This window comes from Gossypium hirsutum, chromosome A11, assembly GCF_007990345.1.
Source record: "Gossypium hirsutum isolate 1008001.06 chromosome A11, Gossypium_hirsutum_v2.1, whole genome shotgun sequence".
NCBI lineage: Eukaryota > Viridiplantae > Streptophyta > Magnoliopsida > Malvales > Malvaceae > Gossypium > Gossypium hirsutum.
This window is the reverse complement of record NC_053434.1, coordinates 67,009,708-67,153,886: the sequence shown is the minus strand read 5'-3', so window position 1 is coordinate 67,153,886 and position 144,179 is coordinate 67,009,708. Positions and strand designations below refer to the sequence as shown.

General features: G+C 35.4%; 1 non-coding gene across 1 annotated transcript; it reads right to left on the bottom strand.

Moving 5' to 3' along the window:
* Positions 1-138,170: 138,170 nt before the first annotated feature.
* LOC121210410 (small nucleolar RNA R71) lies at positions 138,171-138,277 on the bottom strand. Its single transcript, XR_005905523.1, has one exon. It is a non-coding gene; the product is annotated as a small nucleolar RNA R71 (small nucleolar RNA).
* Between the last annotated feature and the right edge of the window lie 5,902 nt (positions 138,278-144,179).

Here is a 144,179-nt window from a genome sequence, read left to right as displayed (position 1 = left end):
ATTCTAAATCGTGATATTGTAAGCTTATGAGTATTCGAACATGAAATGATAGTATGGCGTAAAATTGAATTATTCATTGGAATGTGATGAATTTGAAAGTGTATATATGTGATAAGGCCGAATGGCCAATGTGATGAATGTGAAAGTGTATATATATGTGATAAGGCCGAATGGCCAATGTGATGAATGTGAAAGTGTATATATATGTGATAAGGCCTAATGGCCAATGTGATGAATGTGAAAGTGTATAAATGTGATAAGGCCGAATGGCCAATGTGATGAATGTGAAAGGCAATGTGATGAATGTGAAAGTGTATAATATGTGATAAGGCCTAATGGCCGATGTGATGAATGTGAAAGTGTATATATGTGATAAGGCCTAATAGCCGATGTGATGAATGTGAAAGTGTATATATGTGATAAGGCCTAATGGCCGATGTGATGAATGTGAAAGTGTATATATGTGACAGGGCTGAGTGGCCAACGTGATGGATGTGAAAGTGTATAAATGTGATAAGTCCCGAAGGGCAATTGTGTCAGTACTATATCCGGGTTAAAACCCCGCAGGCTTTATGCGAGAATATTATCCTGATTAATGTCCGTAGGCTTCGTGCGCGTACTATATCTGAGCTTTAAAGACCCGATGGCTAAATGCTAGGATTCAAGTAAGACTTTGATATTGAGTATCTGCATTAAGTTACCATCAAATAACTATTATGTATTCAAGATGTTCAGGTACGTATTACTTACTCATCGGTGGAGTGATTTCGAGGTGAATTATCAGTATCAAAGAGGTAGGTAAATGTGATTAATATTATAACTCCAAATGTGAGAATGTGCTTTGGAAATATTTGACCATCTAGGTCATTATTATTCGAAAGTATATATGTGGCAGCCAAGTGTTGCGTTTAATGATATTATAGATCGAGATGAAGCTCTAGATTAACTTCATCGAACAGTTGAAATGAATGACCAATAATAGTGATTGAGAACACTTTGTCTTGCTTAAAACTTACTAAGCATTAAATGCTTACTCCGTTCTTTGAATCTCTGTTTTATAGATTTTGGTTCGTCAGCTATCGGACTCGGGATTATTGAAGTCGAAGTCGCCCACACTATCAAAGCCCTTTTGGTACACTTTTGGTTGAACTCTGAAAATGGCATGTATAGGACTACCCTTTTTGTAGTGGGTCATGGACCCTTTGGATTTGTATAATTTTGGATAGCCATGTGAAAATGGCTTATATATGTTTGAGCATAATGTTATAATCATTTAGTATGGATATGGTTATTGAGAGGTGTGGATATGCTTAACAAGGATTGGCCATGGGAATGGTCAATCACTATCATAATTTGTGCTATTTATGCTAAAAGGCCTAGTTGAATCATGGAAACTATGAAATAGGTAAAGTCTACCTTAAAGGCAGATGCTGACAGCAGCAGTGATGTAGATTTGGAAAATCACTAAAAATAGTAGGAATAGAATTAAATAGTGAATAAATTATTTAAATGAACCTTGATGAATCCAATTTCATATGGAAGAAACGAAACGGTCATATGAGTGGTATGTTAAGAGATAATTAGGTTTTCGTGAGACAGGGCCAGAACGGTTTCTGGATTCCCTGTTCCGACTTTGGAAATTCATTATAAATTAACCAGAGATAATTAGGAGTCATGCCATATATGTATAGATTTCTCTCTGAGTCTAGTTTCTATAGAAACAAACTTCATCAGTATTGAAGCCCTGTACAGGGAGATATCCGAATTGTAATGCATGAAGGTCAGTGTAGTCGCACCCTGTAACAGGGGAGACTTTAACTAATAAACTGTACTAATTGGCCCGACCAAAAATTCTAGAAAACAATATGTAGATGGAAATATGAGTCTAGTTTCAGGGAAAAATCACGAAACTGATTTTTGAGTTGTGAAACTCAAGATATGATTTTTAAGGTGACAGCGACACAGTTAGCCAGCTGTCTGGAAATTTTTAAAATGGACTGCGATAGTAAGCGAATTTAGTCTGTGAACCCCTCGTGTCCGACTCCGGCAACGGTCTCGGGTACGGGGTGCTACATCCTCTATCTTTGCTTTCTCCACCTATTTCAAGAAACCTCACTCCCTTTGTAGAGCTATCAATACCTTGAGGCTATCTCTTAGCCCATCCTCAAATGTAACGCAACGCTCGTAGTCCGTTTCCACCATAACTTTTGCATACCTACTAAGGCGCAGAAATTTTGCCTCATACTCCGCCACCAATTTGTTTCCCTGGGTCAAGTTCAGGAACTCCTTCCTTCTAACATCCACATAACTCGCTCCTACATACTTCCCTTGGAATGCAGCTTTGAAGAACTCCCAAGTGACCTGCTCAAGTTGGGTGCCCTCTTTCACTATCAGCCACCACTGGTAAGCTTCTTCCCTAAGTAGTGACACTGCCCCTTTCAACTTTTGTTTAGGTGAATAGTCCAAGTCTTCCATTATCCTTTCAATGGCCTCCAACCAATATTCAGCCACATTAGGAGCCACACTAGCCACGACCTTAAAGATCTCAGTCCCATTTGCACGAAGTCGCTCCGGAATGGACCCCCGATTCCCCGTGCCATTATTGGGTCCAACGACCATTTCCAAAATCCTTAGCATTACCTGCGGCAATGCATCTTCTCTCGCGGCCCAATCATACGGTCTATTCCCATCCATAGGTGAGGCCAAAGCCTCTTCAACTCCAACATTGGGCATATGGCCTGATGCCGAAAATTCAACCCTCACACTTTCGCGGCCTTGGCCACGGCCCCTTGCACCTCTTCTAGCACTCATCGTCGATTCGAGTATTATCTGGATTAAAAATTTTATGAAGTTTTAGTTAATTTTAATAATTAACCCGATGTTTTATGAAAGTATTTAAAAAGAATATTATTTTCGAAACTCCTCTATAGTTTCAGGGTCCTATGGGCTTCAGTTCCACTCTAACAAAATCATCTAAAGTAGCCCTCTAACTATCTACTGTATAACAATTTAAACAAATTTAAGAATAAAAATACTTGGTTCAATGTTGGAGACTCGGTGTGCCACTCAGTAAGATTTCCCCTTTTCCATAATAGTGTGATCCAAAATATTTTTAAAATAGAAAAAGAAACCAAATAGTAATAAGGCCCACTTCACAGCCCGAGTTTTGCAACCTGAGCTCTGATACCACTAAATATAACACCTCAAATTTGGCCCAGACGCTATGGCCGAATCTGATGTGTCACATTAAAGTATTTTAGCGAAAATCGTGTTTTCATTGAAAACCCTTCTTAAAATAAAAGAAACCCTAATTAACTAAAAAAACCTTTCAGTTACGAAAGCTTTGTTTAAAAGATTTGATTTTTTAAAAAAACTTAGTTGCGAAAACGTAGAAAACATACTATAATTTAAGAAATCCATGTTCAACTTCCCGTAATTACAATGAAAATAATAATAATAATTCAAGTAATAATAACATGATGAAAACCTTATTACAAACTAGTCTGAACATACTTAAAAAGAAATAAAAACTTAAATTCTTAAAAAACCAAGTCCGACTTATCTTGCTAGCCGGCCACCCAGAGTCCCTCCAAACATCGAACCTTCTACTGAGCATCACCTGAAAGTAAAATAAAAGAAGGGGTGAGTTTTCTCAAACTTAGTGTGTACAACCCTCAATGAAAAACAAGCATTCAAAGAGATATCATCAAACATGCAATGCAACCCCATCCAAATTATCCATCCGCTACACACTAGCTCCGTCCCCCGTCACGCCATGTGGGGATATAGATATCGACTCACCCAGCCCACACACCAATGGTAGCCCGGTTGTGGAACTACCTTCATTTACATATTGGGCTTTAAAAGCCGTCGGTGGATCCACGATTATCAAGCAACCATGCAATCCTCAAATACTTCCTCCGTTCCATAGTTCCCACCCCATATGCAACCTAAGCAGAACATCATATGTATGCATGTCACATCCATAAAACTTACAACCAACACCTAGGGGTATTTTGGTCATTTTTGCCCTTAAGGGTTTTTCGGTAATTTTCCCTTAATTATTGTTTTCACGTACCTTGACCGTTAACAAGTCCCGCGAGCTAACATGAACGAGTACTATGCACCAGGTAGGATTCCAGAGAAAAGGAGATGGGTCATTAAGACCGCTTATGTACCAAGCTCTCTCTAGATCCAATCCTAGACATGCATATACCCGTTGCCACACCTTAACCCTTTGACTTGTCCACGGTCACAACATATAAATTAAGTCTTATGTAGTTATCATATACTAGGCCCAAAATCCCTTACAACGCCCAAACAAATTCACATACCTGTATCTGGTCCATTATGCCCAATCATATTCATATAGCCCCTTTAGGCCCAAATCACCTGTATATGGCCCATTAGGCCCAAATCACATTTATTTGGCCTGTTAGGCCCAGTCACATTCATATTCATGCTCACATACAAATTCCTATCGCATAGCATCAATATTCAGTTTTTACCTATTATGGACCCAACAGCCCATCGAGCCCATTTAGCCCATTCTGGCCCATATGGCCAAATCACAACCCAAGTCCACGGAATCGCCCGTGGGTCTCAGGTAACCTATTTGTCTTCCTATTACGAGTGTTCGCGTACTAGCAAGACACTGTAGCCTAACTTTCGGCTTTTCAGCATTTCGGCATTTCGGCTTTTACGGATTCATAATGTGTGCGCAGTGTGTGTACACACCTGGTAAGGAAGCGTGCCACGATTCCCTTAGTCACCAACCTACAATGAAAACACCCTTCCATTAATCTTATGTTTAATCCATATTCTACCCAAAAACTGAAACCTCACCTTAACCTTACCTCGAACACCAATCCTTAATAGCCTTCCTTGATCACGTACTTCCTAGATCTGCATTAATCTTACTCATTAAAACCAAATACTAGGGGACTCAGATCAAACATAATTCACCCCCTTATCTCATTTAAGATCATTCGGCCAACCTTAACCAAAAAGAAAGGAATACTTACCAAAACTGCAAAACACCTTAGGAGCAATTCGGCAGAGAGCTACAATCCGAGATTCGATACTAATTCCCTACCAGAGTTGATTAGAAAAAGTGAGGGAGGGAAGTACTCAGCATTAACAATACTAACCGAAAAAGCGATAAGGTACTTACACCAAAAGAGTAATCAGCCCAAGGAAAATTCAGCTTTTCGGCTTTCAAACTAATATGGTGAATAAGGTTTATTTGGCACAAATTAGAGAAGAAGGGTAGAAGATGGAAACGACAAACCCAAAGGGTAAATCAAAAGAGATCTGAGGAGAGAAAGAATGGCAAAAGAATATGCTAATAAAGATGGAAAAGCCAATCAGCACTTAAAGGAGGAAATGAAAACTTTGGCATTAGCCTAGGATCTCAAACTCAGCACATATTTATAGCCTCTAGCCAAACTGCCTGACCATCAATTCCCAATTAAGCTCCATCACTTCCCCCTTCTTATATCCACATTTTTCTCCCTGATAACTCCCCAATCTATTTCCTAAATTTTCTCTTCTGAACACTCCCCTTAGAGTAAATCTTCACGCCACTTCCAACCTTCTAAAAAGCCAAAATTAAACACCTAAAAATACTAAGCTAGGATTTGAACCTCGGATCTCCTTGCTAGCCACTATCGCCACCTCCCAACACCCTAGGTGGCGTCACTTAGCCACTTCACCATAAGGCCTTTTTGATGCCATTTTCCCCTATTTTTATTTAAAAGCCCAACTACTCCCAACCCTGGTTCTTTTAACAATTAAATTAAAATCCCTCAGCCTCAAAACTTGAACCCAGACCTTCTCCAACAAATCTAGACACTTTAAATTCCTTAAACCCTTAAAGCCAACATGTCTTTTGTCATTTTCTTGCTCACATAAAAATTTTATGAAACCCAAAGCCCAAAACCCAATTCATCTAGGCCCAAAATTCAGGGCGTTACAACTCTACCCCCTAAAAGAAATTTCTTCCTTGAAATTCTCAATTATTAGTACAGCTGCATAACATAGACTTCTACACCACGCTCTCGCTCTGCACTCTAATTCCAAACTAAGTAAATAGCACATTATAGTGAAAGTACGTACCAATATTTGCCTCTAGAGCATCTCCGTCCTCTCGACGACGTGCTGCATAGACGAACGCTGGCTGTCTTACCTCAGCATGGCATGTATTCCTGCCTAGTACTCCACGTCCTCGTCCATTGCCGTTAACACCCCTGGCCTGCCCACGACCCCTTGGCGGCAGTTGACCAGCCCTTGCTGGCTGAGTACCACCTTGGCCTAGTACTGGCTCTCGACCAAGCATTCGGGGGCAATCCTTGATCCTATGCTTCATAGACCCACAATTGAAACAATCTCCCATTCTCTTCCAACACTCGCCTTTTTGGCTTCTTCCACAATCAGCATAAGGTGGCACCCCTGGATTAGTAGCAAGGGCCCCTACTCCAACTGGCCCATTAACCCTGGCCCTAGCCCTAGGCCTTTGTCCAACACTAGGAACCTCAGCCTCCCTCTTGCTCTTAACGCTTTCCTTCTCTAGATTCTGGCGCTCTATGCACTTCTCGTCCTCCGCTATCTTTACTTTCTCCACCAATTCCGAGAAAACTAGCTCCCTTTCTAGAGCTATCAATACCCTGAGGCTATCTTTCAGCCCATCTTCAAATGTAACGCAACGCTCATAGTCCGTTGCCACCATAACTTTTGCATACCTACTAAGGCGCAGAACTTTCGCCTCATACTCCGCCACCGATTTGTTTCCCTGGGTCAAGTTCAGGAACTCCTTCCTTCTAGCATCCACATAACTCGCTCCTACATACTTCCCTTGGAACGCAGCTTTGAAGAACTCCCAAGTGACTTGCACAAGTTGGGTGCCCTCTTTCACTGTCAGCCACCACTGGTAAGCTTCTTCCCTCAGCAGTGACACTGCCCCTTTCAACTTTTGTTTATGTGAACAGTCCAAGTTATCCATTATCCTTTCAGTGGCCTCCAACCAGTATTCAGCCACATTAGGAGCCATACTAGCCACGCCCTTAAAGATCTCAGCCCCATTTGCACGAAGTCGCTCCGGAATGGACCCCCGATTTCCCATGCCATTATTGGGTCCAGAATCCTTAGCATTGCCTGCGACAATGCATCTTCTCCTGCGGCCCGATCATTCGGTCCACTCCTAGCCATAGGTGAGGCCGAAGCCTCTTTTACTCCAACATCGGGCATATGGCCCGATGTCGACAATTCAACCCTAACACTTCCCTTGCCTCGGGCACGGCCCCTTGCACCTCTTCTAGCACTCATCTTCGATTCACGTATTAAATGGATTAAAAATTATATGAAGTTTTAGTTTTTTTTAAAATTAACCCGATGTTTTATAAAAGTATTTAAAAAGAATATTGTTTTCGACAATACTCTATAGTTTCAGGGTCATACAGGATTTAGTTCCACTCTAACAAAATCATCTAAAGTAGCCCTCTAACTATCTATTGTATAACAATTTAAACGAATTTAAGAATAAAAGTACTTGCTTAGTTCGATGTCGAAGACTCGGTGTGCCGCTCAGCAAAATTTCCCTTTTTCCATAACAGTGTGATCCAAAATATTTTTAAAACAGAAAAAGAAACCAAATTGTAATAAGGTCCACTTCACAGTCCAAGTTTTGTAACCTGGGCTCTGATACCATTAAATATAACACCCCAAACTCGGCCCAGACACTATGGTCGAATCTAACGTGTCACATTAAAGTGTTTTAGTGAAGATTGTATTTTCATTAAAAACCCTTCTTAAAATAAAAGAAACCCTAATTAACTAAAAAAAGAACTTTCAGTTACGAAAGCTTTGTTTAAAACATTTGAATTTTTAAAAAAAACTTAGTTGCGAAAACGTAGAAAACATACTATAATTTAAGAAATCCATGTTCAACTTTTCGTAATTACAATGAAAATAATAATAATAATAATTCAAGTAAACAAATTCACATACCTGTAACTGGCCATTATGCCCAATCAAATTCATATGGCCCCTTTAGGCCCAAATCACCTGTACATGGCCCATTAGGCCCAAATCAAATTTATATGGCCCGTTAGGCCCAGTCACATTCATATTCATGCTCACATACAAATTCGTATCACGTAGCATCGATATTCAGTTTTTGCCTATTATGGACCCAACAACCCATCGGGCCCATTTAGCCCATTTTGGCCCGTATGGCGAAATCACAACCCAAGTCCATGGAATCGCCCGTGGGTCTCAGGCAACCTATTGGTCTCCCTGTTACGAGTGTTCACGCACTCGCAAGACTACCGTAGCCAAACTTTCGGATTTTCGGCATTTCAGCATTTTGGTTTTTATCGAATCATAGTGTGTGTGCAGTGTATGTACACACCTAGTAAGCAAGTGTACCGCGATTCCCTTAGTCACCAACCTACAATGATATCACCCTTCCGGTAATCATATGTTTAAACCATATTCTACCCAAAAATCGAAACCTCACCTTAACCTTACCTTGAACACCAATCCTTAATAGCCTTCCTTGATCACGTACTTCCTAGATCTGCATCAATCTTACTCACTAAAACAAAACACTAGGGGACTCAGATCCAACATAATTCACCCCCTTATCTCATTTAAGATCATTCTGCCAACCTTAACCAAAAAGAGAGGCATACTTGCCAAAATCGCAAAACACCTTAGGAGCAATTTGGAAGAGAGCTACAATACGAGATCCGATACTAAATCCCTACCAGAGTTTATTAGAAAGAGTGAGGGAGGAAAGTACTCTGCATTAAAAATACTAACCGAAAAAACGATAAGGTACTTACACCAAAAGAGTAATCGGCCCAAGGGAAGTTTGGCTTTTCAGCTTTCAAACTAATATGGTGAATAAGGTTTATTTGACACAAATTAGAGAAGAAGGGTAGAAGAAGAAATCGACAAAACCAAAGGGTAAATCAAAAGAGATCTGAGGAGAGAAAGAATGGCAAAAGAATCAGCTAATAAAGATGGAAAAGCCAATCGGCACTTAAAGGAAAAAATGAAAAATTTGGCATTAGCCTAGGATCCCAAACTCAGCACATATTTATAGCCTCTAGCCAAACTGCCTGACCCTCAATTCCCAATTCAGCTCCATCACTTCCCCTTTCTTATATCCTCGTTTTTCTTCTTGATAACTCCCCAATCTATTTCCTAAATTTTCTCTTCTGAACACTCCCCTTAGAGTCCATCTTCACGCCACTTCCAACCTTCTAGAAGGCCAAAATTAAACTCCTAAAAATACTAAGCTAGGATTCGAACCTCGAATCTTCTTGCTAGCCACTAACGCCACCTCCCTACACCCTAAGTGGCATCACCTAGCCACTTCACCTCAAGGCCTTTTTGATGCCATTTTCCCCTATTTTTATTTAAAAGCCCAACTACTCCCAACCCTGGTTCTTTTAACAATTAAATTAAAATTCCTCTGCCATAAAACTGAAACGCAGAGCTTCTCCAACAAAGCTAGACACTTCAAATTCCTTAAACCCTTAAAGCCAACATGTCTTATGTCATTTTCTTGCTCACTTAAAAATTTTATGAAACCCAAAGCCCCAAGCCTAATTCATCTAGGCCCAAAATTCGAGGCGTTACACATATGGTTAGGTCACTATGTAGTACTAAGTCCAGGCTACTACATGTATCAGTTGTTGGTCTCATGTGTAGTACTCAGTGTAGGCTACTATGTGTACTAGATGGCTTCGGTTACAAGGGTGGTAATATGTGCAGGCAACAGTGTATCTGTTATTATTCCGATGAGTTCAATAGGAAATTGACTACATGAAAATACATGTGAACATGACCATTTGATGAATAAGTTCAAGGATATGTTTGTGGAAATTTATGAGCTGTGTGCTCAATTGTTGAACGAAGTTTTGGAATGGAGTAAGTGAAATTATGTAAGAGTGAAATTTGTAATAAAACAGTTTTGAACAGCAGTAGTTATGTAAATTTGAAAAATCACTAAAAATCATGGAAATCGAATTAGAGGTTGAATAAGATATGAAATTAAAGATTTTTGAGTCTATGTTTTATATAATGGGAACAATGTAAGCAAAATAATTTTTTATTATGAGATATTTTAAATTTTGTGAGATAGGGTCAGAATGATTTTGGAATCCCCTATTTTGACTTAGAAATATCATTAAAAATTGTAAATATATAATTATGTGTTATAATTTATATGATTAAAATACTTAATGAGTCTATTTTCAAGAGAAATAGTTGGGAACATTAATTGAAACTCGTATTATGAGAGAATTTATTTTTAGTAAAGAAAGGTCAAAGCTATCATGTAGCAGAACAGGGGTAACTTTAAAGAATAAACTGTACTTATTGGCTAGACCAAAAATTCTGAAAATTTTATGGTAACAATATATGTGGGTTTAGTTTTCAGGAAAATTTACAAATCTTAATTTGGAGTTCCTTAACTCCAGATATAAATAATTTAGTAACTATGACTCGAGAAAATAGCATGACCAAAAAATAAGTAAAAGTGTAATTTTGATTATATTTCCATGGAATCATGTTGGTAATTTGCTTATTATTTTCATATGGAAATACTAAGATTTAAGCATACTTTCTCCTTTCCATTTCTTTTAGTACTGTCAAGTCGGCTCGGGGTTGGAGATCGTCAGAGGCAGCATCACACTATCAAGCCAATACCTTTGGAATATTGTTACATATGTTAGAATTATCGAGTGGCATGTATAGGGACCTAGTTCTATGACATGTGTTATTATGATTTGGAAAAATGTATTGGCCTATTTTGGGCTATTGTATATGGCCATGAGATGTGGCTCATATTGATTATGGCTTGTAAGTATAGCTAGTCAAGTTATGATTTATTGCTTATGATGTGAAGATATGATTATGTTTGTTTGTCATGCATGGTTGGCAATATGTCATGTGTGTTGAATGTATGTTTTATGACCATGAATTAAATGTGTAATATGGAGATAAATAATAATGCTTTGAACATGGAAGTTTGATGATAAGTTGAAATAAATTAGCACAAAGATAACTATGGTATGGCTAGTACCTATGCTTGTTTGATATTCATATGATGTTGTGCACTTGATTTACTTGATTAAGTGATTGTGACAAATAGAAATTCATGAAGGTATGAATAAAAGGTTCATAATAACATGATATGGATAAAATGTCATTGTCCCGATTGAACATTAAATGTTGATAGATTGCATTGATATCTTTAAATGAGATAAAGGAATACATTATGATAAGCTTATCTATGTTCAGTTGATAGTTCTATGATATATATGATCGATTTTCTCTAGTGAATGTATGTATTTGGGTAACTCATTAACCTTATTGATGGAACAAATGTTCGTGTATACTTGTTTGGATAATTATAATGGGCAAACTGGTATAGTTTAAGTAAATGTGCTAAAATTGATTGAATTGAGTTATATGATGTTAATGATATGTATAGGATGATGTGCAAGATAAAAGTTTTGATTATGACATACTTATCCATGTTTTTTGGCCTTCATAAAATGTTATGTGCATGACTTGTTTGATTGAATGAATGGGATAAGTAAAGTTATTCAGAATCCATAGAATGGATGCATAAATGCACTGGTTTAAATAAGATAATTGGAAGGTTCATGCCATACAGGTGTGAATAATAATTTGCCAGAAGTGGATGATATGTTTGTGAAAATGTTTCTATGATGATGAAGTAGTGTTTTGTAAAGGACTTTATAAGATCAATGTTGAATAAGCTCACAAGTATTAGACCAAAGAGTTCAACTATAGACTATGATCAAAGATTAATTGGATTGATGAGTAAAAACAGAGCTAATAGAGTGCGATGTTGAGAAATGTATTAACTGGAACTTCTTCAGAACCGATCTTCTTCAATGAAAATCATAATGTGGGATTTGTAATGACATAAATAGTTGGAGGAATAAATCTTGAAATGTAAGATATCTGAATGTCGTAATTATAGTAAGCAGATTATGACTGTCTCTCTTGAGGTACTTTATGAGTTCATTTACTCTTAGAAGTACTACTGGGGCTATCTATTTTTAGATAAATTGTTACCGTGTGAAAATGTTTATTAATTTTGGAATAAGACGAAAGTATTGATAGTTTGACTGGTATATAATCTGTATTGCTCTATTTTCCCTCGGCATTCTATTACATTTCGTCTATTGGGAATTTATGAGAAAATGCACATGATGTCATTATTCTGTTTCTTCTAATTGATATTGTATTCGATATATATATAGGGGAAGATATATATATAGGGGAAGGTACATTATCCTTGTTGCATTTAATTCTAGTGGGCTTGAATGATGTATTCTTCTAGACTTCTTTCCTCTGCGAAATTATCGAAATCTTCCATATTTTCTTATGAGCTTTGTTGTAAGTCTTTCATTATGATATTGTATCTTGGATTTCTTTATCTTGGATTTCTTAATCCTGGTTTTCTTGTTATCTATATTCCAAAATTTATCAATCACGGCTCATATCTACAGTGTGTTCTTCAGTTGTGATAATCATGTCAAGTGTGACTATGCTTTTGGTTTCATCATAGTAATATGGTAATTCTAGTATCTAGATTTATCTAAATCTTCGTGAAGGATTTGACATCGGTAAAGGCATAAGTGGTGAAATTGCTAGTTATAACTTGTATGGTGGATTTCTTTTCTCAAGTAAGTTAATCGCAGTTGATGCCTTTAATTGAGATATCCTCGTTGCTTGAATTAATGCTTTTGAAATGGTTTATGATTAGTATGATAAATGAACTTTGAATGATTACATATTGAATTGTTCTATTGATTGGAAGAGAGGATTTCTTGAAATGTCATTTATTGATAATTAAGACAGACTTAGTGGCTCAATCGGTATTGGTTACTGTTTGAAAGACTAAACGAGATTTCATGTCTGGGAACAAAATTTCATTCCTTTACGAGTAAAAGACGGATAGTTTGAATGAAAAGTGTATATTCCCTAGCAGACATTGATATGATTTAAAGTTTCTAGGAATGATAAATTTATCGCCTTGTGAAAGTTGAATGGTATATTGCATGTTAGTAAAGTTTAGAAAAGACGAGAAAATTGTTAACCAGGACATTAGACTTGGTTTGGCCTACATCGGGCAAGAAATTCTTGATTTTTAGTGATGTGTTGTTAAACGGATTGTGATACATTTTGAGACAAAAAGGAAATGTGATAGCTTAATGTATTTGTTGTCATAGAAGATTCGAGTTTGAGATAGTGTAGATGATATGAGATTGTTGTTGTATGATCTTTAAGTAAAGGAAAACGTGGTTACAAGTGCTTGGGTAGAAAGTCCAGAGCTATTCAGAGAGTTTGCAAGAAAGCTCACGGAAGTAATGTGTTGGTGTTCAAGTTTGGAACTCGACATTTCTGATCTTTGTATTTGATACTTGAAATGTTATCAGGTTAAATTTGAATATCAGGTGATGTCAGAACGATTTTCGCCAGTGGTGGAAATTGAATGGAAATGAGAATGAGATTATCATAGATTTCATATCAGGATTATTCCTATCTTTGAAAGAGAAAGATGTTATGTGACTTGTTGTTAAGTAATTGATGAATCTGCAAATCATGTCGGTATGTACTGAATTTTTGTTCATCAGACTTATTGTATTAAGTATCTTTGAGATTGTTGAATTTCTTAAAATGCTAGTTTTTGTTAATTGGATTGAGATCCGAGATTTATATCGTGAATTATTGAAAAAGCTAAATGAGGCTTTGAATTTTAATGACGACCAGAGGTTGAATTAATAAACTATCGGGCTGTATAAATGATAGAGAACTTAAGGCCATGATGATCGAGCTAGTTACGCCATTTGAATCCGAGAGGATTCAAGTATGATATGCATATATATTCTATGAACGGTATGGGTTTGACCCTTGTGTACATGAATTCTTCAATAAAAGTCAAGATTCGGTTGATGCGTCGTATAACACAGAATTGTTCATGACTTTAGTATGAGAAGTTAAAGAGCTAAGTATTAAGCATAGCCTGAGTAAAAGTACTTCAGCAATGATTATGAGATAGTGGAGTTTATGTGATAATTAAACCACTCTTCTGGAAAGATTTTCTGGGACGAAAATCCCTAAAGGGGGGAGAGTTGTAACATCCTGAATTAGGGCCTAGTCAGAATAATGGTTTCGGGACCACAAATTCGACACAAAAAAATATTTTAATTATATTTTTATGGTCTACAATTTCACGGGATGATTCGTGAAAATTTCATTCGAAAATTTTGACGTTTTGGCAATCATTTGGTCAAAAGGACTAAATTGTAAAAAGTGAAAAAGTTGAGTTCTACATGTTAGAGGTGACTAACTGTTATGAAATTTTAAATTGGAGGCCCTTAAATGGTAATTGGAGCATTGGATAATTTTTTGGACAAAAATGGACATGAAATGGGTGAAATAGAGTATTTTTAAGTTAGTGGCATTTTGGTAATCTAGTAATTAAAATGAATTAAAAACAAAATTAAAAGCCAATTTTTACCCATCTTCTACCCCATGGCTGAGACTTGCATGGAGAAGACATAGCTAGGGCTTTCCAAACTTCCAAGCTCGATTGTAAGTCCATTTTAGCCCCATTTTTAATGATTTTTACGTTTTTGAAATCCTTGGAACAAGATCTACTCATTTCTACCCATATTTTAAGCTAGGGTTTGTGTTAAAAAATTTACCCATGGATGAAATGCATATTTTTTGATGTCTAATGGTAGGAAATGAATGCTCGGTGAGTAATAAACGACTTTTACTAAGTGATTTTCGGTGAAATTGTCAAAAAGGACAGTTTTGTAAAAGTTACAAAATTTGTCATAAAAGTGTGATTTAGTGGAAATTAGGGGCTGTTACGTTATGAAAATGATTCAGCTAGGCTTAAAAATAAGGAAATTGGATAAAAATCATTTTACGAGCCTTGGGGAAAAAGTGCAAATATGTGAGAGTTTAGGGGTCAAAATGCAAATTTGTAAAAATATGATTTATGGATCCATATGAATAATGTGACTAATTATTAAGCTAAAAGTGATATTATAGATCAAGGGAAATGAGATTCGAGCATAGATTGGGAATGGATGAGATTATGGACTAAATCAGAATAAATAGCCGTGCTCGCATTCGAGGTAAGTTTGTATGTAAATAATTTATCAATTCTTTTTATGTTATTATATTTCGTTATTATATGAGATGTAGCTACCTATAGAATGATCATTTGATGTAAATTACGAATCAAAATAGACTATGAATTAGTTTGTTAAATGTTGAAAAATGAGGAATTTCCTAGTTGAATCTTCGGAATAGAAATGATACGAGTGATTCATTGTGAGAACACATGTGTAATACTATGTGCAGGCTACGATGTGTTTCAGATGGTTTTAGGTCACGTGTGTAGTACTAAGTGTAGGCTACTACGTGTACCAGACAGTTAGGTCACATGTGTAGTACTAAATGCAGGCTACTATGCGTACCCGAACAACTTCAATCACGTGTGTAGTACTAAGTGCAGGCTACTATGTGTATCAGATCGTTAAGTCACGTGTGTCGTACTAAGTGTAGGCTACTACATGTACCGAATTTTTGGTTGCATGTGTAGTGCTAACTGCAGGCTACTATGCGTACCAGATAGCTTCGATTACAAGGGTGGTAATATGTGCAGGCAACAGTGTATATGTTATTATTCCGATGAGTTCAACGGGAAATCGACTAAGTGAAAATACATGTTAACATGACCATGTGATGAATAAGTGCAGGTATATGTTTGTGGAAATTTATGACCAATGTGCTCAACTGTTGAGCTAACTTTCGGTAAGATGGAATGAAGTAAGTGAAATTATGTAAGAGTGAAATTTGTAATAAAACAGTTTTGGACAGTAGCAGTTGTGTAATTGTAAAAAATCACAAAATATCTTAGAAATTGAATTAGAGGTTGAATAAGATATGAAATTAAATATTTTTGAGTATTTTTTCTTATAAAGGAAATGGTGTAAGAAAAATAAATTTATATTATGAGATATTTGAATTTTTGTGAGATAGAGTCAGAATGGTTTCGGAATCCCCTGATTTGATTTAGAAATATCATTAAAAATTGTAAAAAAAATAATTCTAGGTTATAATTTATATGCTTAAAATCCTTAATGAGTCTATTTTCGAGAGAAACATACAAGAACATTAATCGAAACCCGTACTATGAGATAATTTATTTTTAGTAAAGAAAGTCAAAGCTATCAAGCAGCAGAACAGAGGTAATTTTAAACAATAAACTATACTTATTGGCTAGACAAAAAAATTATGAAACTTTTATGGTAAAAATATATATGAGTCTAGTTTCTGAGAAAATTTACAGATTTTAATTTGGAGTTCCTTAGCTCAATATATAAATATTTTAGTAACTATGACTCGAGAAAACAACATGACTAAAAAATAAGTAAAAATGTAATTATGATTATATTTCCATTGAATCATGTTGATAATTTGCTTATTATTTTCATATGGACTGACTAAGCTTTAAGCTTACTTCCTCCTGTCCATTTCTTTTGGTGTTGTCAGGTCGGCTCGGGGTTGGAGATTGTCGGAGGCAGCATCACACTATCAAGCTAATACCTTTGGAATATTGTTACATATGTTAGAATTATCAAGTAAGTGGCATGTATAGGGACCTAGTTCTATGACATGTGTTATTATGATTTGGCCAAATGTATTGGCCTATTTTGAGCTATTGTATATGGCCATGAGATGTGGCTCATATTGATTATGGCTTGTAAGTATAGCTAGTCAAGTTATGATTTATTACTTATGATGTGAAGATATGATTATGTTTGTTTGTCATGCATGGTTGGAAACATGTCATGTGTGTTGAATGCATGTTTTATGACCATGAATTAAATGTGTAATATGGAGATAAATAATAATGCTTTGAACATGGAAGTTTGATGATAAGTTGAAATAAATTAGCACACAGATAACTATGGTATGGCTAGTCTTGGCTTAATGTGGAAATGTGTAACACATGCATCTTGATAGGTAAATGATATATTTGTATCATAATTGAGGATGTTGAATGCCATTGGATCCATGTATATGTGTGTGCATGTAAAGGTAACAAAAAGGCTTGGAAAATAGCCTAAGAGTTAACTACACGGGATGAGACACGGCCGTGCGTCTAGACTGTGTGAAGGACACGGCCTGATGGCACACGGGTATGTGACCCTGTTTCATGAGAAAAATTTCTAAGTTTTTCCCAGAGCTTTCCAAGTTCTCGGTTTAGTCCCGAACCCTTTCTAAAGCATGTTTTGGGCTTCGTAAACCCAAATAAGGGACTATGTGCATGTGATTGAATGTTTTAAAATATGAATGAAATTTTACGGCCCGGTTTGCATCATTGTTTTCGTTTAAGTCCGTTAATGCCTCATATCCTATCCTTGCATCGGACACAAGTAGGGGGTGTTACATGAAGTGATGGATTGGCTAATTTAGATTAGATAAGGTACCGATCGATAGAACAGAGTCAAAGTAGAATTAACACAAAGCGTCCCCAAACGGTCACAAATAAGTTTCAGCTACTAAACCAGCACAAACAAAAGATATCGAAATGAAGCAAAAAGAGTCAACTACCAAAAAAGAGAGAAGCAGTAGCCAAATTCAGCACTAAGTGCCTATGACCAAATTTGGCACAAGAAGAGTCCTTTTTTCGACCACCAACTCCGTCTCCCTTACTCCTTGATCTACTCTAGGATTTTCTCCTAAATTTCCTCCTGTCTACCAATTCAAACATTCGAAAATCTCCCTTTTTACTCCCCAAATTTGGCTTACAACAAATCTTATTCAAACCTGTTCAAATTCTTGATGTTTCGGTCAAACACAACTTCCTCCCATGGCCTTTAACAAAAATAACCTCCATTTGCTCAAGCAAGAATTCAAACCTCAAACCACTAGCATATACAACACGCCACTTACCACTAGATCAGTAGGCTTTTTGTGTCATACTTTTCTAATTAAACTTATAACCCTACTAGCCAAAGATAGGTGTTTTATCCTTAAAAACCAAAATTTTTTCTAAGCCAAGACTTGAACCCATGACTTCCCAGACACTTCCAGAGCACACAACCACTAAGCCAAACACTCAATTGTGCCACTTCCTTGCACAATTAAGTATTTATGTGCAGTCTTCTAGCTATTCCCATGCTCAAAGCCCATTCCTTCTAGGCCCAAATTTGGGGCGTTACAAAGTCGATTTGTGGTAGTAAACGCTTTACTGAAATCGCACTAATGTTTTTGGTTAGAAAGATCCTTGGCATTTTTGGCTTTGAATTGAATGATATTCTCTTCTATTCTTGTACCATTAACCACTTTGAGTATGGGCACAAACAATTTGATTCAAACACAAAACCAGAAATAGTTTTCTTTACTTTCAGTGTGAGAGAAAAATCTCTTCTCAATAGGAATTAGTAGAATTGTTATTCTGGAAAAGAGATTTACTAGTAAGAGAATAAACTCTCACTATTTTCGATCAGAGTAACATTATCTTCAAGTTCTATATTTGGCCCTAGCAATGTCATCTATTTATAGGGAGATGAAGTAAAACTCTTGTTGAAATATAGAAGACTATTTCAAGTAGAAAAGCAAACTCCTAGTCCAACTAGGAGTATATAGGGTGGCTACCGTAGTTAAACAAACTAGGGTTTGTCATCCCCCTCTTAAAAATAAAGGGCTCTTAGGCCCATTCCATATCGAATCCAATTACTAATACTTCTTGGACTTTTAACCCGATACTTTATAATTTATTTCAACTCGATATTTATTTTTCTATTTCCCAAAATAAACATCCCTAATTAAATAATTATCTCAACCTAATTTTAATTCCATTAAATTCATGATGACTTTACCATAAAAGATTATTTGAGAAAATATATTTAATATTTCTACATTCAAAAAATTTACAATAACCAAATGATTTATTTCCATTTTCGAACTTCATTTAATTTGAAAATCATAAATTCATTTCTATGTCATTTTCATTTTTAATTTTAATTTTTGAGAAAACCATATTCATTTTTGAATATTTCCCTTTTCTCCATTTGTACCAATCCTATCTATTTTCGTTCATTTGATTCCACATGCAATTCATTTCTGGTTTCAATGATCTAGAGCAGCAGGCGATTGGACATATGTGATTGGGACTCAAATAATTTATAATTAAGTTCTAGTTTGTCACCTATTACTTCTAAACTCATTTAGTCACAAAGTCATTCCACTATAGTTTCGTGACTAAGCTCTCCCAAACAACATACCATTACGAAAGCAACTCAATCAATGCTTGTCCAATGACCTTGTTATAAATGTGTTACCCTTATAGGATATGCTTAATCTCTTTGGGATAAATTTGTTCTCCCAAGTTGATCCTATTTTATCTCATGGTAACCATTATATCTTCCTTCATCAAAAGTCAATTACTATTAAATAGTAATCAAGTTATTCATCACAAATATGAATGACCTTTGGCCACGTTTACTTTCTATCAACCATGTAATGCCAATAAGAGGATATCATTTACCCATATCTCAGGCTATGAATTCCATTGTAGTGAATGATGCTACATACTATAGAATTCGTATACCCAGCGCACCAACTTTTGGTTCTTTATCTATTTGAATTGAGGCTTTCACTTACATCAAAGTGTATGAGTCACACATACATAGCCCGTCACCCACTTAGGATTAAGGTATGTCACACTTTGAATGTCACAAGTAAATAAATCGATAAATGATTTTAGGATCTATTCTTTTTGGGTCTAGTCCAATGTGCTGTCAATCCAGTCAGTCACATTTATCTCTACCTTTTGGGAGTCATTTGCTCTGATTCCTAAGACAAGGCATCTTCCCAATCGGATTTAATTGACATATTAGTTTTTCAATTTTTTTTCTCATTTCGTATTAGGCTCACGACATGTTTAGGTTTGTCTACTAGTATAAGGTGTTTCTATATTATGATCTGACAATGTAATATCGCTTAGTATTAGTTAAATATTAGACAATAAATGAGATAATATTTGTTTCTATTTTGATTTACATGCAAAAACAACGTGAGGACAATATACAAATTCTATTAATATAATTCATGAATAATTTTAGTAACCAATCTGTTTGAAAAAATTATAAGTGTAAATAGAAAAAAATACTACAATTATGGCACTAGATCCAATAGCCTCGCACTTGCTCTAATGAAATAGATGAGTCATGTTTCACATTCTTATGCTCTCCATATGTTTCTCAAATAACTTTCTAGCTAGTAGAGTCTTGGTAAAAAAATCTCAAGGGTTTGTCTTTAGATGCAATCTTTGACTACATTCATTATTCCATCAAACACTATTGTCTTTCTTATGATACTTTCTATCAACATCTTTGTCCTTATTTGGTTTCTTTGGGATTTACCTATATCCAACCTGTTAAAGTGTCATAGCTTTACTATACCTCACATTCTTCCCTTAATTATAACACCCCTAACCCGTATCTATTGTCAGAATAGGGTTTCAGAGCATTACTGAAACTTTCAGAAACATTTACAGATAAATCATGCAAGTTACGACTCAAATTCCAAAAACATTCATAACATCCATTAACTGGATCCTCCAGGTCTAATACGAGCATTAGAATCGAGTCAGAACTTAATCAAAAACTCTAAGAATTTTTCATGAGATTTCTAAAATTTTCCAAGGTACAGGGCTCACATGCTCGCGTGGTCCAATGGACACGTCCGTGCTGTGGGCCGTGTGGTTAATTAATTCAATTTGAAATTAGGTGCAGGTTTCACATGGCCAAGACACACGCCCATATTATAGGCCATGTAGCACACATGTCCGTGTCTCTGCCCGTATGCTCAATTCTGAGCATTTTGTTTCTCAAAATTAATGTGCAGAGGACACACGGCCTAACCACATGCCCATGTTACCAGGCCATATGTTATACACGGTCTAGACACACGCCCGTTTTTCTGCCTGTGTGGACAAAATGAAGACATTCCTAGCTTTATTTGTCACCCAAAATCACACCCATGACCCGCACTTGAATCACACATCCAAATACCAACCACTTTAAGCATTCAAATCAAGCAAATTCCATCATTCATCATGGCATATCATTTCATGCATACATGTCTACAATCTTACCTTAGTTCAATCCATGTATTAAACATGATTTGATCAACTACTTAGCATATATGTAGCTATCATAGTTTGACTTTTCAAGTATATTTAAACAAACCATTGCTAGCCATTCCAATGGCTAGATTACAAGCATCATTTACATTTACATGCAAATATGGCCAATATATCCTATACATGCTATTACAACCATAATTGCTTTACCATATTGTACCAATATGGGCCGATGGATAGTGTGAGTGATCTCTGCCAAGCTTTCAATCCAACGAGCTTCCGATTTACTATAAAACAGGGAAATAAAACTAAGTAAGCATAAAATGCTTAGTAAGTTCATATAACGTGGTACTTAACTTAGCATTCATTCTATTTTGGGGTAACTATGTAAGGCACATTCATTCAATTTGACCTCAAGCCCTACACATATCCTCAAGTCATATATTCCATAATAACATCAAAAACATGTATGGGCTCAATAACAATCAAGTTTCCATGCACATATGCTTTCCAAACATGTACAATTTACATTGCTATATCTCAAGTATAATTTCATACTAGTTTATTTCGAGTTCAGATCATTACATGTAACACCCCTAGCTCGTATCCGTCACCGGATTAGGGTTATGAAGCATCACCAATTATATTACAATTCACAGATATGCTTCACATATTATAGTTCAAAATTTTAATCACATCAATGGTTATAACTAAATCAATTATCGAAACTCAAGAATATATATAACATTCAAAGTATAATTTCAATTTCACATAATCCAAATTATATATCAAAACTATTTAAACATACAGAATATATAGTACATCCATAATTTCATTATTGAAAATTAAACCCTTTTTTTTTACATAAAAGTCCTGTACCTACACAAGTCATACACCAGTAAATAAATTTCCTTGTCAACTTTTTTTTACTCATAAATGCGGCATCAGCTATTAAATCTATATGAAACCTGTATATTTTGCACATTAACACCAATTAATATCAAACTTTTGGTTATAAATAAACTCATTTCATTTTCTAATCTATTCAGCTATCATAAGTCATTTGTACCAATTTTCAAACTTATAAATAACTAGCAAGTTTATTTATATAGCCACATGCATTTATTGTATTAGTAAGCATCTATACTGTAAGTAAATTACCTATCTTACCATACATGTATACCTAAGCACATTTGCATATATCATTATGTCAAGTCGCATTTAAAGCATAATATATGTAATCACATCTATGAAGATTCAAACATACATATTTCTAAATGGTCAATATAATAGTATACTTTACCAAGTTCATATGTATCTCACCATCACAACCACAACCTTATTTAGATGCAATCACTGCTGGTAACCCATTCAGATCCTTAGATCAATCTGAATAATCTTATCATTTTGGAACTGTAAATCAATGGTCTTCCTTTTGTAAATTAAAACAGCATCATGCAAAGTCAACCAGTCCATACCCAAAATTATATCAAACTTATCAAATGGCAACAGCATCAAATCAACCGGAAAGCATGAATCTCGAACCATCAAGGGACAATTCTTACACACTTTGTAAACCATAACACACCGGCCCAAGGGGATTGACACTCTAATCACAAACTCAGTAGACTCAACAGGTAAAGTCTTACTGAATACTATTGTCTCATACACATAAGAATGAGTAGAACCAGAATCAATCAATGCAATTACATTAGTATCATAAAGAGTGAATGTACCAGTAATGACATCTGGGGATGAAGGCTTCTCTCGTGCGCAATAGCATAGGCCCTGGCAAGTGCACGAGCCTCAGATCTGACTACTATATCTTTAATTCCTCTCTGACTGCCACTTGCATTACCCGTATTTCTAGGTGGTCTACCCTGAGCTACAGTATTACCCGATCTCGTATTCTGCACTGGATTTTTTTCAGCTAACCCTGGAAAATCTCGAATATAATAATCTGTTGATCCGGATTTAAAACAGGCCCGATCATGCAATCTGCAGCTACCGGGATGTCTTTTACCATAGTGTTTACACTCGGGTTGATTTGATCTGACATTCTCCACACTAGCTACTGAGGTAGCTCTCGAGCTCATAGGTGGTCTACTCTGATCCAGTCTAGAATAACCCGAAGTGGCTTTGGAACGGCTGAAATCATCTCAGAACTTCTTTGGTGTCGACTGAAATGAATTACTGGATGTTTTTTTATGTGCATCTCTAGCTTCAAAGTAAGGTTTTCTTTTCTCTTTCCCGAGCTCTTCAGCTTTGCAGGCTCGCTCAACCAGTACTACGAACTCTTTTATCTTAAGTATGCCAACTAACTGTTTAATGTCTTCACTCAGCCCATCTTCAAATCTTTTAAACATTATGGCTTCGGTAGAAACACACTCTCGGGTATACCGACTGAGTCTCACAAATTTCTGCTCATACTCTGTCACGATCATCTGACCCTGTTTCAGCTCTAGAAATTCTTTTTGCTTCTGATTAATAAATCTCTGGCTGATATACTGCTTACGAAACTTAGTCTGGAAGAATTCCCAAGTCACTCGTTCTCTCGGAACTAGCGATACTAGGGTATTCCACCAGTGATATGCTGTGTCTCGAAGCAATGATATGGCACACTTCAAAAATTCATTTAGGGTACAAGACATCTCATCAAACACACAGATAGTATTATCAAGCCAGAACTAAGCTTGCTCAGCATCATCATCATCAGTAGCTTTAAACTCTTCAGCCCCATATTTTTTGATCTTATCAACTGGTGGCTTATACAATCTCAACGGATCACTTACTTGAGGTACAGCAGGCATCGAAGATGGATTAGTTAGGGGTAGAGGTTGTTGTTAAGTCGGGTTAGTCAGATATACTGAGTAAACCAGTCATTCATCATTTGGTAGAAGGCTTGTCTAGCCTCTCCTTCCTGGTTACTCGAAATAGGTCGAGAATCAACCAGTGTTGTCCCTTGCGCGGGAGCAGGCTCTAGACTCTCGACATCAACAGCTACAGCTCTGTCGGGATCTATTTACTATATGAAAACATGTTTTCAAATGTCAGAAGTCATCACACTATCGTAGCATATAATATGGCATGTATAGCTAGACTCAGACACGCTACATTAGTCCTAGAACCGACTAAATCATAGCTCTGATACCAATAAAATGTAACACCCCTAGCCCGTATCCGTCGCCAGATTAGGGTTATGAGGCATCACCAATTATATTACAATTCACAGAATGCTTCACATATTATAGTTCGAAATTTTAATCACATCAATGATTAAAACTAAATCAATTATCGAAACTCAAGAATATATATAACCTAAATCAATTAATCACATAATCCAAATTATATATCAAAACCATTTATACATATACAGAATATATAGTACATCCATAATTTCATTATTGAAAATTAAACCTATTTTTTTTTATAAAAGTCCTGCACCTACACAAGTTATACACCATTTGAAATAAATTTCCTTGTCAACTTTTTTTTACTCATATATGCGGCATCAACTATTCAATCTATATGAAACCCATATATTTTGCACATTAACACCAATTAATATCAAGCTTTTAGTTATAAATAAGCTCATTTTATTTTCTAGTCTATTCGGTTATCATAAGTCATTTGTAACAATTTGCAAACTTATAAAATAACTAGCAAGTTTATATATATAGCAACATGCATTTATTGTATTAGTAAGCATCTATACTGTAAGTAAATTACCTATGTTACCATAGATGTATACCTAAGAACATTTGCATATATCATTATGCCAAGTTGCATTTAAAGCCTAATATATGTAATCACACCTATGAAGATTCAAACATACATATTTCTATATGGTCAATATAATAGTATACTTTACCAAGTTCATACGTATCTCACCATCACAACCACAACCATATTTAGATGCAAGCACATAATCAAGACTTTAATCAAATCCAAACATATTAATTAGCCATTATATATATTACATTTCCTGCTCAATAAATCATATATAAACCATTTCTCATATTTCATGAACATATATGCCGAAATACAATTAGTCAATATACATCATTCATATTGATCAACTAACTAATTCTGAATACAATTATCCACACACCACTCGTACATTTACTTTCCAAGTAATACATATATCACCATAAACTTTTACCCTTTTCAAACTTAATCATAAATCCAAGGATACCAAACCATAAATATTACCTTATTTAAAACATATTTACTAAGTTTATATATATATTCCATCTATAAATTATCTTACCTGAATCAGCCTCAATTCTTTTAAAGTCATTACTCATTTTCCAAACATATAACATTTACCTCATGTATTAAGCGTACATAGCATGCAACTTATAACCATAATTAACACAGGCTATACCTAGCATAATCAAATTCAAACATATTAATTAGCCATTTTTGCATTGCCTTATACATAACCAAAATTCATCATTTCAAAACACACTTCAGCCTATACATGCCATAATTCGAGTTTAACTTATAGAGGTACCAAAATAGTAGATAGTGTGATGAGCTTTGCTGAAGTCCCTGAGCTCGTAGCTTGACTCTAAGATCTAAAAACAGAGACACAAATATACATAGAGTAAGCTTTTTATAGCTTAGTAAGTCATAAGCAAAAGAGTAATTTAATAATATTATCAACGTAATAAAATTAGGCCAAAGTATATCATATAAACACATTCATATTCCAACATATAAAGTTCACATTATAAATATAAATATTCATTCATAAAAGTCACCTTGATCGAATGCTCATGTCACCAAATTAACATATTACCATTTAATTTCCAAAGCCAAATAATCATTATCAACCTAGTTCACATACACACAAACACACAAACTCATGAGTCACAATATAATTCTATATACATATATAAATTATGTAACCAAATACACATAACCACACATGCATAATTTTAAGGCTCATTTCAATAATAGTCTCAAGACACTTATTTTAGGTAATAACAAGCTAATTCATACCTGGCCATTTAGCTTGTTTTACACATTCGATCGCAACTCATCTATGCATGATGAACCATTCGGAATTGGATAGGACACTTAGATAATCACATATATATCATACAATGCCAACATCCCAGACGTGGTCTTACATGTAATCACAAATCGATGCGACTATCCTAGACAGGGTCTTACTCACACATATATATCGGAATCACATATCGATGCCATGGTCTTACTCACACTCATATATCAGAATCATATGTCATGACATATGTATCCTAACTATTCCTAAGGTTCATACGGGGCTCTCGGACGTCATAACTCGGTCGAAACGAATTCAGAAATGTAGTAGCCAAGCTTATTCATATTCAGCCATAGCATGTATAAATTCATACATTTCATATCAGCATGTATATTTAACATTTAACTACATTTTAACATGTCTATTTGCTTATAAACTTACCTCCGATGATATAAAATGGAACAGGGTAGCTAGTCGACGACTTTTGTTTTCCCCCGATCCAAATCTGATTTCTTTGGTTCTTGATCTAAACATATTCAAATTAAACTCATTCAAACATATTTTCATTAAATTTAGTCCAAATACACATAAATGGGAAAATTACCATTTTACCCTTGACATTTACACTTTTTACAATTTAGTCTCTATTGCACAAAACGCAAAATATGCAAAATCTCAAGATACCCATGTTTGGTCAAATGTTCCTAGTGTTCATACCAGTCCATATATTTCATTTATTTCACATTTTAGTCCCTCAAATTATTATTTTTTCAATTTAGTCCTAATTACTCAAAATCATCAAAAACTCCAATATAAAACATGTTAATCAAAAACATATCATCCATATTTCATCATCACACAAAAAAAAAATCACAAGCTCTCAACAATGGCACAACTCAAAATATTCATCAAAATCAAAACTTCAAGAGTGGGTTTTGTAGTACTCAAAGCAACTGTAACACCCCAAACCCAGCCCAGACGTTATGGCCAGATCTGACGTGTCACATGGACTTACGACTTAGTATGCATTCGTTGGTTTAAGTGATTGGGGTGGTCTTTGCAAAAACAGCGGTCGAATGAAAAGCTGGTTTATCAATCTTTAGGCTATCCATTTGTTGTGCTTGTTGAGTCTTGGAAACGCTCATTAATTTTGAAAACCCGCGCAGCCTAATACTAGCAGTTTCGACATAGTATAAATATAATCAGAAAATAAAACCATAGCCAAAAAAGAAATTTAAATAGCGGCCTTATTACAACTTAAAACCCAAAATTAAATCAGAATATAAAAATAATAAGAATAAACTAACTTAGAAAAACCAACTTTGCAAATGATGTGGCCACTCCGAATCCCTCACAGCTCCAAGCCCACTATGGTTGGGGATTTCTTGCAGAGATGAAAAATAAAGGGTGAGTTCGGTAAACTCAGTGTGTAACATAACCCAACCATAGCCAAAACAGATCAAACCTCAGAGTTAGACTTATCTAGGCCTTGGCCCAGTACAGATATCAGAATGAAACCCATATGCCCATAGCAGATACAGAACAAATATATCATGAATGCAGAAATCCCAACCCAGAGCCATCCATAACACCCCCGTACCAGCCTTACACCATGTGGGGAGACTACTCGACCCACCCAACCGCTACACACCACAGAAATAGCAGCGAGGCTGCCAGATATTGTGACGAAGTTACCATAACAGATATATGTGGCGAGGCCACCAGATTGCATCGAGGCTGCCAGAATGCTTCCTCCATCAATATAAACCCATGTCCAATGCAATAGAAATAATATGCCATGGCATATGTATACAGAAACTGAACATCATGCTTTTCAGAAAAAAATAACCATAGGGGTAAAATCATAATTTTGCATGCATAAGGGTATTTCAATAATTAATAACTATTGCTAAGGTTTCATGTTTATTCTAACTTTTACCAAGTAATCAGAAGTACTTACCTCGTCTTTTTACCAAAGTAGGCCCGTTGGCCCATTGGCCCATTTTCGGCCCATTAAGCCCAAAAATACCGTTGTGCACGAAAATGCACACTCTGCACTCTAATCATCCAAATGCACAATATTCATTAACAACTATCTCACGAGTGCTCGCACGCTCGCGAGTTCACAAAATACCAATGCTTCGGTATTTCAGCTTTTACCGACTCAGTCTAAGGGAGGGCGTCATTTACACACCTGGTTGATGACGGTTAATGACGATTGATGACGATATCTCCCATGCGATAATCCTACAATCAATCACTAACACATTAGACATACGAATTAACGATAACTAACATTAATCCACGTCAACTAACCCAATCATCACTCAAGTTAGTCATTTACGCACAAGGGGCAAACTAGTCATTTTACCCTCCAGGGTTAAATCGGTAGTCCTACCCTACAGGGGTATTTTAGCAATTCTACAACTTATCCACTTGGGCCTACAGACCCATTGGGACCACATGGCCTATTTCAGCCCATCGCGGGCCAAAATAGCTGTCTTACTGCTAGAGTAATGAGAAATACACACCTGTTAGGAGACTGCAGTTAATCCGCGCTCCAAATACTCTTAGCTGACGCCCAACCCAAACGAACATGTCACAAAGCGAAAGGGATCAGCCAAGAAAGGTATGCCTACTCTCCACATGGTTCGCTCTATTTAAAGCCAGCTCTCCATCTACTCTCATGTTAGCTTCCTGATGTGGCATCCCTCCATCACTAGGGTTCAAAACCAACACCAACTCTTGCCGTCCCAACATAGCAAAATAATCAACTTTTGCGTGCTAAGGGATTCGAACCAAAGTCCTCTCACATGCCAACTCACGCCACCACTACTAGGCCATCAACTCATTTGTGTCATAAATCCAACACATTAAACTTTAAAGCGCACCTACTTGCTTCCAGATTTACTGAAAAGAAAAACCAAAATATATTGCAAGAGCCAAGACTTGAACCTTGGACCCCTTGCTTCCTCTATGGCGTCACTTCCTTCTCCCCTAAGTGGCGCCACCTTGCCACTACAGCACTCCTTTTTGTGTCATCTTTTACCCCTTTACTCTTAAAAGCCCAAACGCCAATTGCATCACCTGTTCATAAAATTAAAATTCCGAAGACTACCACGGATTTAACTTAAGTTTGGGCCTTCCAAAGGCCCACTAACCTACTAAAATATATATTAACCAACCAGAACACACACAAATTTTAAAAATCACAGAAACATAGAAAACCCGAAAATTAGGGCGTTACAACTCTACTCTCCTTAAAGAAATTTTACCTGAATCAAACAGATGAGGATATTGTTGATGCATCGCCACTTCTGGCTCCCCAGTAGCTTCCTCTCTGCCATGATTATGCCACAGCACCTTTACTAGCGGAAATGATTCCCTCCTCAAAATCTTAACATCTCGATCCAAAATTTGCACAGGCTCTTCCTCAAAAGTCAAGTCTGTTTCGACCTCGATCTCCGTAACCAGCACAATATGAGTAGGGTCAGAACGATACCGCCTTAACATGGAGACGTGAAAGACATCATGAATCCTATCCAACTCTGGAGGTAGCTCCAACTGATAAGCCACTAGACCCACTCGTTTAAGAATCCGATAAGGCCCAATGAACCGCGGACTTAACTTGCCTTTCCTCCCAACCTTAATATTTTCTTCCAAGGCGAAAACTTCAAGAAAACCATATCACCCACAGAGTACTCAATTTCCTTGCGCTTCAAATCTGCATATGACTTCTGTCTATCAGATGCTTCCTTCAACCAGTCTCTAATCAACTTGACCTTATCCTTAGTCTCTGCCACCAACTCAACAACTAGGTGTACGACATCTTCGCCCATACAGTGCCTCATAAGGAGCCATTCGAATACTTGCCTGATAACTGTTGTTGAATGCAAACTTTGCCAACAGTCAGTAATCCTCCCAACTACCTCGAAAGTCGATAACGCATCCCCTCAACATGTTTTCCAGAATCTGAATAACCCTTTCCGACTGACCATCAGCCTGAGGATGAAAGGCTGTACTAAAGTTCAACCGTGTGCCTAACGCCTCACGTAACTTTTACCAAAATCGAGATGTGAATCTAGGATCTCAATAGCAATAATTGACACTGGCACTCTGTGAAGTAGCACTATTTCCGCCACATACAATTTGGCTAACTTCTGAAGTGAATAATCAGTGCGGACAGGTATGAAATGAGCAGACTTGGTCAACCTATCCATAATTACCCAAATCGAGTCCTTCTTCGACGGTGTCAAAGGTAACCCACTCATAAAATCCATAGTTACCCTCTCCCACTTCCAAAGTGGTACTTTCACTGGCTGCAAAAGTCCAGAAGGTAATTGATGTCCAGCTTTCACTTGCTGACAAGTCAGACATTTTCCCACAACTTCCGTTACCTCTCGCTTCAATTCAGGTCACCAATACAACTCCTTTAAGTCGCGATATATTTTACTCCCTCTAGGATGTATAGCACACAGGCCTTCACGAGCTTCTTTCAGAATTGCTTGCCTCAAGTCAGAGTCCTTCGAAATAAAAGCTCTACCTCGGTAACACAGAACTCCCTCACTGTTCAGTCTGAACTCAGAAGTATCCCCATTCTTAACCTGCCAGAATCGAGAAACCAGGGACTCATCCCTCGACTGTTTTTCCTTAATCTCATCCACCCAGGTCAGCCTAACTTGCAGTTCTGTTAACAGACTACCGTCGTCATACAGACTCAAACGAGCAAACATGGCTCTCAGATCCGATATAGTTCTACGACTTAGGGCATCAGCCACCACATTAGCTTTGCCTGGGTGATACTCAATCACGCAGTCATAATTCTTAAGCAACTCTATCCATCTCCGCTACCTAAGGTTCAGCTCCTTCTGAGTCAGCAAGTACTTAAGTCTCTTATGATCTGTGTATATAATACACCTTTCTTCGTACAGGTAATGTCTCCAAATCTTAAGCGCAAAGATTACCGCTGCCAACTCCAGATCATGAGTAGGATAGTTAACTTCATGTGGTTTAAGTTGTTGGATGCATAAGCAACTACTTTACCCTCTTGCATCAGCACACAACCCAACCCTACATGTGATGCATTACTGCATACGGTAAAATCTTTTCCAGACTCCGGCTGAATCTGTACAGGTGCCTCGGTCAGAATTTTCTTTAGCTTCTCAAAAGATTCTTGTTGTTTCTCAGTCCAAACAAATGGTACTCCCTTCGTTATAAGCTTTTCCAAAGGCGCTGCCATCACAGAAAATCCTTCCACAAACCTTCTATAGTACCCAGCTAAACCTAGAAAACTTTGAATTTCTAACACTGACCTCGGTGGCTTCCATTCCAGAATCGCTTCAATCTTTTGAGGGTCTACCTTGATCCCTTCAGTAGAGACAACATGCCCCAAGAAAGTTACCTCTCTCAACCAAAACTCACACTTACTGAATTTTGCATAAAACTCCTTCTCCCTCAGCACTTGCAGTACAATACGAAGATGCTCATCATGCTTCTCCTCAGCTTCAAAATAAACTAGATTATTGTCAATAAAGACGACCACGAATCAATCCAAGTAAGGCTAGAACACTCGATTCATCAGATCCATAAATACCGCAGGTGCGTTAGTTAACCCAAATGGCATAACCAAGAACTCATAGTGACCATACCGAGTTCTGAATGCCGTCTTGTGAATATCCACCTCCTTAACCCTCAACTGATGATACTGAAGGTCAATCTTGGAAAATACTGAAGCTCCTCTAAATTGGTTGAATAAATCATCGATTCTCGGTAGTGGGAACTTGTTCTTAATCATCAGTTTGTTCAACTACCTATAATCGATGCACATCCGCATTGACCTATCTTTCTTCTTTATGAACAACACTGGTGCTCCCCACGGAGACACACTTGGTCTAATGAAGCCTCTATCCAATAACTCTTAAATTTGGGCTTTGCTCCACCAACTCCTTCAGTGCCATCCTATAAGGTGCAATGGACACCGGTGCCATTCCAGGCAACAAGTCGATTCCAAACTCAACCTCTCGGTTCGGGGGCAAAACTGGAAGCTCTTTTGGAAAAACATCTTGAAAATCCTTGACGGTTCTAACTTTATCCACTGTCAAATCCTTAGTTTCTGATTGGCTTACAAATGCCAAATAAGCCTCACATCCCTTTCGAATCCACTTCTTGGCTTTCAATGCTGACACCACATTAGATAGATAATCCCTACGCTCGCCTATCACCAAAACCTCCTCATCCTCTGTGGTCTTTAACATCATTCGCTTAGCAGCACAATCCAGGGTAGCCCTATGCTTAACAAGCCAATCCATTCCCAAAATGAGATCTAATTCTCTGAAAGGTAGCTCCATCAAATCTTCAGAGAAAACTTTTCCTTGAGTTTCTATAGGCACATCTCTAAACAATTTATCTACCCTAACTGAGTGACCCAAAGGACTTAGTACAGATACCCCACTCACGGTCTCCTCAGAGAGCACACCCAGTGACCCAGATATAGCACATGCAACATATGAATGGGTAGATCCAACATCTATCAACACAGTGTATGACATACTGGAAATCAGAAACGTACCAGTTATGACGTCAGGTGCATCACCCTCCTCTCGGCTATGAGCTGTATACACCAATGCTGGCTAACGAGCCTCAGCAAATCCAGCACTCCTACCAGGCGCTCCTCTTCCTCGACCGTTTCCATTACCACCTCTGCCTTGCCCACGTCCTCTCAGAAACTGTGGTCCACCCCTCACTGGTTGAGCGACCCTCTGCTTTAAAACTTGAACCTGATCTAGTTCCTGGGGACAATCCTTAACCCTATGCTCCATAGATCCGCATCAGAAACAAGCACCAGAACGTTTTCGACACTCGCCCATATGCATCTTCCCACAATTCCTACAACCCTACGGTCTAACAGCATTCATCGGTACTACTTGAACTGGCTCCATTACCCTTGCTCTCTTAACATTCCTGTTCATACCACTTGAAAGTCCTGAATCTATCCTAAAACTGTTCTGATCTTTCTCATGATTCAGTCTTTTTGCTATCTTAGCTTTCTCCACTAAAGCAGTGAAGTTACGCTCCCTCTGCGGAGCAATCAGCACCCTAAGTTCATCTCTCAGACCATCCTCGAAGCGTACGATATGCTCATACTCTGTAGCGACAATCCCAGAAGCATACCGGCTCAGTCTCAGAAACCCAGACTCATACTCAGCCACTGACTTACTCCCTTGGACCAGGTTTAGAAATTCTTTCCAGCGAGCGTCCACGTAACTAGCCTCACATATTTTGCTTTGAAGGCTGTCTTAAACAGCTTCCAAGTCACACTGTCAGCAGGAGTTCCATCTCTCACCATGAGCCACCACTAATAAGCCTCATCCCTGAGTAACGATATGGCTCCCTTCAGCTTCTGCTCCACAGAGTAGTCCAAATCATCCATAATCTGCTCTGTGGCTTCTAACCAATACTCAGCCGCATTCGAAGCTACACCAGATACGCCCCTAAATATCTCTACTCCATTGGCCCGGAGCTGCTCAAAAATAGATCCCCGAATTTCGTTTCCCGTACTTACCCCAACAACCTTTTCCAAAATTTAGAGCATTGCCTGGGACAAAGCATCATCCCCGGCACCTCGATCATGAGACTCTACCTCCATTGCCGGTGGTACCGGTGCATCTACTGCTGGTACATGTCCTGAAGACAAAGATTCAGCCTGAGCGTTACCTCGGCCACGTCCACGGCCTCTTCCACGAGCTGTTCGTGTACTCATTTCGTATTCTCTAATTAAGAATTTTATGAATCAGTTTAATATTTCAGTGTTTATTACAGATGTCTTATGAATAACAGTAATTCAGAGTTTGAGTTTGTTTCCTTTTGCGATAGCCTAGCTACAGTCTCGGTCTACGTATCAGAGTTTCTATAGTTCCAGTGTTACCCTAACTAAAGTACCATGATAAGGTTTTGTACAAACATATAACAGGTATTTTAGAGACAATAAGAAAGGCTCAGAAAACTTACAGACTTGGGCTGGAGATTCGTTGTGCCACCTTCTAAAAAAAACCTAATTTTAGAAAACCGATTTTAATCTTTAAAATCATCTATTTGTAAAGAGAAAATATTGGACACATTCTCGAAAACAATTTATAATCAAGTTAAAAAAAAATGATTTTCGAAAACCTTTATTCAGTGTTTCTTTACAAACTCCTGTTTTTAAACCCGTTCCACAGATGAGTTGTTGCAACTTGGCTCTGATATCACTAAATATAACACCTCAAACCAGGCCCAGGCGTTATGGCTAGATCTGACGTGTCACATGGACTTACGACTTAGTATGCACTCGTTGGTTTAAGTGATTGGGGTGGTCTTTGTAAAAATAGCGGTTGAATGAAAAGCCGATTTATTAATCTTTAGGCTATCCATTTGTTGTGCTTGTTGAGTCTTGGAAACGTTCATTAATTTTGTAGACCCGCGCAGCCTAATACTAGCATTTCGACATAGTAGAAATATAATTAGAAAATAAAACCATAGTGGAAAAAGAAATTTAAATAGCGGCCTTATTACAACTTAAAACCCAAAATTAAATCATAATATAAAAATAATAAAAATAAACTAACTTAGAAAAACCAACTTTGCAGATGATGTGGCCACTCCGAATCCCTCACAGCTCCAAGCCCACTATGGTTGGGGATTTCCTGCAGAGATGAAAAATAAAGGGTGAGTTCGGTAAACTCATTGTGTAACATAACCCAACCATAACCCAAAACAGAACAAACCTCAGAGTCAGACTTATCTGGGCCTTGGCCCAATACAGATATCAGAAGGAAACCCATAGGCCCATAGCAGATACAGAACAAATATATCATGAATGCAGAAATCCCAACCCAGAGCCATCCATAACACCCCCGTACCAGCCTTACACCATGTGGGGAGACTACTCGACCCACCCAACCGCTACACACCACAGAAATTGCAGCGAGGCTGCCAGAAATTTTGACGAAGTCACCAGATACAGATATTGTGGCTAGGCCACCAGAATAGATATATATATATATGTATGTGGCGAAGCCACCAGATTGCAGCGAGGCTGCCAGATGTTGTGACGAAGTCACCAGAACAGATATATGTGGCGAGGCCATTAGATTGCAGCGAGGTTGCCAGAATGCTTCCTCCATCAATATAAACCCATGTCCAATGCAATAGAAATAATATGCCATGGCATACGTATACAGAAACTGAACATTATGCTTTTCAGAAAAAAAATAACCATAGGGGTAAAATCGTAATTTTGCATGCATAAGGGTATTTCAATAATTAATAACTATTGCTAAGGTTTCATGCTTATTCTAACATTTACCAAGTAATCAGAAGTACTTACCTCGTGTTTTTACCAAAGTGGGCCCGTTGGCCCATTGGCCCGTTTTTGGCTCATTAAGCCCAAAAATACCGTTGTGCACGAAAATGCACACTCTGCACTCTAATCATCCAAATGCACAATATTCATTAACAACTATCTCACGAGCGCTCGCACGCTCGCGAGTTCACAAAATACCAATGTTTTGGTATTTCGGCTTTTACCGACTCAGTCTAAGGGAAGGTGTCGTTTACACACCTAGTTGATGATGATTGATGACGATATCTCCCACGCGATAATCCTACAATCGATCACTAACACATTAGACTTATGAATTAACGATAACTAACATAAATCCACGTCAACTAACCCAATCATCACTCAAGTTAGTCATTTACGCACGAGGGGCAAAATAGTCATTTTACCTTCCAAGGGTAAATCGGTTGTCCTACCCTACAGGGGTATTTTAGTAATTCTAAAACTTATCCACTTTGGCCTACGGACCCATTGGGACCACATGGCCCATTTCATCCCATCGCGGCCCGAAATAGCCGTCCTACTACTAGAGTAATGAGAAATACACACCTGTTAGGAGACTGCAGTTAATCCGCGCTCCAAACACTCTTAGCTGACGCCCAACCCAGACGAACACGTCACAAAGCGAAAGGGATCAGCCAAGAAGGGTATGCCTACTCTCCTTTTGGTTTGCTCTATTTAAAGCCAGCACTCCATCTACTCTTATGTTAGCTTCCCGATGTGGGATCCCTCCATCACCAAAGTTTAAAACCAACACCAACTCTTGCCATCCCGACATAGCAAAATAATCAACCTTTGCGTGCCAAGGGATTCGAACCAAAGTCACATGCCAACTCACGCCACCACCACTAGGCCATCAACTCATTTGTGTCATAAATCCAACACATTAAACTTTAAATCACACCTACTTGGTTCCAGATTTATTGAAAAGAAAAACCAAAATATATTGCAATAGCCAAGACTTGAACCTTGGACCCCTTGCTTCCTCTATGGCGTCACTTCCTTGTCCCCTAAGTGGCGCCACCTTGCCACTACACCACACTCCTTTTTGTGTCATCTTTTACCCCTTTACTCTTAAAAACCCAAACGCCAATTGCATCACCTGTTCATAAAATTAAAATTTCGAAGACTACCACGGATTTAACTTAAGTTTGGGCCTTCCAAAGGCCCACTAACCTACTAAAATATATATATTAACCAACCAGAACACACACAAATTTTAAAAATCACAGAAACACAGAAAACTCAAAAATTCGGGCGTTACAGCAACAATCTCAAAAACGTAAAAATTATCAAAAACTGAGCTAAACTCATACCTTAATCAAGCTTGAGTGTAACCGAACCTTAACTTCTTTTTCTTTTTCTTTCATGTTGAAGTTTTAGCCAATAGAAAATATATGAACCATGGTTTTTAATTTTGTTATTATATGATATATTATAACATATTTTTCCATTTACAATTTTAACGTTTTAATTTTAATATAAAATCATTATAATCTAAGGTCATTACCATCCACCACTCATAACTTTGGTCTAATTGAATTATAAATGCCTCCACTTATAAAGATAACAACAATTAAGCACTTTCACATTTAACCAACAACTTTTCCTTTTACGTGATTAAGTCCTTTTATTTAATCGGACACTTAAACGATAAAATTAAATCATGAAAATTTCACATATATAAATTCACACAAAATAAACACAGAAAATAATTTTTTAAATATTTTTTGACTCAGATTTGTGGTCCCGAAACCACCGTTTCGATTAAGGTCTAAATGAGTTGTTACATTTCATATCAGACCTTTACTCATATTAATCAGAACATCAAGGTCACGATTAGTACACTCAAGGTGTATAAGTCTATAATCAAGGATATATACTCATCAAACAAATTCCATGTACAATATCGTCAATTCATATTTCCATATATCAATTATCATGTATCGTCATTCTCATGTATTTCAGGCCGATATGTGTAATTACTCATATCTTATTCATATCTTCTCATGTCAAGAACTTTTACCCGTTGAATTTTTCTAAAATATCGACGGACACACATGTAGTACACTCTTGGTGTACAAATCAGGATTTGTCAATTTATATTCAACGGTACCCATAAGGTACTATATTAGAGAGTACACTCCCGAGCCACACATATATATACAACAAGATTACCAGTCTAGGCTAAATACTTTTTATGACATATGCTCTAAGGAGCTTCATTTGAATTACTGGTCCGGGCTAAATCTAATCTATAACATGTGCTCGAGAGGACTTATACAAGGATTACCCATCTGGGCTAAATCCTTTACTATGATAAGGTCAATAGGTTAACTCGTCCGAGCTAAATCCCGTCAGCAACAAATGTAGAACCTCATTCATTTCAGGAAATCACATATCCATCGAATTTCCATTTTATTCAACCAGGATCAAACATTTTTCAAGCATTAGTCAGCACGTGATTATTTCATACATCCACAACATTCATATAATTCAAATAAACACATTTCACATTCATTTGAAGCATATAAGTAACATTCTCATCGTTTATCCTCTAAATCTATCGAGCATTATCATTTAGTTCAAACATTTTCATACATCGGGCTTGATCGGATATGTAATTATTTTCATATATTTATAAAATTTATACAATTTACATAAAAAAATCAATTCAAGCATGTAAATAAACACAACTTAGTTACACGAACTTACCTCGACGATTGTTCATGTACGGAATATCTACTAATCTGACTTTTCCTCTTTTCCTCGTTCTAACTCTGAACTTGGTCTATCTAGATCTATACAAGTAAATTTGACATTATCACATTTTACATTCATGTGGACTCAATTTACAACCTAGGCAAAATTACCATTTTGCCCCTATCTTTTCCATAAATTCCAATTTCGTCCTTAGGCCCAGAAAATGAAACTTCTGAAAATTACTCCCTATTCCAAGCCTAAAAAAAGCCCCATTACAAATTTTATATCACATGTATTCATAAAATATTAGAATTTTCCATCAAATTTTACAATTTTTCATTTTTGTCCCTAAATCATGTTTTCATCACAAATCACTTTGTAAAGTTGTTTATCTATCAATAATCTTTCATTTTCTACCATAAATTTCTAATTTCTAGCATACAATTTGGCCATGAAAGTTTCTTTTCTCTATCCTAGGGTTTCCATGAATTATTTAGGGATGTAGATGAGAAAAATAAAATGATGATTCTTTTATCATCTTTTTAATTAATTAATTGAATTGAATTCCAATTTAGTCCCTACCCTTTTTATAATTTTCCAAGGATGAGTAATACCAAAATATCTACGTACTTTTGCTAATGGACTAATTACCATATAAGGACCTTAAGTTTTGAATTCCATAACTATTGATCCTTCTAGCTACTAGAATCCAACTTTTTCATTTTATGCTATTTGGTCCTTCTCGTAACTAAGCACATAATTGGTAAAATTTTCTTATCAAAATTTGCACATGACATGTCTATAATAATACGGAACATAAAATAAAATAAAATAAATTTTATTTTTGGCTCTAATTTGTGGTACCGAACCACTATTCTGATTTCACCGAAATTGGGCTGTTACAAGTCTCCCCCTGTTAAGGAATTTTCATCCTCGAAAATTTTACCAGTAAATGGATTCAGACATTACCTTCTCATAGTTTCCTCCAATTCCTAGGTAGCTCCCTCTATATCATGTCATTCTTAGAAACTTTTACTAAAGCTACCTTTTTATTTTTCATTTCTTTCACTTCACATGCCAAAATTTCAACCAGTCACTCATTGTCAGTCATGCCAAGCTAAATTTCAATCTCTATCAGAGAAATAACAAATGACAGGTCTGTCGATACTTTCATAACACATATACACATAAAACATTATGAATTCTGTAGAACGCTGATAATAATACCAATCAATATGCAACTGGTCTAACTATTTTCAATGATCTCATATGACCCATTAAACCACAGAATTAATTTACCTTTACTGCCAAATCGGTGAACTTTCTTCCATGGCGAAACTTTCAAAAATATTTTGTCACCAATCTGAAACTCCATCTCTTTTCATTTCAAATTCACATTAGATTTTTAATGATCAAATGCTACTTTTAAATTGCCTCTAATCACTTCAACTTTCTTTGGTTTCAAAGAATCAAACCTATTGTAACAGTTCGATTTAGACCCTAGTCAGAATAGTGGTTTTGGGACCACAAATTTGAGTCAGAAAAATATTTAAATATTATTTTCTGTGCATACTATATGTGAATTAGTATGTGTGAAAATTTCATATGAAAATTTAATCGTTTGTGTGCTCAATTTGATAAAAGGACCTAATCGCGTAAAAAGTAAAAGTGGCCTTGTAATTGTTAAAGTGTCTATTTGATATGTCTTTGAAAATGAAAGGTTCTTATGTTGATATTTGACCATTGTAAGATTGAGTGGACATTAATGACCTTGTATATTAATGGTTTAAATGTTAATTAAATAAGGGTAAAATGGTAAATAGATTATTTATGTAATATTAATAAAACCAAAATCAAAATTTGGTGTTATAATCGTCCATATAGCCGAATGTTGAGAGAAAAAGAAGAGAAAAATATTGTTTTAGGGTTCGACAGTCATTTTGTTTGATCAAGGTATGTAATTGCTTGGTTTTTGATAATTTCTACGTTTTTGTGATCGTTGCTTAGTATACTATCAAGCCCATGTCTGAATTTCTGATTTTGTTGATGATTTTGATTTATGCCATTGATGAAACTATGAGTTTTATGAAGTTTGATGTTAGTGCATGAAAGATGTGTTGGGTTAGTATATTTTGTCTTTGAATTTTTGATGAATTTTAGTAATTTGGGCTAAATTGTAAAGATGAGATTTTGAAGGAATAAAATGCAAAATAAATGAAATATGTGGGCTTGTATGAAATATATGAAATTTTGGCTAGACATGTGTATAAAGAAATTATGTGTATTTTGTGATTTTGTGAAATAAGGACTAAAGTGTCAAAATGAGAAAATGTGAGGGCTAGTTTGTAAATTTCCCTAAATATATGTTTTTGGATTGATTTGAATGAATATTAAAGTGAATAAGTTAAATTTGAATTGATATAAATCAAGAACCAAAGAAAACAGAATTAGATCGGGGAAAGTCAAAAGTCGTCGAGTAGCCGATTCTGTTTATTCTAATCCGTACGAGGTAAGTCGATATATAAATAAATGTGTTTGAATTGATTTATTCATGTAGATATGTCATTGTATTGTGATGAATGATAATATGAGAGCTGAAATAGAGATATCCGAGAAAGTATCGACAAAGTTTCGACGTCCGAAAAGCCCTATAAGAACCTTAGGAATAGTTAGGATACATATGTCATGACATATGATTCGATATGTGATATCATGTAAGACCACGTCTGGGACATTGGCATCGACTTATGATTTATGTGTAAGACCACGTCTGGGACATTGGCATTATATCCAATTTTGTGTAAGACCCTGTCTAGGACAGTGGCATCGATATATGATTACATGTAAGACCACGTTTGGGACGTTGGGATTGTACTATCTTTACGAGCTATTTGCGTATCATTAAGATTCCAAATGGTTCAACGGGCATTTCATGAAAAGAATGAATATATGAGATGTGTATCCGATTCAGGTATGTTTGAAATGTATACTATTTTTGAGAATTAAAAGGTAAGTATATGTATTAATGATGATATGTGATATAAGTATGAGAAAATATGCCATATGTGAAAATGAATTGAGTAAATGAGAAATATAAATGAATTATGTGGTTTGTGATAGTACTTGACTATGGATTATATGTAATTATATGATGCTTATATGCTTTAATTGATAAGTTTATTTGTATATGGCTTACTAAGATTTTGAAAGCTTACTTTGTGTGTGTTTGCATTATTTTATAGATAGTGTAGTTATTGAAAGCTCGGAGATCATCGAGGATCGTCACCACACTATCGAACCTTGTTTTGGTACCTTTTGACATTGTGAATATAAGAATATGGCATGTATAGGCTAGAAGTATTTGGATATGTTTTGTAATGAATATATATTTAGCCATGTGATATGGCTAGTTTGTGTTTGAACTTATGGTTTGATTTTGGTATATGATATGTGATGCAATTGTAGTATGTTTGATGTGTTCATGAATAGCTAAGAGAAATGGTAAGTTTGGTATATGCTTAATTGTGGAATTGGTAAGAATGTGGTGTGAAATTGAATGTGAATATCAAGTATATAAATCATATGTTTTGGTATGTATTTGGCTATTTTGATATGTGTTACAAGTGTGGAAATTGTTGATAATGAAATGGCATGGAAGATGCATGATTTGGGTTTGAAATTGATTAAAATTATAGTGAAAATATGTTTGGTTTTATGCTTGTAGGTATGACCCAAAATAGGTGGCAAGTTGGCCTTGTAAATGGCCTATTTTTGCCCACATAGGCATGTGTCTCAGCCGTGTTGCTCGAGGGCCATTTCAAAATGATCCTAGGTAGACCACATGGTCACACTCACAGGCGTGTGCTAGGCCGTGTGGCCAAGTTAGTTTTGACCACGGGCTAGATACACGGGCGTGTGACTGGCCGTGTGATTCAAGTCAATAGCCTCCTTAATTTTTACACCGCCTGGCACATGGGCGTGTCTTGTGGCCATGTGGACAAGTTAGTATGTATGCCCTATTTTGACACGGCCTAGACACATAGGTGTGTCTAAAGCTGTGTGAGGCACACTGCCTATTCACACGGGCGTGTGGCCTGTACAACTTTGAAAAGTGTTTAATTTTCAAAATATTTTGTATGTCCTTGGTTTAGTCCCGACCCCTTTCTAATGCATGTTTAAGGTCTCGATGACCTATATAAGGGACATTACGATCACGTTTAATTATGATTATGGATAATGTATGTGAATTATTTGTAAAATGTTTCTGATTGTCTGGTAACTCCTTTAACCCTAGTCGGCGAAGTATACGAGTTAGGGGTGTTACACCTACTACATCTATCTTTTCTCCCTGAACTTCGTCCCAAAACACCAGAGTTTACATTTGTGACCATATGAAGCCTCGTACCGTATAATTTTGTGCTTGACTGTTAATTTTTATAATAAGCAAATCCAACCCAATGCAAATACTTTTCTCAGTTACCTTCAATTTCAAGTATACAACATCGAAGCATATCTTCCAAGATCTGAATCATACGTTCAGATTGATCATCTATCTAAAAATGAAACACGATACTAAAATGTAATTGTATACCCAAAGTTTCTTGTAACTTGTTTCAGAATCGGAATATGAACATTAGATCTCTATCTGAAATAACAGAAGCTAGCACATCATATAATCCGAAAATCTCAAAAACAAATTATTCAAGCAATCTATCAAGTAGGAAATCCACTCGTACCAAGATGGAATGTCAGGCTTTGTCAAACAACCAAAATTACTCAAATAGTATCTTTCTTTTTCATAGACAAGGATAATCTCGATATAAAGTTCATAGTAACTTTGTCTCATTTCTATTTTGGTATCTTCGCTGGCTATAATCATCCTAAAAGATTCATCCTTATCTTGCTGCTACATCTAACATATAAACACAGATTCATAAATACCAAATTTCATTCCGAACTACTAATACATATTTTTTTTCAAATCATTATATATTTTATCATTCCCCAGATAAACAAACATAGTACCACTGTGATCATTCATGTAAAATTTTCTATATAAACTCCAAATTTTTCAGTACATAGACTCTATTTTTGAATAATAGACATTTATCGATCTATTCTAAAATTCTAAATCAGAAATTATTTCACACTGTATTCATTTAACTTACAACTCATTATTACCTTTCTGAGTTTCACCGTTCCGTTGTAGAAACATCAGTTTTGCTCTATACTCAACTAAAATTAAGCAATTATCAGACAATCATAATCGATATCCACAGCTTGCAAAGTATATAGAGATTTTCTACTCAGAATATCTATAACCACATTCATTCTTTCCAATTGATATACGATTTTTAAACCATAACCTTTCAACAATTCAAGTCATATATGCTATCTCAAAGTCAAATCTTTTAGCAACATTAGATACTTCAACTTTTTATAATCAGTGAATATATAACATTTTTCACCAAATAAGTAATATTGTCAGATTTCAATGCAAAAATAATAGCCGTCAATTCTAGATCATGTATCGAGTAATTCTTTCCAAGTGAATTTTTACTATCTGAAAGCACAAGCTATTACTTTGCTTTACTGCATCAAGACATAGTCTAATCCCATTCAATGATGTATCACTGCGATAATGAATTCCTTACCCGATTCAGACTGAACTAGAACTGATGCTTCGGTCATCAGAGCTTCCAACTAATCAAAACTTTACTAACATTTGTCAGTCTATTCAAATCTTACATCTTTCTGCAATATCCATATTATTGATGTAGCTATCATAGAAAACACTTTCACAAAAATTAAAAAGGATATCGAATCTTTAAATTATTCCGGGGTCACAATCATCAAATAAGTGAAAACCATAATATTATAATAGATCTGACGTTTCCACAATATAAATGGAATAATACCTCAACTTCAATAATATTTTTCAAATAAAAGAGGAAAACCATGGGTGGCTCTAATATCAACCAGTGCAATAATACAATTGCTATAATTTGTGTTCCATATTACCAAATTCCCATGCTCAAGTCAAAATTCATAACAATGGTAAGAATAGTCACCACTGACTAACGAATATTTTTCGCAGATAAACCATGTTTGAACAATAAAGAGATTGATGATATCTCAAAGAAAGTTCTGGAGAGTAATATTATGCATACTTAGTAGAAACAACTGTGATAAAGACAATATAATTTCCATATTTGCAATTCAGGGCTTCAATCAGTAGAAGTAAACAATGATATCATATGAAACTTATCATCAAATCTTATATCATATAAATTAGAAAAATCAAGTATGATAGAGCAATATCGCTCATGAGTCAACCAGACTTTCAGTAATTCCACTATCATGATTTACTAGCCTTTCAATATGACAAATATTGCATCTGAACTTAAACAATTTCATATGCCTCTAAGAATAACAGAACTTATAGAGTATCCAGGAGATTTTGCTATAATATACTCAATTATAACAGCTTCCCTCAAATATCTTTGCAATTTCATCACTAATCTACTGACTAATTAAGTCATCAATAATCTTACATTATTCAGTTCACTGAAAGAGTCAATTTGGAAAAAATTTTGGCTAGTATGTTCTATAAATATCATATCTGGATAAGTTGATTACTCATGAATAACTTATTCTTTAAAAATGACATCGTATATTCAGAATAATCCTCAGAAAAATCTGATATCTCTTTTAATACTGTTTTTACTTACTAACACATTCTCAGTTCTAACTGCATTATTAATCATTCAGCTTTTGAACTCTTCAGTTTCACACTTATGAACTTAATCAATATAAATCTTGTGAATTTCATTGTATAAAACTGTACTAGTAGGGGGGTGGAGATCATAAGGCTCAAAATTTAACTTTCATATATATACTCATATAACATAACATTTATCATATTCTCATGTACTATAAAACATTTATTCGTACCTTTTCAAATTTTGTTTCATCATAAGTAACATTTTACTCAGATACTTGAGTATCTCTTTCGGAATTATCCGAATTAGCTTGATTGGAAAGCATATTTGTCTATTTGCAAGACAATTTTAATCAGAGTCGGGAGATATCACACTATCACAGGTTACATAATGACATGTATTTCTAGACTCCACATACACTAAGTTTTGTCCAAAAATAGACTAAACTGTGCTCTGATACTACTAAATGTACCACTACTAATCATTATCTATCGTCAAAATAGGGTTTCAGAGCATTACCGAAACTTTCAAAAACATTTACAGATAAATTATGCAAGTTACTATTCAAATATCGAAATCATTCATAACATCCCTTAAATGGACCCTCTAGGTCCAATACGAGCATTAGAATCAAGTCGGGACTTAATCAAAAACTCTAAGAATTTTTCGTGAGATTTCAAAAATTTTCCAAGGTGCAGGGCTCACACGCTCATGTGGTCCAAGCAATACGCTCGTGTGACCTTGGGACATGCCTATGCTGCAGGCCGTGTTCGACCACATGTAACTCTCTGACTTGTGCACACAGCCATGCCACACGCCTGTGTGCTAGGCCGTGTGGTTAATTAATTCAATTCAAAATTCGATGCAGGTTTCACACGGCTAAGACACACACCCATGTTCTAGGCCTGTAGCACACACGGCTGAGACACACGCCCGTGTCTCTGCCCGTATGCTCAATTCTGAGCATTCAGTTCCAAATACCAACCATTTCAAGCATTCAAATCAAGCAAATTCCATCATTCATCATGGCATATCATTTCATGCATACATGTCTACAATCTTACCTTAGTTCAATCCATGTATTCAGCATGATTTGATCAACTACTTAGCATATATGTAGCTATCATAGTTTGACTGTAACACCCCAAACCCGGCCTAGACGCTATGGATGAAATCTGGCATGTCACATTGAAGTGTTTTTCGAAAACCACGTTCTCATTGAAACCCCTTCTTGCTATTTAGAACCTCTAGCCATTTTAAAACTTTTTGAAAACCTCAGTTTTCGTTGGTTTATTAAAAGTCATTCTCGTGGAAAACATTATTACCTTTAAAAATTTATTTGTTGCGGAAGTTTAGTTTAAAGTATTGCGGAAACGTGAGATTTTGAAAAATAGTTATTGTTTTGGAAAAGAAAACCTTGTTCTACTCCAGTAGTTATAAAACAGTATATAAAATTCCAAATTTAGAACTAGAAATTAAAAGAGGCCTTGTTACAACCCTGATCAAATATAAATACTTGTAAATAGATAACTTAAAAGAAAATCAGAAACAATAGCAGTTGTGTGGCCACCTCCGAGTCCCTTGCAGCACCGATCCTCCTAATGCTGGGGATTACTTGCACAGTTAATAAACGGGCTGATTTTATGAAAACTCAATGTGTAATCCCTTCCTAAACTAAAACAGTTAGTAAATAGACAGAATTTAGAATTAGTCTGGGCTGGAGCCCATTACAGTAACAGAATAATGTGTGTGTGCCAAAGCAAGTACAATTTCACTTGGGTCTCAACCCTCATCAGAATCAATTGGGCCTAGCCCATTCTCAAAATCAGTAACAGTTGGGCCTATCCCATTAACAAAATTAGGTGGGCCTAAGCCCAGTATAGAATCAGTATGAGATGCAGATATGCAGACAGATTCCCAGCCCAGTCCAACCAATACACCACCCATACCAACCAACACACCATGTGGGGATAAAATCGACCCATCCAGCCAACACACCAAGCTTAGCACCGGTTGCAGTACTAAGTCAACAGGACAGCTCAACACCATAGACAGGACGACTCAACACCGTAGACAGGACAGCTAAAGGCCGTAAATATCACATCAACACTGCTAGTTAACAGAACGGTTATAAGCCATAAGTATCACAGAAAAGCGAAAGCCTTATATAGAACGGCTACAAGTCGTACACTTCCTCAGTCCATAATAACACAACCCCATGCAGTATGTCATGTCAAAAATATTACGTGCATGGAAAAGTCATACTCAACATAATCATGTATATAAATCATAGGCACATCAGTCATACGGAACATAAAGGCATAATCGTCATTCTACTATATAGGGGTATTACGGTCATTTTACCCTACAGGGGCATTACGATCATTTTTACAAATCGAGGTCTTATCGACCCAATAGAAGGTCCACCATCTCCCTGAGCGACTTAAGTAACCTAAACAAACATAACGGTGTAAATGGGCCTAAGGCCCATTACTCGGCCCAAGTGGGCCTACACCCTCATGTGGCCCATTTAGCCCAAATTTAATTACAGCTATGTGACCTACATAGCGCAGTCCAATATTCATCACTTACCATGAATTTAATCCATGTGGGGCCCATGAGCCCATTGGGCCCACACGGCCCATCTAGGCCCAAGGTGGCCCAGAACTACCTAAGCCATGTGCGCAACATGAAAAGTCTATCTACATCCCACTTAACAGTGAAGTTCACACAACCCATCGAGGCCCAGAATAGCCCCAGCACACGAGAACGCTCGTGGCAGCCTTTACAGTCTATCGCCCATGATTTGTGGGCTCGGTTCGCCCCTCGTGCGTTCACACGCTTTTGAGGCCCTAAATATCAAGGTTTCAGCTTTTCGGCTTTTTTCGACTTCCAACAAAGAAGGGCGTGAATACACACCTATTTATGAGAACACGCCGAAGTCTACAATCACTAACCTTGGCACATCCTGCATTGAGTCTTAATCACTTTTTCCCTCACCAACTCATCTAGCTCGCTCTATTTAAAGCCAGCTTCTCACCAATTCCCATGTTACCTTCCCGATGTGGGATTACTTTCAACCATTAGGAAAATTCCTTATTTTTATATGACCACTTCAACCACAGAATTCCAATCCAACTCCAGCTCCTACACAACTCAAACAACATAATAAATTCTCTATTGCGCATCCCAAGACTTGAACCTCGACCTCACAGTTACACAACACGACACCTTGCCACTACACCCTAAGGCTCTTTGTGTCACCATTTTAGCCTCAATTAATTATAAGGTCTATATGCCAAAGTCCATGTTCCTTTAAAAGAAAAACCAAAATAAATTATAAGAGCCAAGACTTGAACCTAGGATCCCTTGCAACCTTAATGACGCCACAACCACTAGACAACATGCTTCCTTGTGTCATTAATTTACCACAATAATTTAAAAGGCCTTCATCCAAGCACCTTATTCACTTAAAACCAAAATTTTTGCTAAAGCCCAGGTTTGAAACTAAGATTTCTCCAACACTTCTCAGAGCCATTAACCACAAAGCAAACATTTAATTGTGTCATTTCCTTGCACAATTAAATGCTTATATACAACCTTCTTACGGACCCATACTCAAGCCTAATACTTCTAGGCCCAAATTCGGGGCGTTACATTAACATTACAAGTATATTTAAACAAACCATTACTAGCCATGCCAATGGCTAGATTCCAAGCATCATTTACATTTACATGCCAATATGACCAATATATCCTATACATGCCATTACAACCATAATTGCATTACCATATTGTACTGATATGGGCCGATGGATAGTGTGAGTGATCTCCACCAAGCTCCCAATCCAACGAGCTTCTAGTTCACAATAAACCAGCGAAATAAAACTAAGTAAGCATAAAATGCTTAGTATGTTCGTATAACATGGTACTTAACTTACCATTCATTCTATTTTGAGGTAACTATGTAAAGCACATTCATTCAATTTGACTTCAAGTCCTATACATATCCTCATTACCCTTATTAGTCATATATTCCATAATAACATCAAAAACATGTATAGGCTCAATAACAATCAAGTTTCTATGCACATATGCTTTTCATAACATGAATAATTCACATGCTATATCTCAAGTATAATTTCATACTAGTTTATTTCGAGTTCTGATCATTTCATATCAGAACTTTATTCATATTAATTGAAATATGAAGGTCACGATTAGTACACTCAAGGTGTATAAGTCTATAATCAAGGATGTACATACTCATCAAATAAATTCCAAGTACAATATCATCAATTTATATTTCCATATATCAATTATCACGTATCATCATTCTAATGTATTTTAGGCTGATACGTGTAATTACTCATTTCTTATTCATATCTTCTCATGTCAAGAACTTTTACCCATTAAATTTATCTAAAATATCAATAGATATACAGGTAGTACACTCTTGGTCTACAAATCAGGATTCATCAATTCATATTCAATGGTACCCATAAGGTACTATATCAGAGAGTACACTCTCGAGCCACACATATATATACAACAGGATTACCAGTCAAGGCTAAATCCTTTTTATGTCATATGCTCTAATGAGCTTCATCTGGATTACCCGTCCTGGCTAAATCCAATCTATAACACGCACACAAGAGGAATCTTATCAGGATTACCCGTCCGAGATAAATACCTTTCTATGATAAGGTCAATAGGATTACTTTTCTAAGCTAAATCCTGTCAGCAAGAAATGCAGGACCTCATTCATTTTGGGAAATCACATATCCGTCGAATTTCCATTTTATTCAACCGAGATTCAAACATTTTTCAAGCATTATCGGGTATGTGATTATTTCATACTTCCGCAAGATTCATATAATTCAAATAAACATATTCCACATTCATTTCAAACATATAAGTAACATTCTCATCGTTTATCCTTTAACATCTCTCGGGCATTATCATTTAATTCAAACATTTTCGTTTATCGGGCTTGATCGGATATGTAATCATTTTCACATATTTATGGCATTTATACAATTTACATAAACACAATCAATGCAAGCATGTAAATAAACACAATTTAGTTACACGAACTTACCCTGACGATTGTTCGTGTACGAAAAATCTACTAATCCAACTTTTCCTCTTTCCTCATTCTAACTCTGAATTTGGTCTATCCAGATCTATACAAGTAAATTTGACATCAATTTATCACATTTCACATTCATGTGGACTCAATTTACAACCTAGGCAAAATTACCATTTTGCCCTTATCTTTTCCATAAATTCCAATTTCGTCCCTAGGCCCGGAAAATGAAACTTGTGCAAATTACTCCCTATTCCAAGCCTAACCAAAGCCCCATTACAAATTTTACAGCACATGTATTCATCAAATTTTAAAATTTTTTATCAAATTTTACGATTTTTCATTTTAGTCCCTAAATCATGTTTTCACCAAAAATCACTTTGTAAAAGTTGTTTATCTATCAATAATCTTTCATTTTCTACCTTAAATTTCTAATTTTTAGCATACACATCCATGATCCATTTTTCATACCTTGGTAACTTTTCAAATTAATCCCTCAAATAGAGAGATTAAGCTATCTCAATTTCAAAAATATCAAAATTACTAAAAACAGGGCTTGAATACTTACCCAATTTGGCCATGAAAGCTTTTTTCTCTATCCTAGGGTTTCCATGAATTATTTGGGGAAGAAGATGAGAAAAATAAGATGATAATTCTTTTATCATTTTTTAATTAATTAATTTAATTTAATTCCAATCTCTACCCTTTTTTAATTTTCCAAGGATGAGTCATACCAAAATATCTACATACTTTTACTAATGGTTTAACTACCATATAAGGACCTTACTAGAATCTAACTTTTGCATTTTATTCGATTTGGTCCTTCTCGTAATTAAGCACACAATTAGTAAAAAAAATTTTATCAAAATTTTCACATGACATGTCTATAATAATAGGAACCATAAAATAAAATAAATTTTATTTTTGGCTCAAATTTGTGGTCCCAAACCACTATTCTGATTTCACCGAAATTAGGCTGTTACATTAATAGTGAAGCTAGCAATGCAACTTTACTTGACACTTCTTCATATTATGGACCTTCCACCTAGGGCAAAGACACAACTATGTCGATTTCCTTGAATCTCTCACTGTTTGGAAGTCAAAATCGGTATATTCGATTGGAGTAAGATCTCCTCTAGAATACACAAGCATAAAATCTCTCGTTCTCAGTAAGTACTTAAGTATATGCTTAACTGCTTGCCAATCTCTTGGTCCTGGATTCACTTAATATTGACTCACCAGGCCCAGTACAAAATAGATATTTGGACGTTTGCAAAACATGGAATACATGAGACTTCCTACTGTCGAAGCATAAAGGACCTTTCTCATTTTCCCTTTCTTCTATTGTCTTAGAATAATCCTCTAAAGAGAGATAAAATCCTGATACAAAAAGTTGGTTTCCTTTCTTCGAATTGTTCATTTCATTATGTTCTAATATATTGTTTGTGTATAAAATCTACAATAGTGCTATCATTTTTTTTCTTTTGATCCATTAGGATTTGAATACCTAAAACAAAATTAGCTTCTCCCAAGTCCTTTAAAAATTGTTGGGTTAACCATAGTTTAACCAAAGACAATGTCCCTACATCATTCCCAATGAGTAGAATGTCAACAACATATAGAACGAGGATGATCACCTTTCCATCCCAAATACGTTTACAAATACAAGGTTCATCCACATTTTGCTCAACCCCAAAAGTCTTGATCACTTGATCAAATCTCAAACTCATTGAACAGGATGCTTGCTTAAGTCGATATATGGATCTAACCAGTTTGAAAATTTTATGCTTGTTTCCTTTAGCTATACATGTCACATCCAGATTTCTTTAAGGTACCGAATTTAGTGGTAACAAATGGTTATTCAGGGTTTAATCTTGTTAAGAGTTCGCTATTGTTAGCATATAAATTGTCAATGGAGATGTAACACCCCTATCCCTTAACCATCGCCGGCATAGGTAAGGGGTATTACTAGACAGACAGAACATTACAGATCAATACAGAATCACAGATATCACATAATAATTATGCATAAGCAAATCAACAGTTCATCCCTTGTGGAGGTCTCCAAGACCTAAGACATACTTTTAGAAAAGGTCGGGACTAAACCGAGCACATTAAAAATTTTCAGAACTTAGGAAATTTTTTCAATTTTTTTTGAGGTCACATGTCCGTGTGACCAGGCTGTGTGCCTTACACGGGCACCAGACATATCCATGTGATCCAACCATGCCAAAACAGAGTATATATACTGACTTTTACACACGGCCGACAGACACGGTCATGTGATACTTGGCTGACTATTGACTTAAGCCCACGGTTTTATGACACGCCCATGTGTCTTAACCGTGAGGTCTTAAGCAGTTACTAGTTTGCATACACGGCCACAAGGCACGCCCGTGTTCATTGACTGTGTGGCACAATGTAGGCTTGGTTTAAGCCAACTTGCCACCACTTTTTGGGTCATTCCTACAAGCAATATTAAACAACATTTATACTAAAATTTTCAACCAATTCCATGCTCAAAACATGCTTAAACTTACCATTCCCTCAACTTGGCATATTTTAAAATGACCACCACATACAAGGCCATATAATCATTACAAGCATACACAATTTGGCATCACAAACCATTTACCAAAACTAAGCACAAACATACCATTTGATAGCTAACTCTCATGGCATAACATATATACATATCACAGCTTAAATACATAGACATTCTAGCCTATACATGCCATACATAAAAAATTTACACTTTCAAAAGTACCAAAATGAGTTCGATAGTATGGTGACAAACCTCGACTATCCCTGAGCCTTCAGTAGCTATAATAACTGTAAAATGGACATAAATCACACAGAGTATGCTACAAAGAGCTTAGTAAGCTAAATACAATTAGTCTAACTATTAACGCATATAAAATAAAAGTCAATAGGAAGAACTCATAGCCATTTCATAGAGTAATTCATGAGCCTAACCATGCTCATTTCCTTGTATACATGTCATGTTTCATCTTCAATGATTTCGTACATACTTCACATTCATTATTTCATAGAAACAGAGTCTTTCATATTCAAAAATTTAGTACGATACAAACGTACCTGTATAGATTATACATTTCATATATTCATTCCCATATCTTGTACTCTATCATCAGATGGTTCAAAAACGATACAGATACTTATAAACGGGTACAATGCCGACGTCCTGGATGTGGTCTCACATGTAATTCAGTATCAATGCCTCTATCCCAAACAGGGTCTTACACGAAATCAGATACGATGCCAATGTCCCATACATGGTCTTACACAAAATCAGATACGATGCCGATGTCCTAGACATGGTCTTTCAAGAAATCAGATACAATACTGATGTCCTAGACATGGTCTTACACGAAATCAGATACAATGCTGATGTCCCAGACATGATCTTACACGAAATCAGATATGATGCCGATGTCCCAGACATGGTCTTACACGTAAATCTTGAATCGAGACCTGTGTCCCAGACACAGTCTTACACTATGTCTCAGATCGATGTCAACATTCCTTTAGAAACATACATAACTTTTCAGATACTAACATATTATCGGAAGTTACTCGAAATTCATTCATTAGCCTCTCACAGCCATCCAATACAAATTATAACTAGTATATACAACATTCAATCAATTTAACAAGTAATTGTATTTTGACTTACCTCGTACGAATTTCAGATGGAAATGAATTGACTATTCGACTATTTTTGACTTCCCTCGATCTAAGTCTGATTTTCTTTGTTCTTGATCTTAATCAAGGATTACCAATGCCGAATATAAAAAACCCATTTTAGCTCTTTTTCTTGCCTCATTCGGCCATGAAAATGATAAAATGGCCATTATTTTATGTTTTCATTTTATTATAACAACTTTAATAAACATTTTCGCATTTTTGCCCTTGACCACTAACATTAAAACTTAACAACTACATGTCCATAGTTGTCCACCATTAACATAAATGGTAAATTTGACATGTAAGGACCCTCACTTAAATAAGCCAAATCAAATAGGCACTTTTAACATCTAGCACACGGCTTTTACATTTTACGCGATTAGATCTTTTTTTTCAATATTCAGTACAGAAACAGACAAATTAAATCATAGAAATTTCACAGATGCAAATTCATTCATCATGGACACAAAGAATAATATTAAAATATTTTTTGAACTAAGATTTGTGGTCCCGAAACCACTATTTCGACTAGGGTCTAAACCGGGCTGTTACAACTCTCCCCCTTAGGGATTTTCATCCCCGAAAACCTTACTGTTAAACATATTCGGATATTGCGGTCTCATTGAATCTTTAGGCTCCCACGTGGCCTCCCAATGCCAGGTCGATGCCACATCACTTTGACTAACAGAATTTTCTTATTTTGCAATTCTTTAATCTCACGAGCTAAGATATGAATCGGCCTTTCTTCATAAGTCATATCAGACTGGATTTCAATATCAGACGGGGAAATTATATGCGAAGGGTCGAATCTGTATTATCGAAGCATCGATACATGAAACACATTATGTATCTTTTCTAACTCAGATTGTAGCCTCAATCTATAAGCAACCGGCCCAACTCGCTCGATGATTTCATACGGTCCGATAAACCTCGGACTCAACTTGCCCTTTTTACCAAATCAGAATAATTTCTTCCACGGAGATACTTTCAGAAACACTTTATCACCGATCTCAAATTCCATATCTTTTCGTTTTAAATCCCTATAAGATTTTTGGCGATCAGAGGCAGCTTTCAGACTATCTCAGATTACTTTCACTTTCTGTTCTATTTCTTTTATCAGATTAATACCATAAATATTATTCTCACTGAGCTCAAACTAGTATAATGGAGTTCTACACTTTCTACCCATAAGGCTTCGTACGGTGCCATTTTAATGCTCGATTGAAAGCTATTATTATAAGTGAATTCAATCAAAGATAGATATTGTTTCCAAGTACCTTCAAACTCAAGAATGCAACATCTCAACATATCCTCGAGTATCAGAATAATCCGTTCAGATTGACCATCTGTTTGCGGATGAAAAGCAGTGCTAAAATGCAATTTAGTACCCAGAGCATCTTGAATTTCTTCCAGAATCGTGATGTAAATCTCGGGTCTCTATCTGACACTATCGACAATGGTATACCATGCAGTCTCACGATATCAGAAATATATATCTCAACTAATTTATCAATGAGTAATCAAATCGAATCGAAATAAAATGATTTGTTTTCGTCAAACGATCAACTACAACCCAAACTGAGCCTTTCTCTCTCAGAGACAAGGGGCAAACCTGAAACAAAATCCATGGTCACTCGATCCCATAATCAGTTGTAACAAACCAGATGGCACCTGATGCTCAGCTTTAATTTACTGACAAATTAAACATCTCGAAACAAAGTCAGAAATATCTCTCTTCATACCCGGCCACCAGTATAGTTGTTTTAAATCATTATACATTTTCATATTTCCCATATGTACAGAAAATCATCTACTGTGAGCTTCACTCAAAATCGTCTGAATTAATTCCAGATTTCTTGGAACACAAAGTCTGTTTCTGAATCTCAAACAATCATCAACATCAACTCGAAATTCAGAATCATACTGAGCTCATTTTGCTATTAATTCATTATCAACCTTCGGAGCTTTGATAATCTATTGTAAGAACAAAGGTCTCACTTTTAATTCAGCTAAAACTGAACCATCATCAGATAGAACTAAATCAGCATTCATTACACGCAAAGCAAATAATGATTTTCGACTCAAAGCATTAGTAACAACATTTACTTTTCTCAGGTGATAATCAATTAGAAGTTCGTAGTCTTTCAAAAGTTCTAACCATCTTCTCTATCACAGATTCAAATCTTTTTGCATCATTAAATACTTCAGATTTTTATGATTAGAAAACACGTGACATTTCTCACCAAACAGATAGTGATACCAGATCTTCAAGGCAAACACAATAACAGCTAACTCGAGGTCGTGTGTCGGATAGTTCTTCTCATGTGGCTTCAACTGTTTCGATGCATAAGCAACAACCTTTCCTTCTTGCATTAGAAAACATCCCAAACCAATCAACGAAACATCACTATAAATCACAAATTCTTTCCCCGATTCAGTTGTACTAAAATCAGAGCTTCAGTCAATAAAGCTTCAAACTGATCAAAGCTGTTCTGACACTTTTTAGACCACTCAAACTTCACATCTTTCTGGAGTAGTTTTGTCAACGGAGTCGTAATAATCGAGAAACCTTTTACGAATATTCTATGGTAACCAGCAAGTCCCAGAAAACTACAGACTTTTGAAACATTCCTCGGAGGTTTCCAATCCAAAATAGCTAAAATTTTACTCGAATCAACTCAAATACCGGTGGCTGATACAATATGACCCAGCAAACCAACTTCTCGTAACCAGAATTCACATTTACCTAACTTTGCATACAATTGTTTATCTCGCAGAGTCTGTAAGACTATTCTCAAATTACTGACATGCTCAGATTCATAACGTGAATAAATCAATACGTCATCAATGAATACCAAAACAAATTGATCTAAATACAGTCTAAAAATTCTATTCATTAAATCCATAAAGACAGCATGTGCATTCGTTAATCCAAAAGGCATAACTAAAAATTCATAATGCCCGTACCTCGTTCTGAAAGTAGTTTTCAAAATATCAGAGTCCTTTACTCGTAACTGATAGTAACTCGATCTCAGATCTATCTTTGAAAACACAGTAGCACCTTTCAACTGATCGAATAAGTCATCAATTTTGGGCAGAGGATATGTAACAGCCCATTTTTGGGTCAGATCGAAACAGTGGTTTCGGGACCGCAAATCTGAGTAAAAAATATTTATTTTATTATTTTAATAAGGTTTATGATATGATATAATGTTCGTGTGAAAATTTTGTAAAGATATTTTACCGTTTGAGTGGTTAATTCGGTAAAAAGGACTAAATTGCGTAAAGAATAAAAGTTGAATTCTATAAGTTAAAAGTATTAAATAGCTATGGAATTAAATAGAGAAGGTCCTTATGTGGTAAATAGCTCATTTATGAGATAGTGGAGGTTAGTGGAGTGGCATTTGGTGTATTTAGTAATATTTTTAAAGGGTACAATGGTAAATAGGTAATTAAAGTTAATAATAAATAAAATAAAAGCCAAACCATGTTATATTTCTTCATCTTCCACCGAATATAGAGAAAAGAAACAACCATGGTTGTGTTTTAGGGTTCGGCATCTTCATGGCTCAATTTTTAAGTGTTTTGAGCTCGGTTTTTTATGATTTTTATGTTTTTGTGATCGTTGCTTCGTGTTCTATCTAGCTCGTACCCTAATTTCTGAATTTGTTGATGAATTTGTGAGTTTCAAATGATGATAGCTTGATGTTTTTGAGTGTTGATGATGGAAAATAAATCATTGTTGTTAGATTAACAAGTTTTATAAAGTGATTTTGAGTAAAAATGTCAATTTTGGACCAAATTATATAAGGTGGAAATTTAGTGGTTAAAATGTAAAATAGATTGAAAATATGGGCTGGTTTATATGGAAAATTCAGCTAGCTTGGGTTTGTGTTTAATTTCATGAAATTGTGATTTTAAGTGATAAGGACTAAATTGCAAAAATGTGAAATAATAGGGGAAAAAATGTAATTTTTCCAAAATATGTAAATTGTGTTAATTTGAATGAAATTTTGATTAAATAAGTAAATTTTGATATTATATAGATTGAGATAATTGAGAATTGGATCTAGAATGGGGGAAAAACAAAGTACTGGACTAATTGATTCGTTCCGTCATTTTAACAATCGAGGTAAGTCTGTATGTAATAAGCATTGTTAAATTTATGATTTTAATGCTTTGATATTATATAAATCGTATATATGTGACTATTGTTATGTTTAACGACATATCGGCTAAAAAAATGGCACTTAGTGTGTGGTTCGAAATAGTTTCGGCTAAATGTGGCACTTGGTGTGCGATTGGAGATAGCTTCGGCTATATATGTATATGTGTAACACCCCTATGCCCGTAACCGTCGCTAGAGTAGGGTCACGAGGCATTACGAAAACAACTCAACTTTAGAGCATTTCACATACATATAAATCAGAAATTGGAATTATAAATTTAATTAATTCAGTCCTAATATAATCGAATATTCATATCTAACAACCAAAATCCAATAAGCCATATATTAGTGTATGCACATATATATAAATATATAAAGTCAAGATCTCATAGAATAGCATCATACAAATATAAATTTTACTATTCCTTTGGTATAAACCTTACCCTTAGCCGAATCCAATTGAGCATAAGATTCATTCATTCACAATAAGTACTTCAACTAATAAAACATTTTTTAAGTCTTATTATTATAGAACTTAATTAACTGAGCTTACCAAGTATAAAATCATTTCACATTTAAACTTAAGAACCAACATTCAAACCATTATACTAACCTTAAGGAATCACTTTCAATTTCTAATATGATTTACTAAACATGCAAAGGTACTTTACTTATATAAATATAACATATCATCCATATCATAAATACGCATGCTAGTTAACAAGATTTTAACATTATAAGATCACAAAACTAGATCATGTGCCATTTTCGCATGGCTCATCAAAATGATAATTACATCATTCAAAATACAAAACTCATCTTTGTCTATCCTATACATGCCACATTTTTAAACTTAAAGCTCCTTTAAAGATACCAAAATGATGACGATAAGTGTGATGACTTCAGTGATAGTCCCGAGCTCACAACGGATCCAGAATCTAAATAAAGATGAACAAACAATTCCAATGAGATAATACTCAGTAATTCATAAGCAATTTAATAAATAAATCACAACAGAACTCCATTCAAGTCTAATTTGTCTACCATATAACCACATACTCTTATTTCTTCTTCCAAGACATTATACAATAACCTTTAGAAATAGACACATACATATAAATTCCATACACATTTCATTTTTTTATCTTTGTTCTCGTAAAAGTTTAATTACCTATGATGGTAATCAGTGTTCTATTTCACACCCTACCACGATCATATTCCCTTAATCATTTCACAGACATAGTGCCCCACAACCGATCTCAAACACATAGTGCTCGGTTAATAAATTCGCACACATAGTGCATATATTCATTCGCACACATAGTTCTAGCTTTTCCATATGCACACATAGTGCTGCCCCATTCGCACACATAGTGCCCTTTTCATTCATGCATATACGTACACATAGTACAACAAAAATAAAAAAATAGCACATCAATTCAATGCCATCGGCTCAATAATACATTATCTATTCGACATTTCTCCACATATAGAATTTACATTTCATGAGCTATGTGTACTCTAGGCATACATAGTAATCTAAGTCTTAATTGCTTAGAACTTACCTTATAGTCGAACAAATAGCTCTGATTGACTACTCAACAACCTTCGCTTTCCCCTTATCCGAACTTGGCTCTCTTTGATTTTGAGCTTAATTAAACAAATAAACTAATTCAATCATCTTATCAATTCATCAAAACCCAAATTCTATTAATTTCACATACATATATTATACGACACTTTCATCATTGATGAATTAAACACATAACATGACTGGCTGCACATAGTTCATAAATTCGACCATCTTGTCATAACATTTTCATATTAACATCATACCGAACATAAATTGGACATTCATTTAATTATAGTCAAGCAAATTTAATTTCTCTTCCCACTATCACATACATAGAAACTCAATTCCTTTCATGTCAAATGCATTTAACTAAACCATGTCTTAATATCAAGTGCATTCGGAAATGACACAAACCAACTTACCTCAACATTCTATCTCCCATACCTTAACTGAATACTTCCTAGAGTATTTCAATCCTCCCAATTCAATCCAAGAGCTTAAAATTTACCTAATTGAGTTTGTCCATGTCTATCTTATTATTCAACTAAAACAATAATTAAATTCATCTCAAATCCTCCATGACCGAATATATATATATAACTCAATAAACAACAAATTATTAACCTCCCAATTCAAGTCCACATTCGGCATCCATAAAAAAAATACTTACTAACAATTAAATTATTAATTTCCAAAATTAAGCATAATTTCACCTTACTCCATAATAGCCGATTGAGATTTTTGTCCATATTAACCATTCATAGAAATTTTTACTTAGTTCATACTCACCTATAACCATTTCTAATCACATAACTTCAAAACATCAACAATTTAACATATAGGAAACATAACTGAATGCTTCATGCATCACAAATTCAAAAATTAGCACGTGGGTCATGCTAAGAGCTTCAAACCAACTCAATTCCACAAAAATCCAAAAGAATCACATGAAATTATACCTTAATCTATACATTCACCATAGCCGAATGCCTTAGCTTCATTTTCTTTTCTTTTCTTTATGGTTTCGGCAAAAATGGAAGCAAGGATGGGTGGAACTTTGTTTTTATCACCAATTTCTATTATAAATTCATTAATTCACAATATAAAACCATTATAATATAATGCTTATTTCTTTATTTAACATATAATTTCCACCAACTAAAAAAAAGATATGAGAACACATGATTGCATGCATGTGTTGACCGGTCATTTACATTCAAAATGGTCCATTTGACATGCAAGTCCCCCATAATACTAAACCATATAATATTTGGCCACTGCACATTTGCCTATCACATTTTCAAGGTTTCTCAAAGAAGTCCTTTTTAACTAATTCCACATCCAAATGACAGAAATCAAAACACGATATTTTCACACATGAAATTTCACATATAATAAACATAGAATATAACATTCAATTATTTTCATGACTCGGTTTTGTGGTCCCGAAACCACTTTTTGACTAGGGTTAAAATAGGGCTATCACAATTCTCCCCCCCTTAGGGATTTTCGTCCCCGAAAATCTTACCAGCGAAAAGGTTAGGGTAACGTTCTTTCGTTGAATCTTCAAGCTCCCAACTCACTTCCTCAACTCCGTGTTTGAGCCACAACACTTTAACTAACGAAATTTTCTTATTCCATAGTTCTTTCACCTTATGAGCCAAAATACAAACCGGTTCTTCCTCATAACTCAAATCAGGCTAAATTTCAATTTTTGACAGACTAATACATGTGAGGGATCGGATCTATAACGATGGAGCATCGAGATCATGAATGTTTTCAAGTTTGAGTGGCAAAGTCAATCTATAAGCAACCGGCCCAATCTGTTTTGTACTTTCGTACAGTCCGTGTAACACCCCTAGCCCGAGTCCGATCGCCGGTTTAGGCTATGAGGTATTACCAAGCTCAACATTTAATTTCAATCACATAATCTATCAACAAAAGAAGAAATCAAACTGAATACATATAGATTTATAAGTTATAAAATGCCATCTTCATACGGCCAAGATATTTACAATTACAAAATGTATTTTGTCAACAGTCCAAACTATACATGTCATATCGGGACCAAAATATAACTGTACCAACAAGATCGATAGCACGATGAACTGCTGACGATCCCCGAGTCGGTGGCCAAAATCAACAATCTATAAAACAGAGAGATAAGGAACAGAGTAAGCTTTCGAGGCTTAGTAAGTTTTAAGCATTTCAACAATTAAAAACATATCATTTAAATCGAACAATGAATATTACCAAATTCATATTCTAATTACAATCACGAGACCAAATATGCACAAGTATACCACACATAAAGACTATTGGCCGAATATAATACACAAAGAAATTTTTAGCACATGCTTCACTTTACTATATGGCTCATACAACTAATTTAATTCACATAATTATATCGTTGTTTGATACTAATGACTCATTTTGCAATCAATTCACATAACGGTATATAATACGTACCTGGTCATTACCATGTATCATACATATTCGATAATAGTTTACTTTGAACATTTGAGTTTGTAATCTCATTCGAATCACCGGCGTTAAGCCTGCTAGGTTTCAAACCCGAATCCAGTTACTAGCTCAAAGTCTGTGGAACTTTAAGCCCGGATATAATACCAGCACCAACCCTGCGAGATTTAACCCGGATATACATTACCAGCACGAAGCCTGTGGGATTTGACCCGGATATACAATACCAGCACGAAGCCTGCGGGATTTGACCCGGATATATATAATATATCGAGAGCTAAGCATATTTACCCACATGATAATTCGGCTCATATAATATATCACATTTGTACTTCACTTTATTCATTCGAGTATGAGCACACAACGAAAATACACATTCAATATAACTTTTGGTTCAACACTTTTACGCAAGAGCATATAACCATTTCACTATCTCAGCTTAACTCTTAATATCTATTCGATTATATTCCATATACTCAAGTTATTTATTAAACAACCTTATTCAAGTAGAGACAATAGATTGCAATTCGTTTATCATGCTTATCTCATTACATCAATTATGTAATAACTGTAATTACTCAAAACTTACCTCGGATATTTTTGAACAGTTGCGGATAGGCTATTCGATCGCTTTCTCCTTTCCCTTATCTGGTCTAGTTCCTCTTTGCTCTTGAGCTTAAATTTAAACAAATGAATTTGTTTAATCATTTCGAACATTAAAGGCCCTTTTAAAGCACTTAACCCTTATACTCAATAATGAAACCAAACCATATACCTAATTATTTTATCACATCACCTTAAGCACACATATTAACTATCATACACCCATTTCACATGCCAAGTTGCAATAAAAAAATAAAAAAATGCATACAGACCAATAATTTAATTACCCATTTCGACTTTATAGGGTAACTTCAATACATTATGTTTATACAATTTTCCATACACATACTACATTTTTAACAAGCCGAAATTACTCTTACATATTATCCATTATAATCATTTCATAGATATAAAACATAGTTGAAAAATCCTTAGCCTAAATGCATATAATAACACCCAAATCATAAACTATTTTAACGCACATGACACATAAGGTTAACTAAAACTCCATTCAATTTTAAGGTATTAACCCTACTAAACTCATACCATGACCATACCTAATCGAATTCAAGTAGAGGATTAATTACAACCACGTATACACCAGTATATAATTATAACATGCTTTAATATCATATATATCCCATTCGGCCCTAACCACTCAAACTTAGCTTTCATATACAAATTCCATCTCACGATCAATTGTAGCAAATTACACATAGGTTACATTATTGCCAAACAATGATCGATTCTGTATATCAATTAAATAGTTCACATAACACATAACTCAAATAATCAAAGTTCATATAACCCCAAATGTCTAAATATGAATATCCCTCAAATTTTCTTATGACTTAACCTTTTTCTCCTTTTAGCCTAATATCCATTAACATTTAGTTCACATACACAAGCATAATCCCTCAAGACTTATTATATTTTCAAGTACATATCAAATCTATATAGTCAAATATATATATATTTATTTAGTTCATCAAACCAATATTTAATCCTATTTCCCTTAAAACAATTGTATTCAGCAATGACCACAATCATTTAACCAACTAAAATAATAAAGCACAACATTTTAAATTCATCTTATTCCTCTCCCTTTTGACCGAATGAATATTTATCAAATGAAAACTCAACTAAACAACAACATTTTTCTTTCTAAAAAGCATATACACTCATACGACAATTTTCAATTTGTATTTTTTCAACCATGAATTCTACTCATTCAACCATCATTTAAGCTATTTAACAATTAACTAACATCTTCCCAAAAAAACTTATCAAAATAACACCAATTTAGCACTTGCCGGATGGACATTTGTTCATTGATTCATGAATTTAAACCATGGGTTAAATAAGCTATGTACTTATCAATTTAATCTAATAGTCAATTAAAATAAAAAATCACAATGCATACCTTAAATTAGGATAGCCATGGTCGAATACCTTGGTTTCCTCTTCAATATTTCCTTTCCCAAATTCAAAAAATCAAGAAGAAAGATGAGCATATATTATTTTTATCATATTTTATTGTTTTACTAATTAATTTATTTTAAAAATAAAGCCATCACTTATTATAATACTAAAACAAAACATATATTATACATCAACCATCATTTATGGCCGGCCACTAAACAAAATTGGTGCATTTGACATGCAAATCCCTCATGTCATCATTTCATGCATTATTTGGTACTTTAAAATTTACCTATGACACTTTAAATTTTTATCACATGAGTCCTATCTTAAAAATTTCACATACAAATAACCAAATCAAAGCATGAAACTTTCACACATGCATTTACACATATAATAAACACAGAATTTAACAGTTAATTATTTTTATGACTCGGTTTTGTGGTCCCGAAACCACTTTTCAACTAGGGTCAAATTAGGGCACAGTCCGATAAATCTCGGGCTCAATTTGCCTTTACGGCCAAATCCGAGTACCTTTTTCCACGGTGAAACTTTAAGAAACACTTTGTCCCCAATTTGATATTCTATGTCTTTTCGTTTCAAATCTGCATAAGATTTTTTTCGATCCGATGCTGCTTTCAAACTATCACGAATTACTTTTACTTTCTGTTCAGCCTCTTTGATCAAATCTACCCCATATATCTTATTCTCACTGAGCTCGGTCTAGAATAATGGTGTATGACATTTATGACCGTACAAATCCTCATATGGTGCCATCTTGATACTCGATTGAAAACTGTTATTGTATGCGAATTCAATCAAAGGCAAGTATCGTTCCCACGTGCCACTAAACTCAAGGATGCAACATCTCAACATATCCTCGAGTATTTGAATAACTCGCTCGGATTGCCCGTCTATCTGGGGATGAAAAGCGGTGCTAAAATGCAGCTTGGTACCCAAAGCATCTTGCAATTTATTCCAGAATCATGACGAAAATCTGGGATCTCTATCCGAAACAATAGAAACGGGCATTTTGTGCAATTTTACAATCTGAGAAACATACAATTCCGCTAACTTATCAAATGAAAAGTCTGTACGAACAGGGATAAAGTGAGCTGACTTTGTCAATCTGTCAACAATAACCCAAATTGCATCTTTCTTGCTCGATGTCAACAGTAGACCGGATACGAAATTCATCGTGACACGATCCCATTTCCACTCGGGTATCATGATTGACTGTAGCAAACCCGAAGGCACCTGATGTTCAGCTTTCACTTGTTGACATATCAAGCATTTAGAAACAAAGTCAGAGATGTCTTGTTTCATACCGTGCCACCAATACTGGCATTTCAGATCGTTGTACATTTTTGTGCTACCCGAATGAACTGACATTCGGCTCTTATGAGCTTCATTCAAAATCGTCGAAATAAGCTCTGAATTTCTCGGAATGCACAATCTATTTCAGAATCTCAAACAATCATCATCATCAATCCAACACTCTAAATTTTCATTCGAATTACACTGTGCTCATTTTGCTATCACATCATTATCAACTTTCTGAGCCTCCCAGATTTGATGTATCAATGTTGGATTTGCTTTTAGTTCCGCTATTAACGCATCATCAGCGGACATAGACAAATGTACATTCATCGCTCGTAAAGAAAACAATGATTTTTGGATAAGGGCATCAGCAACCACATTAGCTTTTCCCGGATGATAATCAATGACAAGCTCGTAATCTTTCAGTAGCTCTAGCCATCGCCGTTGTCTCAAATTCAAGTCTTTTTGAGTCATCAAGTATTTGAGGCTTTTATGATCGGAATAGACATGACATTTCTCTCTGAATAAGTAGTGACGCCAAATTTTTAGAGCGAACACAATAGCAACTAACTCAAGATCATACGTCAGATAATTTCGCTTGTGAGGCTTTAACTGTCTCAAGGCATAAGCGACAACTCTACCCTCTTGCATCAAAACGCAGCCCAAACCGTTCAATGAGGCATCACTATAACCATAAATTATTTACCGAATTCTGGCTGATCTAATACTGGAGCTTCCGTCAAGAGAGTTTTTAGCTGGTCGAAACTTTTCTGACACTTTTCAGACCATTCAAATCTGATATCCTTTTGAAGCAACTTTGTCAATGGTGATGCTAACATCGAGAAACCTTTTACAAATCGTCGGTAATACCTGGCAAGCCCCAAAAAGCTCTGAACTTCAGAAACATTCCTCGGAGGTTTCCAATCTAGTATAGCTGAAATTTTACTCAGATCAACCCGTATACCTGATGCGGATACAACATGCCGCAAAAAGCTAACCTCGCTCAACCAGAACTCACATTTACTAAACTTCACATACAACTAATTATCACGCAAAATCTGTAGTACAAGCCTCAAGTGTTCGGCATGTTCATTCTCGTCGTGAGAATAAATCAAAATGTCATCTATGAGTACGACCATGAACTGATCCAAATACTGTCTGAACACCCGATTCATCAAATCCATGAAAACGCAGAGGCATTAGTGAGCCCAAATGGCATCACTAAGAACTCATAGTGTCCATATCTTGTTCTGAAAGTAGTCTTAGGCACATCTGAGTCTCTGACTCTCAACTGATAATAGCCAGATCGCAGATCGATCTTTGAAAACACTGAAGCTCAGATATTTATTCTTTACAGTCACCTTGTTCAGTTGTCGATAGTCAATACACATTCTCATAGTTTCGTCTTTCTTTTTCACAAATAACACTGGTGCACCCCAAGGTGAGAAACTCGAGCATGCAAAACCTCTGTCTGTCAATTCTTGCAACTGAGATTTCAACTCTTTCAACTCGGTTGGTGCCATACGATACGGAGCTATCGATATCGGAGTTGTTCCTGGTACTAACTCTATACCAAGCTCAACATCTCGAACAGGTGGCAATCCCGCTAATTCTTCGGGAAAAACATTCGGAGATTCACAAATCACAGGTATAGTCTCAAGCTTCCTCTCTGACATTTTATTATCCAGTACATAAGCAAGATAAGCTTCACAGCCCTTTTTCACATACTTCTGAGCCAAAATCGAAGATATCACTACTGGTAACCCACTCAGATCAGAAGACTCAACTCGAATTATCTCATCATTCGAACATTGCAAGTCAATTGTCTTTTATTTACAATTCACTACAGCATCGTGCACAATTAACCAATCCACACCGAGTATGATATCAAACTCGTCGAATGGTAATAACGTTAAATCAGCCGAAAAACACGAATTTCGAATCATCAGAGGACATTTCTTGCATACTCTATCGACTAATACATAACTGCCCAAAGGATTCGACACTCGAATCACAAACTCAGTAGACTCAACAGGGAGAGTCTTACTAGATGCCAAAGTTTCACACACATATAAATGAGTCGAACCGGGATCAATCAAAGCAAGAACATTACTATCATAGAGAGTGAATGTACCAGTAATAACATCAGGGGAGGATGCCTCCTCCCGTGCACGAACGGCACAGGCTCTGGCAAGTGCACGAGCCTCGGATCGAACTGTTGTGTCAGAAGTCCCTCTCTGATTACCACTCCTACCTCCTGCATTTCTAGGTGATCTACCCCTAACTGCTGCACCACTCGATCTCACACTCTACATATTATTTCTCCCAATAGGTTCCTTGCAGTCTCGAACGAAATGGTCTTGTGAACCACATCTATAATAGGCTCTGTTATTAGACTTGCCCCAGCACTCACCCACGTGTCGTCTACCACACTGTGGACACTCTGGTTTATCCTGTCGATTGTTTCCAACACTAGCAACTGAAGTAGCTCGAGAATCTACTAAAGGTCGCTCTCGAATAGAAATCCTCGCAGTCGTCTTTGATCTGTTACTATCATCTCTGAACTTCTTCACAGTCGAGAAAGAAGTTTTACTCTCCTTTCTCTTACGAAAATCTCTAGCTTCAGATTCAACTTTTCTTTTCTCTTTTCCGAGCTCTTCAGCCTTGCAAGCTCGTTCAACAAGTATTACGAACTCTTTTATTTCAAGAATACCCACAAGTAGTTTTAAGTCTTCATTCAATCCTTCTTCAAACCTTTTACACATGGCAACTTCATCAACAACACACTCCCGTGCATAATGACTAAGTCTCACAAATTCACATTCATATTCAGATACAGTCATACGACCTTGTTGAAGTTCAAGAAACTCTTTACGCTTTTGATCGATGAATTATTGACTAATATATTTCTTGTGAAACTCTGTTTGAAAGAAGTCCCACGTAACCTGTTCTTTCGGAACAATCAAAATCAGAGTTCTCCACCAATAATAGGCCGAATCTCGTAATAAAGATATATCGCATTTTAGACACTTATCGGGTGTGCAAGACAGCTCATCAAAAACACGGATGGTATTATCAAGCCAGAATTTGACCCTTTCGGCATCATCAGCAGCTGTGGCTCTGAATTCCTCGGCCCTATACTTTCTGGTCTTGTCAACAGGGGGTTTACTCAGTCTCAAAGGATCGGTAGTCACTGGTATTACAGGTACCGGAGGAGGGTTATTCAAGTTCGGGGGTTGTTGTACAGCCGGGTTTGTTCGAGCATATTGAGCAACCCACTCATTCATTATAGAAAAGAAGGCTTGTTTAGCCCCATCATCTTGATTGCTCGCAGATGGTTGAGAATCAGCAGGCGCTGTCCCTTGCATGGGAGCAGGTGCTATACTCTCAACATCGTCCGCTATGGCTTGCTCGGGATTAGGTTCTATTTACTAAACGAAAACAAAATTTTAACCGTCCGAAGTCATCACACTATCATATATTCACATATAGGATGTATAGCTAGACTCACACGCACTATGTTAGTCCTAGAATCGACTAAATTGTAGCTCTGATACCAATTAAAATGTAGCACACCTATTCTAGTAACCGTCGCTAGAGGAGGGTCACAAGGTATTACGAAAACAACTCAACTTTAGAACATTTCACATACATATAAATCAGAAATTGGAATTATAAATTTAATTAATTCAGTCCTAATATAATCGAATATTCATATCTAACAACCAAAATCCAATTAGCCATATATTAGAGTATGCGCATATATATAAATATGTAAAGTCAAGATCTCATAGAATAGCATCATGCAAATATAAATTTTACAATTCATTTGGTATAAACCTTACGCTTAGCCGAATCCAATTGAGCATAAGATTCATTCATTCACAGTAAGTACTTCAACTAATAAAACATTTGTAAGTCTTATTATTATAGAACTTAATTAACCGAGCCTACCAAGTATAAAATCATTTCACATTTAAACTTAAAAACCAACATTCAAACCATTATACTAACCTTAAGGAAGCACATTCAATTTCTGATATGATTGACTAAACATACAAAGATACTTTGCTTATATAAATATAACATATCATCCATATCATAAGTACGCATGCTAGTTAACAAGATTTTAACATTATAAGATCACAAAACTAGATCATGTGCCATTTTCGCTTGGCTCATCAAAATGATAATTACATCATTCAAAATACAAAACTCATCTTTGTCTATCCTATACATGCCACATTTTTAAACTTAAAGCTTCTTTAAAGATACCAAAATAATTACGATAAGTGTGATGACTTCAGTGATAGTCCCGAGCTCACAACGGATCTAGAATTTAAATAAAGATGAATAAACAATTCCAATGAGATAATACTCAGTAAGTCATAAGCAATTTAATAAATAAATCACAACAAAACTCCATTTAAGTCTAATTTGTCTACCTTATTCATTCATGATACCGTATAACCACATACTCTTATTTCTTTTTCCAAGACATTATACAATAACCTTTAGAAATAGACACATACATATAAATTCGATACACATTTCATTTTTTTATCTTTGTTCTCGTAAAAGCTTAATTACCTATAATGGTAATCAGTGTTCTACTTCACACCCTACCACGATTATATTCCCTTAATCATTTGGCACACATAGTGCCCTACAACCGATCTCGCACACATAGTGCTCGGTTAATAAATTCCTACACATAGTGCATATATTCATTCGCACACATAGTGCTAGCTTTTCCATACGCACACATAGTGTTGTCCCATTCGCACACATAGTGCCTTTTTCATTCATGCATATACGTACACATAGTACAACAAAAATAAAAAAATAAAAAATAGCACATCAATTCAATGCCATCGGCTCAATAATCCATTATCTATTTGACATTTCTCCACATATAGAATTTACATTTCATGAGCTATGTGTACTCTAGGCATACATAGTAATCTAAGTCTTAATTGCTTAGAACTTACCTTATTTTCGAACAAACAGCTCTGATCAACTACTCAACAACATTCACTTTCCCCTTATCCGAACTTGGCTCTCTTTGATCTTGCGCTTAATTAAACAAATAAACTAATTCAATCATCTTATCAATTCATCATAACCCAAATTCTATTAATTTCAAACACATATATCATACGGAAATTTCATCATTGATGAATTAAACACATAACATGACTGACTACACATAGTTCTTAAATTCGACCAGCTTGTCTTAACATTTTCATATTAACATCATACCAAACCTAAATTGGACATTTATTTAATTATAGTCAAGCAAATTCAATTTCTCTTCCCACTATCACATACACGGCAACTCAATTCCTTTCATGTCAAATGCATTTAACTAAACCATGTCTTAATGTCAAGTGCATTCGGCAATAACACAAACCAACTTACCTCAACATTCTATCTCCCATACCTTAACTGGATACTCCCTAGAGTATTTCAATCCTCTCAATTCAATCCAAGAGCTTAAAATTTACCTAATTGAGTTTGTCCATGTCTATCTTATTATTCAACTAAAACAATAATTAAATTCATCTCAAATCCTCCATGACCGAATGTATATATATATAACTCAATAAACAACAAATTATTAACCTTCCAATTCAAGTCCACATTCGGCATCCATAAGAAAAATACTTACTAACAATTAAATTATTAATTTCCAAAAGTAAGCATAATTTCACCTTACTCCATAATAGCCGATTGAGATTTTTGTCCATATTAACCATTCATAGAAATTTTTACTTAGTTCATACTCACCTAGAACCATTTCTAATCACATAACTTCAAAACATCAACAATTTAACATATAGGAAACATAATCAATGCTTCATGCATCACAAATTCAAAAATTAGCACATGGGTCATGCTAAAAGCTTCAAAACCCACTCAATTCCACAAAAATCCAAAAGAATCACATGAAATCATACCTTAATCTATACATTCACCATAGCCGAATGCCTTAGCTTTATTTTCTTTTCTTTATAGTTTCGGCAAAAATGGAAGAAAAGATGGGTGGAACTTTGTTTTTATCACCATTTTCTATTATAAATTCATTATTTCACAATATAAAACCATTATATTATAATGCTTATTTCTTTATTTAACATATAATTTCCACCAACTAAAATAAAGATATGAAAACACATGATTGCATGCATGTGTTGACCAGTCATTTATATTCAAAATGGTCCATTTGACATGCAATTCCCCCATAATACTAAACCATATAATATTTGGCCACTGCATATTTGCCTATCACATTTTCAAGGTTTCTCAAAGAAGACCTTTTTAACTAATTCCACATCCAAATGACAGAAATCAAAACACGATATTTTCACACATGAAATTTCACATTTAATACACATAGAATATAACATTCAATTATTTTCGTGACTCAGTTTTGTGGTCCCGAAACCACTTTCCGACTAGGGTTAAAATAGGGCTGTCACAATATGGCACTTAGTGTGCAAAAAATTAAGAATGGCACTTGGTGTGTGAGATATTGAGTATGGTACTTAGTGTGCAAGACATCAAAGATGCAACGGCATTACGTGTATGTATGAAACAATAAGGATCGGTACAGGTATGTACATGAGTTATGATGCATCTTTGTAATGAAGTAAATAAGTAAGTCATGTTTATGAGAATGATTTTGTGATGACCTTGTTATTATGGGTCCATGCTTATGTTGTATAAATATGTATTTATACCTTGATGGTTGAAATGATTGGTGAAGGTGTGATGAGCTTAGTTATCATCATTTTTGTACTAAAACAATTTTGGTACTAGCTGGAGTTCAACTTTGAAAATTCACTAAAAATTTTGGAAATAGAGTTAGAGGATTAATAAAATATGAAATTAGATCTTATTGAGTCTATTTTTACATAGAAGAAACGTTGTGCACAAAATAATTTCTGATTATGAGATATTTGAATTTACGTGAGACAGGGTCAGAATAATCTCAGAATCCCCTAATCTGATTTTGGAAAATCATTAAAAATGTACAAAAATAATTAGGAATTATAATTTATATTATTAGAATCTTTGATGAGTCTACTTTCTATAGAAACAAACAGTAACATCATTCAAATTTTGTATGAGGATATAATTAATTTTTAGTGAATAGGGGTCGGAACTATCGAACAGCAAAAAAAGGGTAAATTTGAAGAATAAACTGTACTTATTAGCTAAACCAAAAATTTTGTAAATTTTATAGTAAGAAGATATGTGAGTCTAGTTTCAGGTAAAATTAACGGATCTTAGTTTGGAGCTCCATAGCTCCAGAAATATATAATTTAGCAACTTGGACTCGAGTAGATAACTTGACTGGAATTTGAACAAATAGTGGAATAATATGCAATTATAATTGTGATACCTTGAGAACATGTTGTGAGAATTTTGCAAAAGCATATTAATAAATTGCTTATTATTTTCATATGAACTTACTAAGCTTTATAGCTTACCCCCTCCCTTTTTATCTCTTATAGGTTTATATAGCTAGCTCGGGTTGGAGATCGCCGGAGATTCAATCACACTATCAAGTTATCATTTAGGGTATAAGTATTCAAATACTTAAGTCTATGGCATGTATAGGGAATCTATCTTTGTAATTATGTCAATGCTAATGTGGCCAAATGTGTTATCCTATAATGGTTATAGTCTAATTTATATATAGCCATGAATGATGGCTTATGCTGATCATATGATTATTCATGTGTATTTGCCAATGTTTTATGGTGTGATCATGTTGTTTGATATGGATGAATGTGTGCATACGACTTAAGTACTCGATGATTGATTTTGTCATAATTGGCATATGGATAGATTATAGCATAAGTGTGAAATGTGAAAATGTATTAATGACAATCTTGGTATGAAAGTTGTTATGATTAATCTTGATAAAGTATGATGCCTTGTGTATGCGTAAATTGTTATGAGAATGTCATGCATAAGCCATATTTACGATTATTAAGTGATCATTTATGCCATGTTGGATGCCATTAAGATATGTGAGTGTGCATGTGTTGTGAGGGTGGCAAAATGGCTTGGAACATAGCCTAGCATTTTTCCACACGGGTAGACACATGAGCGTGTGTCTAGGCCCACGGGCGAGTGACCCTGCTTCATGATGAAATTTTCTAAGTTTTCCCAAAAGATTTCAAAGTTTTCGGTTTAGTCTTGAATTATCTTTGATGTGTGTTTAGGGCCTCGTAAGCTCATTTAAGGGATGTTATACATATGTATAAATGTTTTTGATTTGAATGAAATTTTATGGCCTGATTTTATGTGATTGTGTATGTTTAAGTCCAGTAATGCCTCGTATCCTGTCCCGGCCTCGGACATGGGTAAGGAGTGTTATAGGATATTTGTTCTTTATAGTCATTTTGTTAAGCTGACGGTAATCAATACACATTCTCATTGTGTCATCTTTCGTTTTTACAAACAGTAGAAGCACCCCATGGTGAAAAGCTCGGTCTAGCAAATCCTCGATCGGTCAATTCTTGAAACTGAGATTTTAATTCCTTTAACTCGGTCAGAGCCATTCTATACGAAGCTATCAAAATCGGAGTAGTACCAGGTACTAATTCAATGCCAAACTCAACTTCTCGAATCGGAGGAAAACCCAGTAGTTGTTCAGGAAACACATCAGAGAATTCATAGACAACAAGCACAGATTCAACTTTCTTATCATTCACTTTCGAGTCTAATACAAAAGTTAAGTAGGCTTCACAGTCTTTCTTCACATATTTCTGTGCTTTCATTGCAGATATCACAGCTGGTAGTTCATTCAGATCACTAGACTCAATTCAAATTATCTCATCATTCTTACACCTTAAATCAATGACTTTTCATTTGCAATTCACAATATTATCGTGCAAAGTTAACCAGTCCGTTTCCAAAATTATATCAAATTTGTCAAAAGGCAAAAGCAACAGATCAGCAGGAAAATAGATATCTCTAATCAATAACAAGCAATTCTTACAGACTTTATCAACCAAGACACTTTTACCTAAGGGGTTCGATACTCTATTTATGAATTCAGTAGACTCTACAGGCAAAGTCTTACTGTGCACTAAATTCATATAGATATAAGAATGCGCTGATCCCAAGTCTATCAATGCAATCACAGAAGTATCATAAATAGTAAAAGTATCAGTAATCACGTCTGGAGATAAGGCTTCCTCACGAGCTCGGATAGCATAGGCTCTGGCAGGTGCTCTAGCCTCAAATCTAACAGTAGTATCTCTAGTAGCTCTTTGACCACCACTTGCATTTCCCGTATTTCTGGAAGGCCTACCTCTAGCTGAGGTATTGTTCGGTCTCGGATTCTATACATTCTCTTGCTTAGCAGGTTCAGAATAATCTCTTACAAAATGGTCCAGAGATCTACATTGGAAACAGGCTCGATCATTCAATCTACAATTTCCCAGATGTCTTTTACCATAATGTTTAAATTCAAGTTTCTCAGATCAGACATTCCCGACACTTGCAACAGAAGTAGCAAGAGCTTTGAAATTCAAATGCGGTCTTGCTCGATCTCGATTCGAATGTCCTACATTAGCCTTTCAACGGCTATGATCATCTCGAAATTTCTTTGACAAAGACTAAAATAATCTACTAGAAGATCTCTTTCTAATATCTTTAGCTTTAGAATTAGCTTTTCTTTTCTCTTTACTTAATTTTTCAGCTTTACAAGCTCACTTAACGAGCACTACCATTTCTTTAATCTCCAAAATCCCAACTAACAGACGAATATCCTCGTTTAATCCATCTTCAAACCTTTTTCACATTATTGCTTCATTTGACACACATTCCTGAGCATACTGACTCAATCTTACAAATTCACGTTCGTGTTCAGTAACGGACATACGACCTTGTTTAAGCTCAAGAAACTCATTACGTTTTTGATTGATGAATCTCTAACTAATGTATTTCTTCTGAAATTCAGCTTGGAAGAAATCCCAAGTAACCCGTTCACTCGAAACCATAGATATTAAAGTTTTCCACCAATGGTAATCCGTATCTCTCAGAAGTGAAATGGCACATTTTACACATTCCTTAGGATTCAGAGACATTTTATCAAACACTCATATTGTATTCTCTAACCAGAATTCAGCTCTTTCAGCATCATCATTCATTATAGCTCGGAACTCTTCAACCCCATACTTTCTAATCTTATCAACTGGTGGTCTATTTAACCGAACCAGATTCACTGATGGCATAAGAGGAGTTTGATGAGAATTAACCGAGGGTGGAGGTTGTTGTATAGCCGGATTGGTTCTAATGTATTGAGTGAACCAATCATTCATCATCTGATAGAAGGCTTGTTTAGCCTCACCATCACGGCTACTTGTAGCCGGTCGAGAATCAGCTTGCACTGTCCCTTGCGTGAAAGCTGGCGCATTGCTTTCAACATCGTCAGCTACAGCTCTATCGGGATCCATTGCTATATAAAAGCACATTTCAATGTCAAGATTCATCATACTATCGCAGTTCATAAATATGGCATGTATAGCTAGACTCACATATGCTATAGTAGTCCTAGAACCAATTAAACCACAACTCTGATTCTAATAAAATGTAACACCCCTATCCCGTAACTGTCGCCGGAATAGGTAAGGGGCATTACTAGACAGACAGAACATTACAGAAAAATATAGAATCACAAATATCACATAATAATTATGCATAAGTAAATCAACAGTTCATCCATTGTGGAGGTCTCCAAGACCTAAGACATACTTTTAGAAAAGGTCGGGACTAAACTGAGCACATTCAAAACTTTCAGAACTTATGAAAATTTTTCAATTCTGTTGAGGTCACACGCCCATGTGATCAGGCCGTGTGCTTTACACGGGCACCAGACACACCCATGTGATCCAGCCGTGCCAAAACAGAGTATATATACTGACTTTTACATACGGCCAACAAACATGGCCGTGTGCCATGGCTGTGTGATACTTAGCTAACTACTGACTTAAGCCCACGGTCTTATGACAAGCCCATGTGTCTTAACCATGTGGTCTTAAGAGGTTACTGCTTTGCATACACGGCCACAAGGCATGCCCGTGTTCACTGACCGTGTGGCACAATGCAGGCTTGGTTTAAGCCAACTTGCCACCCCTTTTTGGGTCATTCCTACAAGCAATATTAAACAACATTTATTCTAAATTTTCAGCCAATTCCATGCTCAAAACATGCTTAAACTTACCATTTCCTCGACTTGGCATATTTCAAAATGACAACCACATAAAAGGCCATATAACCATTACAAGCATACACAATTTAGCATCACAAACCATTTACCAAAATTAAGCACAAACATACCATTTGTTAGCCAACTCTCATGGCATAACATATATACATATCAAAGCTTCAATACATAGACATTCTAGCCTATAAATGCCATACATAAAAATATTTACACTTTCAAAAGTACCAAAATGAGTTTGATAAAATGGTGACAATCATCGACTATCCTTGAGCCTTCAGTAGCTACGATAACTGTAAAATAGACAGAAATCACACAGAGTAAGCTACAAAGAGTTTAGTAAGCCAAATACAGCTAGTCTAAATATTAAAGCATATAAAATAAAAGTCAATAGCAAGAAGTCATAGCCATTTCACAGAGTAATTCATGAGCCGAACCATGCTCATTTCCTTGTATACATGTCATGTTTCATCTTCAATGATTTCGTACATACTTCGCATTCATTATTTCACAGAAATAGAGTCTTTCATATTCAAAAATTTAGTACGATACAAACGTACCTGTATATATTATACATTTCATATATTCATTCCCATATCTCGTACTCTATCATCAAACGGTTCAGAAATGATACAGATACTCATAAACGGATACAATGCTGATGTTCTAGATGAGGTCTTACATGTAATTCAGTATCGATGCCTCTGTCCCAGACAGGGTCTTATACGAAATTAGATACGATGCCGATGTCCCAGACATGGTCTTACACGCAGAAACAATGTCGATTTCCCAGACATCGTCTTACACGAAATTAGATATGATGCCGATGTCCTAGACATGGTCTTACACGAAATCAAATACGATGCCGATGTCCCAGACATGGTCTTACATGAAATCAAATATGATGCCGATGTCCTAGACATGGTCATACACGTAAATCTCAAATTGGGGCCTGTGTTCCAGACACGATCTTACACGATATCTCATATCGATGTTAACATTCCTTTAGAAACATACATAGCTTTTCAAATACTAGCATATTATCGAAATTTACTTGGAATTCATTCATTAGGCTCTCACAGCCGTCCAATACAGATTATAACTAGTATATACAACATTCAATCAATTTAACAAGTAATTGTATTTTGAATTATCTCGTACGAATTTCGGACGAAAATGAGTCGACTATTCCACTATTTTGGACTTCCCTCAAGCTAAGTCTGTTTTTCTTTATTTTTGATCTTAATCAAGGATTACCAATGTCGAATATCAAAAACCCATTTTAGCTCTTTTTCTTGCTTCATTCGGCCATGAAAATGATAAAATGGCCATTATTTTATGGTTTCATTTTATTATAACAACTTTAATAAACATTTTTCCATTTTTTCCCTTGACTACTAATATTAAAACCTACCAACTACATGTCCATACTTGTCCACCATTAACATAAAAGGTAAATGTGACATGCAAGGATCCTCACTTAAATAAGCCAAATCAAATAGGTACTTTTAACATCTAGCACACAGCTTTTACACTTTACGCGATTAGATCTTTTTTTTTAATATTTAGTACAGAAACAGACAAATTAAATCACAGAAATTTCACAGATGCAAATTCATTCATCATGGACACAGAAAATAATATTAAAATATTTTTCAGACTCAGATTTGTGGTCTGAAACTACTATTCTGACTAGGGTCTAAACCGGGTTGTTATAGGAGATAAGGTAACTAATGGTTCTTTAGGGTTTAATCCTGAGTGTTTATGGGCTTAAACTCATCATACATTAACTCGTACGTGAAAATCATATTCATGTTTATCGAGACACATATACACATTTCAATCTTTCAGATACAAGCATCCTTTAAGCTCATATTCCTATTAGACACTTAGACCATCAGATTTCATGCAATCCACATACACAAGTTCATAGATCATACACTTCTCATCAAAATCATCACATCAAACTTTCCTAGCCTACGTCTCATGGTTTTATGTCTTTTTACTTAAGTTTCTAGAATACGTAACACACATGTGAGAGTCAGCATAGGGACTCACCTCTTTTTCACCTTCTGTGGCTCCAAACTCTAGGCTTCCCTCGATTAATCGGCAACAAATACTTTTACAAGACAAGGAAACTTATCAAGATCTATTCATATACTCATTTTTCCATCACCCGCAACAAAAAAAAATCCCCAAAAGGCCTTATACCATACATCTTACCTGATTAAATAGATTTCCCCTTTCATAACATAATCTGTGGAAACATAATCTTACCTTGTCATGGAGTATTCACAGGTAGAGATATGGATATACAACTTAGCTTAAATGAAAGGAGGAAGCGCCTAGGTTCATTTAAATCTAGACTACAAATACTTCTTAAAGAAAGAAAAGCAAAAACTCTCCTTTTTCTTAAACTGATTTTCTAGATATACAACCTTTGTCCCTATGGCAAGTTGAAATGCATCAAAATCCTTTTCAATCTACAGTGTTCGTGGTTTATAGCTATAAAGTAGTATGTACGAAAATCTAGCATTATATATATTGGGGTCTAATCTATCGTTTGTTCCTAATCATCCCATTAGGACGTAACCAAGATCGTAAATAACCAACTCGACACATAATTCCTTCCGACGATAACCCAATTACCCAAAATACATTACTAAGCTCCTTCTCTTAACAATTCATCCTTTCTCAGACAATCTCTTGTAATAATCCCATGTCTGCTACGTGCCCACTTTTACAAGCCAAGAGCATCAATTGGGCAAGTAGAACTACCCCACTTTGAGTACCACTCGGTTTACCCACCAATTTCAAAACTTGTCAAAATTGGGTTTTACATGGTAACTTTACATGATGCTACTCACAGGATCTGTGAAGTATCTAAAACAAATACAGGACCTTATCCATCAGTAAAACATCCAAGGCCAACACTCGAAATTATTATAACTCTAATGACATGCCATTTGTATCCTAGTTTTCACTAAGTTCCCACGAGCCTCCATATTCATATTCATTTTAGTCCAATCATTTGAAAATTTTTATATACATGTAATTCAACCATATACATTCTCATATTAATTCACATTTATCAATTATATATCATTTCACAATTTAATACATTCAATAGCGAAGCCATTATTTTACAAGAACTAAATCACAAAAAATATACATTCAACCAACATAAAAAAGAATTAATCGAAATAAACATTCTACACCTATCATCGAATCATATAACAATTTTACCATCATCCAAAAACACCCATCTATGTAACGTCCCAAATCCCTGATAAAATTATTTTTGTGGCTTGTAACGTGAAAGTATGTCTGGGAAGTCATAGGTTCAAGCCTTGGCTTCCACAAAAAAATTTCTTTTAAGGATAAAATCCCTATCTTAGGTTAGTAGGGTTATGAGTAAAATTTGTTAAAAACATGACAGAATGGGCCTGCTGGTCTAGTGGATAGTGGCGTATGGAGTGTGCTAGTGGTCTGAGGTTCGAATCCCTATTTGTGCAAATGGAGATCATTTTTATTGAAGGACATGGGAGGAAGTTATGTTTGACCGAAACACCAAGAGTTTGAACAGATTTGAATAGGGTTGTTGTTAGCCAAATATGAGGAGATGGAAGCGGATTTTGGATGTTGGAGATTGTGGATGGGAGGAAATTAAGGAGGAAATCGGGGAATTTGAATTGTTTGAAAGTGGTTGTGCTGAATTTGAACTGATGGCACATAGAGTTTCGGTTATAGTAGGGGTGTTGAAGGGTAGGTGCTAGGTTGTTGACCGAATAGAGGTGTTCATTTTGTTAAAAATTTTGGTCATAGTCTAGCTGGGTGTCGAATCCTCTCCTTGCTTTTCAAGTTTTCAAATAGCTTGTTTTGTGTTCTTTCTTCTTTTTGGTCTTGGGTAGTCCCTCAAATGTCCCCAAGAGTGCTGCTGATTTCCCCTTGTTCTTAGTCGAATACTACTTTCCTCTATCTTCTTCTTTTCTGGCGATTCTACTTTCTCCTCTTTCTCAACTTGGCCGATTACCTGAGTAGCACTTCTCTTTCCTTTGATTCTTCTTTTTCTTTTGTGTTGGCCGAACCCTAATATCCTTTGTTTTTCTCTTGCTAAAATAGAATACCCACTTTTCAATTCGGGCAACTTCTAAGCTTGGATCTTGGCTGATTATTAGAGTGCGAAATCAATAGTGGAGGTGTAGGACGATTCTTTTCTTTCCCTACAAGTGATCTTTCCACCCTCGGTTGACTTTGAAGCAAATCCATTGGTATTGGAGGAGGTTTTGCAGTCACTCGTTGGTGCTTTGATCTCGGAAGTACTTCGGTTACAATTTCATAACAGGTGTGTGTAACACTACCATAAGATGAGAAACGACAAAAGCTAAAAAGCTGAAAAATGGGCTATCGACACCACATGGGCGTGTGGCCGCCCGTGTAACAAAACATGGTCGTGTGGTCGATGAGATGGCCATGAGCATTTTCATGGGTCAAAATAATATTGAGCCATTTTGGGCCGAACTGGGCCGTGTAGACCCAATGGGCCTATGGCCCCACATGAGAAAATCTCACAAAAGTGTGGTAAATATTGGGCCTGGCTATGTAAACCACACGGCTAAGGCCATTTCTGGGCTATGTGGGACTTACGAGAGTGTGGGCCCATTATTACCGATTGACTGTTAAGATTACACGGGTCACCCAAGATGATTGTGGACCTACTGTTGGGCCGATAAGTGCACCTGGACCCTTATTTTTGTAAATAACTGATATACCCCTATGTGATGTATGACTGTTTGAGCATGCCATTTGTACTGTATATACATTTATATTATGTTGCATTGCATGGGATGGGATATATGATTTTGGAGGAAGTGTACTGAAAGGCTATAAGCCTATAACTGGTAGCTCTGCTACAAATACTGTTTTAGTGCCGCAACCTGTGCTACTTGGAGTGTAGAGATGGGTGGGTCGATTTTATCCCCACATGGTGTGTAGGGTTGGTACGGAGATCGTGTGTAGAGGCTGGATTGGGTAGGATTTTCTGATTGCATACTATACTAATACTGTAACTAGCTTAGGCCCCACTGATACTGTTACTGAAATGGGCTCAGGCCCAAACTGCTACTGTTATTGAAATAGGCTAAGCCCTAACTGAGACTTAAAGGGCTTAGGCCCAAATTGTGTTTACTCTGATTGATTGCTATTATGGGATTACACACATTGAGTTTTTGTAAACTCACACATCTGTTAACTGTGCAGGAAATCTGTAACACCCCGAACCCGAAACCGACACCGGAGTCGAACCCGAGGTGTTAATTGGCTTTAACCCCTTACAAAATTTATTTTCCAGACACTGCCCAATCTGTGTACTAGTCGGCTTAAAAATCATATCTTGAGTTTCGTAACTCGAAAATCAGTTTCGTAATTTTTCCCAGAAACTAGACTCATGTGCCAATTAGTACAGTTTATTAGTCAAAGTCTCCCAAGTTGCAGGGGTCGACTACACTGACCTTTGCCCATTACGATTTGGATATCTCCCTGCACGGGACTTCAATACTGATGCCGTTTGTTTCTATGAAAACTAGACTCAGAGAGGAATCTGTACATATATGGTACGACCCCTAATTATCTCTGGTTAATTTATAATGAATTTCCAAAGTCGGAGCAGGGAATCCAGAAACCGTTCTGGCCCTGTCCCACAAAAATCTGATTATCTCTTAATATACTGCCCATATGATCTTTTCGTTACTACCTCATGAAAGCAGACTCATCGAGCTTCGATTACATAATTTATTCCTCAATTAATTCCGCTCCTACTATTTTTAGTGATTTTTCAATCTCATGACACTGCTGCTGCCAGCATCTGTTACGAAAGTAACTAGGTCCATTTCATGCCTACCCTTGATCCAACTCAATCGAACATTCGTGCCATTTTCGCATGGCTTAAAGTTTACATGCCATAATTCAAACACAACATACTAGCTTATACATGCCAAAATGATCTTCTAAGCACACTAAGAAGAGAATACCAAAACTTGCTATCCGGTGTGATGACTTCGATGACGGCCCGACCCCGCAAAAATTGGTGAGTCCAAGCAACCTATAATGGGTGACAAGGAAACACCGGGTGAGTTTATAACTCAGTAAGTCATAAGCAATGCTCTACTATACATCAATAACATTATCACAAGAGGAACAAAATGGAATGAGACAATTTACTCCATCCATACCGAACCATGCCATAGTTCCTCCAACCTATCGATTCAATTTCATATCAATTCATGCATTCACAATTCATCTACTCATCAATAGGACATTGAAGCATTTTCATAAATCAATTTATTTTCGTTACAATCAAACAACAAAACGGCCTTTCACCCATCCTACGATAAATTTTTATGTACGTGACTTCAAGTATAGTTGTCACATAGGTTCAACTTACCGAGCTCAACACCAAGTATAAGCATAGCACATATTAGCCATGTACTCAAGACACTTACCCGACCCGCTGTCCGCGATCGACTCAATAGTGTCGCACACATGGTGTCCATAATAATTCACGAATATATATTGAGCCCGCACACTCAGTGCTATATAATCAACTCGCACACTTAGTGCCACGTAATCAAATCGCACACTTAGTGCTACATAGTCAGACTCGCACACTTAGTGCCGCATGATCATTTCGCACACTTAGTGCATCATATTCATTTCGCACACTTAGTGCAACATAGTCATATCGCACACTTAGTGCTGTACAGTTTAATCCCGCGCACTTAGCGCCAATCTCATGGTCATAAATGGTCATCCCGCACGTTTAGTGCCGAGATCAACAACTCGGTACATCTTACCTCTTTTCTTTCATTCAACAATTTCATCATCACATACGTACATGCATATATATATATGTATATTTATTCATTCCATTCAGCATCAATACATACACATTATGACCATTTGAAATAATACCAACTACATGCTTAGTGACTTACCTCGTGTTGGGTAAGACGGTTCCAACTCGGCTACTCGATAACCTTTTCTTTGCCTTTGCTCGATTCACCTCCTTTAGCTCCTTGAGCTAAATCAATAATTTAACTAGTTTAACCATCTTGCTAACCATTCATACTTCAATTACACATGCATATGTATGTTTGTATATTCGGCAATGACAATGGTAATTTAGCAACCCTTAGTTTAACTCATAATTGTTCATAACACATTTAAAGCATCCACTCCATTCCATCATTTTAAAGCACACACATTACTCAATATTATCCAAATTCACATTCGGCATTTTCACAAACACACATGCCGATTTTATTCACTCATTTCTAATGTTAATTAAGAAATGTCGAATGTCACCAACTAAATGGCATACACACTCACCCACATGTATAAAAATCATCCACACCACCTATAGCTCATTCGGCCTTCACCCTTGCTAGTTTTTCCCATTCTTTTGTCGGTTATATATACATAGTCCTAAGGTAGTATCATGAATGGGCTTACATATATTTGTGTATATATATATATATGGCCGAATATGCAAAGCTTAACTCAACATCACCTATGTTCCTAAGTGATGGCCGAATATGTATTTCTATATCTATTCATCAACTATATTATTACCTTCAATTTATCTAGTCACACAATTTCATCTCATGAATACTTGACCCAAGTCTCTCAAAAAATGAAACAACATCTAAAATGAACATCCCATTTTACCCCATATGGCCGATTACTACATTAGTTACCAAGCTAACAAATTCAACAATTTCAACCTCATTACAACTTCTACCTATCCAATATAACATGAACACAATCCTCCACCCCTAAATTAGATTCGGCAATCACTTAACCCATTTTAACCTCAACCTTCAAGTTAAAAGCAATTAACCACTCACCATATCCTACATTACTATCCATTTTAATGACATTACACATCTACTAAGAGTTTCAAGCTTCTTGGCCGAACTTCAACCTCAAAATCCTAAGTCCAATCTATAGGATGAGTAGAATTTAAACTAACCATCTCAAACATGCATAGATTTTCAAGAATCCTTCAATACATACCTCATTCTAGTTGCATGCATGGCCAAACCTCTTAGAAACTTTTCCCCTTGGCACCGAATATTCAAGAGCTTCTTAATCAACTTGAAGATGACCAAATGCCTTAGCTTCACTTTCTTCTTTTCTTTCCTTCTCAAGTCACGGCAATGGGGGGGGGGAAGAACATGGATGAGACAACTTTGTTCTCATCACCCCTCCCTTTTCATTTCTTTATTACTAACCCTTTATTATATTTTTTTCTCCCATAACACACTAACACAACATGTTTCCAACATGTTTCACCCCATAACATTTTGTCCACTCTCATGCTCATGGCCGGCCACTACTAATTGGGGGGGGAAATTGACATGCAAGTCCCCCCTTTTTCTTACATGCACTAATAGATCCTTATGCTTTGACCTATCATATTTCAAAATTTTCTCACATAAGTCCTATTTACAAAAATTCACCTACAATTAATCAAAATTCAAATATGAAATTTTCACACATGCATATATACATATAATAAGCATCAAATATGACAGCTAATTATTTTTATGACTCGGTTTAGCGGTCCCGAAACCACTTCCCGACTAGGGTAAATTTTGGGCTGTTACAAAATCCCCAAACTTAGACGGATATATGCAACGGAGGGCTCAGTGGTGGCCACTCAACTTAGTTAACTTTTAATATTATAATTAAAGTTTTATTTTGGGTTTTTCATTATGTAATAAGGCCTCTCGGGTTTATTTTTTTATTTTGGTATTTTACACAAACTTATTTGTGATTTACAACTGCTAGTAGTAGGAAAAACACGAGTTTTCAAAAAGTCAAATGTTTTCAAAACCACCACAAATACGTAACTCGTTTTCAAAGCTTCCGCAAATAACAAACTATTTACAAAATTAATAATGTTTTATTAAAGGCAACCTTTAAAACTACAAGTCCCACATTATGAATGAGCAATAAGGCTTTAAATCGGCTTTTCAAACTATACAAAGAGGCTAGTTAAAGAAGGGGTTTTTAAACGACGAGTCTTAGATTTCGAAAAACACTTGATCTCAAATGTTACAATCTAATCATTTTTATCATAAATGTTATTATTTTACAATTTAATCCACTTTATCTCAAAAATTTATATATGTAATTTCTAACAAGTAGTAAAATAAAATAACATAATCAAATAAAAAATTAATAAAGTCCATATGAACTTAACTATCCAAAATAGCCATAAACACGACTCCAATGACCATTTTGCAATTTTTCCTTTTCACACTAATCTACTGATTGGTTCAAATCCCGATCTATAATATAATTTAATTCAATTTATCAATTTTCAAACACCTCAAAATAGCCTATTGTAATCATATATTAATTAAATTTAAATTTTCAAATGTACCCTAAAATTTTTCATTTTATTAAATTTAGTCCCTAAAATCAAAAGAGTTATATCTATCAAATTTGACTTACAATTTTTAAAACAATTTCAATTACCTCCCTCTACAACCCTTTAATATCTATAATTATAGAAATTTAGCATTAGTCTCAAAATTTTCACATTTTAGTCCTTATGTTCAAAAATGATCAATTTAACTTTACAAATTAGTCCTTTTTCCATCTCTAAGCTTTTAAACTAACTCATTAACATCAAAAGCTTCAAATTCATCAATGGAAACATTTTAATTTTTAATAGTTTTAAAAATGAAGGTACGATATAGCTAAATCAAGTTACAAAAATTACGAAAAACGAACTTGAAATCTTTTCCATGCATGGTCGAATACTTGAGCCCTAAGAGAGTTCTCTTCAATGGAGGTTTTGATGGAAGCGATGAAGATGAGATATTTTTTTTCTTACCTTCCACCTTGAACTTATTTGTTTTATTAATTATAACTTATACATATATTAATATTTGAAAATTGATAATAATATTAATTAAAATCCCTCCAAATCGTGCACTCACATGCTAAAATGGGTTGATTACCAATAAAAACCTTGGTTAATTATCATTCAAGCCCTTCTAACAATTAAAAATCAATACTGAAAAGCTTTTATGATTTTTATGATTTTTACGATTTAGTCCTTGCATCTTAATTAACTATCAGATCACTAAAATTGTCAGACCATAATTCAATTCATCTATATAAAAAATTTGTAAATATTTAATAAAAATATTTACAAGCTTGATTTGCAAAAATGAGAACTTAAAACCTTATTTTCCAAAACCACTGACTTTAAGGTTTAGCCACTTGTACCCTGACTAACTTTCTACATAAGCGATATTATTAGACTAGAAGTCAATATAATACTATAACAACCTCATGAATATTAATAAATAGCATTTATAGATTCAATCATCAGAAAATGGAGTTCTGAAACTAATGTTACCGGTACTGCTAAAAATTGGGCTGTTAGAGAAGGGACAAGCTCGACACCGCCAAAATTGTACAAAGGGCATGGTAGTTGTATCATGCATATAAAGAGGCATTTCTAGAGGCCACACCTCAAGGGTTAATTTAGTGTATCCATAGTAAAGGCTTAAGTCTCAATATTTATTGTAATGATTATTCGCGCCTAATAAGGCATAGTGGATGTATGAACTTAGGAGTTGTGTGGCATATAATATAAGTAAAATTTAAATGTTAAAATCAGTTATTATCTATGGAATTGGGTAATAATTGTTTAGTAGCAATGGATGCTTAATTTAATATTGAATAAGTCTATAAGTAATCAGAAAGAAATTTTGTTAAGTAATTCGGGTTAATTGTGACGTTCGGTACTCAAACCTGGTGATTGGGTCGGGTATAGGGTGTTACAATTTAGTAGTATCAAAGCTTCGATTTTGCTAATCTTCTAAACATAGGAAGTTAAGGAATAGCTCATATATGCATGTTATATTAGATATGACTTGGTGCCTTAAGTTAGTATAAGGTTAACGTTTGTTATGGAAATTGGATGTAATTGTGCGGAACATTATAAACTGGTATTAGGCAAATCGAAAATAGTATAAGGAAAGATGAATAAGGTAAATGAAAAGAAAGGAAGAAAATTGTAACACCCCGTACCCGAGACCGTTGCCGGAGTCGGACACGAGGGGTTCACAGACTAAATTCGCTTACTATCGCAGTCCATTTTAAAATTTTCCAGGCAGTTGGCTAACTGCGACACTGTCACCTTAAAAATCATATCTTGAGTTTCACAACTCAAAAATCAGTTTCGTAATTTTTCCCTGAAACTAGACTGATATGCCCATGTACATATTTTTTTCTAGAATTTTTGGTCAGGCCAATTAGTACAGTTTATTAGTCAAAGTCTCCCATGTTACAGGGATCGACTACACTGACCTTTGCTCATTACGACTTGGATATCTCCCTGCACAGGGCTTCAATACTGATGCCGTTTGTTTCTATAGAAACTAGACTCAGAGAGGAATCCAGACATATATGTCATAACTCATAATTATCTCTGGTTAATTTATAATGAATTTCCAAAGTCGGAACAGGGAATCCAGAAACGGTTCTGGCCCTGTCTCACGAGAACCTGAATATCTCTTAACATACTGTCCATATGATCATTTCGTTACTTTCCTATGAAAATAGATTCATCAAGTTTCGTTTACATAATTTATTCACTATTTAATTCCAATCCTACTATTTTCAGTGATTTTCCAAATCTACATCACTGCTGCTGCCAGCATCTGCCTTTAAGGTAGACTTTACCTATTTCATAGTTTCCATGATTCAACTAGCCCTTTTTGCATAAATAGCACAAATCATGATAGCGATTAACCATTCCATACCAAATGATTATAACATTATGCTCGAACATATATAAGCCATTTTCGCATGGCTATATACATTAACCAAAATATTCTTCCGCCACTAGTCTATTTTATACATGCCATAAGACAATCCGAAACATAGCAGTACCAAACAGTGGATAGTGATAGTGTGACTAGTTGCTGACGATCCCCGAGCCTGTAGCTTCGCAATGAGATCTATAAAACAGAGGAAACAGAGTAAACGGAGTAAGCATTACAATGCTTAGTAAGTTTGAAGCAGTGGCAATAGATAACAAACAAATTATAACCTAGTTGTTCGTATTTTTATTTCACTCTTCCTTCGGGCATACCATCCCTTTTCCGAATACGCACATCTCATCATATACAATAGGCAGATAAACTTTCACATAAAAGTGAGCTCATGTGACATAGATATATCGTATGATTTCACATCACCCCTCACACTGATCCGATGTCACATAATCATAAGAATAGTCTCATAGATTGCTCTCGTATGCATCACATAACTACCTTATGATTTAGTGCAAATCAAGCTCACATATAAACTTGGAGTACATACCTGTTTAACCTTTCGCATTGAATATATTTATAAGCAATTCTTATTACGAAATCTTACCCGGACATAATCTCCACACGAAGTTATCGGGTCTTACCCGGACAAAATCCCCACACGTAGTCATCGGGTCCTTAGAACTCGGATATAGTACGAGCACGAAGCTTAGGGACATTAATCAGTGATAATATTCTCGCATAAAGCCTGCGGGGTTTTAACCCGGATATAGTACTGACACAAATGCCCTTCGGGACTTATCACATTTATGCACTTTCACATCCATCACATTGGCCACTCGGCCCTGTCACATATATACACTTTCACATTCATCACATCGGCCATTAAGCCTTATCACGCATATACACTTTCACATTCATCACATCGGCCATTAAGCCTTATCACATATATATACACTTTCACATTCATCACATCGGCTATTAGGCCTTATCACACATATACACTTTCACATTCATCACATCGGCCATTAAGCCTTATCACATATATATACACTTTCACATTCATCACATCGGCTATTAGGCCTTATCACACATATACACTTTCACATTCATCACATCGGCCATTAAGCCTTATCACATATATATACACTTTCACATTCATCACATCGGCTATTAGGCCTTATCACACATATACACTTTCACATTCATCACATCGGCCATTAAGCCTTATCACATATATATATACTTTCACATTCATCACATCGGCTATTAGGCCTTATCACACATATACACTTTCACATTCATCACATCGGCCATTAAGCCTTATCACATATATATACACTTTCACATTCATCACATCGGCTATTAGGCCCTATTCACATATATACACTTTCACATTCATCACATCGGCCATTAGGCCTTATCACATATATATACACTTTCACATTCATCACATCGGCCATTAGGCCTTATCACAATTTAGAATTCACATATGGGTTTAATCAATAGCTTATAAGCAACTAAAACAAGTTTATCAAGGTTTACAACACAATCTCAAATTCAGCACAAGCTGTTTTTCCTGAGCAATAGTCACTAAATTATTTATAACTGGAGCTACAAAACTCCAAATCACTTTCTGTAAATTTTTCCTGAATATAGACTTGTATGTCTTCCATCCATAAAATTTCCAGAATTTTAGGTTTGGCCAATCAATACCAGATTTTTCTTAAAGTTTCCCCTGTTTCACTGCTTGACTAATCTGACCACTCTTCACTACGAATCAAATTTCTCATTATCAGAAATTCCTTTGCTTGCACGGTTTCTTTTATAAGAAACTAGACTCATTAAGCTTTAATTTCATGTCTCATTCAGCCTCTAATTCAAATCCATGAATTTATGGTGATTTTCTAAATTCATGTTACTGCTGCTGTCCTGAGCAGGTTTATCACAATTTTACTCTTCTGACATATCCTTTCAGCACTTCATAATATCATATCCATTTGGCAACATATCATATCAATAACTTACCTACACTTCATAATAACCATTAGGCTATATGCATAAAGATTTACAATAGAGTTATGATTCTTTTAATATGTGCTTAACATATCATACTCAATCACATTATAGGCTTTAATACTTAAAACTTACCTCGGATATTTTGAATAGTTATGGATAGACTACTCCATTGCTTTCTCTTTTCCCCTATCTGATTTCGACACTTTCTGCTCTTGAGCTTGATTTAAAACAAATAGATTTATTCAATTACTTATCAATTAAGCAATTTAATTTAATACATATATATCATATATTTAAGGTACAAATGACCTTACTAACTAGCTATTTAAACATCATACATATGCCCTACTCATACAAAATCGAATATATTACTAGGCTACACTCAACAATTACATTTATCCCCATATAATAGATTAAAACTATCAAGGGACATTTTACTAACTTATTACCTTGCATATTTGAATTTAATAAACTAATTTACTAAATCAATGAATAATAAATTTTGACTTAACAATTTCATAACCACACATGATTATCATATCTACCAATTTGGCCGAATACTTATAAGATTAGCATTTTGCAAGTTTTCAAATCACTTCCAGAGCCAAATATCATTATAAATTAAGATATACTTTCACACATCTATACAAGTTTACAAAACCACATTTAACTTCATATATCATCATCACTTATTTAGTAGAATATGCAAGATCAAACATATCTTTACAAATATATATTTATTTATATATATATGTGATCGAAATTACAAGTTCAATTGGAACACTCCATAAATATTTACCTATATAACCGGATATACCAAATTCATTATATCATTACATAGGTACATATCTATAAGATCGAATATATAAGGCTCAATATATCATCACATATGACCGAATATTACTAAACTCAAGCCACCATATTTTTACCCCTTAAGTCACACCCAAAAATCACATTCGGCACTTCTCTTCCAAAATTTTTCCAAGTCTTCAAATTCACTTACAAGCTCATTTATATAACATATGAAACATTTAACAATTATTTTATCAATAAAATAGCATGACCGATTACCTATTTCTCTCCCTAAATCCAAATTCGGCATATTGAACAACCCAAATGCTAACCTATCCAAGTTCGGCATATTCAACAACCCAAATGCTAACCTCAACGTTTAAGTTAAAATAACAAGTAACTTAACACATCCAACATAATTTTCCAAGCTAATGACATCAAAGCTTCAACTAAAATTTCAAGCTTCTTAGCCAAATTTTAAACTTCCAAATAGCCTAAATTTAATCCATGGAATAGGTAGAATTCAAACAAATCATCCAAATTATGCATACATTTCTAAAGGTGGCATTAAACATACCTTCTTCTAGCAATCACCATAGCCGAAACTCAAACAAAAAATTTTATTTTCCTTTCAAGTTTCGACAATGGAGGAACAAGATGAATTACTTTGGTTTCTCCTCCCACTAACCAATTTCCCCCATGGCCAAATGCTCAAGACACCATGAAACTAAAAATTTTGTCATGGGCTATGTAATGAACTTAATACCTAACTCAAAATATGCTAAAAAAAAATCCATAAGCTAACATGAATTTCTCACCTTATACATGACTTAGAATTGCCGAATGGTTGCTCCCTCTCTCCCTCTTAGAATCGGCCAAGAAGAAACAAGAATAAAGACTTGTTTCTTTCACCCCTTTCCTTCTTTTCTTTACTTTATTTCTAACCTTTTATTTTATTCCATCCTCCATACTAATATGGCACCTAGTTAATTAAAGTTAATATAAAATTCACACTTGACTATACAATTTGTAGCATGGCCGGCCACTACCTATAGTTTGGCTAATTTGACATGCAAGGACAAGAACTTTCCCACATATACTAATAGGCTACTTTAGCACTTGCCTAGCATATCTCTAAATTGTCTCACATAAGTCCCTACTAATAATTTTCACATACACTGACCAAATTGAAGTATGAAACTATCACACAAGCATTTACTCACATCATAAACACAGAATATAACCTTTAATTATTTATAAGACTCGGTTTCGTGGTCCCGAAACCACTTTCTGACTAGGGTCACTTTAGGGATGTCACAACTCTCCCCCCCTTTAGGGATTTTCGTCCCCGAAAATTTCTACCGATGCATAGTTTAGGATAACGTCCTCTTATTGAATTTATCCATAACACATTAGCTCATCGATAGCAATTGTAATTCATTACTGATTTCGCATCGATCTATAGAATCATTTTCTTATCTTAAAACAAATACATAAACATTTCTACAAGTATGCACATATATCTCATTTTCTTGATTTCATAAGCAATAATCACTTAATTTAATTCACAAATGCATTTCAAACACATATTAGGCACATATTAACATGTATAATTCACATCGTCAACCCACATATTCATTCATGAATAAGCTGTAACCTAGCCGAAAGTACACATATACTCAAACATCCCAATAAATATCCTTTATAACTTTATCACGTCTCAATATTCAACTGAACTCATTTCCAAAAGAAAAGTCAACTTCCACGTACCTGAACATTTAGTTCATTTAGCACATTCAATCATAGTTAACGTTACCCGTATACAGTCGAATAGGCATAAAGCCTAATATAATACACTAGCTTGAGATTTATTCTAGCGCATAACTCGTATATCCAAAATTATCAACATTCATCAAAAATTCTTTCAAACTTTCGAATGTCGAAACTTAATCAAAATAATTTCTTGAACAAGATTAACAAAATAGTGTCCATTCAGCAATAGCACATATAACTCTTACAATGCCATATCCTAGATATGGTCTTACATATTCTCACATATCGAGTCAATGCCATGTCCCAGACATGGTCTTACACACTATTTCAAATCAATGCCTTCGTCCCAAACGAGGTCTTACATGAATTCCACTTCACACACTTAGTGCCCACTGACCGATCTCGCACTCATAGTGCTCGGTTAAAGGAAATTCGCACACACACAGTGCCTCTAATTATTCACATACATAGTGCTCTTATGCATTCGTTAATACACATTGATATGACTTAACCAAGTCTATAAACATCATGTATGTGCACTTTTAAACATATCATCTCATTTAAATTTGAATTCGTATAGTAATGAATACTTAAAATTTGCTCAAATTACCGGCACAAAGCCTACTAGGCACGAAGGCCCGAATACATGTCACCAGCATGATTGCTCTTCGGGACCTAGCCCGGATATAACACCAGCACGAATGCTCTTCGGAACTTAGTCCGGATACCTCACTAGCACGAATGCTCTTCGGAATTTAGCCCGGATATAACCACAAGCTCAATTGCCTTCGGGTCTTAACCCGGGTATAGCAACTCGCACGAATGCCTTTGGGTCTTAGCCCGGATGTATCAACTTGCACAATTGCCTTCGGGTCTTAGCCCGGATATATCAATTCGCACAAATGCCTTCGGGTCTTAGCCCGGATATATCAATTCGCACAAATGCCTTCGGGTCTTATCCCGGATATATCAATTCGCACAAATAGTGCTTAATAATCAACCACGCACACTTAGTGCCATGTACTTTAAACTCGCACACTTAGTGCCATGCATTTCAAGCCCGCACACTTAGTGCCAATCTCACAACCGTGAATACTTATTGCCCGCACACTTAGTGCCAATCTCGCAACCGTGAACACTGATTGCCCGCACACTTGGTGCCAATCTCGCAACCGTGAACACTGATTGCCCGCACACTTAGTGCCAATCTCGCAACCGTGAACACTGATTGCCCGCACACTTAGTGCCAATCTCGCAACCATGAACACTGATTGCCCGCACACTTAGTGCCAATCTCACAACCGTGAACACTTATTGCTGAAAACCAACCACTCTATACGCTTCACTGCCTTTTTACATTCGACAATTTCGTCTCTACATACATATACACATATAGCAATACACATTAGTATATCATTTACATTACTTGAATACAAACACAACATGCTTATCGACCATTCAACTTCTAGTTCCATAGCCACATACAAAAATCACATTTATAGTCATAGCACTCTTTCAAAACTGCATCACTTATACCCTTATAATTCAATCCAAATCGAAATTCAAATACGAGTACATGATACGTACCTGATCAACTTAATAATTTAAGCATATCTAAGTGAAGTTATATCGCAAATTCTCAAAGTCAGAAGCTTGCTACAGCTCGATCGGGATCAAGATTCATTGCAATACAGCAAACACATTTTAATAGTCAAAAATCATCACACTAATATTTTATCACTTTATGGCATGTATAAATAGACTCACGCGTGCTACGTTAGTCCTAGAATCGACTAAACCGTAGCTCTGATACCAATAAAATTGTAACACCCCGTACCCGAGACCGTTGCCGGAGTCGGACACGAGGGGTTCACAGACTAAATTCGCTTACTATCGCAGTCCATTTTAAAATTTTCCAGGCAGTTGGCTAACTGCGACACTGTCACCTTAAAAATCATATCTTGAGTTTCACAACTCAAAAATCAGTTTCGTAATTTTTCCCTGAAACTAGACTGATATGCCCATGTACATATTTTTTTCTAGAATTTTTGGTCAGGCCAATTAGTACAGTTTATTAGTCAAAGTCTCCCATGTTACAGGGATCGACTACACTGACCTTTGCTCATTACGACTTGGATATCTCCCTGCACAGAGCTTCAATACTGATGCCGTTTGTTTCTATAGAAACTAGACTCAGAGAAGAATCCAGACATATATGGCATAACTCCTAATTATCTCTGGTTAATTTATAATGAATTTCCAAAGTCGGAACAGGGAATCCAGAAACGGTTCTGGCCCTGTCTCACGAGAACCTGAATATCTCTTAACATACTGTCCATATGATCATTTCGTTACTTTCCTATGAAAATAGATTCATCAAGTTTCGTTTACATAATTTATTCACTATTTAATTCCAATCCTACTATTTTTAGTGATTTTCCAAATCTACATCACTGCTGCTGCCAGCATCTGCCTTTAAGGTAGACTTTACCTATTTCATAGTTTCCATGATTCAACTAGCCCTTTTTGCATAAATAGCACAAATCATGATAGCGATTAACCATTCCATACCAAATGATTATAACATTATGCTCGAACATATATAAGCCATTTTCGCATGGCTATATACATTAACCAAAATATTCTTCCGCCACTAGTCTATTTTATACATGCCATAAGACAATCCGAAACATAGCAGTACCAAACAGTGGATAGTGATAGTGTGACTAGTTGCTGACGATCCCCGAGCCTGTAGCTTCGCAATGAGATCTATAAAACAGAGGAAACAGAGTAAACGGAGTAAGCATTACAATGCTTAGTAAGTTTTAAGCAGTGGCAATAGATAACAAACAAATTATAACCTAGTTGTTCGTATTTTTATTTCACTCTTCCTTCGGGCATACCATCCCTTTTCCGAATACGCACATCTCATCATATACAATAGGCAGATAAACTTTCACATAAAAGTGAGCTCATGTGACATAGATATATCGTATGATTTCACATCACCCCTCACACTGATCCGATGTCACATAATCATAAGAATAGTCTCATAGATTGCTCTCGTATGCATCACATAACTACCTTATGATTTAGTGCAAATCAAGCTCACATATAAACTTGGAGTACATACCTGTTTAACCTTTCGCATTGAATATATTTATAAGCAATTCTTATTACGAAATCTTACCCGGACATAATCTCCACACGAAGTTATCGGGTCTTACCCGGACAAAATCCCCACACGTAGTCATCGGGTCCTTAGAACTCGGATATAGTACGAGCACGAAGCTTAGGGACATTAATCAGTGATAATATTCTCGCATAAAGCCTGCGGGGTTTTAACCCGGATATAGTACTGACACAAATGCCCTTCGGGACTTATCACATTTATGCACTTTCACATCCATCACATTGGCCACTCGGCCCTGTCACATATATACACTTTCACATTCATCACATCGGCCATTAAGCCTTATCACGCATATACACTTTCACATTCATCACATCGGCCATTAAGCCTTATCACATATATATACACTTTCACATTCATCACATCGGCTATTAGGCCTTATCACACATATACACTTTCACATTCATCACATCGGCCATTAAGCCTTATCACATATATATACACTTTCACATTCATCACATCGGCTATTAGGCCTTATCACACATATACACTTTCACATTCATCACATCGGCCATTAAGCCTTATCACATATATATACACTTTCACATTCATCACATCGGCTATTAGGCCCTATTCACATATATACACTTTCACATTCATCACATCGGCCATTAGGCCTTATCACATATATATATACACTTTCACATTCATCACATCGGCTATTAGGCCTTATCACCCATATACACTTTCACATTCATCACATCGGCCATTAAGCCTTATCACATATATATACACTTTCACATTCATCACATCGGCTATTAGGCCTTATCACACATATACACTTTCACATTCATCACATCGGCCATTAAGCCTTATCACATATATATACACTTTCACATTCATCACATCGGCTATTAGGCCCTATTCACATATATACACTTTCACATTCATCACATCGGCCATTAGGCCTTATCACATATATATACACTTTCACATTCATCACATCGGCCATTAGGCCTTATCACAATTTAGAATTCACATATGGGTTTAATCAATAGCTTATAAGCAACTAAAACAAGTTTATCAAGGTTTACAACACAATCTCAAATTCAGCACAAGCTGTTTTTCCTGAGCAATAGTCACTAAATTATTTATAATTGGAGCTACAAAACTCCAAATCACTTTCCGTAAATTTTTCCTGAATATAGACTCGTATGTCTTCCATCCATAAAATTTCCAGAATTTTAGGTTTAGCCAATCAATACCAGATTTTTCTTAAAGTTTCCCCTGTTTCACTGCTTGACTAATCTGACCACTCTTCACTACGAATCAAATTTCTCATTATCAGAAATCCCTTTGCTTGCACGGTTTCTTTTATAAGAAACTAGACTCATTAAGCTTTAATTTCATGTCTCATTCAGCCTCTAATTCAAATCCATGAATTTATGGTGATTTTCTAAATTCATATTACTGCTGCTGTCCTGAGCAGGTTTATCACAATTTTACTCTTCTGACATATCCTTTCAGCACTTCATAATATCATTTCCATTTGGCAACATATCATATCAATAACTTACCTATACTTCATAATAACCATTAGGCTATATGCATAAAGATTTACAATAGAGTTATGATTCTTTTAATATGTGCTTAACATATCATACTCAATCACATTATAGGCTTTAATACTTAAAACTTACCTCGGATATTTTGAATAGTTATGGATAGACTACGCCATTGCTTTCTCTTTTCCCCTATCTGATTTCGACACTTTCTGCTCTTGAGCTTGATTTAAAACAAATAGATTTATTCAATTACTTATCAATTAAGCAATTTAATTTAATACATATATATCATATATTTAAGGTACAAATGACCTTACTAACTAGCTATTTAAACATCATACATATGCCCTACTCATACAAAATCGAATATATTACTAGGCTACACTCAACAATTACATTTATCCCCATATAATAGATTAAAACTATCAAGGGACATTTTACTAACTTATTACCTTGCATATTTGAATTTAATAAACTAATTTACTAAATCAATGAATAATAAATTTTGACTTAACAATTTCATAACCACACATGATTATCATATCTACCAATTTGGCCGAATACTTATAAGATTAGCATTTTGCAAGTTTTCAAATCACTTCTAGAGCCAAATATCATTATAAATTAAGATATACTTTCACACATCTATACAAGTTTACAAAACCACATTTAACTTCATATATCATCATCACTTATTTAGTAGAATATGCAAGATCAAACATATCTTTACAAATATATATTTATTTATATATATATATGTGGTCGAAATTACAAGTTCAATTGGAACACTCCATAAATATTTACCTATATAACCGGATATACCAAATTCATTATATCATTACATAGGTACATATCTATAAGACCGAATATATAAGGCTCAATATATCATCACATATGGCCGAATATTACTAAACTCAAGCCACCATATTTTTACCCCTTAAGTCACACCCAAAAATCACATTCGGCACTTCTCTTCCAAAATTTTTCCAAGTCTTCAAATTCACTTACAAGCTCATTTATATAACATATGAAACATTTAACAATTATTTTATCAATAAATAGCATGACCGATTACCTATTTCTCTCCCTAAATCCAAATTCGGCATATTGAACAACCCAAATGCTAACCTATCCAAGTTCGGCATATTCAACAACCCAAATGCTAACCTCAACGTTTAAGTTAAAATAACAAGTAACTTAACACATCCAACATAATTTTCCAAGCTAATGACATCAAAGCTTCAACTAAAATTTCAAGCTTCTTAGCCAAATTTTAAACTTCCAAATAGCCTAAATTTAATCCATGGAATAGGTAGAATTCAAACAAATCATCCAAATTATGCATACATTTCTAAAGGTGGCATTAAACATACCTTCTTCTAGCAATCACCATAGCCGAAACTCAAACAAAAAATTTTATTCTTTTTTTCCTTTCAAGTTTCGACAATGGAGACACAAGATGAATTACTTTGGTTTCTCCTCCCACTAACCAATTTCCCCCATGGCCAAATGCTCAAGACACCATGAAACTAAAAATTTTGTCATGGGCTATGTAATGAACTTAATACCTAACTCAAAATATGCTAAAAAAAAATCCATAAGCTAACATGAATTTCTCACCTTATTCATGACTTAGAATTGCCGAATGGTTGCTCCCTCTCTCCCTCTTAGAATCGGCCAAGAAGAAACAAGAATAAAGACTTGTTTCTTTCACCCCTTTCCTTCTTTTCTTTACTTTATTTCTAACCTTTTATTTTATTCCATCCTCCATACTAATATGGCACCTAGTTAATTAAAGTTAATATAAAATTCACACTTGACTATACAATTTGTAGCATGGCCGGCCACTACCTATAGTTTGGCTAATTTGACATGCAAGGACAAGAACTTTCCCACATATACTAATAGACCACTTTAGCACTTGCCTAGCATATCTCTAAATTGTCTCACATAAGTCCCTACTAATAATTTTCACATACACTGACCAAATTGAAGTATGAAACTATCACACAAGCATTTACTCACATCATAAACACAGAATATAACCTTTAATTATTTATAAGACTCGATTTCGTGGTCCCGAAACCACTTTCCGACTAGGGTCACTTTAGGGATGTCACAAAAATCTCATTAAAAGAGAGATGAGAGATAATATAAGAAATTCTACTATTCCTCTTGGTTGGGAAAGATGATGATATCTCTTGAGCTTTAATCCTCTGGGTCAACGCTACCCAAAGATTCAGAGTTGGACAGATCTGAATCCTCATCATAGAAGAGATCATTTGATTCCATCAATTTCTTTTGAAATTCCTCCCATTTATCTCTTTTGGTATTTAGAACGTCAAAGGTAAGGTAAGTTTGGTGAGATATTGCAGGCACTTGAAATTCAAGTGACACAAATCAAAGGGACCCACAACAACTTTAGCATGCACCATCAACTTGAACCTTACGTTAGGCAAATATGCCTTAATTCCCTCATTGGTATTGCCTTCAAATTCTTCAAAGCCTTATTATTCTCCCCTTGTATTTGGTCTTTTTTGGTGAGGTATTGTTTCTCAAGGGGCTCCAGTTGACGGAGCCTCTCTTCTAACTCTTTTTCTTAGGCTGTCGAGGCTGGTATTTAGTCTTTCATATGGAAATAGACTATGTGAGCTCATAACTTTGGAGGACAAGGGCTTCCTTTGATTGGTAGAGTTAGGCAAGTGATTGTTCGCTAAAGAGAATGATCCTCTAAGAATCTTCTAGACTAACCAAAATCTCATTACAAGCCTGTTGGAGAGCCCAAATCATAAGCCCCAATCTGTAGCCATTATAGAGAAAAAAACCCTCCAACTTGGAAAGGGTAGGTTTGTGGATACCCTCGAAAGAAGAAGAAGAAGGGTAGTTGAATCCTTTTAGTTTTGGGGAAAAATCCATGTCTTGCTTCTACTAGATAATAAAAGGGGAAAAAGGCATATTGTCCAACATCGATGTGTTTTCTCCATGATAATAAGGTCAGTACCTCATCAGGGGGAAAAGAATTGAAGAGATCACCAACTAGGGATGTTTACGCGATGGGACAAGTAACATCCAAGATTGGAACCACGAGGAGAGATGTTGAAATGTGTGGAGAAGAGCTCGCAGTATTGGCAGGTTTGGTGAGGGGTTTAGTGATGGATTTAGAACTGAAAGAAGGTTCCCTCTTCGAGACAAAAGGTTCCTTAGTAGGTGTGTAGCGGACCAATATATTCTCTCTTTTCTTCAGCACTAGAGGACCCATTTTCTAGCCTCTACCTCTTTTGGCTATTGTTACCCACCAGTGCCATAGCATCATCTGCCTCTATAGTCTCTTTTGTGGTCTCCATGAGGGCCTCCAGATCCATGTTTGATGGATTACAAGAAGAAATAAGGGTTGCGGGAGAACCTATAGTGATATTAGAAGGTTTAACAACAAAGTTGGCAATGGCTCTACCTGATGACTCACTCTTTAAACCCTGTGTTATTGGAGACCTGTATCGAGGAGGTGAATTATTTCCTATAAGAGAGAAGTTAGTGGGCTCTCTTCTTCTCTTCACTAGTGATTGAGCCAATTAATTAGTTGCTCTGTAAGGCCACGCTTTGCTAGAAAATTTTACTCTTCGAGAATCCACACCAAGCACCAAATCCTCTTTTCTGAAGCTATTAGGGCTTTGCACCTCCAACCAGTATAGAAAAAGATTACTGGCTGTTAGTAGCTTTTCCAGCTTAAGGGAAAGTTTAGACTTAAATTGATCATATTATGCCCTAAGGATGTTAGATATAAATTCTTGATGTTGGAGACAATTTGAATTTGAAGGGATGAACTATCTTGTGGGAAAGCCAAATCTGCCACCAATTTTCCTTCTTACCCTCATAAATTTTTGGCTATCGAAGTTAAAAATACGAGATGAGCTCTGAATAGTGGACACATGGCCTTTACATGTGCAAAAATAGACCATTCAAGCTGAGGAACCTTGATTGATAACCTATAATAGGTAGATACGTTGGAATACAACAACGGTAGGTGGCTCACATTGTTTGTGGCAAATCAAGGAAGTATGCCACCAGTGACCACCAAGAAGAAGCAACAAGCTGTTCAAGTGTGATTCCGTAATTGGTTAACACAGTACAAAAGAAGAGGTGTAAAGAAATATGGAAACCTACCTCTAATAAGTATAACAAGAGGATAAACCCATCGTGGGAGTCACTCAATCGATATTCTCCTTCTACGATTTCAAAATCATCGGCAATGTTGGGTAGCCTGATTCCCAAAGCTGGTAAATTTTTAAAAATTTACTCTTGACTAGTTGTAGATATGTAAATCGGTGAATTTACCAACATTTTAGCATTATGATTTTTTGGCCTATAGCCACTTGCTCTAGTAGACCTACTACTTTGACCTCTTTGATTTTGACCACCAAAATTCCTTTTCCTCATTCTAGACATTGGCTTGATTCGACGCATGTCAAAACTAAAGTAAGCTATAGAAAAAGAAAACATAGAGAAAGATTGACTAGGAAGTTGAGTAATGTCTAAGGTGTGATAAACTTCAGCAGTGTAAGCTAAGGAAAAAGATGAAAGAAATGAAAGAAAGACAACTAAGGATTTTGAAGAAATTTTAACCGACAAGAAAATTTTGAGGAAAATATGGTAACTGGTGAAAGGAATTCCTTTTCTCTATGTCTCAATTTAAATAGGAAACAATCCACGAGAAGTTGGGTTTCAAATGGCCATAAGCGATTCAAGTCTCCCAACCAATACTTGACACATGTTAGTCATGAGAAGGGTTTTTTTAAGCCCTTCGATAACTAAAAAGAGAAGGGATATCCACCAGAGCAAGTTGTCTATCAAGTACTAGCCAATAGGTAATCATCGATGCAAGATCTGTCAGTAGCATAAGGTTGAACAACTACCTGGCTTGGAGTGAATGTTAGGGGTTCTGTTAGGATAATAGTAAGGTTATCCTTATGCCGCTGTCCACTTTACATGGGGTCTAGCCAAATCTTCCAATTAAGCGAGATGGGCTTAAAGTAAATTTTTAAATAACTAATCATTGCTAAAGCATTAAGGAATAGTAGAGGTGTCTACCTCTAAGTCAGGAAAGGTGGGCCATCATAGGAAAGAAAAATTTCTTGGAGTCCACTTCTGGGTTTTGACACGAGATGAAATTTTGAGGACAAAATTTTCTTTAAAGGTGGAAGAGTTACCACATAGATTTCTTTGAGGTCCTGAATTTAAATGAGGGTTAGGGTTGGAAAACTCTACTGGAAAATTTGGAAAATTTTGTAACAGATTGGTAATAAGTTAGGTTTCAATTCTAATTTCAATTAAGACTGAACCGTTTGGTTCCTTAATGGAAGACGGTTGCTGATGGATAGCTTATTTGAGAATTCGGTGGTCATGCGTGAAAGGTTATATATATGGTAGAAGCCTTAACCAATTGGGGGAAATTCTTTTCAATTTTGATTATAATTTTGCTTCTCATCTGCATCAGCCTTTTTGGTTGCTCTAAAGTAGAGGAAGTCAAAAAAAGCATTGCATGGGGCAGTAATTGTGATGTTTGAAGTCTAGAAGTAGAAAATCTGAGGAATTGGTAAGCCTTTTTACCTTTTTGTACTCACAGATTGGAGGAAGAGAGAGGGAGTAAGCAATTCTACTAAGTTTCTATATAATGAGATATGGGTTTTAAGGTTTAAAACTCTTCAATTTAATTGATATATGGTGGTCGTGCTTAGCTTCCAAGATGATAGAGGCTTTAGTGATTGGAAAAGCTAAGCTGATGAAGATGAAATAGCTCGGGTGAATTTTTGTACTCTACCATTAGGTGGTGGATGACGTCGTACTTCTTGTATGATTTACGTCTATGTATACCCTAAATTTGTTTGAAACCATAGTTGTATGTGTGAATAGGATTATTGAGTATATTGTGCATGCATAATAATGTGTATGGGTTAGCTTGTAAGTATTTTTACTGAATGTCAAATGGTTGTGAATTAATGTATTAATAAATGGTGTACTGTATGTTATAGCTTTAAGTATAATATATTGCGTGAAATGAATATTTATTATATGTGGAGTACGGAGGGAGTATCTTAATGAGTTAGTAGAAGGTAGCAAAAGAAATTGATATATGGAGGAATGGGCAAATTGTTAAGGGATGCAAGGTATTTTGGCAGCATCGTGGGATGGTTATCTACAGGCTCGCTAGAGCAACACCTGACGACGGTCTATCAACTTTATGGAGTGACACCATGATGATGGTTATCCACTAATCCTTCGAGGAAACACCATGTAAATGGTATATAGGTCCTTTGAGGTGACACAGTGTAAACGGTATATAGGTCTTTCAGGGTGACACCTTGAAAGATGTTATTGATTCTTCAAAATCAAAAGTCCATGGTTAACTATGGCAAGATCCAATGGTGAATAGGTACACAGTATGGAAAAGATAGAGCCCATCAAGACAGTAAACAGGAAAGACTATTAAGGCATAAAATAGGAATTCATTGTATGACTTGCGCGGTGAGCAATCTGACACGATGCTCTTGGCGCATCTGATACGCGGGCTTGTGTGTTAAGGTGAGGAATCGCCAAAATGCGAAGGCAAAAGGTGTAATAGTATGCCCATCGTAGATCATGCCAATATTCATTTGGCAATTAATTGAGTAAGCTATAGTATTAAGGTAAATTATAAGCTTAATTGTTGAGTTGACATGTTCTTTAGTACACCTTGTCGGGCCTGCCTCAATGGAATTCGTCATTTGGCGAACTCTAGGGTTTGACGGACTCTTTTAACAGATAATCCACCAACCCAAAATGTTCTAGGTGAACTAGTTTGTTCGTTAATCTATAAGACTTCTTTATATGGAAATGATGGTCAGTGGGTATTGTTAGAGTTCAATTTTGATCTAGTTGTAATTGAACTAGAGTACTATAGATGACTACTTGATATGTTTAGGTAATCGTATGATCGATTTAGTTGGTTGCCTAAGTGTGCAAGCAATGTTTTAGCACTCTAATTAGTAGTAGTAGTTATTTTTGGAAAGAGTTTAGATTTCAAATCTTATTGGGTAAGCTTAGTCTCTTAATTTAAGGTTAGTAGTGGGGCCTCAGACCTTCCTACTAAGCTTATTTCTATTATCTGTGCTACAAAAGGGTGTCAATAATTTTTTTACTTTTTAATTTTCTCTCTATGTTCTCTCCTATGTTCTTAAGAAATTTCTTTTAATTCATCTTTTATAGAGGAGAAGAGGAAATTATCCAGAAGCTTGCTTAACACCATTGATAAGTACCAACAAACTGGTAAATCCTGGGAAACTTTTAGTATATTGTCAAGGAAATTACATCTTCGCTTTAATACATGTATGATCAATTTATAATAGATAAGGGTTTGATGATTATAATTGTTTTTCATTTAGCTCAGGAAGTTAAAGAAGGTCCCAGCGGTCGAGGCAAAGGACCAATAGAGTAGATTCTATCTTGCAAGTTCTGGTGAGTTTTTCTTTTCTACTTCTTTTGGGTTTTAAAAACTCTATGATATGGAGTCATTTAAGGTAAGTTGTCTCAGCTGAAAATATATCACTGTGTTGTGTATTAATTAGTCAGTATTGTGTGTTCATGGTCATGGTCACAGTTAATACCCACCTTGTGTGCAAGCTAAGTACCAAACAATCTGCGATATGTGAAAATATGGAAAGAAACTTTATTTGTGATGCCTCTGGTAGGGCAGCTTTATTGTAAACTGCACTGGCAGATCACAGCCTGACCTTGCAGGAGAACACATGTTCAATATGACAATGAATGAAATAAAGATATGTGATTCTTATTTCTTATTTATGGGTTTGAGTCCAGCACAAGGTTGAGTCATAGGTATACATATATGATTGAGAGAGGCATGGATGATTTACTGGCACGTGTCCACTAAGAATTTTGTGTTATAATTGTGATGTGTGTGCCAGTAAATTGTACAGATAAACTAGCGTAAAGCTATTGTACGGTGGAGTTTCAAAAATTTCTTTATCTTTGATTCAATCAAGTGTAACCTGATAATCATGTTATGATAATAAGGAACCCACTAAGTTGAAATAAACTTTCTTCGTTACCTTACTTTCTCAAGAATTTGAGTAGGAGAAGAAGATTTGTAGAGGATGGGATTACGCTAGAGTTGTGTCTATAAGTGAGCCACCCATTTTGTGTTTAAATTATGTTTTCACTCCATCAATGTACTATTTTATTTTGAAGTGTAATTGACCTTTTTTATATATATTTGTGATCGCCAAATCCCTTATATTTGTAGTTCTCAAACTTATCTTTTCCTTAGCATAATCGCCTTAGATGGCTAAGCCTAATTATTAAATAGTTTAGTAATTTTTATTCTCCCCTTAAAGATGTCCTAATAATAGAGAAAGGATTAAATGTTTTAAATAAAAGGGGATGTAACGCCTCATATTTAGGCCTAGAAGGAATGGGCCTTGAGCATAGGAACACATTTATGTGTGTGAGAAATATCACAAATTGCATGTTGGCTTTAGTGACTAAGTATTTGGGCATATTTGGGAGTTTTAGAGAAGTCCTGAGTTCAACCCCTGGCTTTTGTAAAATTTTAAATTTTGCTCTTAAGTGATCCTTAGCTTTAGCAGGTAGGCTTTATAAATGTTTGTGGTGGAAATGTGACAAAAGAAAGCATGTGATCTAGTGGAAGTGGCGTCATTATGGTGGAAAGGGATCTTGAGTTCGAAACACATGAATGCAAAGGGATTTTATTTTATTTTTATGAGGTGAGAGAGGTAAAGTTGGATTAAAACTCTCCTGAGGTGGTTGTTGACTTGGTCTTGGATGAGGTTGTTGGGAGTAAATCAAGGAGGTTTCTAGAAGAGTTTGAAAGGAGTTTGAATAAGGTTTGAATAAGTTGTTGCTAGCCGAATGGGTGGAGGAGGTTAAAGGAATTCAAATCGGTAGGTACAGTGCTTGTAGGAGAAAATGTTGAAAGGCTGAGGGGAATGTTTAAGTTGGCCAAATGTAGGACTCCCCATCTTGGTAAATTCGATCATAGGACCTCTTGTTTCATAGGAGCCGAATTTTTTGTGCCATTTCTCGAGATCTCCTCGTTTTGATTTTTTTGTTTCTCAATTTTCTGTATTGTCGAACATATACTGAAAAGTGACCTCTCATGCATTCTTTTTTGGTTTTCTCCTTTCTACCCGAATTGGTGGGTGCCACTCAAGTATTCTATTTTCTTTTTCTTTTTCTTTTTCTAGTGTTCGATTATTTCCCTTCACAGCCTGCCAAATTTGTTCATCTTCCCCTTCTACGTCATCTCTTTCTATTCTTCTCCTTAGTGGCCGAATACTCCTATGTCTCTCTAACCATTGACGCAACCAATTGTTGTTTTCTTCCTCTTTATTTACTTCCCTTTCTCCTTTTTCTCTCTAAAGTCGAATATCTTATTGCTTTTCTCCTAAACACCTCTGGTTAAATCTAGTCTTTTTCTCAAATTCTTTTCCCCCTCAAACCCCTTTTTGCTTTCTTTCCATTTCTATTTTCGATTTGGTAACCAAGCTCTGCTAATCGAACTTTAGATGTGAAAAAGGGGTGCTAGTGATAAAGTGATGGCAAAGGTACCGGTTGAGATTGAGCGCGTAGCCTCTACTCCCAAGTTTAAGTGGCGTAGCATGTTGGGGGTTCGGGACTTTCCACCAGGATATGGAAGGGTGGCGGCACCAAACTTTGGATTAGGTAGGTAAATTACAGTCGACCGATCTACTCAAGGCAAGTGGTAGTCGATCGTTTGATTAAATGGTTGTTAAGAGTTTTTCTAACACTATTTGATTAGTGATTAACTGAATGTTATGTTTGAATGTAGGTTCTGGCGATCGTGAATTCTTAGTACTCTACGTGATCAGGTGTGTAACCGTATGCTATGTTTGATGATTGACTAAAAGGCCTAAAGCGTGTGTTTTTGTATGCAGTATTCGATAATCATTTGAAAGCCGAAAGTATGTGTTGTTTACACTGTTATGTCTGTAGATCGGTAAAATGTCAAAAAGCCAGAAATATGGCTTATGATGCCACACGAGCGTGCAATCGCACGTGTGGTGAATTGAGCCCTCGAACATGTGCGTTAGACTGTAGAGGCCACCACGAGCACTCTCGTGGTCTTGGGCTGTTATGGGCCTCGTTGGGCTAAATGGGCCGTGTGGGAGCAATGGGCTCGTGGGCCCCACACAGATAAATGATGTGCATAACTGTGGCTGTTTCTGGGCTAAATGGCCCACACGATTGTGTAGGCCCACTTGGGCCGAGTAATGGGCCTTAGGCCCACTTACATCATTATGTCTGTTTAGGTTACTTAAGTCACTCAAGGCGATAGTGGACCATTCGTTAGGTCGTTAAGACCTCAGTTTGTAAAATTACTAAAATACCCCCGGTTTGTAAAGTTACCGAAATACCTCTGATTTGTAAAAATTACCGAAATACCCCTAATTTGTAAAATTACCAAAATACCCTTGTAGGGTAAAATGACTGTTTTCCCTTGTGGGTAAATGACTGACTTGGGCTATGAATTTGACTGATTTGACTATGATTGTATGACTGTGTTTTAACTGACTTGACTATAGTTGTATGACTGACATGCTTTTAATATATGTTTAAATGTCTGTTACTCATCATGGCCATTGTGCATACACATATGATGATTAAGCATGACATACACGACATATTGCATGGGGTTGGGACATTGATACGGAGGAAGTACTATACTAATAAGGTTGTACGAGTTGCACAAGACAACTGTGGATCCAGTATTGATCTGTTAAGGTCGCACGGGTCGCACGAGATGACTGTAGACCGACGGACGGCTTAATACTGCTTAATCTATTTATGGCTCTGTGCCAGGCTAAATATGGCTCTGTGCTATCTTGACTATGGCTTTGTGCAATCGTATTTACCTGTGGCTATATGCCTATCATATTTATTATTGACTCTGTGTCGATCATATTTACCTATGGCTGTGTGCTGATTAAATTACCGTCACTGATGGCTACGTGCCGAACTTATTACAGTTACTGATGGCTTTGTGCCAATTATAATACCGCTACTGAAGGCTCAAAGCTGTATATGTACTAGCAGCTTTGTTGCGATTTCAATTAGTGCTACAACCAGTGCTAACATTGTAAGTGTAGGAATGGCATGGGTAAGTTATCCTCACATGTAGTGCAGGGTTGGACGGAGGTAAGTGCAGGGTTGGATGGGATATCATGCATCCATGCATTCACACATTCTGTTTTCTTACTGGGGTGAGCTAGGCCCAATTGATTCTGTTATGGGCAGTAACCCAAATGATATTGTATTGGGCTTTGGCCCACATATGCTCTGAATTGGATTGTACTATTACTGTTTCTATATACTAACTGTTATTCTAGTAAGGGGATTACACATTGAGTTTTCATAAACTCACCTGGTCTATTAACTATACAGGTAATCCTTAACATTAGGAGGATCGGTGCTACGAGGGACTCGGATATGGTCACACGACTGTAGTCTTATTATGCTTTGGACTTTATTTACGGTTTAGATTATGTTTTGGGTTTTAATTCTTGTAATAAGGCCTTTTATAGTTTTTGGATTTTTACATTGGGTATCATTTACTTTGATTTATATCTGTTTGAATTAAATCTCGGTTTTCGCAAAATGTTAATTGTTTTTAAAACAACACTACGTTTCCGCAACATTTTCAAAATGCTTTCGCAACTTAACTTTTTAACATCAAGTCTTAGTAATTAATTTTAAAACTAGCTTCCGGAACTAGAAGAGATTTTGGGAACTAAATTATGTATTTTTCAATGAAGTACACTTTGGAATTAAAATAACATAAACTGGGGTTTTGTACAACTTTTGATGACCAAAATTTTTTTTTAAAAGAATATTAAGAAGGGTTTTCAATGAAAACATGGTTTTCGAAAAACACTTCAATGTGACACGCCAGATTCGGCCTTAACATCTAGGCCAAGTTTGGGGTGTTATAGGGGAAATCCTTATAATTGATTTTCTTAAACTTCAAAACAAGTAAAATGTTTTGGATCTGTCAGTAATGCCCTAGTTTGTTGGGCGGACTGTTTGGCTGTTCGGTATGCTCCATGTCTTACTAATGGCTAAGAGGTGTTACAAGGGGTATCTGTATCAACATTTTAATACAGACGATGCGAAAGGAATGGGTAATTCCTCTAAGGTATTTGCAAGTAAATATTCGCCATTAAGAGTCCGCCAGAGTTGGCGTATAAATTATCATTGGCGATAAGGTAATAAACAATTCTTTAAGGTTTAACCATAAGTTTTTATGGTAAGGAGGAAGCCAAAAATAGGTAAGTATGCCAAGGATACTCTTAAGAGGGAAGTTTGCCAAGGATTATCTTTGGTGGAGAATCCGCCAGTATTTAACTAAAGAAGAAGATGTTTGTTAGGGCTATTTTAATGCGTGGATTCCATGTGGGACTATCTATTGTGGAAAATTCACCAAGGGAAACCTGAGAAAGAGATAGTCACCTGAGGACTATCTGCTATTGGGAGTGTCTTACTAGAATGTTTTGAAGAGGGAAGGTCCTATGGACTATCATGAAGAGTACAAGTCTGCAAGGAATGAGGTGTTTATTAATAAACCAAATTTGAGACCATAAATGAAGATGTTAGATTGGATCTTCCTTAAGGAAGGGTCTATACAAGGGCTAAGCAAAAGAAAATAGTTGCCAGGATAATTAGGTAATCTTATGTTGAGTTTAGAATGGAATGAATGGATCAGGGCAGGATCCACTATTGAGGTGGTGACAATTGCAAGTCCATTAGTAGAAGTCGACACCCTAAATATTAGAGTATATTGTTATCTTCAAAGTGTCAAGTCGGGAAAGGTAATATGGATGTATGAGAGGAAGTTGTATAGGGTCAAATCCTAGATGGAATTGTTATTTGGAAGAGCAGAACTATGTCTAAACCAGGGGTGTAACACCCCTATCCCGTAACCGTCGCCGGAATAGGACGAGGCGTTACCAGAAAATTTGGAAGCAGATCAAAACAGTAAAATTTTGAACATTTTTTTTCTTTTTAGTGAATAAAGATTGTTCATTTAATTAAATTCTAAACACAAACAAAGATCAAACTTATAACTTATAAAAGTAGACTTCCAAAGGATGTCATATTCGCATGGCTTATAAATAATAGTTATGATATCATTCTAGTATAATATATCCTATACATGCCATAAGCTAAATCCAAATCACAAGGTTTCCATAATAGTAGATAGTGTGATGAAGTGCTGACGATCCCCAAGCTGGTAATCAGAGTCCACAATCTATAAAACAAAGACAAAAGACAAACGGAGTAAGCTTACATAAGCTTAGTAAGTCTTAAGTAAAACGATAATTTTGTAGAATGAAATTCAATTATCATTTATCGCTCGATTTTTTTCTAATCAATGAAGTCAATCTAGAGCTCCATAACGAACTATAATTTCAATAACCACATCATTTAGTTACCACAAATTATTTCATGATAATGACCAAAATGGTCAAATATTTGTATGCTCACAAGGTACACTTAGCTCATAAATACACTCCAATCTAAATGCCTCTATTATAGTTTAATCGAATACATTCTTATGGCATAACACATTGGCCAAATGTATCATAGTCACATGGACTGTGGTCACATTTGCATTCATACACTTATTCACATATGCATTGCTTTGTATACTTTTGATCTAATCCGAATTGAAAATCACATACGAGTACCTGATACATACCTGGCCAACTTAATGTATTGAACATCTTTAACTGTCGTTTCATTACTAAGCCTCATCGTCTTAGACCTTGCAGAAACCCCGTTTAACAATATCAAGAGATCTCACCATTCCGTCAAATAGTTCAAACCTCATGCACGCATATATAGTTTATCTATTTCTTCCAAATTTAATTCACATAGTCTTTCGCATCTAGAAACCTCATATCTACTTCTAATTCAATCAATCAAACTAAAACATAATACTTTTACCACGTTTAGTTTCCATATTTAGAAGCACATAGTAATATCATAATCTATCATGAATAGATTCATAGAGTCACTACTCATTTAGCATAACATATACTCTTTCAATAATCATAATCACTTGCCCAAACGTACTCGTTTCATGCACATACATGAATATATATATAAAAAAAACTTAATTCCTTATTTCATAATCGCATCAAAACTTTCGAGTATTTCAACGTGGCATGTATTGAATTACAGTATGGTACGCAAAGAACCAAACATAAACCTTATCACATATACGTAGGTTGACAAAATACAATCCTTCCCTTGCATTTGTACATCTAGCCGAATACAATTTATTCTCAATTTATAAGGCCTTTTTGGCCGAATATGCACAATTACATATATAAATCTCAGCACATACTTTTCTTTACTTAAAGCTCATACGATAAATTTAAATCGAATACTTTGTCATACTAACAACCATTGACCGAATAAATTATTCCCTTATTCAAAGATATAATAATCATTCCCACATATGTATCGTTCTATAATACTAATAATTCACCGAATCGTTGGCCGAATGTACACGAGTACATACATGAAAGCTTAGTATATACTACATTATACAAGCATACCAAGACTGATTAGGTCATCCTCATTTTCGCAATATAATAATCAATCACATATACGTTTTTCTTGAATGCTAGTGATTCACTTTGAGGTAAACTTACAAATGAGGAGGTAATATGTATCTGAACATCTTAAATGTATAGTACTTACTTGATGGTAGCTCATTGCGAACATTCAAGATCATAATCTTACTTAATTCACCAGCATTAAGCCTGCGGGACTTTAAACCCGGATACAATCCCAGCATGAAGCCAGCGGGTCTCTAACCCGGATGCAATCTCAGCACAATACATTTAATATATATTTATATTTTTACTAACTTTGGCCTCATTAAATATCTAATATTGCTCACTTTTCACAATTGGTCATTCAGCCTTATCACATATTCAGTTACACATATATCACATTGGCCATTCGGCCTTATCACATATACACACTTTCACATTCATCACATTGGCCATTCGATCTTAAGCTAGATATTACGTCTTGTCATTTTATTTCGTCTTAGGTACAAAATCACATTAGTAAATTGATTCAAATACGTAAAATTTTCCATTCGGCCTTAGAACATATCATGGCCACGTCATATTTTTCAATTTAGCCATTTCTATAATAGTATCCATTAATCAAAACTCAAAATAAGTTTAATTACTTAGAGACTTACCTCGAATGTTGTCGAACGACTACGGATCGGCTATTTGGTTAGTTTAGCTTTTCCCTTATCCGAATTAGGCTCCTTAAGCTCTTGAGCTTAATCTAAAACAAATTTAACTTATTAAAATCCCATTGTGCTTGCTTATGGCCGAATACCACAAGAAATTTAATAGGCCATATAACTACTTTTAGCTCAATATAAAATAATCGTACACATCTTTAATCACCTTAAACAAATTACTAAGTATTATAGAAAATCAAAGCATACTCATCGTTAGCCTTATTCGGCCATCTCAATACGTTCTAAGTGACCATATGTATATACGTCTATACTAAAGTGTTTTACATTAATAGCACCATATCAACAATGTATAATGCCGACCCCTTTAAACCAATTATCCATACAAATATTATTTGTACACATTTCCTTACCTAAATTTCACATTCGGCAACCACTTAATCAACTTAACAAATTTTCTATACTTCAAAACCACAAGTAAATATCATAATTTGTATCATTACATCGATTAAACTAAATCATGCATTAGCTTTTAGCACATTCGGCCATTAAAGGGACAACCCAATTAACATTCAAACCTTTTTAAGCTTAGATTTCCCAAGGCGAATATCACATAAAAACCTTTAATACACATGCAAAGTTTACACTTTAACTAATTATACATATACTAATAAACTGAATATTATTTAAACAACCATTTGCATTGTAATGCCCCGCACCCGAGACCGTTGCCGGAGTCGAACACGAGGTGTTAACGAACTTAATTCATTTATTTTCACAGTTCATTTTAAAATTTCCAGACAAGCTGGCTAACTGCATCACTGTCACCTTAAAAATCATATCTCGAGTTCCAAAACTCGAAAACTGATTCCGTAAAATTTTCCTAAAACTAGACTCATATATCCATCTAAAAAATGTTTTCTAGAATTTGTTGTTGGGCCAATTAGTACAGTTTATTAGTTAAAGTATCCCCTATTTCAGGGTTCGACTACTATGACCTTCATGCATTACAACTTAGGTATCTCCCTATACAGGGCATCAATACTTATAGAGTTTATCTCTAATGAAACTAGACTCAAAAAGGAATCTGTGCATATAAAGCATAACTTCTAATTATTTCTGGTTAATTTATGGTAAATTTCCAAAGTCAAAACAGGGGATCCAGTAACCTTTCTGGCCCTGTTTCACGAAAACTTAAACATCTCATAAAATACGGCTCATATGGTCGTTTTGCTTCTTCCATATGAAAATAGACTCATCAAGGTTCGATTACATAATTTATTCATTATTTAATTACATTCCTACTATTTTTAGTGATTTTTCCAACTTACATCACTGCTACTGTCAGCATCTATTTTAAGGTAGATTTTACCTATTTCATAATTTTCCATGAATCAACTAGCAAATTGACATACATTATTTTCAAGGGGAATCCCGATTAGCCATGACGTACGTAGCACCAATAGGACTATGATTGGCCATTCCAATGGCTAGTCATTACCAAACATTTCCATACCACTTAGCAACCATATCACAAGACCATCTTAACTCATTTCTCATCTTGTTAACAAAAACATAGTAAAGCAAATCTTTATACACAATTATTATCAATTCATCCATCCACTAGGGACTTAGCCTAACGTTCAATAACAAACTCCTCCTTTATCAATTGCATATTCGGCAAGAACATGGTAACTTATACTACATCAATTTTAAGTACATAAATTACTCAAACATAATCAAATTCACATTCGGTCTTGGTACATAATAAGGTAGCCGATTCTTTTCCCTTAGCACCCAATGCTCACATATGCTCATTTGTATAGTTCAAACACTTATCTACAATTGTTCATCTAAATTTATCATGAAACAACAACCATCACCCTTATTAATTACCATAGCCGAAAGCCCTACTCATTCCCACAATCAAAAATTCAACATGGGTTACTAAAATAACTTGATACCTCATTCAAGATTAACCAAAATTTCAAGAATTAACATAACTTCTTACCTTAATGCTCACTTAAGATGACCGAATGCCTTTCTCCCATCTTCCTCTTTACATTCGGCCAAGAAGAAAGAAACTCAAGCTTTGTTTTCATCACCCTTCATTTCCTTATTTCAATTACTTTTTTCCTTTTTTTTATTTATGTTATATAATATAAAGCTACTAACTAATAATTAATACATATTGCATGTATATAACCCATCATGCCGGCCACTACTTGTCATAGGTGGAAATTTGACATGCAAACCCATTATTTTCATAACATGCACTAATAGATCCTTATAGATTAACCTATCACATTTCAAAAGTGTCACACATAAGTCCTATTAACTAAATTCACATGCAATTGACTAAATTCAAACATGAAATTTTCACACATGCATATATACACATAATAAGCATCAAATATGACGGTTAATTATTTTTGTGACTCGGTTTTGTGGTCCCGAAACCACTTTCCGACTAGGGTCAATTTAGGGCTGTCACAAGGGGATATGTCTGTCAAATAGTTCGCTTGGAGTTTTCAAGGCATCTGTCACACACCAGAATTCGTAGATCTAAAAGAAAGGAAAATAGATGTGAATGTTACCTATTTTGCCTGACTATGGTAGCATAGTCTGCCAGTTTACAGACTTCTGGAAAACTAAAGTATGGTGCATAAAGTATCTGCCTGTAAAAGTATCTAAGGTTTTCTCTCATGGTATTCTTCAACTAAAGAAATAGTATGACAAACAAAGAGTACATCTTAGAGTTTTAGCTAAGTATGAAGTGCCTACTGAGTGCTTGAGAAAATTTTGCTAAACTAGATCATCTTCAAGAGCACGTCTTATGAAAGTTACCACCAAGGGTATGGTACCCCTGATTTTCTCTAACATTCTGCAATGTGGGTTCAATAACGTGATTGGTTGGGGATCAATGGAATATATTGGCTGGTCAAACAACATCTGTAATGAATTCTTTTTTATATTTTTCTCGGGTTTTGAAGGGCATGTAAGGAACAATTTCTATATGCATTTGACACTTTTCAAGACTTTAGTATATATAGTAGGAAGAGAACATTTCAGATGGTTTTTCTTTCCTTCTACTCTATGTTTTGGTTCTTTTTAAACCTAAATATTCTCTTCTTCATTGAACTAGAAGCTATGGTTTTTGTGGCTAATCGGAGGGTGTTTGAATCTCATGGTAAATCTGATAGCTTTGTATGTTATGTTTGAGAGAGTAAGGATGTTAAGAGACATAAAAATAGTAGGGTGTGAATAGGTGGTCTTGCATGGGGGTCATCTGTAATTGATATCTTAGTAAACTGTCTGTAAATGGAATTTTAATGAAAGTTCCATAATCGTTTAAATAGTTGTTTTTGCTAGTTCAGGTAGGATCATTAGAACAGAAACTCTATGTTGAAGTCCCTAGTCTCGACTCTTACAAGTCATTCTAGAAAGTTTCTTCTTATGGTTGATGTCCTAGTAACGATACATGAGCCTTGAGTGACTGTTAAACATATACGTGTGATCCTTGCATAGTATTTGCATGATTTTAAGTGTGTGATGTGTTGTATGCATGAGTGCATGGGGTTCTGTGAAGAAATTTTATTTTTGTATATGGAGCGTATAATATGCTACATGATTGTGTCGATGTGTGTTATTCATGTAAAGAAGTATGATTCAGTTATGGGTATGAGTAAAGTCTACATGAATAAGTACTTATGTAATATGTATTGTGAATGATTGAAAATGTTGGAGAAATGGGAGTTTGATAGAGTGCCGAGAAATCATGTGATATAAGGGTTGACCCTATAGTAGTAGTTGACAAAGTCCGTCGGGATTGTAAACATGAATTTCGGTATAAAAAACTTGAGGAATGACCATGGTCATGGCATATTCTAGAAAATGCAGATGGGCTACAATTATCTACTAGGATGTCTGTGGTGTCCCAAGGTAATCATGGACAAACCTCTTATGATGATGAGTTTAGGCAAATCCATATCATAAACATGACAATTCATGTGGTGCCATGGTAGCAACCAAACATAGCCTTTTTATGCAGGATATTTGTGAAACCTTTGTGGTGTATCTTGTAGAGCCATTGTGGGATAATCTATTAAGCCTTTGTGGCGTATTCTATAACACCTAAATGGCTACTAATGGTAAGCCGCCTTCGTGGCGAATTCTGGTTATTCATTGAAGTAGTTCCTAAAGGAGTTTACTTTACAGTGTATTGATCTCTAACTTTGTTATAGTAATATGTTACAAAGAGAATACAGTGTACTTGAAAGTGTGGGCAGTGTAAGTGTCCGCCAAGTCTGAGCAAATCCACATTCTATAAAGAGGTTATTTGATTCTATGGTATTCGCCAAACCTAGACACTCTCATGATTTGTAACAAAAATATCTGGAGTTTTAATGAATGACTTAAATGTCGCATTCTTCATAATAAATTCAGTATTTGAGCTAAGATGGTTATATGGTCTTACTGGCATTCTATCATCCTCTAGATTCAGTATCAGAATTTGCCAAGGGTAGGACCTTCTAGGGAATTGTTTTGAGATTAACTAATATAGGAATCCAACAAAGGTAAGATTCATATGTAGATCAATCTAAGAGATCAGTTATTATAAGAATCCACCAAGAGTAACATCTGTGTGCATCATCTGAGAGAAGTATTCAATATTTTTTTGTGAGAGAATCTGCCAAGAACAATGTTGATATGAATATATTCTGAAGAATGCATTAGTTTCTATCTCCAAAGAGATTGTGAAATAGATCTGCAATGAGAAGTGAATATTGTAGTCCATCATATGGGTGGAATGAATGTATGATAGACAAGTGTAGAAATGAGCTTATATGAATCCAATGATAAATAGGAAAAGTATTCACCAATATCATAAAAGGAATTCAGAACTCTCCAAGTTGAGAAGATTCAATGACAAACATTCAAGGTAATCCTGGTTAAAAATTCACTAAGTTCATACGAACTTACAAGTAACTATATGTGATGCAAGTATTGAGAAATAGGTCAGTTACTCTGAAGAAACTAAGCCAGGAATGCACCATAGAGGTTGCTCGAGTGGCATTATTGTGCATGTAGAAGACATTGTAGGGATATGGAAAATTGTATTCCACACCATGTTGGAGTCTGTCTTTAATAAGGTTTTAAATTGCAACGACTTGTATATCATATTTGAGTTTTAATGTATTTAATGGGTACTTCTTTTTAATAGTTGTAAAGAAATAAACAATAAGTTTATTGTATTTAAGTTAAGCTAGTTATAAAATTTTTATTTAGTGTTTAAGTTTTGTAGCACCTAATATTCGGGTCCAGTAATTCGGGTCAAGTAAAGGGTGTTACAGCATTGGTTATGCCAAAAAATCAACAAAACTTCCTAAGATTCTCAGAGAGTTTTAAATTCTGTGTCTTTATTTTTATTCCCAGAAATATAGATCCTTTTTATTTATTGTTGTACAAAGTCTCACTAAGTTCATCTGAACTTATGTTGGTACTTCCTTTGATGCAAGATCAAGATTGTCAAAGTCGTTAAGGGAAGGGACCAAGCCAAACACCACCAGAATTATGCGAAGGGCATGGTAGTTGTATCATTCATATAAAGGGCACCTCTAGAGGCCATGCCTCGGGGGTTAATTTAGTGTATCCGTAGTAAAGCCTTAAGACTTGATATTTATTGTACTGGTTATTCACGCTTAATAAGGCGAATGGTTGTATGAACTTAGGAGTTGTATGGCATAGAATATTATTGAAATTTAAAATTTAAAATTTAAAATTTGTTATTATATATGGAATTGGGTAAGATTTGTTTAGTGCAATGGATGTTTAATTCAATATTGACTAAGTCTATAAATAACCAAATAGGAGTTTTGTTAATTAATTAAGGTTAATTATGACGTAGTACCTAGACCCAGTAAACAGGTCAAGTATAGGGTGTTACAATATATCCGGTGGGTTGCATCATTTAGATGCTCTCTTCAAAATAGTCGTTCAAAAACACTATCTTGACATCAATTTTTTTAGATCTTGTAATCGAGAGCTGCTGTAATGGATAACAATCTGCAGATTGACTTGAGCATGACAACCAGAGAGAATGTTTCTTCATAATCAATACCTTCTACTTTTTAGTAAAACCTTTTGTGCAAGTTTGGTCTTATAAGATTCCACTTTTCCATCCGCATTTCTTTTTTTCTTGTATATCCACTTACACCTTATGGGTTTTATCCCTTCCAATAAGTCTACAAGTTCCCACACTGATTTGGAATCCATCTCAACATTCATAGCTATTTCCTAGAGCTTGGAATCAACACTTGCATTTCTTCCTCATATGGAGTGGGTCATCATGTTCATGTTTGAAAAACTTAGAGTTTGTTTATTTAATTGAAAATTGCTTCTAAAAATAATTTCTAGAAAGTGACTTACTTTCCTTTCAAAAGTTAATATTTTTTGGTGTTTGGATGAATCTGTGAGAAATATTTTCTATTGTTTGACTTATTTCTTAAAAATATTTAATAAAAGTTGTTTCAATGAAACAAAAATACATTTGAGATTTTCTTATATTTTCATTGTTTAATTGAGTTTATTATATATAAAAATTTATACTATACATTGGCTCTGAATATGTTAAAAATATTTTGTTAAATTCAGGTTCATTATAATGTCATTTTTTAATTACATGACTATCAAGTGAGTATTTTTATTTAAAAATATGAGATCAAGAAAATTGACAAAATAAAAATTAACAGCATCAACAATTGAACTTAATTTTCAAATTTGAAAAGTAGAGGCACTAAATTTTTTAAAATAAAAATACAGAGACTAAATTGCAAATTTGTGAAAAGTACATAGACTTATGATATATTTTAACCTTTATACCACAAAACATTTATTATTAATATATTTATAATTTTAATAAATATTTATTATTAAAATATTAATATTGTATATTTTCAATAATATGTGAAGAATATTATTTAAAATTATTGTTTTTAAATTTTATTATTAAATAAATTTGAAATATTAAATAATTTATTACAATAATAAATTATATTAATTGTATTAATAATTTATTATATAACTAAAATAAATAATTAAATACGTATATTTAATAATATTAAAAAATATAATATTTTGTATTAATATTTTAATAATTGTAAATATTTTTAAAAATAAAAAGAAGTTTACCATCAATATAATAATATTAAGCTTGATTTAAGTTAATTATTATATAAAAATAAAATTACTTATAGAAGAGCTCTTATCTGGAAAATGACTTACATTTTTCAAAAAGGTAAGTCAACTTATAGGAAAAAGGGCTTATTTTATGTTGACCTGTAATTCATTTTTCGTTGGCTAAGCCGTTTTCTATGAAACAAACATAGAAAAATGTAGAAAACATTTTCTGTAAAACTTGTTACATGTAAAAAAGCGAGCCTTTAGTGTTTAAAACACTTCTTCCAGATTGAAAGAACTCAAACCTACGAGAGACCTTCCCATTGTGACGAAGCATCCTATGTTGTTGATCGTTTGTAGGTCTACTATTGGGAGTTGGTTCTGGAATTATTTCTGTAGGGTTTTGTGTATTTCTCGAAAGTTCCTCGAATACTTTTTTACTCTGAGGTTTGAAGTCGTTTATTTAACTTTCCTCAAGAAAGTAGCATGAGTTTACACTATCATAGTTTGCTCTTTCGAGTTATAAGATAAACCACCCTTTGGATGTCCAACAAACATGAACAATTTTGTCTGAGTCCAACTTCCATACATCTTTTTCCAATACATGGGCTAGACATCCCCAAATCCTTAAAAGGTTTAGATTCGGCTTCCTACCATGCCATAATTCATATGGAATTTTTTATTCTGAGATTAGCACATCATTTAGAATATAGCAAACCGTTTATACCACATATCCCTAGAAAGATATTGGTAGCTTCAATTAACTTAAAATTGAATGAACCATGTCTAACAACATTCGATTCCTTCTCTTTGTCATACCATTCTATTGTAGAGTGCTCGACATGATTATTGGGATAGAACCTCATTCTCTATTAGGTATCTTTTGAACTCAGCTTACAAATATTCCCTAGCTCGACTAAATCGAACTATCTTTATGGATAAACTTAGTTGTTTCTCCACTTCTGAATGAAACTCTTTAAGTTTATCAAAGGTGTCACTCTTGCGGTGCATTAGGTACACATACCCATATCAAGAATAATCATCAATAAATGTTACATAATATTCATATCTAGCTCTTGACTGACACTCAATGGGCTACATACTTTAGTGTGCACAAGTTCTAAAGGTTTCATGGCCCTCGTTCTTTTTGCATGAAAAGATCGTTTAATTATCTTGTCTTCCAAGCAATATTCAAATTGTTGAAGATTAAATTCTTTAAGAGAACTTAAAGTGTTGTCTTTCACAATCTAGCAAGATTCACAATCTTGTCTTCCAAGCAAGATTCAAACTGCCAAAGGTACAACTCATTATAGTGAAATTTTTTACGTCTTTTATTCGAAGTTTTAGTCTCAAACAGTGTACATATTTGGTTTGATAAAATACAAATTATTTGACATCCATCTATTATAGATAAGTGTGCAATTTCTAAATATTGCAATACTATTATTAATGTCACAGTTAAGCCATCTTTATATAAACATGCAACAGAAATTAAGTTTCTTTTGAACCTTGGTACATAGAAAACGTCTCTCAAAATATTCTTCCTAAAATTATCAAAATAAATATGTGCATCTCCCACTGCTTCATCTTCCACAATTGTCCCATTTTCGGTTTGCAACAATAGACTCTTATCTCTAAGATCTTTCATTTCCTCAAACCCCTATATAGAAACATGTATGTGATTAGTGACTTCCGAATCAATGAACTAATGGTTTATTAAATCTTCCACTAAAAAGGCGTCTATCATAAAGAGTTTCATACCTTTGCCTTTAGTGACCAGGTATTCCTTCCACTCTTTACAGTTCACTTTGAAGTGTCATTTCTCATTGCAAAAGAAGCATTTTGACTTAGATAAGCCTTAAGCTTCCTAGTTATCTTCCTTTCCACTTGTGGTGGCCTACAGGCCTCAGTCTTGCCTTTCTTGATGTACTTTCCCTTCCATTTTGAGGAAGAAGTGACAAATATGTTTGTTTCTACTTTTCAAACTGGATGATTGCCTTTCATCATCAACTCATAGGATTGTAACTCCTTCATGAGTTGTGTAAGGGTCAAGGTCTTGTTCCCAAGGATATATTTAGCCAAAAAGCATTGAAAATCCTTGGACAAGCTCTTGAACACCATCTCAATATGATTGTTCTAGTCTAAATTGGCCTCATTACTCGTGGCCACGGAAAAGTATCCCATAAGAGTAATCATATGGTCTTTAACCGGAGTGTTAGACTTTTGTTGGGCCTTCATCAAACTAGTAATAGTCGATTGTCGAGCCAAGGCAACTTGACCTCCAAACATGTTTTCTAGTTTTTCTAGAACTGCATTGGTAGTCTTACAGCTCTCCAGTTCCATATAAAGGGTGTTGGTGTAACACCCCAAACCCGACCCAGACGTTATGGCCGAATCTGGTGTGTCACATTGAAGTGTTTTAGCGAAAACCTTGTTTTCATTGAAAACCCTCCTTAAAATGAGAAACATTAATTAACTAAAAAAAACCTTTTAGTTAAGAAAGCCTTGTTTAAAACATTTGATTTTTAAAAAAAAAACTTAGTTGCGGAAACATAGGAAACATGTTATAATTTAAGAAATCCATGTTCAACTTCTCGTAAAAAATAATAATAATAATTTAAGTAAGAATAACATAATGAAAACCTTATTGCATTATGATCTGAACACATTTAAAAATAAATAAAAACTTAAATGCTTAAAAAAAACCAAGTCCGAATTATCTTGCTAGCTGGCCACCAAGAGTCCCTCGAAACATCGAACCTTCTACTGAGCATCACCTGAAAATAAAATAAAAGAAGGGGTGAGTTTTCGCAAACTCAGTGTGTACAACCCTCGATGAAAAACAAGCATTCAAACAGAAATCATCAAACATGCAATGCAATCCCATCCAAATTATCCATTCGCTACACACCAGCTCCATCCCCCGTCACACCATGTGGGGATATAAATATCAACCCATTCAGCCTACACAGTAATGGTAGCCCGGTTGCAAAATTACCTTCATTTACATATTAGGATTTAAAGGCTATCGGTGGATCCACGATTGTCAGTAACCATGCGATCCTCATATACTTCCTCCATTCCATAGTTCCCACCCCATATGCAACCTAAACAGAACATCAAATGTATGCATGATAAAACTTACATTCAACACCTAGGGGTATTTTGGTCATTTTTGCCCTTAAAGGCATTTCGGTAATTTTCCCTTAATTACGGTTTTCACTTGCCTTGGCCCATGAACAAGTCCCGCGAGTTAAGATGAACGAATACTATGCACCATGTAGGAGTTCAGAGAATAGAAGGTAGGTCATTAAGACCGTTTAAGTACCAAGCTCTCCCTAGATCCAATCCTAGACATGCATATACCTGTTGCCACACCTTAACCCTATGACTTGTTCACGGTTGCAATATATTAATTAAGTCTTATGTAGTTATCATATACTAGGCCCAATACCCCTAGATACATGCATATGACCCACTAGGCCCAATCTTATTCAAATGGCCCATCTGGCCCAGTTCATATTCTTATGGCCCACTAGGCTCAATTCACATTCATATGGCCCATTAGGCCTAAATCATATTATATTCATTCTCACATACAAATTTCCTAACACATAGCATCACTAATAAATCCTTCCTTATTATGGGCCCAACAGCCCATCAGGCCCATTTAGCCCATTCTGGCCCATTTGGCCAATTCTCAACCCAAGTCCACGGAATCTCCCGTGGGCCTCAGGCAACCTATCGGTTTCCTTTCCACGAGTGTTCACGCACTTGTGTGACTACCGTAGCCCAACTTTCAACTTTTTGGCATTTTAGCTTTTGCCGATTCATTGTGTGTGTGCAGTGTATGTACACACCTGGTAGGCAAGCGTGCCGCGATTTCCTTAGCCCAAACCTATAATCAATGTCACCCAAAGATTAATCTCACATACTTATCGAATACTTTACCAAAAGTCGGAATCTCACCTTAACCTTACCTTGCGCGATAAGTATAACAACCCTTTCGCTAACCATGATCAACACCTAGATCTGCACCAATCGTAACTGTTAAAACCAGAATAATAGGTGACTCGTATCCAACACAAGTCCCCTTACCACTATGGCTATCCGGCCAACCTTAGCCAATGGATGAGGAATACTTACCAAAACTGCAACACCTAAGGGGCAATTTGGCAATGAGCTAAGATCCGAGATTCGATACTAATTCCCTACCACAGTTGATTAGAAAGAGTGAGGGAGAATATTCGATACTTAGCAAAGAAATCGATTGGGAGAACAACACTTACACTAGATTTGACCGAAGTAGGAGTAGTGATTGTACCAAGGGTATTCGGCCAAAGAGGTTCGGCCCTTTACAATTTTGTATGGAAAAAGAGGGTTATTCAGCTCCATGAAAAAAGAAAGAAAAGTCAGAAATGAGGTAGAGGAAGAATAGAATTCGGCACAAGGAAGGAGAAAAAGAAAAGAAACGCAGAGGGTTTTCGGCTTTTAGAGAAAAGAGTTTCTGGTAACAAGGTGAAGGAAATTCGGTCATTAGCTTCATACCCTATCATTCGGCACCTATTTATAAGCCTTATAGCAAAATTTTCCCATGCCCAATTCCCCATTCGGCTCTATCACTTTCCCCTTCTCATCTCCTCGTTTTCTCCCTAATAACCCCTTGATCCTTTCCTTAATTTTCTCTCCTGAACAGTTCCCTTGGAGTCCACTTTCACGCCACTTCCATCCTTCTAGAAGGTCAAAATTAAACTTCTAAAAACACTAAGCTAGGATTTGAACCTTGGACCTAATTGCTAGCTATTAACACCACCTCCCTGCACTCTAAGTGGCATTACTTAGCCACTCATCTACTAGGCTCTTTGCTGCTATTTTCCCCTATCTTTATTTAAAAGTCTAACTACTTGCCAACCCTGATTCTTTTAATAATTAACTTATAATTTCTTCTACCCCTTAATTTGAACTCAAACCTTGACCAAGACTTACTTTTGCTTAATTAGCACTTAACCAAAATTATTAAGCACAAAAAGAAAAATTCAAGATTTCGGGATTTTTGGATTTCAGGATTTTTGGGGTGTTACAGTTGGTCTTGCTTGCCAACATATAGCAATGAGGTATCTCATTAGACTTCTCCCAATGTTTTCTAGACTCAACTTGAGCTACTAAATGACACTTATTATCAAGATCTGTTTTTAAGTTTCTTACATCTTATGACAATCATCAGGTTCCTTTTTCATTCTTTAAGTTATTTCCGTTTTGTTTTTTCTCGGTAAGTATATTTAATAAGAGAGTAGGTGTCATTTTTTAAATGTAAAAAACCATTCAATCTTTGTAAGAAGATATTTGAAAACATTTTACAACATTACGATATGCATTAAGATGATGCACGCATCAAACAGTAAACCTTAAAAACATTTGTAAGTCATTACAACAATAATTTTGACACCTATTGAATCAAGCCACTGTGAGATAATCAAGATCAACTAGTAACAACATGGATTTTCATCCAGTTAGTTACATAAACCTAATTCCTTAGGCATTCACACATACTAATAATTGTGTAATGTTTGGTCATCATTCTAAAGTAAGTAAAGCTTCGTGGGAAGTTACTTAACTACAAGATCTTGAGTGTATAACCATCAACTCAACACCTACCGCATCATGCACCACAAATAAGTCATCGTGGCATAATCTCACCGAGTAGCATGTTGTGACTAGTTGTCCTCTTTGAAGACAACACTTCTTGTTATATTGCATGATAATACCTACCACAGGAGCTAGTCCAACTATCACACAATTACAAGATAGTTCTACTTACTTTCAAGAAATCTCCTCAGTGGGGTCCACATGATAATATTATTGTGGGGTAGTTAAATTTCCATGCCATCACAAAAGACCATTGATGAAGGCCGTAGGTCTTATTTAGTGACCTTCTCCCACTCAACATTTTAAAAATATGCAAGGTTTTAATGTCTGGTTTCAATCATGAATAATAAATATATGCATGACAAGTATGTGTGGCATTCTTCCCTAAACTATATGGCATGCTTATCATACATATACATGAACATAAATTTGCAGTAAAAAAAATATCATCATGCTTATCTCATAAATAAAAGTATAAAAATTTAAATGACTCTGACTAGCCAAAGTTTACTCGATTCAGTCCTAGAAAAATAAAAAATTACAAAATTCACCCTAAAGCATACTTTGGGCATCCTATTTTGCCACCATGGCTTTCTACTACGGTACTGGTTCACATTTCCATTGTCAACATCTTACCGTTCCCATCTTTGTATCGTCACTGCCACCAGACATTGATGGGCCACCACCGAAATGTATCAAGTCATTGTTAGATCGTTACCATCCACCATCAACCATCATCGTCGACCAACGCCATCAGCCTTCACTCTCGAGCATTACCATCGGTGTCTCATCAATTTTTCTAGCTCAGGTTTGCATCATCTCGATTGGCATGGATACGTGTCGACTCTTTATGTTCTTTAGAAAATTATAGGTTACAAATTCCTATGTCTGTTACCAGCTCACATAATTTATTCTACAATAATAAAATTAAAATCTACATGGAGATGATAGTCCATGATCTACACTATAAATACTCGAGATTAGGAATCACAACTTTGCAAAATTACATTATTATATATAATAATAAAATAATATTATACATTCATCTGCATACATTCCCATAAACATGCATAAAATTACAAGAATGTTACATTTTATTAAAATTAATCACATGAAAAAGACAGAGAATTTTGGTCTTGATTTATACTATAAACATAGCACAACCTGACACTTAGATACCAATTGTTGGAAAAAATCTGATTCAAAAACAATTTTCTTGCACAATGAAAAATAAAAAATTTGAAAATCGAGCCGATTTGTGATATTTATAGCAATAAACCCTTTACTGAAATTGCACCTATGTTTACAACTGGACAGATCCTTGTCATCCCTGGCTTTCAACTAAATGACATCCTCCATTATTCTCTTACCATGAACTACTTCAACTGTGAGCTCAAACAATTCAACTCAAACACAAGACTAGAAATTGTTTTCTTTACTTTCAGTGTGAAAGCAAAATCTCTTCTCAATAGAAACTAGTAGAATTGTTATTCTGGAAAATAGATTTACTACTTAGAGAATAAACTCATACTATTTTCGGATAGAGTAACAATATCTTTAAGTTTATTATTTAGCCCTACTGGTGCCATCTATTTATATGTTAAAGAAATAAAACCCATGTTGAATAGTAGAAGTCTACTTCAAATAGAAAAATGAAGTCCTAATCTAACTAGGAGTATGGGGCGTGACAACCCTAGTTAGTTTAACTAGGATTGTCATCCCTCTCTTACACATGAGGGGCTTTGGGCCTCTCCCATATTGGATCCAATTACAAGTACTTCCTGGACTTTTAACCTAATACCTTATAATTCGATCTAACCTGATATTTATTTTTCTATTTCCAAAAATAATCATCTAAATTAATTTTGAAATTAAGTCATTTTCTCAACCCAATTCTAACTTCATTAAAATTATAACGACTTTACTGTAAAAGAATATATGCGAAAATATATTAAATATTTCTATATTCAATGAATGTACTATAACCAAATGATTTATTTCCATTTTCAAATTTCATTTAATTTGAAAACCATAAATTCATTTACAGGTCATTTTCATTTTCATTTTGGAGAAAATCACATTCATTTCCAAATGTTTCAAATTTCTCCATTCTTACCATTTCTATACGTTTATGTTCATTTTCTTCAACATGTAATTCATTTATGGTTTTAATGAGCTAGCGGAAGGACTGGCTAGACATGTGATTAGGCCTCAAATGATTTATAATTAAGTTCTAGTTTTTTTCCTATTAATTATAAAATCATTTAGTCACGAAGTCATTTCACTATAGTGTCGTGACTAAGCTCTCCCCAACAATATACCTTTAGAAAGTAACTCGATCCGTGCTCGTCCAATGACCTTATCATATGTGTGTTACCCTCATAAGATATCCTTAATCTCTTTAAGATAAATTTGTTCTTCTAATATGATCCTATTTTATCTCATGGTAACCATTACATCTTCCTTCATGAAAATTCAATTATTACTGAATAGTAATCAAGTCATTCATCACAAAGATGAATGATTTGTGGCCACATTTACTTTTCATCAACTATGTAATGCCAATTAGAGGAAATCATTTACCCATATTTTAGGTTATGAATTCCATTTTTGTGAATGAAGCTACATACTACAAAAGTCGTATACCTAATGCACTAGATTTCGATTTCTTATCTATTTGAACTGAGGCTTTCACTTACATCAAAGTATATGAGTCACACATACATAGTCTATGATCCACTCAAAATTAATGTACGCCATACTTTGAATGTCACAAGTGAAAAAATCCATAAACGAATTCGGGATCTATTCTTCTTGCATCTATTCTAATGTACTGTTAGTCCATTTAGTCACATATATGTCTCTATCTTTTAGAAGCCATCTGCTCTGATGCCCAAGACAAGGTATCTCCCCAATTGGACTTGATAGATGACATATTAATCTTTCAATCAGAATGCTCATTTCTAATTAAAATAAGGATAAATTTAGGTTCATCTACTAATATAAGTTTTCTTTTCATATTATAATTCGACCATGTAATACCACTTTTTATTAGTTAAACATTAAACAAACAGTGAGCTAATATTTTCTTTTATTTTGCTTTACATTCAAAAATCATGTGAAGAGGATATAGAAAGGGTATTAATGTAATTCATGACTGATTTTATTACCCAATCTGTTCGAAAAAATTACAAGTATACATAGGTGAAAACACTAAATGCATCAAATCCAACATCAAGCCCATATTGTCCTGTCAAACCCACATCTCAGGGAAAATGGATGGCTCCGACCACATGGTCAAATGAAGTGTTGTACTCAATGAATTCGAGGTAGACTTCTCACCTCGCAAAGAAATCAAAGTAGAGGCTTTAACAAATTTCATTGTTGAATGTTCCTTTGCCAATTATTCAAAGACAAAAGGTGTGGCAGACTTGGCAGAGGGTCAAGGGACTCCTACAAAACCTACCACTGAAAAACACCCAAGAATGGGATAGCTTGGGTTACATGTATATGGTTTTTCGAGTCAAGTAGGTTCCGAAGCAAGTATCTCGTTAGCTAATTCTGATGGTAATGAATGAGAAATATGGGCTTTCTTTTGTGTTCACTATGTCCAATAATGTTGTTGAATAAGAAACCATGATAGTTGGTTTAGAAATTGTACAGAAACTAAGAGCTGAAAAAACTTCATGTTTACACATGCCCGTGTCTCTGCCCTTGTGCCTAATTCTGAGCATTCTATTTCTCAAAATTAAGGTCCAGGGGACACACGCCCTAACCACATGCCCATGTTACTAGGCCGTGTGTCACACATGGTCTAAACACATGCCCATGTACCTGCCTGTGTGGACAAAATGAAGCCATTTCTAGCTTCATTTCTCACCCAAAATTTCACCCAAGACCTGCAGTTGAAACACAACCAATACCAACTATTCCAAGCATTCAAAATAGGAAATTTCATCATTTAACATGACCTATCATTACAAGCACAAGTATTTATAAACTTACCTTGATTTAACTTAGGCAATAACAACATTTGATCACAAGTACTCAACTTAACACATGTGTATATATATCATAATATCCTACTTAGAAATATCAAAATGAACCATTACTAGCCTTTCCAATGGCTAAGTTACAAAATAACATTTCAAGCCTCTATTGGCCAAGTTGTCCTATACATGCCATTATACCAAAATGATTTTACTAAGCATACCCAAAATGCTAGTTGATAGTGTGACGATGTTGCAATGATCTTCCAACCTTCATGAGCTTCCGAGCACTATAAAATAGGGGAAAATAAAATGGGGTAAGCATTACATGCTTAGTAAGTTCGTATAATAGAAACTAAACACACCAATTTTGTTTATTAAAATCCAAGCATACAATGTTATGTTTCCATCCATTTGGCTAAATTTCCTAATCACATATACTCAACCAAACATGTTAGTCACAAAATTTCCATACACATTAAGTAAGAATAGATGAGTTCATCAAGCAATATTCTTTCAAGTCATTATTATATCATCTCAATATTTTCATGCCATGTCAAGAATTTGATGTCCGTTAAATCAATGAAATTCTGATGATGGCTCATATAGTACACTCGAAGTGTACGATTTGTTAATCTGTTAATTCTTATCGAAGTTACCCCTTAGGGTTCTTAACCAAGGAACACACTCTCAAGCCACTTGTCATATAATAGGATTACCAGTCCAGGCTAAATCCTTTATATAGTGTATGCTCAAAAGAGCTCAATTAGGGTTAACACTCTAGGTTAAACCCTAATCATAATGTATGCTTGAGAGGTAAGGTACTGAGCTTACCTGTCCGGGCAAAATTTGTTCTATGACAAGGTCATTGGGATTACTCATCCGAGCTAAATCTCGTCCGCAACAAATACAGGACCCTATTTTTTCAGAAGAGCTCATACAATCATCGAAATTCAACATTCAATCGGGACTTAACCCTTTATCACCATTTCATGCATGTATTAAGTTTCTCATTATAACATTAAAGTAATGTAAATCAATATGAATCACATTTCATACAACACAACATTCAATTAAACATATTTACATGCCAGATTAAGTTACACGAACTTACCTCGACACTTGTTCGTGTAAAAGTCTACTAATCAGAAATATTTTCCTTTCCTTGATCTAACCTCGAATTAGTGTTGTCCGGATCCAATTAAGCCTTGGAAGTTTCCCCTCTCTCTCCTAGGGTTTCCATAAAATTTTAAGTTGAAGATTATGAAAATAAGATGATATATTTCTTTTCATCTTTTAATTAATTAAGTAGTTTGGTATTCCAATTTAGTCCTTGCCCTTTTTCTATAATTCCTTGGATGAGTCACCAAGAAAAATCTACTTAATTTTCTTAATGGTCTAATTTTCATATAAGGACTTTAAGTTTTGAATTCCATAGCTATTTGATCCGTATAGCTACTAGAATTCAACTTTCGCATTTTATTGGATTTAGTCCTTCTCATAATTAAGCACTTAATCGATAAAATTTTCATTTCAAAATTTCCACATGACATGCCTATTATAATACGGACCATATAATGAAATAAAACTAAATCATATTTTTGGGTTAGATTTGTGGTCCCGAAATCACTGCTCCGATTTCACTAAAAAATGGGTTGTTACATTCACCATGAAGGGTTGTAATAGTTTGATTATGGACCTGGACCATTCTTTTTCTGATTTTGGTTTCCCACATAGTAGATATCTTTTGGATTTGATGTGTAACACCCCAAAATAGGGCCTAGGAGTTTTAAGGGTAATTTAGGAATTTTAACCTTAGAATGTTTGGAATTTCTAAAAATGAGTTTTAAATACCTTTAATTTTGAAAAAAAAGGGTTGATTTGTAAAAGAGTCAAAACTTAGAGTTTTTAAGAGGCAATTAGACTAGATTTTAAAATCCAATATAAAAACCCACATTTATAGTTTTATTTTCACTTTAGTCTTCTTCTCTTCTCATACTTGTGTCGTCTATAGTTCTCCCAACTCTCCTAATAAATTTTGAATTTCAAATCCTAATTCCTTTTGATTTCTATCATCTCTTAGGTTATAAAACTCTAGAAGTTAAGAAAAACACCTAAAAACACCATTGTTTTCTCCATTGTCAAGATTTTTGGTTTTTTGGGTGTTCACTCAAACTCTTGGATTTTCATCAACTAAGGTAAGAATTTGATTCCTTATGAGTTTCTAATGTTATCTAGTCTTTAAAACTAAATTTTTAGCCATTAAATCGTATGTTTTGAATAAAAGTCAAAATTTGAGTCATTAATGATGGATTTCAAGATTTTGAATAAAAACGTAACTTCAAAATGTTTTTCAATTGGTTTTGACATGATTAAGAGGTTTCTAAACTTACTTTGAATTTTTGTTAAATAATTCTTGAGTTTTAATGAATTTTCGAAAAATAGCCATAAAACATGTCGAAAAAGTCGATATAATGAATTGAGTATTTTATTGTAGTTTAAAGGTTGGGAATTAGTCGTAGGTGAATTATAAGATGAGCGGAATTGGTTTTAGGCAAATATATTGAGTATAGACCGATATATTTGAGTTTTAAGTTGGCTATGTTAAAGGTTTCTGTTACATGAGAACTTAGTTTAGGCTTATGTTTTTGGATTTTTTGTGGTGAGTTCTTAGTTGATTATTGAATGCATTGTTGTGTGAAATGTTGTGTTTAAGTTTCAAATTCGGTAGGACCTTCTATGAGTAGAGATAAAGGTAAGGAAAAGCTAGTTTGAGCTTTCGACTTTTCAACGAAAGCATAATTGGTGAGTGTTTGGAATAATTGCTTGTGGACATGATTCAATGCGTTATTTGGGAATTTAGTAGTAGCCTAAACCCCTACTGTAAATCCCAAGTGTAAGCTTTCTCATACCTATGTTATCTTTTTAACTCTGTGCTTATATGTTTGTGAATATGTGAATTGAGATAATATGCTATAACATGTGATATGTGGTTATGATAGTCGTTGTGAAAGTGCAAATTTGTACATTTTATGTATATGTTAAATGCTAGTGACAGTGTTTTGCTAAAAATGAAAATATGAAGTGATAGACTTTTTCATGCCCTTTTTAACTCAAATTCATGCTGTTTCAGTAAAATTATTGTCGAAAATATATAATTATTATAAAATAATTATTTTGGACTTAAATTATTAATATAATGAATTTTAAATAATTTTATAATAAATATTGATTAATTTTAATCATTTTCGATAGATTTGTACAAAGGGCAAAAATTGGCCCAGTTGATTTTAATTTTAATTTTAATCTAATTTAATTTGGGTTAAATAAATTATTTTTAATTAAATTATGAAAAGTGACCAAGTTGAGCGGAACCTAGAGAACCGAAACCGGTCAAGCTTTGGGCAGCCCAAAATCGTCTAACATACTGACCCAATCAGCTTGCTTGGCTGGTTAATTGGCTTACAAAAAGGCGCTTGAAGACTTCGTCAAACTGCAAACCAACCCTTTACTATTTGTGCCTTTCTAAATTTGCCCTAGCCTTAATATAGCAAGTTTGAAAACTTCAAACTTGCCACATATGTGGTCGGCCATGGCAGGGCTCTTTGGCTACTGATTTTGGCTATTTTTAGCAGCCCTCTCACCCTATAAAAACCCCCTTGGCCGCTCATTTCAACACACCGCAACTTTCTCATCTCTTCTCTTCTCTCTAACTTTCTCTCTTTATTTCTCCATCTGTTTTCCTTTGTCCTCTTGCTGATTTCACCTATTGAAAAAGAGTCATTCGTTCATCATTTGGAGCAACATTCAAGTGTTCATAAAAGCCTTGGTTCGACAAGAACAAGTGAAGAAGGAAGAGTGGAGCAATTCAGCCAAGCCACAAAGAAACACAGGATTTGCTTCTTGTTCTCTATCTTTTTAAATTATGTTGTTGTTATGATGAACATGTCTATGAATATTTATGTTGATATGATTTATTTATTTAATATGGCTTAAATTTAATTTGTGTTAGGTTTATTGCATTTCGTATTCTTAATTTATTAAAATTATGTTTGTGTTGTTATAGGCCTCGGTAAGATGTTTGATTAAGTAAAACTATGACTAAGTTATTCTTGCATTACAATTGTAAAGTAACTAATGAATTAATTATTTAAACGGATTGAAATTGTAATTAGTTGACACGATACTTAATTAGTGCATGTTTAATCATTTAAGGTAGCTGAAGGTTAAATTAGCAATGGTATCAAGCGATACAATTGCCTTGTACAACTTGCAAGATTATTGTGATTAAACTGTTTCAAGGTAGAAATACATTATTGCCTCACGTAATCTTTTATGTTCTTATATGATTAAATTAATTGTTTGAATTGGCATAGAGATATGTACAAGAGATTATTTTAATTTCATAAGTATGTATGTGCATTAAAACATTTGCCTATTAAAGTTTGTTTAATTGGTTGAATTGACGTAGAGATATGGTCAAAAGATGAATGGATTTTTGTAGGTAAGTAGGTTCATAAGTTAGAAAATTACCGAGTTTCCGTGAATTTATTCGTAACAATATAAACATGATTTTAATAATTCTAAGTTAAGAAATGCAATTAATCTAACACAATTATGTCACCTTGATTAAAATTAGCTTTTGAAATCGTGCATTAGAACCTTATTTTATTTTATTTATTTTACTTTGCTTTCTAGTTTTTAATCATTTCTAAAATCAAAATATTTTTCTTCACCAAAGTGTTTTAAATTGCATTCATAAATAATTCTTTTCATAGTCCCTATGGGTACGATAACTCGACATTTACTTGCCACTTTATTACTTGTTGCGATCGTGTACACTTGCACATTTCCGTCGTTCCAAGTTTTTGGCGCCATTGCTGGGGACTATTTTAAAAAGTCATTATTTGTGAATTTCTTAGTTTTGCATTTTGGTTTATTTTTCTGTTCAACTTTAACTTAATTAATTTTTTGTGAATATTTTAGGTGTTTGGACTATTTTATCGATTTACTCCTTATAGACCCTGAGATTGAACGAACTTTTCGACAACAACAAAGATAAGCAAGTTAGAGAAGGACCGAAGAGATGAATTTTGAAAATCTGAATCAAGGAAAAGGAGCAAACCCTAATCAAAATCCTATCCTTATTGTTGATGATAGGGATAGAGCTTTAAGATAGTATGTCATGCTAGTGTTTAATGATCTTAATCCGGGTATTAGGAGACCCGAAATTGAGGCACAATAATCCGAGCTGGAGCCAGTCATGTTCCAGATGCTTCAGACTGTGGGCCAATTCAGTGGATTACCTACCGAAGATCCTCACCTTCACTTAAGACTATTTATGTAACAACCCGATTTAGGGTCTAGTCGAAACAATGGTTTTAGGACCACGAATCTCACATAGTAAAACTTCTTTTTATTATATTTTTATGGTCTACAATTTTATGGATGATTTCATGAAAATTTCGTTCGAAAATTTTGACGTTTGAGCACTCAATTTAGCAAAAAAGAGTAAATTGTAAACAGTGCAAAAGTTGAGTTCTACATGCTAGAGGTGTCTAATTGTTATGAAATTTTAAATTGAAGGTCCTTAAATGGTAATTAGCCATTTTTTAAGATAGTAGACAAAATTGGACATGAAGAGAAATTTTTAGTTTTAAGTTAAGGGCATTTTGGTCATTTGGCTAATAAATAAATTAAAAATCAAATTAAAAGTCAATTTTGTCCATCTTCCTCCCATGGCTGAAATTCTCAAGGGGGAACCATAGCTAGGGTTTTTTCATCTTCCAAGTTCAATTGTAAGTCCATTCTAGCCGTATTTTTAATGATTTTTATGTTTTTGAGATCCTTGTAACCTAATCTAGCTATTTTAAGGACTAAATTGAAAGAAAATAAAAGTATAAAACTTTAACCATGAATAATTTTTGTGCATTTTGATGTCTAATCATAGAAAATGTATGTTAGATGTTTGATAAACAACTTTTGCTAGGTGATTTTATATTAAAATGTCACAAGGACCAATTTGTATAAAGGTTATAAAATGTGTGTAAAAGTGTGATTAAATGAAAAATGTAGGATGTTATAAGCATAAAATAGGTTTGGCTAGGCTTGGGAATAAAATAAATTGAATTTATTTCAATTTACGAGCCTAGGGACTAAAGTGTAAAAATGTTAAAGTTTAGGGGCAAAATGTAATTTTTCCATAATGTAATTTTTGAACTGATTTGAGTAATGTGAATAATAAATAAGTTAAATTTACTATTATATATTACGAGAAACGAGGTTTGGACCTAGATCGGGGGAAAAACAAGGTGTTTGACTAGTAGGTCCTATTTCTACTATTTTTGTACCGAGGTAAGTTCTTATGCAAATAATGCATTATTTTAATTATGTTTTAAATGCTTTATTATTGTATGAATTGTGATTGACTTATGAAGTTTTCGATAAAGTTACAACAAGAGTGAAATCCCGGTTGAACCTTAGAAATTGATAGGATACAAATGTCATGACATTATGGTTACTAAGACTATGTGTAAGAACATATCTGGGATATGGCATCTATATGAGGCTTCGTGTAAGACCATATCTGGGATATGGCATCGATATGAGATTTCGTGTAAGACCATAACTGGGTTATTGGTGTTCGATACGAGATCCCATGTAAGACCATATCTAGGATATGGCATTGGTATGGTACAGTGTGTACGGAACTCCCAAGTATCCCTTAGTATTCCAAGTGGCTCAATGGGTAATTTAATGAGTATGTCAAAGATGAATTGTGTGTAAATCTAATTCGAGATGACTCAGGTATGTATGAAAAACTCATATGTGATGAGCTCGTTATGTGATGAACCCGCAGTAAGGTTATGATTGAGTAAGTTTTGACAATAAGATCTTAATAATATTTATGACAATTATCATCATGTTAATTGAATGTTAAATGTTGGTTTATGATGCCTATTATTTGATGGGAACTTACTAAGCTATATAGCTTACTCCACTTTTCTTTCCCTTGTCTTATAGTGTCACCAAGCTAGCTCGGGGATCGAAGACTGTCGGAGATCCACTCACACTATCAACTGATTTTTGGGGTACCAATGAATTTGACATTTTGAGTTATGGCATGTATAAGGACTTGATTATTTTGTTATGTGTCATAATTGAATTGGCCTAATGTATTGGCCTATATTGGTTGATAATTCATTTTGTAAATGGCCATTTGGAATTGGCTAATATTGGTCTAAGTTATATATACATATGATGATGTTTTCATAGATGTGGAAATTTGCATGGTTTAAGTTGATAAGTACGTGATGTTTGCATGTGGTAAATCATAGCATGTGAATAATGTAAGGATGTCTTGATTGTGGCTGAATTGGTTGAATGTAATTGCTTGGATTGGTGTTATGTTTTGTTGTGTAGGTGTGTGCATAAAAGGGTGACAAAATGGCTTGGTAAATAGCCTTGTTTTTGTCCACACGGGTAGACACGTGTGTCCCCTGCACCTTAATTGTTGCAAAATAGAATGCTCAGAATTGAGCACATGGGCAGAGACACGGGCGTGTGTCTCAATTGTATGGATGACATGGCTTCAGGCACGGGCGTGTGCCCTGGCGTGTGAAGTCTGCACCTATTTTATGAAAAATCATAAATTTTAAATTGACTACACGGCCTAGCACACGAGCATGTAACTTGGCTGTGTGACTTCAATTTCTTCTTGAGTGACAAACAGAGAGTTACACGGGTTAGGGACATGGGCGTGTGTGACCACACGGCTTGCCCACAAGGGCATGTCCCAAGCCACACGGGCATGTGGCTCTTAAAACAAGGAAATTTTTTCTAAGGGTTGTGAAATTTTCTAAAGTTCTCAGTTTAGTCCCGAACCGCTTCCAATGTATGTTTTGGGCCTCATAGGTTTGTTTTAGGGACGTTATGAATGTTTATGAAAAGTTTTAAATTTGGATGGAAATTTGCAGCTCAGTTTTGTATGATTGCTTGTGTATAAGCCCGGTAATGCCTCGTAACCTATTCCAACATTGAATACGAGTAAGGGGTGTTACAGTTTATGTAGGTGAGTGAATCTTTTAAGTTAGTCGGAGTACCCGAAGATGCATTACAATTGAAGTTCTTCCCATATTCACTAAGGGTAGAGCTCAAGCCTAATTGAACCCATTGCCATCAAATTCAATTTCCACATGGCAAGGGTTAGCAGAAAGATTCCTTATGAAGTATTTCTCGCCTAGCAAGAATGCTAAGTTGAGGAACGAGATCACTGCTTTCCAACAAATGGATGATGAGTCCTTGTATGAGGCATGGGAAAGATACAAAGAATTATTACAGAAGTGCCCTTATTACGAAATCTCTCATTTTATCCAACTTGAGTCATTTTATAATGGTCTTAATGCACACACGAGGGTGGTAGTGGATGCTTCTGCTAATGGTGCTCTCCTTTCTAAATCTTAATGAGGCTTATGAAATCATTAAGAAGATTGCCAGTAATAATAATCAATAGCCAACCAATTGAGCAGTGTCAGGAAGATGAGTCACTGGAATACATGAAGTGGACGCTCTCACTTCACTCGTATCTCAGGTATCATCCATTTCATCAATGCTTAAAAATTTTACCATTAATGGGTTTAATAGTTTTGCAGCTCAGCCGCCGAATCAAGTGGAAAATGTAGCTTGTGTCTATTGCGGGGAAGGAAATTTGTTTGAAGAATGTTCATCGAACCTAGAATCCGTCTATTACATGGGTAACCAAAACCAAAATCAAGGAAGGCAAGTCCTGCAATCCAATTCCTATAACCGATCATGGCAAAACCACATTAATTTCTCCTGGAGTAACCAAGGGGCTGGACCTACTAACACATATGCCCAATCTAGACCGACCCAGCCACCTATTTTTACCCAACAAGTTCAGAAACAACCTCAAGCTGGACCATCCAATGGCTTAGAAAACTTGTTGAATGCATACATAGCCAAGAATGATGCCTTAATCTAATGCCAAGTAGTTACATTGAAAAACCTGGAAAACCAAATGGGCCAGCTTGCAATTGAACTCAGAAACCTACCACAAGGTGCCTTACCTAGTGATACGGAGAATCTGAGGAATCCAGGGAAGGAGCATTGTAAAGCATCAACATTGAGGAGCAGAAAGACATTAGAACCCAACACCATCAAAGTTGAAAAGGAGCCAACTGATGCCTAAGACTCAGAGGAAGTTCAACCAAGTGCTGAAATTCTAGTCCCACCGGAACCAAAATCTACAAAATCTAACAAAGTAACTTCATAACCAGCTAATTTTGATCAACTAACAACTTCATTAGATACAGAATTGCCACAGAAGACAAATCAACCAGTTCCAGTAAAGAAACCTCCACCACCCTACCCTCAAAGACTTCAAAAGTAGAAGCAGGAAATTCAACTCAAGAAGTTCCTAGAAGTACTCAAGCAACTTCATATTAACATCTCGTTGGTTGAAACACTTGAACAAATGTCGAACTACGTCAAATTCATGAAGGATATCCTGTCAAAAAATGAAGACTTGGAGAATTTGAGACAGTATCCCTTACGAAGAATGCGGTGCATATATTTAAAACAAACTACCCCCAAAGTTGAAGGATCCTGGATGTTTTACAATACCTTGCAACATAGGAGTGACATATTGTGGTAAGGCACTATGTGACTTGGGTGTTAGTATCAACTTGATGCCCATGTCAATATTTAGGAAGTTGGGGATAGGTGAAGTTAGACCTACTACGGTTACACTTCAATTAGCAATCGATCCTTAGCACATCCAGACGGAAAAATTGAGGACATATTGGTACAAGTAGAAAAATTTGTCTTTCCTGCTGACTTTGTTGTTCTAGACTTTGAAGTAGACAAAGAAGTGCCAATAATCTTAGGAAGGCCTTTCCTAGCAATCGGAAGGACCCTTATTGATGTGCTGAAGGGAAAGCTTACAATGCGTGTTCAGGATGATCAGGTAACATTTAATGTTTTTAAATCTATGCGATTTCCTGACACAATTGATGATTGTTCTGCAGTGTCCGATTTAGAAGATTTAATTGTGTAAAAGGAACCCAACTATGTTGAGGACCCATTGGAACAAATTTTAACATCAGACCCTCCAAATGATGAAAATGAGGATGAATACTTAGCTTTGCTAGAAGCTAATCAAAGGGATTTAATCTGCAATCCCGTTTTAAATCTTTGAAGTTAGAGAATAAGGATTATGCCCAACCAAAAGCGTCAATTGAGGAGCCACCTAAATTAGAACTCAAGGTACTTACCTCACATTTAAAATATGTCTATTTAGGTAACACTTCTACTTTGCCTGTGATTGTTTCAGCAGAATTAACTATTGAGCAAGAAGGGAAACTCTGTAACAGCGCAATTTTGGGCCTAGTCGAAATAGTGGTTTCGAGACCACAAATTCAGAGTCAAAGAAATTATTTTGGAATTATTTTATATATTATGACATAATTATACAAGTGCATGAAAATTTCAGTGGATTAATTTTAGCGATTACATGCTTAATTGTGAAAAAGGACTAAATTGCATAAAGTGAAAAAGTCCTATTTTGATAGCTAAAGGTGTCAAATAGCTAGAGAACCAAAATTGAGGGTCTTTAAAGGGAAAATAGACCCTTAAAATAGTGGTGGTTGTCCATAGGGACAAAAGGGATGAGAAAGTCAAAGTTAGATGGCCTAAATTGATTAAAATAAAACCTAAGAAAAAGGCTATCATCTTTTTGTTTTGCTCCTTCTTCTCCACCGATTTTCCTGCAAGAAAATGGCCATGGAAGCTTGAAAATTTTTAGCAACTTAAAGCCTTTGCAAGTAAGAGACTTTGAGGGCTTTTTTTGAATATTTTTGTACTTTTGAGATCCTTGTAGCATGAGCTTTCTAACGAAGGGGCTATTTTAAAAAATGATTGAAAGTCTAGGGTTTTACCATGAGAGTGTTCATTTTGTTTTCTGAAATTTTATCGAAGAAAATGAATCATGATTGTGAAATAAGCAACTTTTGTAAATGGACTTCTCATGAAAAACCCTAATAGGACAATTTTGTAAAGTTAGAAAAATAGATAGTAATGTTGCGAAATATTGGAAATTTGGGGTTGTTATAAGAGAGATAAATAGTCGGTTAGGCTTGGCTAATAAGGAAATTCGATAAAAATCAATTTTAAAACCTAGGGGTAAAATGGTTATTTTGCCCAATTATGAATTCGAGTCCCTAGATTAATATGCTGATGAAATGAATGAATTTCTATCATTTTAGATCAAGAAGTACAAAATCCAGGCCTAGACCGGGGAAAAGCAAAGCAAGTGGACTAAGCCGAACTAGTCGCCTACATTTTGTATACCGAGGTAAGCTGTATGTAAATAATATAACTACATTGTTATTATATATGTTTGAATTGATATAGCATAAATTTCTTGTTTGTATAAATGATTATGTATGATGAATATTGAGATAGTAGAAATCCTGTTTGAACCTTAGGGAATAAATCGGATATTCATGCCATGAAATTTGGGTTATTTGTATGCTAGTGTAAGACATGTCTGGGACATGCATCGGCCACATTATGAAAGCCAATGTAAGACCATGTCTGGGACATGGCATTAGTATTGAGACGAGAGCTAGTGTAAGACATGTCTGGGACATGCATCAGCTACGAGATGTGTCAGTGTAAGACCATGTCTAGGACATGGCATCGGGACTTATAGAGGTGTCAATGTAAGACCATGTCTGGGACATGGCATCGGCACGGATATGTGAGAGCTAGTGTAAGACCATGTCAGGGACATGGCGTCGGCCTCGATTTCGACAGTCAGTGTAAGACCATGTCTAGAACATGGCATCGACTTGATGGATGAGCCAGTGTAAGACCATGTCTGGGACATGGCATCGGCATTACACCCTATGTTTGAGGCTTAGTGAATATCTGATAGCATTCCAAATGGTTCAACAGTGAGAGTTACAGTTTAAGTTAAATGAGAAAAGTATAATCATGTTGTGAGTGGTACAGGAACCTATTTGAAATGTATGAGATGTGAGCTCAATATATGCTATGTGAATTGTATTGGATAGTGATGAGTAAGTTGTGCTTATGCCTACTTTTGTACTATGATCATGATGATGAATGGTAAAGTTGTTGTTATATTTATTTGCATGCAACTTACTAAGCTTTATGCTTAGTCCTTCTCCTTTCCATTTTCTTATAGTGCTGCTTAATTAGCTCGAGGATCATCGGACGTCGGAGGCATCGATCATACTATTAACCGAAGCACTTGGTATAGTTGGTTTTATTATTTTGAGCATGGCATGTATAGGGCTTAGACTTTTGAGTTTTGCGTCAATGTTAATTTAGCCAAAGTGTTGGCTTAGGATAAATCCCTTTTTTTTGTATAAAGCCTTGGATAATGGCTAATATTCATTATTGATATGTGCAAAAGATGATATTTTCATGAATGAGATAATGCCTTGTGTGGCTGATTAGACCTTATATTGTTGTGTGAATTTATTTTGTTAGATGTTATATAGGTTAGTGCAAGTAAGGGTGGCAAAAAGGCTTGGTAAATAGCCTTATTTTGTCCACACGGGTAGACACAAGGGAATGTGTCTAGGTCGTGTGACACACGGCTAGCCCCATGGGCATGTTGTTCAGCTGTGTGTCCTCAGCACATTAAATTTTGCAAGTCAGTATGCATGGTAGTAAACACACGGGCAGAGACATGGTCGTGTGTCTCAGCCATGTGAAGGCCACGGGCTAGCACACGGGTGTGTGCCTTGGCCGTGTGACCTTTAAGGATTGCTAACGTCAGAAACAACATGCCAAGGTTTTTGAACACGGGCTGAGACACGGGCGTGTTGAGGCCGTGTGAGGGACATGGGCCATGGACACGAGCTTGTGCCAGACTGTGTGAAAACCTCTGTAGGTTCGAATTGAAAAATAAATCTAAACGGGTAAGCAATAAGGGCATGTCCCTAGGTGCTTTGGCCGTGTGCACCACATAGGCCATCAGCACGACCATGTTCAAGTGCCACACGGGCGTGTCGCCCATCCATACGAGCGTGTGCCCTATTTTAAAGGTTATTTTTGTAGTGTTGGTTAAAGGACCCGAGTTGCTCCCGAGTGGTTTCCAAGAGATGTTTTGGGCCTAATAGGCCCATGATAAGAAGTTTTAGACAAAGTTTGAAAAAGTTTAAAATTTTAACGGGCTCGTATGATCCGACTTGTATATGTGTATGTGATTTGTGAACGATAATGCCTCGTACCTAGAATCGGAGTCGAACTCAGTTAGGGGTGTTACAAACTTATCCTAGTATTGAAACAATTCAAGAAGACTATCGGATGGACCATAGCCGATATTCACGGTATTAGTCCGTCTGTATGCATTAACAAGATTATCTTGGAAGATGGTGAAAAAGGGTTGATTGATGGACAACGAAGATTGAACCCCATCATGAAGAACATGGTGAAAAAGGAAATCATCAAGTGGTTAGATGCAGGTATAATTTACCCTATCTCAGACAGTTCATGGGTAAGTCCGGTCCAGTGCGTACCAAAGAAAGGAGGTATTACGATCGTTAAGAACGAGAATAACGAATTGATACTGACTAGAACGATTACAGGATAGAGAACATGCATCGATTATCGGAAGCTAAACAAGGCGACTAATAATGTAATGTCCCTAACCCGTATTCGTCGCTAGAATAGGGTTATGAGGCATTACCGATAAACCACAACATAGATCATAAATTTGTGCAATCATAATTAAAATCCATTCATCTCAATCACTTTGTCCCTTATAAAGTCTTACGAGACCTTAAAATATGCTTAGAAGTGGTTTGGGACTAAACTGATAATATTTGCAAACTTTGGGAGACTTAGAAAATTTTCAAACAATTAAGGGTCACACGCCAGTGTGAATAGGCCGTGTACCTCACACGGTTACCAGACACGCCCGTGTCACAAGCCGTGTGAAAACAAGGCATACTTACTGACTTGTACCACACAGACGAGGACACGCCCATGTACCAGGCCATATGAAATCTAGAGGGATTACTGACTTAGCCATACGGCTGACCATACGCCCGTGTACCAGCCTGTGTGCCACACACGACCAGTAAACACGCCCGTGGTCTAGACCGTGTCAAACCTATAGGGTATACTAACTTAAATTCGAAGGGTACCCCAAGGGACACACGACCGTGTAGCATGACCGTGTGTCGCACATGGCTGAGACACATGTCC